The sequence below is a fragment of the Pseudopodoces humilis genome, chromosome 9 (genome assembly GCF_049639895.1).
Source record: "Pseudopodoces humilis isolate 2021_Gansu_Grassland_sample_001 chromosome 9, ASM4963989v1, whole genome shotgun sequence".
Lineage (NCBI taxonomy): Eukaryota > Metazoa > Chordata > Aves > Passeriformes > Paridae > Pseudopodoces > Pseudopodoces humilis.
Window position 1 is genome coordinate 11,305,289 of NC_142208.1, and position 144,179 is coordinate 11,449,467.

Consider the following 144,179-nt stretch of genomic DNA (forward strand, 5'->3'; position numbering starts at 1 on the left):
AGTTTTTAAACTGAAGAGTGATAAAGAATTCCCTTTTTTTGTAGACTGGTGCTTTGGTTAGGAATTGATACTATAATGGTTTTTGTAAAGTAAATAAGGAAAATTACAACTATTGATAATGGTGCAGAAGTGGTGGGCATTTTGTGGATCTGTCCCACAGGTATGTTTATTTGTTTTTTATATACTCACTTAAAGACACAAATACCCATTAAATGCCCTCTTCCTTCATTCCTGACATACCATCAGCATATTCCAGACATGAGTGATCTGACTAGAAGAAATTCTCTGCATCAGAACCGATCACTGAGTTCTGAGATGTGGCAGTTGCTGTATTTCTAAGGGTTATGGAATATAATATAGGAATATGATACAAATATAGAATTAAAATGGACCTGAATTAATAGAAGAAAGGATAGGGGAAAAGAAAGGCAAAAGCTGAAGGGTGAGCTCTGTGTAGCAGACTGTGAAGCAGCCGTGGTGCTAGATCTTATCAGATGTTTTGTCTCTCAAACCTGAGAAAATGAATGAAAATGAAAAAAAAACAATTCGCAAGGGAATTCTAGTTTTCTAGAAATGAAAAAGTAAAAGGAAAATATGGTTATATGATGCAGAGCAAATTTCTTCTAGTCTTTCCTTATGAAAGACGTGTGTTTACACATTTTGTATCTATCCCTGCAAAACCACAACACAGAGTTGGAAGTACACCATAGATCCCAGAATCAGGGGAGAGCCAAAGAGAAAAGCAGCTGATCTGAACTGTCACTAGCACTCCTGCGTTACTTCATGCTCGGCGGAGCTGCTAAGATAACCAGTCTTGCACAGGTTGGCTCCAGAGTGTTTCCAAGAACTGAGTTAATTAGTGAAGTATCCTAAAGTTAACTAACTCCCCTGCCCAGAAATGGGCTCTTCCATTTTCCTCACATGATTATCTGGGCACTTACACTTTTCCATATATAGGAGCAGCTCAGGGACTGACAGATCAGGCTAGGTAGGGATACAGACTTCAGGCACATGCATACTCCTTGCATGCAGGCACGGATGCAAGCACATGCTGCTCTCACACACTGAAATTCGAGTTAGCCCTAGAGGTAGTAAGTGAAGACAGCCATAGACCTGCTGATAAAGAGCCTTTTTAAACAGAAGGCACTAAAGGTAGAGTTCTTCAACCACCATTTATAATAATCCACCAGGAAAAGCATCACAGCCATGAATGGGCCAGTGGATGGTTTATGTGATTACACGCTTGATGATGAAGGGGCTTTCATGTTCACATCGGAGTCCGTGGGAGAAGGACATCCAGGTAAGAAGCCAGCTCTGGTAAAAGTCCAAAAAGTACAATATTTTCATTTGAGGTGTTTTAAAAGCCTAAAGAGGAATTCACCTGGTGTTAATCTCACTGGAGAAGTTAAGTGTAACAGGGTGTTTTCCTACTTTATTTCTACAGGACTTTGTCCATACAGACTGTAGAACTGCTATAACTAGAGTGCTTCCAACAGGAGCTTATGTGCTTTTGCAGGGTGTGTGTTCAGCTGAGGAAGGCAATGAGGTTTCTGGTTGCTGCTTCTTCCTTTTCATCTAAATTTCTTTCAGTATTCCTGTGGAGACACTAGTGTATCTCTGACAGGCTCAAGTTTCACATATGGATAAGAATGCATTGCTTGCTTCTCAGGTTCCATATCATTATGGGCTCTGTGAAACTGTCCAGCACACATGAGTGCTCTAAGACTGTCACCCATGACAGGAATATCCCCAAGTAGCCTATCATAGAGCCTTTTTTTAGTGGTCCCGGCAGCTGTACGTGGCAAAGTCACCAATTTTCCCCCCGCCTCCCACCCCTTTCCATCATCTGATGCAATATATGGAATTGCTTAAGCAAAGAGTGGACAGTTATTTGCTAAACTTTATGTATGGTCAGCAGAGATTAGTTCAATTTTATTGAAAACAAATATTCATCCACCATAAACATACACCTTATGTCAACAGCAACTGTTCCCTCAAGTGAGGCCGGGGGACAATGGGCTATTTGATGTCCTGAAAAGTGTATTTGTTTTAGGAGCCTATTTGGTGGCCTGTACTTTCTGCTGTAATAAGGCTTTTCAGGTCTGTATTCATGTTATGTGGGTAAATCATAAATGGGTGGCATGGTTTTACAGCGGAGGATAAAATGGTCAGCAATGAGAACTTTATAATTTATACTCTTCTATATGAACTTATTACTACAGATCAAGTCCATGGCTGATGCAATTGAGTACATCTCCATCAATGTGAAGGCAACTACATCAGGTTAAACCAGTTTGGGTTCTTTCTGATGTAACACAGTCAGAAAATGACAGCCACGTTTTGTCCTTGGAACGTATGTCCCATGTCAAATTTATATATAATTACATCCAGTGCCTGTAGTGCTATGTAGTTTCATGGGAAAAATAACATAATACAGTGTGGTAATTTTACATGGATGATGTTATTTCCCAAGACAACTGGTCACAATTTATGCTACTCTAATCATTATTTTTTCATCATCTTGGGGCAATAACAGGGAAGTCTCAGAGCAGAGAGTTCAACTGAGTCCCCAGATTTAGCTTTGTCCCTTGGTTTTCCTTCCTTTACCAGTCCTCTCTTTATCTTGTTTCTTGTTTTAGAATTTGGCCAATTTTTTAGTTCTTTTTCACATTCCCTCCTTTATTTCCAAACCCTCTATTGGCCCTCAGTAGCCTTCTTTTAAGCCCCATGGATGTTACTCTCCTCCGGTGCTGAAATACTAGGCAGGCCCTTGAGAAACACAGTTACCACGTGGATATCTTGCTGGGTCTCTGGCTACTATGAGATACAAAGTACCAACCTGGGAGGTTTATTTTAGAGTCAGAGGAAAGCTGAGATTTACCTGTGGTGTTTTAAAGGCTGTGATGATTATACTTTCTTAAACAGACTAGACCTTCACACAGGGTACTGAAAACCCTGATGCCTATGACAAAGGGAAGATAGAGATTTTCCAGATCAAAGGAGGACAGGCTGGCAGTAAGTAACTCTGGGTTGTCCTGTAAATTCTTTTTTCCTGAGCATCAGCAATGGATCTCAATCATCTCACTGATAGCTCTGGCTCCTGACAGTAAATTGATCACCCCTACATCCTGGCCAAGCCCCGCTTTTCCCCTCTGTGGTTTTGCACAAGAGGTGTAGACATGCCATTAGGATTTTATCACCCAGGAAAATCTTGGCTATTTCTTAAAATGAGGCCCAGTGCCTGAGGCTGTAGTTGGGCTTCTGATGTTATCTGTAGCAATAGAATTTTATTGTGAGTTTTGGTTTCCTCTGTTTATACAAAATGGCTAATTTGTGTGTTCTTGATTATTTCTCTTCCGTATGTGAATTTTGCTAGAGGGTATTATGTGAAGTAAAGGTCCTGAACCAGATCTTTGTCTGGTGGAAATTTGAATTGTTCTGATTATATTTAATGTCTGATTATATTTAATGGAGACCTTCTTAATGCACAAAGCAGGAGAAATTACGTGCTTATTTATTTGAGTGTACAGAGAACTGCCTTGTGTCTGTACAATGCCCAGAGCTGGCTGTCACTGAGAAGTCCAGATTCCATAGAAGCAAGAAGTAGCTGTCAATAATTAACCTACAGGTATCACCTGTGCTCCCCAAAGACATTATAGAAGACTGTTTATGCCATCTTCTCACTCCAGATTCTTCAAAATCCCCTGGGTATAACATTTGGGAATTCCTTTCAGATCTTAAATCATTTAGTCATTTAGTGGTATAAATTCCAGACTCTCTGAAGACTTACACATGACTTCTTCCTTTCCATATAATAATAAAAGCACACAGACAGAAGCATGAAAAATACATTTTTTTTTTTTTTGGTAGCTGTATTTTGTCACTGCTCCATTTCCCTTAGTCCAGTAGTGTCTGTCATGCTGCACAGCTTTCTTGGTGCTTTGAAAAACATTGTGTGTTTCTGTGAGACACAATGTTGTACAGATGTCAAACCACCAAAGAGTAATTTCTTCCCCTATCTGATGTGGCTTCAGGTGGAATTGGCTGCAAACTGACTGCCATTCAGTTTTCCAGAAAGTATCAAGAAATCTCTTTAAAAATATAAGACCAAACATCTTCTAAAAGCACCCTCATCTTTTCAACCATATTAAAAGCATATGTTTATCTTGCAGATATTCACAGAAAAAAAAAAAAATGAAGAAAAATCCCCCCAGAAAATGCAGATCTGTCCAGCATGTCTTATATCTAAGATTATATATACTTAATGATACACATGATGCTTCAGTAAACTGTGCAGTGAACAAGGAAAACAGATGTACAATGCATTTGAACACTGCTAATATTGCAGTACTACTGCAGTTATCAACAAGCACTCCTCAAGGGTTCCTTAAAATAGGAAAAATGTACAGCACAATACAGGTATTTGAAGTCTTTCTAGTGAAAATCTTTTGTTGGAAAGCTGATTTTTCCATGAAATGCTTATGATAAGTATCTGCATTTCTTCCCTGTTTAATTTTGTTTTTTACCAGAAAACTGAGAATTGCTCAGTTTGTCATATTTTGAATATAAAAATTTACATTCTAGTTTAATTTTTTTCTGTTGATAAAAATAACATATGATTAAAAACACTGAATTTAATGTTGATGATCCCAGGTTTTGAAGAAAACCAACCTTGCCATTTCACGTGTTCAATGTTTATTTTATTTACTATTAAACTATCAAAGGCAGAAGTGTAGCTGTAACTCTTTGTTGTGTTTTGTGGGGCTTTTTTGAATAATTTTTTTTCAGTTTTTAGTGCTGTTCAAAGTTTTTTTCTCTGTGTGGTGAGTCTGTGGAATTGAATTCCTGTGAAGGTTCTCAGGACTTTTGTTAGGCTTTTACATACTCTAGATTCATGTTAGAAACTTATGTCTAACTATCTGGAAAACTGTGAAGTTCCTTCTAATTATCACACATAACCTTTGTTGTTGAACACTTCCTTTACTTCCTAGAATTACAACTGGGATTTTGAGTAGGGTTTATCATCAGCCTCCCTAGACTCATTTTCTGGTTAACAAGAGCTGTTTCATGGCCAGTTGGCATCTCTGTCATAAAGCTGGGCCTGTGGGATGATTTGATTTCAGAAAAGAGTCATGGCTATCCAGTACTTTCCTGCTCAGTCATTTTAGATATCTCTTTTGCAGTATTCATTCTATTGGATAGTAATTAATGACATGAAGGTATGCATGAACTGAATTCTGACCTATTAAATGGTTTTTTAAGATTATAGTGTCCCACCAGAGGTGTTCATTATGCTTTCCCTGTTTCTAAAAAAGAAGAGAAAATAAAAAATAAAAATAAAATGGACAAACTTAACCTCTCACACTTAGCAGATAATAAGAGAAATGGGCCAGCTGAGATGAGAAATTTAAATAACATAATGAAGGGTGCACAAAGCCTGCAAAGCATTGCTAAAAATAGAATGCCCGGTTTTATTTAACACCAGAGACCTTTACTAATAGACATGCCTTTAATTTAATGCATTAATCAGCCAATCACCCAGCTGGATTTCTCTTTCCTGTCTTGATAGACATATCTGTATCTGGATTTGGATCTAGCTGCACTAGAACTGCTGGTTTTTGCATCAACAATCAGATATCACGTGTATTATCAAACTGATTTGCCTCAGACTATTTGAATGTAAAGGTATGCTCCAAGTATGGTAGATTTAATTATATTAATCTATTATTTTAATTTATTAGGGTCTCACATAGATGTTAAAGATCAGAAGGGATCTCCAAAATATAACGTGATCTGACCTTCATACATAGGTAATAATATTTCATGCAAGAGTTCTTCAAACAAGCGAGTAAATGGCAGTTGGATTTCATTCATACCTTTTAAAAAGATATCAAATTCTCATGTAAGCATTTGAAAGAATTCTGCATGCCTCTAGATGAAGGGTTTCCATGGCTCTCACTCTTTTCATATTTTCCTTTTTCAATCTTTATCTGTGTCTTTTTAACTTTCATTTATCAACTGTAGTTACATTATTTCCCACCAGAATAAAAACCAAAAAACAAACACCTTTTCTCTGAGCACAGTATTTTTAGGTTCTTAGGGACCAGGATGTCAATGCATGTAGGGGTTTCCTCTGGTAGTCTGCCTTTCTTTCAGCCTTTCAGAACTAGATTGAGTTTGATTGATTTCATCCTGTAAGATAGACTTTTCTGATTTAGGGCATTCCTCTCATTCTGTCCTAAACCTTCCCACAGCTTCTTAGCACCCTTCTTGAGTGTTTTGGCAAGAATGCGAATGATACCCCTAAGTGTGCCATATAGGGAACTTAGACATGTGGGACAGTGGCATCTGGTGCAGATGAGACATGCTTCATGTGGAGCAAGGACAGCAATGAAGGTTGTTGATCAAAACTCTGGGAGCTGAAAAAAGACTCCTAAGCAGTCCCAGTCACTAGAGTTTGCTGCTGGGTATTGGTCCTGTACTAAGGAAGCCATTCTAACCCCAGTTGCTCTGTTGTCTCACCCAGCTAACAAAAAATTGTATGTTGTTGTCAATATTTCTTGCTTTTATGCTTGAAAATGTGGATATATTTCCTTATAAAAATGAAAACTCTGAAGAGAGCAAGCAAAGATACTTTTTAATCACTCCTGCCACCTTTGTACTCAGGTTTGCTAAACAAGGTCCAGTTGGATGTCTAATTGAATTGCAAGAACAGTGTCTGATTCCTGTTTGGTAATAATTGTCCCAAATTTAGTAATCCATGTACAGTTCTTGCAAGGCTGAAAATTCCAACGCAGCCTGCATTTGCTAATTGTCTTTTGTGTTCATTCTTTTTGTGTTGAAGTGGTGAGAGGGGAGTGAATATGGGAGATAAGATCATCAGAATCACATTAGTTCTCCAGTCCTTGATTTGTCCCTCTTAGCTAAATGTACACCTTCTCCATGAAAATAAGTGAGAATTTATTTTGACTTGAGCTTAAGTGTTTTAAAAGCTTCTAATGACAGACTCTTACAAAACATTGCTTTCCAACAGATCGCGTTGCACACAGCAAGGCAGGAGATTAATTAATTTTGCCACATAGCTTGTTATGTCAAAATCTAAAAGCAATACTTGACCTTTTTTTTTAAGAACAATAAAATTAAATTATATAAGAAAATTAACCATTTTCATGCAGAAGACATTGCTATGGGTGCTGCCCTTTTGTGTACATTAGATTAGCTAGATTATTTGATTAAGATTCAATGTGTTTTTTAAAGATTAGAAAAGAAAGAAAAAGATAATATATTTTTATGACAAACTTGAGCTGAAGCCTTTGTATTTGGCATGTAACTAAAGGTTTACCTCAGGCAAACTTCAGCTGGTAACCCCTTCTTTGCTTCTGTGCGTGTATTCCCTGTGCTGCCTTAGGTGGGTTGCTGGGATTATTAGGAGGTGACATTGCCAGATGGTAGGAAGCAGTGACAAAAAGCAACCCCAAAACCACTCCTCCACTGAGCTGTGCATTGTCTCTATTAATCTAAACATTTTCTCAGGCTTTACCACGAGTGTTGGTCAGGTACTTTCTGTTGTAACTTTCTGTTGGGGCAATGGAAGTTGGTGGTGGAACATCGCCGTTCCATTAGAACACCACGGGTTTGCAGAGAAGGTGGTGCTACAGAAGGAGAAAGCTGCAAGAAAAACTTCTTAACCTCTCAGGTTATTCTGTCCATTGCACACTTGTTTCACATCTAAGGGGAGAAAACTACAGATGAAGTTCTGGTTAGTTAGTTTACACTGGTAGGTAAATTCCCCATTGTGCCTACTGAGTTTGCTGGAAGGATGATTAATATAATCTTTCTATTTAGCTACCTTAAATATGCCAGTAATACACAATAAAAGAATTCCTTTCTGAAATACCTGCTGAAAGTGATGCAAACAGTCCATGTTTTGTATTGAGTGGTGTGGTTTTGAATCACAGCTTTGATGTCTTGCAGATAAAATCTGTGATCAAATCAGTGATGCTGTACTAGACGCCCATCTCAAACAGGACCCGAATGCCAAGGTTGCTTGTGGTAAGTTGTTTGCTGTTTTGCTTTAAGTTGTCACACAGTCACATTCTTTTCTAGGATGTTTGCAAAGACCTAGCTCATTTCACTCTCCAAAAAGATGTAAGAATTTCAGTTTTCAAGAGGAGAGATGAGAAGAAGCAGAAGACTAAAACCCAAGCAGGCTGTAGAAGAGTAGAGCCATTGATTTTGTGTGTAGACTGAATTGAAGAAATAGGTCTTCATATCACTGAATCATGCTCAGTGTTTTGAGTTTCCTATTTGTAAGTTGGACATATTAGTTTTTTCCTTGCTTTCAGACAGATGGTGAATATGAAAATATTTTTTTATAGATGGAGTTATAATGCTAAAAATATGGATAGAAAGGATTTACATGGTATACATCCGATAGGTCTCTCAAAATCAGCATCATCACAAACACAGTTCTTTGTCTTAGTGGCTGGCTTATTCTGCTATTGTAATCCTGTTTTCATCTCTCTTTTCAGAGACAGTATGTAAGACAGGAATGGTGTTGCTCTGTGGAGAGATCACCTCTCGTGCTATTGTGGATTATCAGCGAGTTGTCCGAGATGCAATCAGACATATTGGCTATGACGATTCAGCTAAAGGTTGGTGGAAAAACTCATGAAATTGTGGAAAAGTAAGCAATAGGCAGCTGCAAAACAGGTCTGTCACCACATCTATACAGGGGCTTTAGCAAGCCTGATACAAACTGAATATGCTATGTGAAAGCTACACTTTCTGGCTTTATCCCAGTAAGTAAAAACCTTTTATTAGTTAAAACTGAATTGGGAGTAGGCAGACTATACTTTGAACTGTGGTATTTGGCCACACTAGTTAACTGCAACTTGAACTACCACTCCTCCAAACTTGCAAGAACTTGACTCCTGGTTTTCATCTGGCAAGCTGATTGTTGCATCTTGGTGCAAAAGAGAGAGAAGAAATCTGGTCCATTTCATTGTACCCTTGTATTTTTGTATTGCAGTAGCATTTAGAATTCCCAGGTGTAAAGCTGTCACTGCTTTGTTAGCTCTGAATATCTCCTTTTACACTGAGCAGTGTGTGGTCCAGACCCAAGTTGTGAGGTATGCAAATGATAAAAAAGACAAAATGCTCTCCGCACCAGACACATTTCACTTTCTGATTTGCATGTATCTGTTTATATTGTAGAAATATTCCAAGCATTCTGTTACAGTGAAGGGTATCTTTAAAGAGTTTTCAGTTAACAAGTTGTTTACTGCAGTCCTTTGATTGCAATTGAATTTGCAGGAGGTTGTGGTAGGAGAATATTACAGCAGCTCAGCTGCAGGTTGCCTCCACCATCACACAACAGCAGTGATTTCAGAAAACACAAGCAAATCTATGAGGTCATAAATCTCCTTATTATCTAAATTGCCGTCAATGATGAGGGGAGATTCAGTAACCCAGTAAAAAACAATTTCTAGAAGTAAAAATAAAGCCCTTTATGTACAGAAATACAATTTTCTTCTCTACATAGTCTACTGAAAAGAGGTTGAAGAGCATTCAAGTGGATCATGATCATATGGACGTGTATATATGTTGTACTGGCTGAACATGAGTTTGGTCAGCAGCTGTCAGTAGCTACAGTTCTAGGAAAGGTTGGATTTGGAGAGAAGCAAGTTACTATTTATATACCTAGGAACAGGTGGGAAATTTTGCCACAATCTTCTGTAAGTCTTTCAATTTCTTTTTTAAAACTTTTAGTCTTGGAAAGTCATGTACATTCCCATTTCCAGATTTGTTGTGAAACCTGAATCTGGTGGTTTTCTGTTTGTGGTTCATGCAAAGTCCCATGAGAGATTTAGGTATGGACACTGCTTCATAAATAATGTGGTGGAGAGCAGAGTCTTCAGTTGCTGAAAAACTCAGTTTCTGGGAATTCATGTAGAGGGTTTTATTTGTATTCATTTGGGAGAAGCTCATTATTTACCTTTTTGACTACTTCTACAGATTCATAATCTGAACTGGCTTGGCACAGGGAGAAAGAATAGCCAGTAACAAGCAAGAAAGGCAACCCTATATATCCCACCCTATCCTAAAACAGGTTTCAAGTGTGGTATTGACAAAAATTTTGCTAAAAAATAACAGTTTGGTTTTGAGTTCTGAATGTGGTATCCTTCAGAATAAAATTTTGTCCTCTAGTTCCATGTGAATTGTGACAGAAAAAGCTAATTCACTGCTATTCTTTTTTCTAAATAGGCTTTGACTACAAGACTTGCAACGTTTTAGTGGCACTGGAACAGCAGTCACCTGACATTGCCCAAGGTGTTCATCTACACAGGAATGAAGAGGATGTTGGTGCTGGAGATCAGGTAGACATAGCAGCACATCTAAAACACCAAAGCTGTTTTAATGGAAAAAGATTACTCCATCTTAATGACCTATTTTTTATGTCAAAACCCATGCCAAAGTATTTCCACACTTCTCTTTACCCCAGAATAAACCCCATAATTTTACTAAAGCCATTGTAGGTTCCTTGAGGGCAGATTTTTGTCTGGTGTTGTTTTAGAACTCCAGGCAAATCAGGAGAGCTCTGGCAGTTTGTAGTAGCTGAGGAGGTTCCCTTTAAAACTCAGCAAAGGTTTTTTGCTTATGTATTTCATGTTTTTGTTGTGTAGCTTTAGGTTCATCAGACCATTCATCTTGCAGCCAGACCTGCCATGTAACATGGAATAAACAAAGAATCTTTTCACATTCAAAGAGCTGTTGAGATTTTGTGCAGCAGAAAATTGGGTGATGTTTCATCTGCTGTCAGCATTAGTACAGTAAATACCAGAGTACTTTTATTTCTCACTTATTCCCAGAGGCAGCTCTTGTAGTAGGAGTTCCATGTAATTAAGGCTGTCCAAACTGTGTTTCTCTGAGCTAAAGAACACATGTAGACATTTGTGGTGTGTTCCCAAGAGAGAGATACTAACATAAAAACTGCATAATGTGATTGATGCCATATGAGTGAATTTAACATTCACTAGTTATCATTAAAAGTAATATCTAGTTCATACCAGTGCTGTTGGGAACGGTAAGTGCAGGTATCAGAGTCCAGGAGCCAAGCAAATATTGTTGAAAAAATCCCTTGAGGACTAAATTAAAATGCTTTTCTGCTGTCATGGGGGCATAATACTACATAAGATGAAAAGAGATTTGACTTCCTTTGACACTTTGATGGCCTCAATTTCCATTTGATTCAAGTACCTTCCTGCTTCATTTTCCTTTTTTTCCTTTTTTTTTTTTCTCCTCAACATATGATGGTTGAGGAGAAAGAAAATGCTGCTCTATTTAGCCAATGATAATCTGATACATGATTACAGGGAATATGAATGAATTATAAAAGTAATATCTAAGAGTATAAATATAAATATAATATATAACAGTAGAAGCTGTGCCTCTAAGCATGTGGCATTGAAAAATCTGAGGCAGGTGCCTTAAACTGTTGAAGGGTTTGTCCTTCATGGAGTACTCACACCCCATGCCACTGAAATTTCAGATGTGAGCTGCAATAAGTGTGTCTGTATTCATACATAAAAGCCTCTGGAACATTTCCAGGCTACTGAAAACATCTTTCCCATGACAGAATAGACCTGAAATGTTTTCTCCAGCAGACTTTTTGATTTTTTTTTTTTTCTGTGAAGGAACCTATTTGGTTTTTTCTCAGAAATGTCTTCATTTTTTTGTCCAGGTTTCTAGCTCAACATGTCAGCCTTCAGGCTAGTGAAAAAATTCTGGGAGCATAGTCTGCTTCTCATTACACTGTAACATGTTGGAGCCTGATGCGAGTTTTTGCTTCTTGCACTGTGATGTAAAACAGTAGAAAGCAAACCTGTGGATACTGCTGACTCTTTTCTTCAGATGAAATCTCATTGCCTTTGGTTGTGGTGCCTTTAACAGTGATTAAAGTATGTTCTCTCCTCCTGTAGGGTTTGATGTTTGGCTATGCAACAGATGAGACAGAAGAATGTATGCCTCTAACAATTATTCTTGCTCACAAACTGAACGCCAGGTTAGCCGAGCTGAGGCGCAGTGGAGAACTCCCTTGGCTGAGGCCTGACTCTAAGACACAGGTAAACACTGCAAGGCATTGTCCAGAAAGCTGGAAAGCAACACCTTTTCCTTCCAGAAATACTGACTGTTTTTGAAGACAGCAGTTCATGTGTTTCAGCCTATCAGGATAACCTGCAAGTAGCAGATAAAGCTTTTCCACTGCTTGTGACGTTGTCTCCTGGACTGCTGGAAAATGGTTAACTTGTCTCAGAGCACTCCACCACCTGCCAGTGGAGGGACATTTAACCCTTCCGAACTAAAGTGGTTTGTGCTTGATGGAAAAGTGACGTCCAAAGAGTTTATTTGTATTTAGGGGTTCAGGCTGACATTTTCAAGATGCACTAAGAACATAAATTTCTGAGGCTTGAGATTTTTGAAGGAAATCCTACATGAAAGACACATTTTGGATGATTTCATAGAGAATCAAGCTGTCTTCATTGAGTTAGGGTTTTCCTGGGTTTTTTTAGCTTTTTTTGTTGTTGTTGTTGTTGGGCTTTTTTGTTTGTTGTTTTTTTCTTTAGGATAGCAGAAATGCAGTGGGGAATTAAGTAAGCTTCATTTCTCATACCCTGGCATTGCTGTTGGCAGGGATCACTCTAATGTCAGCACTGCCATTTTGCTCCAGTGCTGCTTTCAGAATAGCCCACGTGACGTTTGACAAATTCCTCCATCACACTGACAGCAGCTTTGCTGTTTCTCCCCGCTGTCGCCGTGTCCCTCAGGTGACGGTTCAGTACATCCAGAAGAACGGAGCAGTGATCCCGGTGCGTGTTCACACCATTGTGATCTCTGTGCAGCACGATGAGACCATTTCTCTGGAGAGCATGCGCAGGACCCTGAAGGAACGCGTGATCCAAGTCGTTGTCCCCGCAAAATACCTGGATGACAAAACCGTTTATCACCTTCAGCCTAGCGGACGTTTTGTTATTGGAGGGCCTCAGGTTTGTATTATTTTGGTGGTCTTACGAGCTTGCCTTTCACTGTATGTGTGGCTTCAATGCTTGGATTTTTGCATCTCTGTCCCAGGGTAAGGAGCAAGCTGCCCAGTGGAAGATTTTTCCTGCAGCTGGATGTGGGAGAAGGGGCCAGGGTTTCACATTTCCCATGCCAGAGTAACCTTTGAGGGCCTGGTGATGCTGTACATGTGTTGTCACCAGGCAGGCAATCCAATCTTCCATTGCATGTAGAGTGTAGAGCCCAATTCTGGGTTTCCTCAAACCCTCTGGGGACCAGCACTGAGTGACACCAGCAGTCCTTTCTCACAGGAAGCACTTCTTGCAGAGAGATGGACAAGAGAGAAGATTTACTTCTTTAGAGTGACCCTGGTTTTCATATCTGAATACTCTCACTGTTTGGCCTGACACCAGTAAGAGCCAAAGGTGCTCATCCCTCCTGAAAATCATCCCCAACAGGCTTCTTATGGTGAGAAAATAAATGCTTCTTTTACTTTTAGGCAATGCAGGAGACAGGCTTTATCATTTGATCTTGCACTCACAGAGGTCAGGCAGAACTTCCACTCTGTAGGATCAGCAGTTCTGAGATTTAGTTTTTGAAAACAAATTTAGCGTTATGAATGTTTAAATCTTCAGATGGCTTCAGAACTACCACAACAAAATTTCAAAGCTCCTTCCTGAAATTAGGTTCATTTTTACAAGAAATCCAAGCAGAGGGTGTTTCCTCTTTGTTTTTCAATTCATTCACTTACTGGAATTTTCTAGAATTACTTCTAAGGCACTCTGTCTTTTTTTACATTAGTGCCATGTAACAGGTAGGAAGACATTGAGATTTATTATAATTATTGATTCTACAAGAGATGTATTTTTCTGCAGTTGAGTGGGTTTTATCACTGTAATTTTGTGTATCATTGACATCCTAGACCGTGCATAAAAGAGAGCCAAACTTGAGCTGTAACTTAGAGTGAATGCACCAAGGCAGCAAACAAAAAGAAGGCGAAAATTTTTATGTGTGCAGCAAACTGCACCCATTAAAAGTGTAAATCTTTCAGATGTGTACTGAACTGTACATCCATTTAAAAATGCACTATAGTTACAAGTGATAAGCCAGCCAAGAATACCCCTGCTACTCTTGTGCTGGAGCTCTGTTGCATATGTTTGCACATACAAACCGAGGCAAGTCACAGTGTTCGTTTACAGCTTTTTAAACCCAGGCTAAGTTTGCTCAGTATGGGTCAATCTGCCTATGTGTCCATGACCTTACAACTGCTATCATCACTTGTGCAATTTATAATGGCATTGTGGCAACCAGAAAATAGCTATTTCTCCTCTTGACTTTGACAGCTTTAGCTTTCTGCTTATTTTTCAGAAGAGTGTTACTCAGTTTTATTTTTAACAACGCTAGCTGCAGGAAGCTGTCTTACCTCCAGTACAATTCATCTAAGGAAGATACATGTATTTTACTTGGGGTTTTCATCTTATGTTTTTGGGTGTGGTGGGACCTTGAATTCTGGCTATGGCAAAATGAGTAGGTTTGCTGCTGTCATCATTTTCCTACCAGCAATACCTGCTGGTGTGATGAAGACAGACATTACAGCTCATCACAGTGATGCCTTCCACATGCTTTACAAGTGCATTTGTACTTGTTCAGCCCCTTTGAAACAAGATTTTTTTGCCTTTCACATGTCCATTTGTTGTTCCTCTCAGTTCTGCAGCCAAGTCAGAGTGGAACACAAGGTGTTCTCATTCCAACTGTCTGCACCACCAAAAATGAAGGTTTAAGACAAGCAGAAAAACTCAAGGATAAGATCCTTTAATACATGCTCAGCTATCTAAAAATCCAGATCTACATTTCAGTGCTTTCTTAGCAGAATGGAACAAACAGTGCCAAAGGTTTACTTCTGTGTATATGCACAGTCTTTCTAAGAAAAACTTTGACTCCCCAACTGTGTTTGCCATGCAAACATTGCAGCAGTTGGATTTTAGTGACATGATGTTCTGAGGCAAAGAATTTCAAATCTGCCTGCACAGGTGGCAGCGGAATTTAAAATTTGAACATGTTTTCTTTCACACCAGAAAGCTTAAGGATTTAGTAACTTGCAAGGGTCAGACAATTAGACCAGTGCTGATCAGCTAACCCAGAGCAAATGAAAATATGAGGTACTTGTGAGGAGCAATCAGGATAGCTGTAGGCAACTAGAATATTATCTGTACTTCCTTATTAAATATTTTAGAATATTTATCTATTAGTATCTGCTCTTAGAAAGAACTAACCCTTTCCCAATTACCTATGACTGCCTAGTACTCCATGCCTGTTGTGTACAGTTCAAATTAGACTATAAATATTTTGGGGTTAGAAATGCAGTTTTTGGTACAGTCTATATGACAGTCTCTGATACTGCACTGGAAGTGCTGGGCACCAATGTCCATGTAACCATCTATAAGGTATCACTGACATACCTTTGACTGTAAATAAAAAAAAGAATCTACTATTTAATATTCACACAATTTGTGATTTTGACTAAAAGGTACAAAAACCTGGATTGGGTTTTTTTTTTCATATTTTAAACAGTGTGAAATCTCTCAACAGTTCCTTTATGGCACACAGCATTTTAGCTATATCCTCTAATGGTTTGGATACTTAGTAGGTCATTTCTAAACCAAAGTTTCCATATTTACAATTAAAACAGGCAGTGCACGCTGTAGCTATCTGGTTTGCTTGATTAACCAAATAAATTTGTGAGTGACTTGTCTTGAGGATCTGGCTTTAAAGAACAATTACAGCCACTGCTGAGAGAAGTTCATTCCTTCAGCTACCCCCAGCAATGCCTGTGTGGTGAACTTACCCCTTGCTGCAGCGTTCTGAAGGAATGCCCAGCCCTGTTTGGGACTGAATGGATGTGTAATGGACAATTATGTCTCTGGTTCAGGGCGATGCCGGCGTCACTGGGAGGAAGATCATCGTGGACACCTACGGCGGCTGGGGAGCGCACGGCGGCGGCGCCTTCTCTGGCAAGGACTACACCAAGGTGGACAGGTCGGCCGCCTACGCGGCCCGCTGGGTGGCCAAGTCTCTGGTGAAAGCTGGGCTCTGTCGCCGTGTTCTGGTTCAGGTATGGTTTGCCAAGGATGATGCTTTTCCCAAAACAATTTTCCCTTTCTAGATTTTCTTTGAATGCCCATCGAAGGAGCCGCTGTAGTCGAAGTGGTCTTGGTGATGGATTTTTGAAGAAAGGAAGACTTGATGTGCTTGGTTCAAGCCCAGTGTAATGTCACTAATAGCCAGCTGGCTTCTTGAAAATGGAATTTTTCATTTAGCTTTTTGGCTATTTTATTGGCTATTTTTCCAGATATTTGTTGAGCCCCCAACCCTCTGACACTCATTGTCATTGAAATGAGCATGGGGTGACTGGATAATGGAGGAGAAAGTAATCCAGAGGCCTCAGCATTTTCAAAGTTTTCTCTTCTTTTTGTCTACACATACACATTGCACAAATACAAGAAGTGAAGGAGAGGCTTTAGTCTTCACAAGATGATTCCTAAATTAATGCTTTCTTCTGCTCCCCACTGTTGCCCTGAGGTGCTGTGTTTATTGGCTGGCTCAAGTGCCTTTTTTCCCACAGGTTTCTTATGCCATTGGGGTTGCTCATCCGCTGTCTATTTCACTGTTCACTTACGGAACTTCCCAAAAAACAGAGAAAGAGCTGCTGGACATTGTGCACAAAAACTTTGATCTTCGGCCTGGAGTCATTGTCAGGTAAAGAAACACACAGAAAGGAAAATATCCCACTAGTCACATCCAGGAAATGATTTCTTGCAAAATCTTCAGCTGTTACTGAAACTTTGGCCCTTTTTAGTATATGGGACTCAAATAAAACAGCTTCTACATTCCAAGAGCTTTAAGTTACTTTTCCCCAGTAAAAAGGTATATTTTGGTTTACCAAAGGAATTTAAAGTTATTTAATCTTTTCCATTTCAATTAATAATTCTTAATAATTAGGCCTTTTCCTATAGCCCTAAGTACATTAAAGGCATTTAAGTAGTGTTGTCATTATAATTGTCTCCATTGAACGTGTTCATTGGTATGCTTGCATCCCCAGAGCATGCTTGCTTGTCTAAGGGGGTGGGATGGATATCTACATCAGGATTTTAATAGTAGTTATCATAAAGTATCTTATTATGAAAATTTTTTCGTTCTTTTTATTATGCACACAGGGATCTGGATCTAAAAAAGCCCATTTACCAGAAGACTGCATGTTATGGTCACTTTGGAAGACAGGAATTCTCATGGGAAGTACCTAAAAAACTCGTGTTTTGACATTAGTGACATGTCACCTTTTAAAAACAGAAAGGAAGACTGCTAATGATGAGGATGCTTCTGAAAATCAAATTTGACAGCTTTATATTCAACATAAGGAATTTTAGATTTTAAATGGAAAGAAAGAAAAGGTTATTTTCCTGGAAATTGATTTTTTTTAACCCTCAGTGTCTTTCATTATCTAAGATATAATGGACAGAGTCTGTTTTTTAATCAGCATAAGACAACAAAATACAGTTTACTTTTAACTGCTGCTCTGTTGGTTCTTTGGATAAAGACAAAGTGTGACTCAGGTACTCAACCCAAAAGCTGAACCTCAAACCTTTGATGGGCAAAGGTGAAGATGACTTTCCCAACTCTGACTAAGGATCAGCAGATCTGTTGCTTCTAATTAGATAATGGGAAAATCTGGGGTCCAATTTCCTTACTGGAGTTAGCAATGCATTCGGCTGGGGGCTGCTTTGGCAGGAGAAGGCTGAATATCACCTAACAGTATCTTGGCCTCTTTTATAAAAGATGTTAACATACATGTAGCATTTAAATCATCTTCAGTGCATATGTGCCGTTACTGTCGTGTTTCAATTACCTGCGTGTTTGAAACGTAAGTGCTCTCCTATGAAGCAACAATCATAGAATAAAAAGCTTTTTCCTACCATGTATGTAAAGGTGTATCATTTTCTATGTTCATTTTTTTTAATCCTGCTGTAAAATGGTCCATCTCAACTCAGCTGCTTCTACTCTTGTAGGAATTTAGTTTACCAACATAATTGAATTTGATTAGATTTTGAAATTGTAATATGAATTTCCCTGCTAATATGCATATGATCACTCTTGAGTCCTTGTGATTAGTGGAAATTCAGTGAAAAAGTATTAGATTTTTATTTATAACTCTTAGGTTTGTGTTATAGGGTATTTTTTCCTAATGTTTGCTCCCAAGCATCAGGTTTATTGCATGCCTTTCTATGTTGGATGTAAGTTGGGAATAAAATAGCTGAGAAAAAATAACCTCAAAACTTCAGCAAACACACATAGCGTGAGGTTGCGTTTGGACCAGTGCCCCACTGGAGAGCTGGTCCCGGATCAGGGGAGGGGAGTGTGCGCCCAGCTGTAGGGCAGGGTGCTGGCACTCGGGTACCCGGGATGCTCCCGGTGTCTGCCCGGGGCTGCTCCGGTGTCTGCCAGGCCCCTGTGCTCTATTGTCCATGTTCTCTATTGTCCATGTGCTCTATTGTCCCCCACAGTGGCAAACTACTCTTTGCAAATGCCCGTGAGTTAGGCACAGGTTTGTTTAAACTGGGAGACCGCGTTTATCTTCTGTGGTCAGTTTTGTTTGCCAGTAGGAAACAAAAAATGTGAGGGTTGCCTGTGTATGGTCCCAAGAGGGACTTAATGCTTGTAGCCGGCATTCCGATAAATCTGTGCTGGAGAAGTGCTGCCACCCCGTGTTTATCTCCTAAATAAATGTCTTCATACACGGCCTCCTGAACAGATGTGGCGGTGGAAAGAAAGTGACTGTGATGAACATTAAAGAAAAAGCTGCCATTCATTCCTTTCAAGAATGTCACAAACACAATTTCTATCTAGTCAAGCCAGAGGTCTCTCCACTTTTATTTATTATGCTAATGCACTCTGTGTTCTGCGCAAGTTGAGATAAACAGGTTTATGTGTAGCTTCTGATCTCCCAAGGACTCACCATATTAATCACTGGGCCTTGTTGGGTACCCACCTGGGTACATTTTGGCAGGAAAATATCTTAAAGACCACCTGCATCTTAAAGAATGAGTTGGCAAAGATTTCCCAGGGGCTGTTTTCCTAGCTGCATATTGCAGATCTTCCAAGGAATACAGAATATGTGTGTCAGCCTCAGAAACGTGAGCTGTTTGGAGCCTATTGATCTGCCTAGAAACATAAGCCTGGACCTTTGTTATTAAAGACTTGTGCTGCTAATGGTCTTTTACCTGTCAGTAATGTATACAAAGGCATTTTGCTAATAATGAGATCACCATTCATGCTGACACAGAACTGTTTTGTGGAAGCATTACAGTCCTACACATACCTGTTTATCAAGATGTCCCGGAGACAGCACAAGAAGACATTTCTTTGTCAATGCCCCAGGTGCCTTCCTTTTAGCTTAAGTTCTTCAGGAGCTCCAGTTCATAATGTAGTGCACTACAACCAGCAGAAGCAAGTGAATGAAAAATTAATAAAAAGAAAATAATAAAAAATACATTTAATAATTAATTAATGCTAAATAAATAAATAAATGTGTTTCATAATGTAACATGGAAGCAGAAAGTCCATGTCTCAACAAAAAGAAACACCTGCAGACAAAAGGAACAGAAAAGTTCTGCTGGAGTGGTGACAATACAACCATTAAAGGTTTGCTGGGGAAGAGGGGGGTGTGTGTGCCCACCTGGCTGTCCGGCAGGTGAGGCTGGCCCGAGGTTTCGAAGTGTGTGGAGATGTGTGAGAAGTTATCAGGTGTGACTCTCAACCCTGCATTTCACACATGGGTCAGGCACACCCCTAGGACAATTGGATTAATCTGCTAGTAAATTTGTAGGCTAGAAAAGGTTAAACTTTTGTGGCAATTTTGCCACCTATTCAGCTCTTCCCGTAAATGGATTTAAGCTCATGAGGTTCATAGCCCTATCAAAAAAAAAAAAAAAAAGGAAAAAAAAAAGGAAGAAAAAGTAATTAGCTAAACTCTGGATGCTACAGGATACATATCGTACTCCCTCAGTTCAAATCAGTCATCATTTGATGTTCTGAGCTTTCTCTTGGAGCATGAGGTACAAGTTAAGGCATTATTATGTCTTCTTTATGAAAGTATATTTTTGTGTGTGTGTGTGTGAGAGAGAGAGAGAGAGACAGAGAGAAACAAACACAGAGAGATGGCAGGGTAGAGAGAGAGCCAGAGCATGCAAGAATGTGCATACACTAAACATGTTTACAGAAAACCAGCTAATTTGAATATTTCCTGATAGCTGGTAGCTGGTCCTGGCAGCAGCAGAGCCAGTCTGCCTCCGTGCCCTGACGATAACATGCCCTTGCCCTCCCCCAGACTGTTCTGGCAAGCTCTCCTTGGGCTTCCCAGCAAGTGGGGCAATGTGTGCCTCCCCTAATCCTGATCCCAGCGCTGCCCTGGAGTGAGGCACACATAAACAACCAGAGACACGCAGGCACACGGCTCTGTGCCTGACTCCAGGGCTTTTGCTCTCAGGAACCACAAGCAACAAGTAATTACCCGTGGTCTCCTGCAGAGAGAAATGTTCAGCTCCTGCCTCCCCTGGAAAACACTGCTTGTTATAAGTTTAGCAGTTCTTCTTGCAGGTAAGATATTCTTGTATATGACTAACAATTATTTAATTAGGACTGTCTTAAATAAATGAAGGGCATGTTTGGGAGCCCAACCCCAAACAGGTGCTCACATTGCTATTTCCAACAGATCAGTGTTTGTACAGATTATTCTCATTTGGGCCCGGATCCCCTCAGGTACACAAGTTAGTACTAGCACTGTGGGATAGGAGAGAGGCAGGATAGGACAGTTCCTCTGAACAAGCGGTATTTGGGGTTTGTTCATGTGTCAGGAGGGACTATGACCTAGCTAAGTACCTGCTTCTGCTTGTCTTTTAGGTTTTACTGAAATGGGAGCTTTTGCCAGTCTAAGTGAATGCAAAAGTGCAACCATAGATGATGTGAATGGGAGTCTGCAGGTAAGAGTTTGGCTGACCCAGGGTCTGCTCTGCACCCACCTCCTGTGCTGCTGGGCTCCTGCCGTGTGTGCCTGCGCTGGCTGGACGAGCACAGCTCGTGTGTTGCTTTGGCAATGTACAGAGTGCATGCTGGGGAGGGGAGCCCCACGCAAGAGCAGAAAAACATGAGTGTCATCTGGCTTACCACAGCTTCGGTCCTGCTACTGCTCATCCAAAAATGTCCTTGTAGATATATTTTCCAGTTTTGCCCTGCTCCAGATACATGAAGTGGCTTGAACATAAGCAGTATAGCAAGATAAGTAGCTACCTAGATAGCTACCTAGAAATACATGAGTCTCTTGTTTACCTGTGTTCACAGACAGGTTAATTCTAAGGCTCCAAAGTCTTTCCTTTTCAACTTAGACTTTTTCCTCCCCTAACTCCACAGAAATATTCAAAATGCTTGCCTGAAATGATTGCCAAGGGTGAAAAAGCTTCAATCAATTTCCTGGCGTGGACACTGCAAGAAACACTTGATCTGCTGCGCCCTGTTCAAGAGCAGTGTGAGGCCCCTCCTGAACCAACGCTCGCTCCTCTTTGCTGGGCTTTGAACAAAGAGGCGGTGCAGAAGCACGAAGGAAATTTTTTCTTCTACAGAATGAACCAAGTTTATTACTGCATTTATTTAGGGGAGGAAGGGCATAATCTAAGAGACCTCTCAGCAACAGGGAGTGCTGGGACGGGGGAGGCAGAGCAACACAAACAGGGGGGTGCTGCTGTCCCTGCAGCCCAGGCACTGGGGCTGAGCAGCTGCACAGTCACAGGGCCAGCAGGGCCTGTCTGCCCTCCAGCCAGAGCCTCTGTGCTGCCTTGGAGCTGGCATGCCACTCATATTTCTCCAAAAAATATTTGGATAGTTTTGGCCACAGCAGCACTGAATGTCAGTGCTGTGAAAGCAAATGCCATAGTGAGCAGCCTCTGAAGTCTAACTGGGGCTGACTGACCCTGTTGTCACAGTGACAAGTGAGGGGAAAATTCTGTGGGTGTGGCAAAAAAAGAAAAAAAAAAGAAAAAGGTGGGGGTAGAAAAACATTTAAACAAGCAAAAATACTTGCTTTGATGATGCCAGCTAGTGGAGACAGGCCAATGAATGTGCTTGAGAATGGGAGGCTTTTATACTCACTTTCACGCTGATATATTGTTTTTTTACTCTCTTTCTTTTATCTTTTTATCCACCCAAAAGTTTGCAAGCAGCTACCTCCGTGCCCACGCCCAGTGGCCCCAAAGAACGGGGGGCTGGTGTGTGTGACCATTGACAGCACTCAGTACTGCAAACCCATGTGCAACAAGGTAACATTCCTGCCTTACCCTGCATTGCTGCATCTATTCCTTCTTTTACAAGTGCTGATTTGGTAAAGCCTAATTTTGCTTGCTATACCTTTTTTATATCCCTCAGGGCTGGGAGAGGTTGCAGTGTTACATATATATATATAAAAAATGCATTTACCTGCCCTGACTGTTTCTTCCCCTTGCAGTTACCATGACCCAAGGCAGGGTTTGTTTATTTTCTCCCCACTGTTGTTTCCCAAGGGTTATGACTTTGAGTTCCTCAGAAGCAGCAGGCTGTATGAAGCATGTGGCAATGCCACCGGATTTGCCTGGACCACACAGCTTGTCGGGGGAAAGGCACTGGCTGTTTGCAACCGTGAGTGCTTCTCAGATATATCTGCTCATGTGGACACGAGGCTCCCTCTCCTTTGTTCAAAAAAATAAGAGGAAAGAAAAGTTTCTGGTTTTGTGACAACCTTGTCATGTATGGCATTGGGAGAGCCAGTGCTGAGCTGGCAAATTGATGGGTAAGAACACACATTAGCTTTAATACTCTCATGAAGGCACTGCTGTCTCATCTTGGGGTACCAAATATGACATTTATGCAGATGTTTGTGGGAAGATGGACCTGTTTTATAAAAAATATGGTAAATTGGTACCACCCTAACACAAACCCCATGTTGCATAAGGGTGTGTGACCCACTGGACAGACAGCAACAGGACATAAAACTGTTTATCTTTCAACAATACTTGAAGAATCTTAGCAAAACTGGCCAACACCTGTATGCACAAACAATAAAGCCCAGCAGCTGGGCCCCAGCCAGCAATACTGCCATCTTTGTGGCAGCCCAAGGACTGTAAGACTGCTCCCTTTGTATCCATTCCTCAATCTGTGACCCAAAGCAGGCTCCATGACTCTGTTGTTATTGCCTTAATTTAAAAATAAATGTGTGTGTAGATACACAAATGGGACATCCTACCTCTCCTGTGCTTAATGGAAAGTATTTTCCTGTTGACACTGCCTAGTTGCTAGTTGTTTTCCAAGGCTTACTAAAAGCAAGCAATCATCTAGGCACTGTTATTCCAAGTTGGAGACTTCAGTCTAGAAAATGGGAATGCTGGCACATGTTTAAAGACCAGGACAAAGCTAAGCTAATTCAGCTGCCTATTTGTTTGTTTATTGCCATCTTTGATCTTTTCCAGCCTCTGAAGTGGCCATCAGTGGAGCTAAATCTGCCTATTTCCCCAGCAACAGCACCTGTGTGCACACGCTTGCCTTCCCTGAGAGTCAGGGAGAGCAGCTGGACATCTTCCTCAAGGAGCTCGCCGAGCAGGGCATGGACGGCTCCAGCCGGGACCAGGGGGCTGATTGTATCATCTGTGGTTACTAGCACACCAAGCAGCCTGGGCACAGCCCAGCCTCTGGCTGCACTTGGACAGCAGAAGCAGAGCAGTGAAATCACAGCTAACACATGTAAACACACTGCTTTTGTTTAGTTAAAGGGCTGGAGATCATAGTCATGACCTCAGCTTTGGGGTATGGGTATACAGGTTAAATCTAATCCCACAGCTCATGGCAGAAGAGTTTCAAAGAAAGACCACTTTTATGGCTTAAATTTATCTAGCTGGAATTAAATAAGAACTACTGGGTTTTTTTTTTAATGGATGCCTTCTTATTGGCTTGAATTCTTCAGGATCTCTGGAGATAGTGATAACACTGATTGTTATCAAAAATTGTCCTGTGTCAGAGGTCATCTTTACTGAGAAAGGACCACACTTCTACTCACTTACAGTTGCCAGTTAATCACTATTATTGCTCTGATGACCATTAAAGCTGTGTAAGGGACAGCAGTTCCTGGCTGTAGGGGTATAATATTTTATCCACTTGCTTGCTTGGCTGGGGCTTAGAACAGCAGCAGAAAACCTGCCCGTTTGTCCTGGCACTAAGTGAAGGTGAAGATCAAAGGCAACTCAGCACTGGTGATCCAGCTTATCTGTGGAGCTGTAGCTACTAAACAACGTGCATGTGAATTATTATGAAATATAAACAAGAAACTTAGTTACTGCTTGATTGGTTTTCAGTGCAATCTATGCTTGGGGTAATAATTTAATTTTCTTCTGTTGAGCAAACAGTAAAGCTATAGATCTGAAGACAGACAGCTCATCTGTTTGTGTTTCTCTTTTTCACCTTTTCCCTATTTCTGTCACTACCACAGTTTTGTGGTACATGATGTAAGATTGACCCTTACCTCATTAATCAGATAAATGATTCAAATATATATATTTACATACTTATATGCCAGGCTCAGAATCGAGTCATTACAAGCAGAAAACCCCATAAATAACCCTAGTTGCTTTAGGGCCCAGAAGCAGACAGTCGTATGACAATGAGTGGAGCAGACAATTACACCAGGAAAGGGATAAGGTGGCTGCTTTGGCTGCTTATAAACCATGTGGCAATAATTTAAGTCATTGTGCTGGAGACAAAAGTGCTGTAGTCTTAATGAAAAACGATGAGTTCTGAATCATTGCGGTTTTTTGGGGTTTTAAAAAAAATTATTTATTTCTGGCAAACAAATGATCTCTATCAAATGAAATTATAATGTTTTGAAGTCTTTCCACACAAATCATTATAAACCGATGCTCAGATAAAATATCTGGAGTACTTTGCAGCGTAATTTTTCTACTGGTGCTAAACCCTATTTTTTCTCTCAATTTTGTTAATCTATTCTAGTGACTTTCCAAAGAAAACAACAAAAGAAAAGTCACTCATATTTTATTTAATGAGGAAATCAAGCCTGTAAACTAACAGAAACTGTTTAATTTGTGGGTCAGAAATTGTCATAGTTGAGTTTCACGCAGTGAAGTGGAAGAATTAGGTTGGAAAGATTTAATTATCATCTGTCATGAACCTGATAGTAAGCTGGAGATTGGGTTGCTGCTGGGATGTTTTTCAAAAACTTGCAGAGAAGTTTTGTTCTGTTCTCACCACCTGAGTTCTTATTTATATATGAGACAGGGAGTTGACTCAATAAGCTCATATGACACAGTTAAAACCTAAAGAAAATTTAATCATGTTATTTCCCAGAGTACATTTGCATAATTTAATTCATGTAAATGGCTGCTGTGTGTTTGCATTAACTTCTTGTTGATGTCTGGCCTGGACTGTCTGAGCATTGGACCATTCCTCGTGCTTCTGCTCTAAAGCCAGGATGGGGTAGGCTTTATTCCAGCACTAGGGGGTTGAGGAGAGAGGAAAATTCATATAGAAGGGAAGAACTTAAGAACATTTTAAACCATTAAGTTTTCAGATCAAACAACAGAAGCAGGGCAGACTTATTTATTGTACCTTTCTCTGAAATTTTATTTTTTTTTTAGGTTTTGCAATACAACCGGACTAAACTACTGCCTCCCCAGAGTATCCTGCATGCTTTTGATAAGTCCACCTGTCAGTCAGTTAATATTTACAGTATAACTATAGAGAGGGAGGCTTTCCTGATATTAATTAAGGGAATACAATGCTGCCTTATCCTTGCTTCTCTTTCAGTCCATTATAACACAGGAGAAGAACTCAGTCTAGGAACTGAGCCAACAACAGTAATTACAACCCAGCCAAAAAATGGAAGGCAAAGTGCCGAGAGCTGCAGTTCATGACGACAAAAACACACACGTTCTCTTTCCACAGGAACTTAGTAGCAACAGACTGGTAGACCCACTGTTTTTGGGTGGATCACAGGTAGTGAGAGTGATCCTGAGAGATGTTATCATTGTGAACCATCCTCAGGGCACAGGTGGTGCAGCAGGAGTGGCTCACACCGAGCCTTGCAGTGAAATCTGCGGCACACGCTTCATTCTCCAGATCACCACTGCAGCGGGGGGCAGCAGCATCAGGAAACTCATTACCAGCACTGCAGCAAAAATGACCAGCAGGATTTCCCATGGAGCCAGGATTGTTTCCACCATCATTTCCTCCATGTCAAGAGTCTGAAGCTGTTAAGCAAAAAATATGCTGTATTATTTATTTGCAAATAGGAATTATGTCTGAATGGATGTGTTTGTTTTAGCCAGCATAGGGGCGTCAGCCTCTTTGGCCTATTCCTTTCTCAGCCTGAAGAATAAACCCATTTCCTGGGCTGCAGACCCCAGAAGAGCTCTTCCTCTTTCTCTCTGTGCCCACAGGAGCCTCCATAGAGCATCAGGCTGCCTTTCCCCCTTGGCTCAGCTGCAGTTGCTGGTGCTGGTATGAGACTCCCTGTCCACCTTAAAGCACTGTTCCTAACCCCTGGGGAAGCCTTTCTCTTTAAAATTTTGATTTCTAAGACCCTCTTCTCCCACTTAGGGCATCATTGCACAAAATGATTACTATACTGACATGTATCAAAGCCAAGGATGAAAGTAAAAGAAGATGATGGAAAGGAGAACAGGAAATTGAACTGAAAATATACAAAATGCAATATGCAAAATATGAAATATGAAAATATACATCAGAATACATATTTTATCTTTTTCCATGTGTAATGCTTTAGAAAGAGCAGGGTGCTTAGGAAGGAGTTAAATCATGTTGATTTTGTCAAGTGCTAACAGGTGTGTCCTAGGGAAGGCAGTGTTCAATTCCTGCCACAGGACCCACAAGCCTGAAAGCCATCAGGACTGCAAGTCCTCTTCCAGGACCCACCCACCTGAAAGCTGCACAGTGGGTGAATAAAAGGAGGTGCCAGGGGATGAAGTTTTTTTTCTCCACAACCCCTTGTACCAGTAATGAGGAGGTTCTCTAAGGGGCTCCAGTGCTGCCTACACTGTGGGAACTGGGGCTACAACTCACCAGAGGATGCCTCAGATTTGTCCAAGCGTGTGCTTTACCAGGTTTCTGTTACTAAATCCTTACCTTTATGTAAAGATGATGATGGAAACAGGGTTGATAGAATATGTATGTCTAAGGAAAGTAGAAAATTTGAATAATTTCCAGCAATTGTGTACATGACTGTGTTAAAATTACAATTAGCTCAATATTATTTTATTTTTTTTTTCTGTGGTTTGTGAGGAGAGTCACTATATGTCTGATAACAAATCTTGGAGGATTTAGGCCATGATATCATTAATGAAGCCTAGCTACCCATTAGCAGTCTCCTGGTGGAGTTCACCTTGGCTGCTGTGTCACATTCTAGTTAGAGTAATCTCAAATCTTACAATGACAGAAAAAGTACAGGGGCTGCAGCTGGAGCCCCCCTAGCTCAGGGCCTGGAGCACTCAGCTGCTCTCTTCTTACCAGTGAAGCCACATACCTGAGGCAGGATGGTGACTCGAGCTGGAATGCTGCCCACCAGGTTCATTCCCTGAAGTGGGTTGTTCTCTGTGTCTGTTTTCACCCAAACTATAAAACAGCTGCTTGATGTTGTGTGTGTTTGTGGGCTCTGACCATAGTTCTGCTGATAGGGGCTGTGCTGCAAAGCCCATCAGGCTCTGTGATATTCTGGCCTTTCCTCTGGCAGCCTTTGGAATTATTCTCCTGTGTTGGAGAGGGATTATTTTTTTGCTCAGGGAGCTTCCTCGTGCTGCTTCACTGCTGCCTACAGCTGCTGCCCAGGGAATGCCACGGGTTGTTGGCTGTTAATAGGGGTGTCTTAAGGAGTGCAGTGTTCAATACAATTCCTTCCACAGGACCCACACACCTGAAAGTCATAAGGCCTGCCAGTCCTTTGTCAGATCCCACACACCTGAAAGCTACATTAGCCTCCTGTCTGCTAATTTGAATATCTTTGTCAATTAACTCCTTTAAATATCTCCATTTCTGACTTGCTTTGTGGTCCTTTTTTTCCTGCCTTTTTCTTTGTCAAGCATCTTCTCTAAAGCTCTTGCTGCTGTTACTTTTGCTTCGTTTTCTAGCTTTTGTTTCAAATCTTGCTGTTGTTTCATTCCCTTCATTTTCCCCCCCTCAGTTTGTTGTATTTCCCTATTTTGAAAATTCAGTCACGGTTTGCATGGGAAATCCCTGTCCCCATTCTCTGCTCTATTGATTCCTCACCAGTGTCAGGATCTGGGGGTGAAAAATACAAAATCCATTGAGAGCATCCACTGCTCTGCCAGCAGCCAGATCTGGTGGGGGTGAGAGCGGAGCACTGCCCCTTTCCTTAAACCCTGGCTGTGAGGGAAGGTCACACCAGGTATTTTTGCACAAAACAAACCCCCAGTGATTTTCATCTGGACTATATACCAATCTGTGTAAGAAATAGAGACCCCAAGAGAGAGTGGATGCTGAGGGTGAAGGAAGGCTCTGCTTTTTTCCTGTGCTGAGAAAGCAAATGTTGTGGTTTGAAGAGGAGGAGGTGGGTTTTGCTGAGCACATACCCCTCTCCTTCATCCCTTGGTGGAGATGACATAACACATTTCTGTTCTTGGATCAGGAGCTGCTGTCCTGCCAGCTGTACCTGAGCAGTGAAACTGGGGCAGTGAAACCAGGGCTGGACAAAGCAGCCCTGCCTGGGACTGTGGGGGGAGCACTGCAGGGTTTCCATCTGCCGTGGCCCTCGGTGAGGATGATATGGCAGATGCAATTGGGAAGTGATGGGAAGGTCTGTGATAGTGTTGAGGCAGCTCTGAGGATTTGAGGATGTGCAGTTCAAGGCTGTAAGAGCAGCAGTTCATTTGCCAAGGGCCTTGCTCACCTTTTGGCGCTGTTGGCTACATTTGTTTTATCTAGAAAAGCTGCTGCTGACGAGGAAGTCATGCTAAGTGTTACACAAAGTCTCCTAAGTGTCTATTTGTTCTGCATTAACCTATTCTAAACTTTTCTTGTACTTGTGTTCTCATGCCCTAAGGCTTTTCTTAGCTTGAGTGAGTGCTGCACAGCCTCAGGGCACAATATGCAGCGTGCTTTGGTCTTTGGGGGGCTGAATGCAACAACCCTGCTGCGGTGACAAAAGGTTGTGTCATAAGTCAGTATTACAATATACATCGTTTTCAGTAAGATAATAAAAAATAAGGCACATTAATGAAAGCAGAACTCATCTTGAAGGGAACATGGGTGCACTGCCAAGTGAAGCTGTTCAGCTGTGGTGCTATGCAACCAGCAGAGGCTGCAGGCCAGGACTCAGTGCCCTTCTGAATACTGCAGGCCTATCTCAGCCAGCCCATCCTCACCAGCACAGCTGTAAAAGGTCTGCCTGGGACTGCTCTATTAATGAGCTGTTTCTCACAGGGACACAGTATTTGATTATGGGAGGACATAAATGAGTCAAAATAGTGGTCAACCAAAACATAGCTCTGGAAATACAGTCTTTAGAATAAGTGCATACTGTCACTGGAGCTTTGGGAGTTCTTTTTCTCAACTAAAATCCTCATCAGTGAATGAATAAACATGTCAGATCTGGTCTCTAAACCAAAAAAATAATTTATATTGAAGTTTGTTATAGATCTATCACTAAATTTAAGAAGTGGATAGATGAGTAAGGGCGCTTGCTAAGATTTGAGCTGAATGCATTGAATGACATGCAATAAATGACTTATTTAGAGAATTATACAGTAAAATAAGGCAGTTGGGGAGGGGAGGAAAAGGAGGCCTATTAGAGGTGTGATTTGTGATTGTACCTTCCATTTCCAATGTTTCATTTAAGATTTGCCTGAAGGCTACACAAATTGAGGTGGGTTTTTTTCTGTACTACAGTTGAAAGACCATTCTGGATGCTAAAGGTGTCTTAATCCTAGCACAGTGGACAGAATATTTTCTTAGTGAAACTACAATTCTATCCTCTAACCCTCCAGAGAAAACAAGTATAAACTTATATAATTTTGGACATGAAGCTGATATTCTTCACTAATGTCATATATTTAACACAATCTAAAGTAGACCCTATAAAAATGTATCCTAGATTGTGGATTGCTTTGCTGCTCCCTTTATCTTAGCAAAGATTCAATTTTGAGTTGCAATACTTGAAGACCATGACACACAACTCTTGCAGAGGGCAGTACAAGCAGGAAACAAAATACTTTAAGTGTTTTTAGCTGATGTGCTATGTGCTGGCTTATGGCCTGCTGCAATATAGAAAAGCCAGAAAACACTGTTTGATTTGAAGCCTTACCTTTTGATTATTAGGAAAAAGAGCAAAACCACATAGAAGGGGGACAGTGATGTACTCTGTGTTGCTGCTGTCTTGCAGTGGAGTGGATGGGCAGGATGCTGCCTTGGGGCCTCTGCCCTGCAAGGAATCCACCCCAGTCCTTCCAGCCAGCTGGAACTAAGAATGCTTTTCCTGCTTGCTGTGTTGAACGTAGTCTTTGCTAGCTATGAACATAGGTTAAAAAGGCAGTTATTGTTCTCTGCTAACCTTGTTTCCCCCTGCCCACTCCAAATTACACATGGATATCTTGATTTTAGAATACTAACAGTAGGGAGAACCTTCCAAAAACCCAGGTATATTTATCCCTCTATCACACAGTGATACTTCCTCAATGTCCAATGAAGACAAGTGCTGAAGGTAGCAATACTGTTAGAAAAAAAAAGGCTTATTTGCAGTCTACAGAAATAAGTGTGAAGGTTCAAGACAACCCTCTGAATCTTACAGTAACATTAGTTATTGTAACTTGAGAAGTTTTCTTGAGCAAGATGCTTTTGGGAGTTGGTAGCCTCCCAGCCTGTAACTTGCTCTCGGTTGTGGTTTCTTTGAAAATTGAATTTTGCATAGGGCTAAAAGTTGAACTGAATTAGCACATAGTTAGATAATTTATTGGCCTCCAAACTACAGAATTATTGGCTATCATATAATAATTTTTACTCTTTGCCTGGAAAGTCACAAATCTAGTACTACTGCCTGAGCTCTGGAAATAGAAAAACAAGTTTTAAAACTTTGGGAGCTCAGTAAATTTGTAAGTGCAGCCATCAAATGGCAGAATGGATTGATGTCTGCAAGGTCTGTTTTATATCTGTGAATATTTATATTTTCTTTTGTTTCTAGCAGATATTCTGGTTAGTAGCTACAGCACTTAATGTCAGTGAAAGACTTTGTGAAATCAAGTGACGGTGCTCAGCTCTTACTTTGGTAGAGATGAATACAGTTAGAGTGGATTAAAAAACACAATCAACAGTACAAAACCATATAAAATTTGTATAAAGTACAAAACAATATATCTGAAATATTTAAGACTGATTTTAAGTGATATCTTCATACAAATTTTGATTTATTATTAGGTCAGCAATTCCACTAGATTCTGCTATTAAGTATATCAGATAAAACCACATGAACCATATTGAATTTCCAATATCTTCTACAAACAGGGCTTGTAGCTGCTTATGTGGGGAGGGGTTTTATTATCTGCACCTGAGAGCTGCTCCGTCAGATACAAAGACAGGCTCCCAGCTGCTTTAGCACAACTGGAGCTGTGAAAATTTTAGTGTTGCAGAGGTGTGACCACTCTTCTCCCAGGCACACACTTATTTTAGAGGAAGAACAAGCTGAAAGGGGTAAACCAACAACAACGAACTTGTTCTGCTTCATTTCCACTCAGTGATATAAATATTTGCCCTTCAAGTGGGGAAAACAAGTGCTACTGCGTACTTGTTCTCTAACTTTACTGCCAGCTTCCTGCTAACACTCCAAGATAATTCCCCTTGGCTGGTTTTGTGAAGAGGTCACGGCTGCTGCTGCAGCGTCCTCAGTGTGCCCCATAACCCTGTGCAACGCAGCAAAGGAATTCATTCCTCTGCCTCTTCCCTGACTCTGTGGTACAAACAGAGCAAGCAAACGGCAGGAGCAGGAAAAGTTCTCACACCTGGATGTCTGGCACAGTGATGGACTTGAAAAGAGGGTGGTGATCGAGAGATAACTACATTGCAAGTTATAATTGCCACTAAAAACTCCTGAAAGAACCAGAAATCAAATTAATGAGTTTAGTACCTTAGAGAAAAGGCTTCATTTCAACTGTGTAAAACCTTAAAAATAGGTCTAATAATGCTACTTTGGTCTTTAGAGGGTCGAACCTTTCAAACCAAAAGTGTATGAAAGCACTTAGAATCATTAAAATATTAACAGAAATTTCACTGAATATTTTTGTTATAAATATCTTCCTCTACAAGTAACTAAAGTATTAATTAAAATATTTCAGTATTCATTTTCTAAAGGATTTCAGCATAAGGCATGCAGCAGTTTAGTCTGATTATTTTTAAGTCAAATCTGTATTTATCTTTCAGCGAGTAAAGTCACTGTAGGATACAAATCCAGCTTAAGGTATTTTAATGTGAAATTTGGGTTCAGAAATTAAATGTATGAAACCTGGGGGAAGATTTTTAAAACCAAAATTGTGATGAAGACAGACTATTTAATAGACAGAACTAGCATAGCAAACTGTTGGGATTAAGCTGATCAAGCCCTTAGTTTCACCTTGCTTCCAAAAGTAATTGTAATCAGGTGACTACAATGAAAGTTAAAAATATGAGAAGAGTTTTTCAGCTGTTGTTTAAATCACACTTTTCTGGATCTATAAATTCAGATTTTTTTATTTTGTCTGAAAAGATGGTTTTGTGCTCTCATGGATAACAGTGTGGCACATGTCTGTTAGGTTTCTGATTCTTGAATGTGTAGCAGTAAGGAGATACCTACATCTGAGTCAAAGACATCTCCTCTTCTGAAATACTTAGATTTTAAATGTTTTTGAATAAACTTATACGAGCTGGAGGTGTGCTAACTGTAAAAGGAGAGTAAAGGACTGCCTTATGCAGTCCACTTACATAATTCTAACAATTTAGCAAACTATTTTGCACTTTAATTATGTGAATAGGAATTCTACATTCCTCAAATCTTCCCCTCTGACAACCTTTCACCCAAACCAGGAGTATTTTAGTTATCCCCCTTATTTTTCTAGACAGGCATCAGAGCAGTTGAGTTTGTGTGGAGGGTTTTTGTCTTTCCTGACTGGCTCCCTGGAAGCAGGTATCGGTATTTGTGCCCGCTCTTACCTCCTCAGCGGCCCGGGGTGTCTGGCAGGCGCTGGCCCGGGCCCGAGCGGATCTGCCGGCCGCATCCCGGGAGGGCCGGGCGGGCTCCCCTCGGCTGTGCCGGGCTCAGGTGAGAGCCGCAGGGTGCTCGGGAGCTTGTTTGTACAGCGGTGCCTCTACCGCCTCCCACTCGGTGCTCTTAAAGAGGCACAAGCCTTCCCGAGGAGGCGAGGGAGCCGCTCTGCCCTGGCCGCGGCCTGCTCAGGGCAGGGGGATAGCTGGCTCTTGACACGCACAGCCTGCTTCAGGAGACAGCCGCTTGAAGTGAAAAATAAAGGCTCGTTTTTCACCAGAAAACCACTTGGGTTTTCCTTGTAAATCATCTTATTTACTCACAAGTAATCTTATTAAGTAACTCATTCTGATGGGTTATTATGGACAGCATGTGCAGCCTTCACAAGTATGAAGGCTGATGCCCCTAAGTTTATTGCTGATCCAAGCTGCTCAAACACCCAACTCTCTTCCACCTATGTCTATTCAACAACCCACTCGCTACTTAACAGCTTAGATTTATTTAAACATTTGAAAAATCACAGCCACGCTCAGACTGCTGCAGTACCTGTTATATGAAGTGCATGTAAAAACCTCTTCAGAGGCTTTGCTAAGCCAGCTCTAGCTCCTCTCCATGCTGTGGAGGTGGCACTACCCAGGCCCTGAGAAGTGGCCCTCCTGCCTGAGCACACTGCTGCATCTGGCTCTCGACAAGAGAAGATGTGAAGGCCAAACTGCAGCCTGCCTTAAAAATCGAACAGTGAAGCCTGTGGGACTGTCTGTGCTGGGATGGACACATCCAAAGGGCTGTACAGAGCTTCAGAGTGCAGGGATGTCTCTTTAGACCTCAGACCCACACAAACATCAACATGGTTTTCAGTTTCTTCCAAAGCAGAAAAAAATATTAACTAGGGTATTTTCACAGAAAATAACAGCTGTTAAGAATAATTTTTCACATGATGGATGTTTTTATAGGACTCAAAACAATTTCCTGAACAATTCTTGGTGGGGAGTGGGTGGGTGGAGAAATTGTTTTCCACTGTACAAGGCAGAATCAGTAACACTTTTCCCCTCAGAACCTGACAAAGTGACTTCCACCTCTCTTGATATTTGACACTAATATTTCATCTTGCTAAAATCAAAATCCTTGTTAAGTTGCTTTCCAAGAAACCTGTTTATCCTGTTCTTTTACTAAGTCTTCAGAATAATACAATTTTAACTTTGCTTATTTCTAGTGGTGGTACTATTAGACCTACAACTGAAAGTAGGAAAGTGCCTACCATTGACTGAAAATTGAATATCACAGTTTGGCTTGTCAGCATGCTGGCTGGTCCAGAATATTCACAAGTACTAGTAAATATAGGCCAAATAGTGGCAGTTTTTAAAAGCACAACTAGTGTTTAAAGTTAGGATAGGGTGGATTAAGCTTCTAAAATATATTCACAAATGTTTCAGGAAACAGCTTTTGAAGTAAATGCTTGCTAGCCTCGGGAAATCCTCTCTTTTTACAAATCAGTGGAATGCTGTACAGCCCTCTCATTCACATTTAGGAAACAAATTCAGTGCCCAAATACTGCCTTTCAGGCCAAGACTGCTGTTTCTAGACCTGCCTGCTGTCAGCAGGGTTGTTGAAGGTGGCAGCTTCAGGCAGGGTGACAAACATTTGCTTTGAGGTTTTGTGTTCTCATCCGAGTCCCATGAGCAGCTACAGCATCTCAATAGGGCATCTGCAGCTTTGGAGGAACAAAGTCCTTTATCTCTTCACTAGGAGCCCACAGGGGAAAAGCCCACAAATGGGGCTGTGCTGGAATATTGCTGTGGCACATCTTCATTAGACTAACACTGAAGGTAGCTGCTTTCTTTCACACACCTGAAAATAGCTTTAATTTTGAGATAACTCTGTGATCCCCTGGAGATTAACAGGATAAAATAAAAAGAACTTACCACGGCTTTAAATGTTTGGTGGTGCTGGGCTGTGTGTCCAGCTTCATTCTCAGGCTGATGGTAATCACTGTAAATTTCTTAATCTTTATTGGAATATGATGAGTGGAAAATTACTACATGAGATGATGCCTGTGATCCTGTTTCCTTGTGCTCATGGCAGAGTTAATTTCACAAAGGAGTCACGCAAGGCTGAAGACTAGGCAGGTGAGCTGATGGGTGCAGACAGATACTGGTGAGCTGTAAAATGTTTGTAAGAATAACTTGAAAGTAAAACAGTGCCACATGGACTCCTGAATCCTCATTTTCCCTCTGTGTACCTTTTTCATCTGGGTTAACAGAGCAGTCTATCTAGATCTTACATGATATGGGATTCAGTAGTTTATACTTTGGCTGTGCTGTCCAGAATAAGGCATTTGTTAACAGCCTGTAGATCTCCTTTCATGCCAAACAGATGCATGGATAAAGAGGACTTTGCTCACAAAAGTTTTATCTTTGCATATGTTGAGGTAACTTTATAGCTCTTGGAAACGAGGTCCTATTTAGTGTGCTTTGTGATGAAGGATTTGAACACTGCTGGAGGGAGGAATTGAATCTACCTGTGGAGGTGGGAACCTGCAGGCACCAGGCTGTTCAAGCAGAAAGGTGTCTTGGTTTCACACCAACCTTGTCATATTAATTTTCCTAATACCTAAAAGACAAGCAGCTTAGTTTACAGAGAATAACAGCAAGAATGATTCACAGCCCCTGACATCAAGCAGAGGGCTGAAAGAAGGCCAGGAAGACCCATTCCTTGTCACAGAGCAGGTGGTGAGACCATGTGCCCAAAATAATCCTGTAATTGAATTTAAGCCAGTAATGTTGTGCATGGCAAATTGCTGCTCTGGGATTACAGTGATTTGCACGGCTGCAAGGTTCCAAGCAGCCTCTTTGCTGGCCCTCAGGTTCACAGGAGCTGTGAGCACACCTTCCCTTCCCTGCTACTTTCCATACCTGTTCTGTCTCCCTGTCATGCAGAGGGTGAGGGAAGCTGATCTGGCTCTAGAGCTGGACATGTCCTTGCTCAGGTTTCTGTGGCCGAGCTGGGACTAGCACAGTGTGAATGAGTGTGACTGATAGTCAGGCATTTGGCTTTATGGAGGCATCCAAAGGTGCTCAGCCAGCCTTTGCACCACATCACGGAGCTGATGCTGAGCCTTCATTGCCTAAACTGTGTTGAGGTCAGCTGCCCTGGAGGAAGGAAAAAAAACCAAATCAGACATCTCTGAGTGTGCAGCTATACTGCACAACTGTGAATATAAACCTGGGGAATTCTCACCTTCAGTAGGTGAACAGACTCAAGCAAGAAAGCCTAGAAGGATTTATCTTAATCCTTTGGCTTAAGCTGGACAATGAAGACTGAGCAGCTTCTGCAATGAATGCTGAGTACAAGTCACTTGACATCTGGCAACCTTGGCCCTGTGGGAGTCCCAGTGAGGGTCTGACAAGCACCTTGGTGGTGCCCAAAATTAGTTGTATCTGAATCTCATGATAATATAACCTAAAAAAATTGGCCTCATCATGGCTCTGTATTTGATTTGATTTTCCCTAACCCACATAGGCCCAGTAATTCTCCTGTTGGCTCCCATATATTTTCTTCCAGGGAACTTGGTCTTTTTGTGTTCCTACATCTTTTAGTCAGGAAAGGGATTAGGAATTGCTAAACAGGTGGCTTCTGGTTGCCACTTTTGAGGTGCATGAAGGCTAAAGACCTGCTGACGCTGAAATTTTCCAATGGGAAATATTAGGGGGATGGCTCTGTGCCACCGCAGCAGCACTGCTTGTGTCTTCTTTCAGGCCACCTGTTGGGGGTAAGGGTGAAAAACAACATGGGCTGGGCAACAGCAGAGTGTCTGCAATGGGGAATTTTGGTGGGGGAAAATTACAGGAAGGGATCAAAATACAGCATAGAGGTTCATGGGTACTGGAAGATGTTGTGGCTGCAAGTCACTTCAGATATGCGGCCAAGAACTCTAATTTTTGATCTTGTAGTAAATCAGCAGGCTACCAGCAGTAGGAACCCTTAGGCAGTAGTATTAAGACACTCGGTGGGCAATGATTAACAAAACAGACAAAATGGCCATTGCTTTCATTATACAGTTTCCTCTTTATGGCTGACCTTTGTTTAAAAGACAAATTAAACTGGGAAAGAGTAAATTTTATATTTTCATTCTGTGTTATCTAAATTCACTAGCTACAAATGAAGATACAAGTGGCAGGGAAGCATATTCCAGAGAGCAGCAAGGGAAGCACTAAAACTGGCAGACAATAAGGTGATTCTTGTTGCACTTTTTGTCATTCCAAGTGCCATCAGTGTACATCTCCACACATTCCTCCTCCCCTTTGCCAGAAGGTTCATTTGAATACCAGTTAGTATAGCTTGGCTGAGCACCATTCAGGAGCTGGAATTTGCCTGGAATAAGGGATTGCTTTATCCCAAGGTAGGCATAGGTGTTAAAATATTTCACAAAGTACAGAATGGCATCATTCTCGCCAGGGCTCCTTGGAGTGGCAATAGAGCCTCCAGCCTCTTTACATTTTTCCACTGTAGTATCAAAATCAGCTTTTTTCCCATTGGTGGCAAATATTTTTCCTCCAGACTCTGTTATCATCTTGTTCAAGCGAAGGACTGCAAGAGGAAGGAAAAGCTGTTAAACAGTTGTACGTTGTTTTGTGCTCACTTTGCTGTCAATTCTGACTCCTGTTATTTTGCTCCATAACTTTAGATTAAACATAGGTAAAGGTAAAGAAAAGGAGAACTTGAAATCAAAGATTTCAAGGAAATTTGAAAATTAGGAGTGGGGGGAAAGGGAAGAAACACATAAATACACAGATGATGAAACAGGAGACTCACATAAGCTGGAGAATGAGGAAAGGAAAGAATTTCTGTATTTTAAAAAGTATATGATTTTCTTTGGGACTCTCCATAAGACTGAGGTGGTTTGAAGTATACCAACATTCTTGAGTAAGTGGGATCTTAGATTTGATCTGGTCATGATTGTCTTGGTATGTTTTTAGTGTTTGTCTGTTGAGGGCACAAGGTGTGCGTGGAGCAGCTCTTCATAGGCAGGGGTTCTAACCTGGCATATTCCTGCCATACTTCAGAGCTGTTATCCAGGTGTCTCCCACTAGTTATGAAATTCAAATTCCCGCCTCCCCCATTTGAAAGTTTTCATTCAGTGATATACCAGTGAAGAAGATATAAAAGGAATGCAGTGAAACTGCAGAAAATTCTGCCTTTTTCCTAAGAAACAGTTTTTTCCCACCTGGTCTATCCGCACTAACCCAGTAGCAGCAGAAAGTAAAGACAGATAAAATACCTCCTTCCAGTCTGGAAATCCAATGTTCTAGTTGATGGATGGTGTCCCCATTTTCATTACCAGCCACTGGTACGGGATCTGTGAACAAAACCACCTATTATGCACTTTGCATTACAGTTTCAGTCTTGGCTTTCAAATAAAGTAGAGCTCATCTTAAGAAATGAATACAAACTTTTAAGATGTTTGTGTGATAAGTTTTAGTTTACTGCTGTGTTTTAAACATGTAATATCTTCACACATTAATCTTTGTAAGCATAAGGGACAAGTTTCTGGAAGTCACCTGCAGAGCAGGGATGTTTATGGAAAATGAACTGGCAAACGGAGTTAGTTTTCTCTCTAAGTGATTGAGCCAGTCCAGGCAAAACACTGACACTAGTGCAGTAGGTTTAGTTGATTTCTAATTGTGTCTAAGGACTGAATCCTCGACTGAATCCTTGACTGAATCCTTCAGGCTTTTCAAGCGCTAGCTCCAACCTAGGACTCAGCAACAAGTTTCTTGTGCTATGGAAAATTCTAAACTTTTCTCTGAATTGAACCACTGCATCATTAAACAGAGATTCAAGCATCTTACTTCATATAAGGAGTTAGTGAAGTCCTGATTATTTTATTTCACGTAGATCACACAAGATTATGGTAGATAGCACTGAGTTTACAAAGCACCAGTACCTGGTATTTGTTGTTTGTCAGTTCCACCTCCAAAAAAACGCTTGAAAGGAAGAAATCCTGCAAGTGTACCTTGAGCACAGAATGGAAGCAGGAAAAAAGCTACTGCTAAGATTTTGTGCAGCTGTGGAGACAGCATCATTTAAAGCTGAGGGTAAACCAGAGTGGTTTACTCTCCAGTATAGAGTCCTGCATTTAAAAAAAAGGAGAAGGTTTTAGAATTTTTCTGGAGGTGAAGTCTTACGTATATTATGCTCTTCCTGCAGTGAAATGAATGTCATTCATGTAGTTGCAAAATTATCTTATTTCAGGCAATTAAAATATTTTTCCAAAAGATAGTCTGCTAAGTCTACAAAAGTCTACAGAGCAAAAAAACCAAAGCATCCCTTCAAAGCTCTTTTCTGTACATCAGATACCATTATATGCCGTTTTTCCCCACGCAAAAAGTTAGTTTCATTTTACAGGAGAGCAATAGAGACATAGCTGCTGTAGCAAGAGAATGTTTAAGACAAAGTGGGACATGCTGTCCTTGTCAATTGGTTTAAGAGTAAAACAACTGCTAATAATTATTTTTCTATTGCAGCATCCATTTTTAACATCTCTTCACCTCAGGTGACACAGTCTATAAAAAGAGGTGAAATTGTTAATAAAAATGTAGATACACACACATTGAAATTGGAAAGCTTTGTGATAGAGTTTAATAGATTCAACATAGTTTAAGCAGCAACCTATCTAAGGATGTTCAACTTACCTAGCAGCTCCAGTGTGAATTAAGAAAGACTCATTCAGTGGTCCAATTTATAGGGCATGTAACATGAGGTTCATCATCTTAGCTGCAGAAAGAACAAAGAATATGTCATATGACAAGAATTTACATATAAATGGAAATCTAATGAACTTTAACTTGAATGAAAGGTGGATTGTTTTCTTCAAGAGGTAAGCATACTTAAAACATGAGGAAAGTGTTTGAAGGTACTTTTTTAACTTGTAGAAACACTTTCACAAGTTTTTAAATGCCAACCCCGGAACAGGATGAATTTCTCAATTCATATTTGAAATACCTAATGTTTCCGCAGAGTGGCTGTGCAAATGTCACAGAAGATAAGCCATAACAAGCTCACCTGAAATATAATGTGCACCAGGAACACCACCATCACTTTTGTTACAGACTGAGGACTTACCAGTGACAATGACTGAAGTCTTGTAACTAAAGAGAATCTCAGAACTGCAGCAGCAAAGCCAGCTGACAGTGGTGCATCTGCAGCACCACTGAAGAGACAGCTAGAGAGCCACATGCTGAACTAACTTACAGAATACTCCAGGGGAAGTTTATATGCCAAAAAGAGCAGTTTTCTCCAGCAGAGCAATGACCTCTCAGTGAAGGAAAAAGCTGCCTTTTGCCAGTCTTGTTAGTACAGAGGCCCAAGATGAGGAGCATCACTGGAAAGGAGATAGATGGCCTTGCTAAGCATTTTAGAGCTGTTCTCAGCTGAGAGCTGGCTCTGTGCAGTGAAGGCTTTGAGTCTATGTTCCAGTTTAACCAAGTCAGATGTGGCCACATCATGCTGGTGGTGTCAGGCCAGCATCCTGATGTTGTAGCAAGGCCAAGACAGCTGAGGAACGATGTGGGACTAGATGGGGAATGTCAGCAGCATCCATATTAGTCTACCATGCTACTGGGGCTAGGCAAGGCTAGATCACCTCTGCAGGCACTGTGCACCTGTGCCCTGCACTTCCATACTCACCTCAACCACTGATGTGTGCCTCAACACCTTTGTCCTTGGTGGTGTGCCCACAGATGCTGGATTAAATCCTGCTGCATTGTTTATTGAGTGCCCTTGAGTGCACCAGCCCTGTGAAAAATAAATAGGCAGTACCCAGTTGTATGTATCTTGACAGAAGAGGGCTGTTTTAAATTTGCATGGGTAACCTTTTTTCAAGTTTCTTGTCAAATTTCAAGCTCCTTAACTTTTGAGTGTTTGATGTAATGCTTTCAACATTGTTCTGGAAGAGGTTTTTTTCAATTGTTATTTTTGGGAAAAAAACCCCACCAAAATCAAACAGACGACATGAGACAAGCCAGTACCTGTGTTCTAGATAAGCCCTAGAAAAGCTCACTGGAAGACCCTGGCCCTTTAATCTTTAACTGCACCTGGAAGAAACCACAAGTTAGGCAAGTGTGAGAAGAGGAGGAGGTTTGGCCTGAAGTTGTGGGTTTCACCTGCTGACTCAGGGCCTGGGAGGCCAGGAGCGGGGACAAAAGGTGTCTTGTGATGGACTCCCGAGGAGAAACTAACATAGATTTTATAAAGTATAAACCTTTCTTGTCTTGATTTTCATCAGCATATTGATGAGATAGTGCAAGTTAAATAGACATTTAAATACAGCTTTGTTTCTAATATGCTTGTTTGTGATTACCTAACAGAATATTTTATATAACTATCATAACTTGTAACTATTTTCTGATCTTTCCTTGAACCACATATCACAGAGGTCTAGCAAGATTCAGGGAAAAAGATCTGATAGAGAACAAACTATTTTTGAGTATTGAGGTAACTTTCATTCAGTTTCCACACCAGTCAGTAAGAGGTTTCATAGTTTCAGTGGCAGTGAAGCAGATGACAGCTATTCTGAGTAGGTTGTGTTGTGCAGTGTACAAAGGCAAAGGCAAAACCTGCTACGGACAAAGATTGGTCAATGCTGCTTTCTTAGCTGCTCTGAGAAACAGAGTTGAACAGTTAAACGTCTGTGTGCTCTTTCCATAAGCCTGTTTGTTAGTCTTTCCTTGGTATATTTAGTCTCCTGAAAGTTAGGTTTTTTCTTCCATGGTGCTATTCACAGATAACCTTAAAAATTATTTTCTTGCTGTCTGTTTGTATTTAAACACCCCCAACCACACCAATATTTTCTGTTTAAGTTGATTTTGGTCTCTACCTTGTTTCCACTTTGTCCTGTGCTTTCTGCATTTCCTTTTCCAAATAATTATCAGACTGTCCCTTCTCTTATGCCTGGGAGTAGCAGGAAGAGCACAGAGCATGGGGAGACATGAGGTCCCATTTTTAAGAGGAGGGCTAAGGCTGGTTTTGCTGAGCACTGAAAGCAATTCAGCAAGATATGGACACTTGGGATAGCAGACTTGAACAGGCATTTTTTTAAAAATTAAATTATGAGCAGCATTTTAGAGCAGAAAGTTGTCATTTTACCTGTGATCAATGCACATGAATGCTACTGCTATCTTGCCCCACAGGCTTAAGTGAAGGATGCAAGAGGAGGTCTCTGGATGTCTCTGACATGTCACTTTGTGCAGCTCAGCTGAGGAAAAAACACAGAAGGTGCATAGCAAATAGAAAGCAAGAGAGTATCTCTAATAGCCAAATAGTTCCCATTGCCACAGCCTCCTCAAGGGTTAAGGTACCCTTGCTCTGCAGTGGTGTTCAGCTCCTGAGCCACAGGGGCAGAGATGGGTGAAAGCTTCATTCCAGGTTTCACTTGGCATCACACCTGGGTTATAACCCTTGATGTAAATTCTGCCAAACCCTGGTTTCCTAACAGAGACTTTAAAAAACAACAAAAAAAAATCCAAGTCCTCTTAACGTTTTTTTAAGGTGCTACTCTAATTTCCAAGAATCCTGTATCTACTGTGTTTTGAAATCAGCTATGTTTGTGTAACTGTTGGCTAATAGGATTTTATAACAGTATGCTTCAATTTCCGATAATGAAATATCTCTTGCAACCTGATACTCTGGGGTACAGTTCACAATTTATACAAGATAAAGTAGCCCTGCCAGCCTGTGTCACATCCTGCCAGTTAGGTTCGCAAAAGGTTGAATTTGAACACGATTTTCTCAAGAACTGTGGGGTTTTTTAAATTAAATTTCTACAAAAATCAGGGAGACACAGAAAAATTTGTGTTTGCTGGAATTGACGGTCAATTTCTTCACTTGAAGTAGGGATTGATGGGGGCTGCTGTGAGGTTTTTGAGCGCTCAAAATTGATAATACTACTTCTAAGCTGAAAAAGCTAATTAAATGACACCATTATAAAAGAAGATATCACCCTAGACCAGAGACAATTCTCTCTGAAATAAATATCCAAAATTTTTACTGTCAAAGTCTTACTGTTAAACATATTATAATAACTATATTCAATTTCTCTTATGTGAAACAGGATTCACTTGCCTCAACAGGGTTGGGATTTTTGCCATCTTTTTACTTGTACTAGGATCTTGGTTCTTAAAAACAGCTTCTATAGCATTTGGGGAGTAACTAATTTTCTGATTTAAAGATCTTAACTTTATGTTGCACTTCTGTAGCAAATTATTATAAAGGAAGAAAAAAAAAATTAACCTTGATTTTCCTGGTGTGATTGTTATACATCAGGAGTATTGCTCATTGCGCTTTTAAGGAAAGATTTTATCAAAATTATTTATGTTACCATAGCAGAACACAGAAACAGTTCATTTTGATTCTTCATGTGCCCAACCTCTCTGTCCATTAGAAAAAAATAATTCATCCATAAATGGAGAATTTACATATTTCACAAAAAATAGACTGAAATGCTGTTTTTTCAAACAGCATTTGAGGGTATAAATTGATAGGGTTATACACCAACACATCAGAAAAATGCCATATCAAAATAAAAAATGTAACAATTTCTGGACACTTCTTCTCTGTGGGACTGCAAAGAATAATCAAGTAATGTTACAGATGAAGTATGAACCATGAAGGGGAAAGTATTGTCTAGCAGTTCTCTGACCAGATCTGAGGAGTTCTTATTTTTCAATAAAATAATATTGCTCTGAGGAGCAGCATGTATGTGTTTGATTTGGTTTTCTCTCCTTTTATCAATGATAATGGCTAAAGCAGAAGAAATTGGGCTTTTAGAACCAGCCTAGATACTTTTCTTATTGGTGTAATAAATACTAGCCTGTGACTGGAAAATAAAAATCTTATTTTTCTTAACTGGATGAAAAACACCCTGGTGTCTTGAAGTCGAAATCTGTTTAGATATAGATGTTGTGTTAAAGTATTTGTAAGATTTTTCACATTAAGGGTCTTAACAAGAGACGTCTACAGTCATTTTGCAAACCCCAATGTGGTAGAAATAATTTTTTCATTAACTAAAGGAGTAGGATGCCCCAAAACTAGTTTGAGATACATGTAAATGAATATGCTTTTTCTGTTCAGAGAGTAAAAGATGATGTTGGTAGAGATTTTTTAGAGGGGAGGCTTTGGTGACTTTTTGTGACAGGTTTGCTTAAAAAAGAAAAACTGCATAGTTAGGCTCAAAAATTGCTAGTGAGGTTTGCTTACTAAAATACTAATATTTAAGAGGTAGTTTTCGTAAACCTTCAACCTTTCTAGCAGATTTAGTGTGGCTGGGTCAGGTCTACCCCCAAGAAGATTAAAAGGTATAAATTTAACCTTTTTTCTCAATGTAACCATAGAGTTAGAATTGTCATGGCTCTCTTGGCTGAAATGGTATCATGGTCATAGCTCTCAAAACAAGCTGCTTTGGAAAGCAGGTTCACACTTTGAAATCTATCCAGCATGGTCCTGGATAGGTTTCATTTCAGAATCCCAGTCTGCTCTCTTATCAGTTGGAGTGCTGCATGCTACTTGGAGATGGATCATCACTTGCCAAAAATTTGCCAGGGCTTGAAATGAACAGGACTAGATCCTATCTCTGCTCCTCAGGGGAGGTTTGGGAACATCACTGCCCAAAGTCCAGCTACCCAGGGGCTTCCTGCACAGAGCCAAATGTGGGGGAGGAGATTGTGTTTAACGCATGAATTTTAAAGCTAGTGCTTTCTTTTGTTTTCTCCCTCAGGAAGTGTGTAAATGGCAGTGAATGAGCCTAGGACTCCCTCACTGCAAGGTGAGAATGTGAGAATTTGTTGCTGGTGGTGCTCTGTTATGCTCAGCTGTCCCTGCTCACCAGCTGCCCAAAAGGAGTAGCAGTGAAAACATTTTGTGAAAAGGTGCTTCTTGCTCCTATTTGGAGACTTGAAGTCTTTGTGATGTTGCTTGCTATAACATCAAGAGAGATGTTTGTGTTTGAACTGATTGAACTTCCACTCTTCCCAAAGTATTTTGTGCTTTGCTCAGTGTTTTGGGAAAAGACAAATGGCCTTCTGACACTGCAATCTAATTTTCTAAGGGAATGAGCTGTTTTAGCAACAAAATGCAATCTTTAGCATCTTAAACACTCTGTCTGCTTGAATTGAGTGCAATATCTTTGTGTGCTTTATACAGACTAGATTCTGAAACTAGAAAAATTGATAGTAAACTGTAGTTACAACTGTAGTTGTAACTGTAATTGTAACTGTAGTTACAGGTAGTAGTAATATTTTTATAAAATGAAAGGTGGATGCTAATGAATCAGTGAGTGGTTCAATGTGATACAGCACAGGCTCTCTGACTGAAAGTGATGTCTAAAACCTAAAACTGTAATTGCTCCAGTGAAGTCAACCTCTCTCCACCTCTTTTGAGGCAGAAACTAGTAAGTACTTCAAAACACTTCCAACTATGACGCCACGGGCAATTTTAACTGCAGCATTCCCAATATCCCAAGTCAAACCTTGGAATTTTCTTCTAATCTTCTCAAAGGTATGGAGACAGGCTGCCACGAGAAATGAATTCTGAGGTATTCCCAACCCTCCAAAAGGGAGAAACACATCAGGCACATCAGTTCAGGCACATTTTAATCATGTTAATCACCTAGCATATTTGGCATTTTACTAAGGCTAAAAAATATCACAATATGATTAATTTTATATTTTAAGATACCAAGAAATTGCAGAAATTTAATCAACCTGAAACACAGATACTTCATTATCCTCTGAGGTGGCTGAAAGGCCATTCTTTAAAGCTGGCAGACTGTGAGATGATACATATTGCATTTTTTGTCATTCCAGGTGCCATCAGTGTACATCTCCACACATTTCTCTCTCCCTTTGCTGTTAGGCTCATGCTGGTGCCAGTTGCTATAATTCAGAGGCATGCCATTTATATACTTAAACTGACCTGAAGTCTCGCCCTTTCTAATGCCCAAGTAGGCATATTGGTTATGCTGTTTCACAATGTCCATAATAGCTTTATTCTCCTCTTCATTCCTGGGAGCTGCAAGAGTTCCTCCAACCTCTTCACAGGATTGTAGTGCAGATGCAAAGTCAGCTTTCTTCCCATTGCTGGCAAGTATTTTCTCTCCTACTTTTCTTATTTCCCCGTTCAATGCAAGCACTGAAACATGAAGAGTTAGCTTTGTAAATTTTCTGTGGCATACTGATGTAAAAGCAAAGGAAGAGGAATCAGGAGATAAAGAGAAAACTAAAACTGTTAAGAGGAACAGAGGGATAAATTGAGCAAAGGATGAAGAAGAGTGAAGATCTTTAATTTTACCCATTCACTAACTGTTCACTAAATGTATTTCACTGTTTGTGACCGTCTGTCCTTGTCTCCAAGACAAGGATGTCCCACCAACATCTGCTAAATATCAGCCCTGTTATATTTTGTGTACTTTGTAAAGATCAGTGTGCTTCAAATTTGAGCAAGGGAAACAGAAATATTATAATAGTTTTGTGAACCCCTTTTCAGTACAAAACAATTTACCACATTAACATTTACCACATTTAACAATCTGGTTGCTGATAGAGAAAAGAGGTACAAGCCTGAGTTTCCACGAATCCATGCAGAAAGTGCAACATCAGTTAGCTGGAATATTTTTTAAAATAAACACAATTTTAATAAATGTGGATTATGATTGCCATGAGGAATCTGCTTCCCTCCAGGACAACTTGAATCCTGACTTCCCCTGCTTGGAATGAGAAAATAGAGTTTTGGGATATGTAGTATCCTTTCCAAATGCAGTTTCTTTCCTGCAAGTCGTGATTCTGTAACTAACTTTGCCTACTGCACTTAAAACTGGCTGTGAGCTGAAAAGGTTACAAGGGGAAGAATTACCAGCTTCAAGTTGGAAAAGTCGGTGTTTCAAATTTGCTAAAGCATTGTGGCGTTTGGCGGCCAGAGAATCAGACAGACCTGTGCAGATAAAAACAAAAGTTATACAGTCAAGTAAATTTCCCAGGCTGTGCTGCTAGGAAAAATCCCCTGGACAAAATAAATTATTTTCCAGACCTGACTTGCAAATGTATTTTTTAACATCAAGTGTAAAATAGATATTTCCCAGCATTTTTCACACTGTTGTTAATCTGAAGTATTAAAGCAAACTAATCAAAACATCCAATCCTATGAAATGCTGATAATTCCACTCTTTAAAAAAGAAACTGAAGCTTTATAAGTTGAAGCCTTTTGTTAGTTACATCTGTGAAAATGTCTTTGCCTAAGAGAATTGGTTTAATCCCACTACTTGGTAGTGAACTGGCACAAGGGATACTTCGAGGAGGAAACAGTTTCTATGGCACCATGTGATTGTCTTTCTCAAGCGCTGGGTTTTTATGCTTTTTGTTTATCAATGGGAGCCATAAACAGTGGTAGTGGAAGGTTTCTGGATAGTGAGTGAAAAACATCCAGTGCTGCTTGCTAAAGATGGGAAGCCACTGTAAAGATAGATTCTTTTTTTTTTCATACCACTTTCCACAGGTAACAGAGGTCCTACATGTAGAATAAAGTCATTAATGTACTCCCATGATCATAATCCACAATTCAAAATTGAAACAAACAACAATGTAGAAGCACAAAAGCTTGCTGCATTCCCGAGCTGCAACGTTGCAACTCCTCCTGCACTTCACACTCCATTAAAAAAAAACCCATATGTGACCTAATACAGGGAGTCTGGGAATAATTCTGACAGTGCTTTAGCCTTGGCAGCAGACCCGGAGAAGCCATTTCTACATACATATACATAATATGTATATGCTGGAGTGTTGATAAGCTGTTCAATTCCCCTCTTCCCCCAGAACACTGAGGAGACCTGCTTTTTAGAAAAAAATTAAACTGCCTGTTTCCTCTATTCTGTTTTCCTTCCTGTGCTTAACACATCTACTTCCTTGAGAGCACGTGTCCTTCTGTGTTATCTGTTTCTAGTCATGCAGCCTTCATGACACAGGTCTCTTGCCAAAGAGGCGAGTTTGCTTACCTTTCAGACCATCTCTTCCAGGGATACCAGGTAGCCCAGAAATTCCTGGACATTTACTCAATGCATGGCAAGGCACTAACACAGCAGCCAGTGCTATGAGGATGGAGGATGAGTAAGACAACATGATTTCTCAGGCCAGCTGTAAAAAACCCACACATTTGTCAGGCAATGATTCTGTAAGAAATTGTAGACATTGGTTTACATAGCTGCACACTCCTGCCCCCCACCCCCTATCATCCCTTCTTGAAATTTACATTATTTCCTTGTTTAAATAAAATTTATAATTCAGTTGTAAGAGATTTCCCAGATTTATTTTGCAACCACTGTGTAACTTATACACAAAACTCTTTCTAGACTGATAAACTTGGAGTGGTGAAGATAAACTATCCCTTTCACTGTCACTGACTATTTGTTGGATTAATCCTTGAGAAATTATAGGCTCAGAGGTAACTGATCTCACTTAAGCCATCAGTCCTTGCCTGCAAGGACTATAATCACTGAATGATGCATAGGATGCTAACCTGAAAAGCAAATCTGTTACAGAGGTACTTGTAATGTTTGGGAGCTTGTTAAAGCCCAGCACTATCTAAGTACCTTTATTTGGCATAAACTGGTACTCTTTTACACATGGGCAAAACTTTATAGCTCAATTGACATTCTTATCCTGTTTTGAACAAAATTCCACGGGCTCCCAAATGCCAGTCAATCTTGTAGGAAATGCATTTTTGCTGGTTGGCAATAGGCTTATTCATCTTTTATCCCTACATATAAAACAAGAAGTAGGGTTTTATAATGTTAGTGCTGAGCTATTGTGACTAAAAAGCATTTTAATGTGGGTTTACAGCAGAGTGAGTGGGTGTGCTGTGCAGCTGTGAAACCTGAAGGACTATAAGATACTCTGGCATAGAAATATCCAGTTATTGACATCATTCAGTGAAACTAACAGGAGATATAAAGAAAGGTTCAATATGCCAGAATGAGTATCCATTTCCAAAGGGGTGATGCTCATTGGTTGACTCATACAAAACAAAACTTGCTATCCATTACTTCACTTTTCTGTTGGCACAAATCAGAGGATCCTGTACCTGCTCGCTCTTAAAACCTTCCATCTTTTTTTAAAAATCAGTGTTTACACATACTAGATTCTAAATCTAGCTCCACTTAAAATTTAAACTAAAAGCTTGGTTGTCTTGAATGCTGTGAGATTATTAACACCTAGGTTCATCAGCTATAACAAAGTATTTGTCATTATATTTCAAAGTATATATGCCAAGCAGAATCAAAATATCAGTGTAGTGTCATTTATTAAATGAAAAGAAAAAATTTAAGATTTTAAAAATTTAAAAGAAAAAATATTGGTTTTGTCTTCCATATTGACCCTGCTAGAAGACTCTTGAGATTATTTTTAATCTGCATCAACAGCAACTTGTTTTTCTAGGGGACTGTCTCATCAAAGTCAATTTGATGCGACATACCCTTGAATACATTAATATCCAATTATGTCATAAATTTGCAGCACATAGGGATCATAAATTTATAGGATCTGTTTAGCTAATAGCAGGATGGTCCAGAATTTGCACTTTAAAGAATGCAAAATCAAATCCACCTGAGAACACCTGCGCAGTATTAAAGGTGCTGTTGAGTTTTGTTTGTTGAATCTGAAGCATCTTGAGTTGTTTACTGAAGGCCAGCAGACACCTCTGGAAACACTGGCCAGTGACTCAGAGAGAGCAGGTTATTAAAGACCCCAAGAGAAACCTAGCTTAGGTGGCTAGGAATACTTACATCCTTGAGATAAGGAGATGCAATTACATTGTATACCCTTTGCCTGGTGATGATCATTTGGGGAATTACATTTGAATGGACTACTGCATCCAGCTCATAATTGGATTATGATGCAGAGTCAGACTCCTGATCAGTTATACAGCAAAATGGAAAAAACACAGCTCTTCAGTTTTAATGACCTTCATCAGTCATTACTATCTAGTGTCCTTCAGGCATCTCCTTATCTACTAAAATTGCTAGCATAAGCAAAGTAAAAAAATTACTAATAAAGGGAAATTTAATTTTTGAAGGTAAATATGACCACAGAAATCAAAAGGAATGGGTTTGCCTTCTAGCTGATATTCCTTGTGATTTATTAAAAGGAAATTCAACTTACCCTTCTGCTTCAAAGTGAAATGAAAAAGCAGTTCACACAAATCCCCTTTATATAGTGTCATGTTTGTTAAATGATATGGCTGAAGTGGAGACTGGATACTGAGGCCACAAATGAGCTTTTTCAGTTTTGCTGACATACTTGTTATGCAAATATTGAGTTCAGTTTTAAGGGCTGAGAAATTTCTCTTTTTTTAAAAAAAAAATAAAGCCAAAGTTGTAGAAAATGCAATCCAGAACTAACAGATAACCCCAGATTCATAGACACAAAATATACAAAAACATGAAGTAAGTTTCAGCAATTCTAGGTTGTATTTAAAAATTGTTTGTTGTTTTGTAAAAGCAAAAAATGGCAGATGACCACCAGTGGCTCCTGTAAAAGGAAAGATACTCTTGTGGTTAAGCTTAGGGAAGCCTGGTACCTTCCAGGTTGTCTGACCCAGTAATCAGAATTCTAAACCTTGCCTCCCCTCTCTGTATCTGATGTACTTATCTTACCGTAATATGGTTTTCTAGCTATGTACTAGAATGCTCAGTGTTTCCATGAGCTTCTGGTCTCTCTTGCATGTACAAGACAGCTGATCCTCTCTTGGTCAGAGATGGATCTTGGAAAAAATCTGTATACATGCACAAAATTCTCAAATGGACATAATTTTCAAGAAAAAAAGAAACCAGAGGTTTTTCTCCACTTGTTTCCCAGAAATAAATATTGGGAGTTTGTAACTTCCTTCTGGTTCTGACGCCTTCTGCTCTAGAATGTTTGATCCTAGATGGGGTTTGTTTTATAAACCTCAGCAAGCCAACACATCAGTGCTCTCTTAAAGACAAGATGTTTTCTATTTTTCATTTGCATTTTACTAAAATCATTAAAGTTTTGTCATCATCTCTAGTGTTATTATTTCTGAATAATTCCAGCAGGATTCACAAGCTAACATCTTTAGGCTCCCTGTTCAGCAATTAGAGATTTTTAATATCAACTGGCTGACCTAGCCAAGATAAAATACCAATGCAGAAGATACATTTAGGATTCCCCTTAGATCTAGCGCAGGCACTTAAATTCACTTCCATTCACAACTGTGAGCCTTGTCCTGCAGTTAAAATTTGTTCAGAATGGCCTGTTCTCCATCTCAGAAACCCATACAAACAGCAAACTGAGGGCAGATCAGGTGTCCTTCCCAGCAAATGATCAGTTAACACTGACAAATGTATGTTATAGACAATCTAGCTTCAAAGTCCTTCCTTTACCAGATGGGCAGCAGAGCACTGAATGCAATTAGTCCTTTTACAAGACCTCTCACCCCACCAATGGAAACTATTTCTCTCTGTAGTCCAGATGAGGAAGATGTAAAAAACTGGTGTTGAGTGCATAAGATGTGGATTAGACAGTACCCAATAGATTTTTTTTTTTTTTCTTCCAGTTTCTGTTGGAGTTTGGAAATAGCACAGATACCAGACAACTGAGCACAGGAACACAGGAATTCTGTTTCTGGATGGAAGCAGACCTCTGGGGTACATAGGAAATTTCTTCCATTTCAGAATACAGTGGAATTTAATGGATCCAGACTTTGGCAAGCAATATTTTAAATTACTAGGTGCCCACTTTTTTGGGACTATTACCAGATCGAAATCTCATACAGATCTAATTTCTAGGCAGCTCTGCAACAGTGGTAAGGGCAAGTTTTTCTGCTGCATCGTTGCATATACATGCAGCTCTAATACAAGAACATGACGAGTCTCTGGAGATTTCTACTGTTTCTTCAATCTAAAAGAGTTTATATTATAAAAAACTTAAAGACTTGAAAACATTAAGCAGGGAGATCAGTAAAGCCCCACTAGCTATTATCTCTATTTATGAAAGTGTGGCATGAGCAAAACGTGGCTTATGATCTAGGAAAACCTTATCAATTATTATCTTTTACCAAACCTTTTGAAGAAAGATACATTTGATAACAGTTGTTCTCCCATGAGTCAGATCATACTTACACAATGGAATCTGATAAGAAATCTAAAACATAATCCAATGTGCTAGATTACTTAGTCATTAAATTTACATTCCTTAGTTATGCAGCAGAGAATGAGGGAAAACAAACGTGCTCAAACAAGGAAGTAAGTAAGTAAATATATTTTCCTGCAACCTAGCATCCCTGTAGAATAGCTACAAGGATGGGAATTCTGAATTTTGCAGGTAAATCTGTGTAGTAATGGCTGAAGGCTTTTAGCTGGGAAATACCCATAAAACTCAGCCAGGAAACTTTAATGGTTTCAGTGGACCCCAGGTACTGCATACCTCTTTCTATCATTAGGAAGAACCATAAGAATATTAAATATGCTGTGCTGACAGTGAATTAAACCTTTCTCAATATCAGCGAAGGAGAACTTGGGGGGAAAAAAGGAATCTGATTTTCAAGGTGTCAAGCAGCCAAAAAGACTGCTGCTTTCTTTAACAGCTCTGCATGCTACCCTCAAAGAACTAACTGCCAAGGGGGTTTCACAACCAGAAGTAATTTTATACTGCCTTTAAGCCTCTTATTTTCAGAACACAAGGCAAACTCTTTCACATAAAACAGTGATGTGTACAGCCTTGCTTGTTTATTTTAGCAATTTGTGAGACAATAATTTAAAATGTGTCACTGTGCTGCAAGTTCTGGATATTGACTCTGAGTGAGTCCTTGGCACAGCAGCTGTGTGGTAAGCAGGTGTGGTCAATTCTCCATGTTTACCTCTTTTGAAACAACAGTAATTTCTTATATTTTTCTAGTATTTCCACTATAATTTATTTGCTGAGCTTTAAATCATACAGAGTTAAGCGTCTAAAATTACTTTTAAGAGTCCTCATTGGCATCAGCTTAAGACTTCATCAGAAATACAGGGCAGTAAATATATATCAACTCTTAGGTCACGAAACAATCCAGTAGGTGAAGTGTTACCTCCTCCCCACCTGCAATTTAATTTTATTGACACAAAACCAAACAAAAATATGGGAAGCTTAACAGTCCCCCACCTTTGGAAAATAAGAAACACTGATAAAATAGTCTGTATGCTAATTTACAGTGCGTTGATCCAGGAATGGGAGGAAAAGAATGTAGGCAGTGTGGCACTTTATCACACTGCTAATACTGAAAGAAAATTCTGCTGTGTGTGCCCTAGACCTTAACTTGAGGATAAACATCTTACAGGAAGAATGAAATTGCTGATGAGACATGTTTATATTGATGAAAAAGCCATGGCATCAGAGAAATACTGTCAGCTCAGTCATATAATGTTATTTTGGGGAGTGGATCCCAGGGAGATTTCTAGGTTTAAGTGTACACAGGTGGATGGAGAAAAAGAAAGAATACTGAATATAGATCATGAGTTTCCAAAAAGGAGACAGCACAGATGAGGAACAGAGCTTGGATCATTGGATCTAAAAGAGCTGGCTTCACCAGACTGAGCTGAACAGCCCATGCATAGTCTTGTTATTCCAAAGTATAAAAATCATACATTCAAGACAAAAATATACATAAATAGAAAGGAAAAAAGAAAAAAAAAAAGGCTTCAAGCAGACCCCAAATCCCTTTCAATCTATCAATTTTCCATTCTAGGAAAAGCAATTCAAACTTTGCTATCAAGAAAAGAAATGACCAGGTTTTCAGTTTTTCTAAAAAAATGTCATGGTTCTCTCCTGTCAAAAACTGTGCAAGTTAAGCATGTGTTAATAGAACTACTTGGCCTTTGCTTTCAGATTATATTATATTCCTTCTCTCTCATATACTTGAAATAATTGATTTAAATACAGATATCAAAGTGGTCTCTTGGGTTTTATGAAAATGATAGGTGTGGTGCTACAGTCAAATCATTTTGACTGAACTATTGTTTCTATGCTTTGAATTAAAAAAGGAGAAAATCAACTAGAGCACATTAAAACAAAGGCATCAAGTAGCTCTTGCTTTGACAATAATAGACAAATTTAGACACAGACTTCTTCTTTCCTTTGGGCAGGACAAGTGCATTACCCTTCTCCCCATATTCTTTATCCAGGTTTGGTAAAAATTTTGACCATACTGTAAAATTAGCTTCTGGCTTGTCCTTTCATAAACAGAAACCAGAAACATTTCACTCTAAATTTCCAGCCTTATAATGCTTTCAAATCTTCTTCTTACCTGTTTCAGAGCTAGAACAACTAAAGTTTAGAGACATCCTATTCCTAGGATCACTGAGAAATCTTGTTGGTTTGGTTTTTTCCCTCAGATCTTCAATTCACCTTTGTATCCTGTAGGATTACATTACCAGCTCTAATTCCTCCTTTCATCTTCTGCACCAAGTAGCCCTCTTACAGGAATACTACACAACAGTATGGGACATGATTCCTACTCCTTGTTCAACAACACAACAAAATTACATGCTGCAGTGTCAAATAGGTGTGTCATGGTGGAGTAAATATTGCCTTCTTTTACTGGAAATAGTGCAAAGAGTAATGCTGGAGGTGTCCTGCCACTTTATGTTCCCATAGAGAAGAACTGGACTGTTTACCTTCCATCAAAATTGGTAATAGGAAGCAATTTATGCCTGAACAGCCACTGGCCAACATTGCCTTGGAAACGTGTGCTTGCAATTCATATCTTGCCCTTATAAATAGCCACATGGCTCTTGTTATCAATTTAAAATAATCTAGCCTGATGATAGAAAAAAAAATCCTACCAAGCTCTTATTATGTTGTTATTGCTGGGAAATGGCTGTGTTATGTCTCACTGGAAAGTGTTAGAACATATGTATCCAAAAGCATTGACACTGTTTTATTTGCAATTGAAATTCAAAATCCTTGGGAGAAACTTGTTGTTGGAAACACATGGCAGAAAATACAGAGTAGCAAAGGAAAATAATAAACTCACCAAGCTGCTGTTAAGGTCTGATGATTGCAGTGAAATGAAGCTACTTTGTATTTTACTGAAGAGACACAACCATTAATGAAATTCCCAGCAAACACCACCTATTGTGTTTTTTATTGCTGTTATGAGCTGAAAATTAAGATAACGGGTATTACGGAATTCTATTTTTCACAGATTTTTTTCAGGAGAGTGAACACAAAATTCTCTGTGTTTTAGCTGGTTGTGTTGTTAGAAGCATGTAGAGCTTAACATACCAAATCTGCTTCTTTTGCACATTTAGATTACAATTTGTGCAAAAGCAGAGGAGCATTTTCTAGCAGACAGCTAATAAAGTACTTCATCATTTCAGTTCCCCTGAAAAGCAGAGATCCTGAGCACCTGATGGGTCAGTGAGGCCCAGCCCTGCATCCACCCAGCTCCTGCAATTCCTCGTGGTGGTTCTGTGCTTCACCCCCAGAGGAGCAGCTCGGGGCTGGGGGCTCAGGCAGCAGGAGCCAGCAGGGCTGCACCGAGCTGGAGTGTGCTGACATGCAAAGGAAAGCTGTAAGTGCCCAAGGAAGCAGATTAATCTCCTTACCTTGTATTGATACATCTCAGCTGGCTTGAAACTACTTGAGGTCCAGTTATTGCAGAGGCTTCAGTGCAGAAATATGGGAAATATCTTGGAAGGTTCCTGCAAGGGTAAATGAGAAAAGCTGTTTAAAGCCCCTTGAAGTTCATCTAATAGACAAAACCAAGGAACAGATGAAGACTCAAAGAAATAGAAACACAGCAAAGGGGAATGAATAGAGTTCTACACCCTCAGATTCTCTCTCAAGGGATGGGGAGATCTTGAATGTTGCTTGAGGCCAAAATTACTCAAACTGAAATTGTTTAGTAGGTTATTAAAACACAGCAGACTTAACTTGAATGACAAATCAAAGAGAATGTTTAATAACTATGAGAAATGTAATAACCATGAATGTCAACTACTTAACTAATAAAATATCATTTTGCTATTCCAGGGGGGTCACCCCTTACATCCTTTATATAGCTTTATATGCGGATTAGAAGATTTAACACTGTTTTTGTTAGTAAGACAAGAGAAACTCTACACAATTATTGATAATTATTTCAGCTACCTATTCTAGTATAAAAGATATATTTTATAGTATACTGAAAATATTCATTATATTTATTTATAATCAGATTTGGCACTCTACTTGGATTTGAGGACTCATTCTAGGCAGACAGGAACATGCTCACTTCCTAGAAGAGGGAATCTACGCAAGAACTCTTCAAACATGCTCATTTTTCAAGTAGTCTCACTGTTTGTCTGCCTTACCAGAGCGTCCCAGGGATCCAAGGTAGAGCACAGGTTTTCCCCAGCTGTGCCTGGGCTCAACCCTGCCCTGCGTACACTGGAGTGCCTCTTTCACAAGATCAGGCCACTGCCATTGTTCCTGTGGACAATCCTCTAAAGCTGAAGTGACTTTGATTATTAACTTATAAAATTCAGCTTTCAAAACCTGGAGAACAGCTGCACTCCTAAATGTTTTGGTACCAGTGTCACCATGCTGGTAGTGCATTGCATTTCTCTAACATCTATTTTTCCACACAAATGGGGCCCAACTGTTTAATAACTGCCATCATTTATGGGTTTTTTAACCTTTCTGAGGAACATTGTGACTGTTACAGAGATAAGTAATGTAAACTATTATATTTTCAACAACTCACACAGTTTGCCATAGTAAAGACAAAATTCTGAAGTATTTTGAGAATATTTGACAAAAATGAACTTTAGGACTGCAGCATTCAAAACCATTGGAGAGCTCCCAGTAACCTGAGACCAAAAGTAATATACAAATTTCAGTGAAGTGATATATAACATACTTAAGCACTGTAGACACATTTGAAATATTTCTTAAATAGCTTTTATAACTGCTATTGTGTCAGGAGCTGAAAATTTTGTCATCCAGTGTTGCCATATTGTTGCTAACACTTAATTCCCACTTATTAAAAATATAGGTTTTGCTTTAAGATAGAATTTAAAACATGATGTTATAAAGAAACAAACATTTTCACTTTGCTTGTAGAACTTTTCCATTGAAAGGCTTTTAACTTTTTTTCACCATTAGTCATGAAAGCTAGAAATGCACTTCACTTATGAAAATGAAAGATGACATTCTCCAGAGGGTGGCAATTGCAGCTTGAATATTCTACTATTACCATGCAGTAGAAAATAACAGCCCATAGAGGACCATCAGAAGCTTCAAGATAATATTTGCTCCACTAGTTTTTGATGCAAATAAAATATCTACTAAGCAGGCTTAGGAAGTACTATAAGTAACCCCCTTTTTTTTCATTTTATTTGCAGCTGTAGAACAGAAAGGTAAAGAGGTAAAAGGATTTAAAAAGTACATCACTTCCTCCTGTTTTCACCATGCTTTTGTGAATTTGTATGGTTGCTTAGGCAGGGTGGAGAGGGTATAAGGGGATGGAGGAGTTAAAAGCTTGTGATCTGTAGGCAGTGTAGTTCTGATCAAACCACTTCTGAGTGGGACACCTTTACAGAGGTGCCACTGGATATGTAAAGTGCAAGATAGGAGATAATCAAGAGAGCAACTAATGCAGACTTTATGATTTTGCTGAAGAGGTTTCAGGACCTCCAACTAAATTTGGTGAAACACTGTGTCCATCTCAGTTAAAGAAGTTTGTATGGTTCAGCTTCTCTTACATAGAAAGAAAACTTTACATTATAAATGTGCTTGGGTATAATTCTTGGGGCAGGATGGAAATTTGCATGGAACTTTTTTCCTACATAGCTGAAGCATAAGGCAAAGGTGGCCAAGTGTTGTAGCACAACCCTGCAGGTGGGAAGAAGGGGAAAATATTCTGTTCAGGATCCTCCAAATAAGCCCAGGCAGCCTGATGAGGAAAGGAAGAATGAAACACTGAAATTGAGGCTGCTGCACTGCTGAGCTGGTGCAGGTCTGTTTGCATGAATCCCAGTTTAGCAATCTCAGACTCAAATCAGACACTTAAATGTGGCTCGGCTGCTGCTCTCACATTCTGTGTATTTAGTCCAGCTGCTTGAAATTTTATCTGAATTTCAACACCCTGGAAGAGGATGCCAACCAGTTGCACGCTCTAGAGTCTTCCTCCCACTGCAAATATGCCAGAAGTTTCTTGCAGGATTAGCACACAGGCTCAGTGCTGAGGGACAAACTGTGCCACTAGCTGAAGTCATAAACAAACCAGAGCTCACAGAAAGCCAGGAAAAAGCTCTTACAACTGTCAACCCTGAAGCACTGATCTAAACAGCTCAAGCTGCTGGTGTCTGAATCTTCACTGGGGTGACAGGCCATAAAAAGAGATTTTAACTGCAGGTGCCCCAGGAAAAAAGTCATTTGTGCTAGAGAGAGCACAGAGTATCCAGTCATGCTGCTAGTGTTGAGAGGTTTAGCAGAGCTTAAAAGAGACACAACTGTGCCTAGGTTTTCAGGCAATCTTGCATTATTTATTCCCCTGAGCCTTTTTGGCCAAACTGCAACCCAGCAATCATTTTTCATTCCTTAGGTCTCCAGGTACCAAGCAACAGAGTAGGGCCATTTGGTAGTGCTAAAGTCACAGAGCCCAGCATAAAGCTTCTCCTCTGCATGCTTAAGCTGAAGAGTTTGATGCCTTCACAACAGGAAACAAGCCATAGCAAAGAACACACTTCTCTGCTCTAAGTATATGTTAACCACCTGCCCCCCCCATATTTATAAGTAAAAAATAAAGCAGTAAGTATGAGTTCTTACTGATTGAATGGCTTCCTGTTTGCACCTTGTAGTTTCCATTTAAAATTGCCACTTGAAATCTAAAGAGAATGAAAAGAGCTTTTCAATGATTGTGTTTTTTCACATGTGACAGGATGGCTCTTCCTGAGCCTGCACTTAACCTGAAATTGTGCTTTAGAAAGATAAACACAGGAGCTTATTAAGAAATGATGTTTTCATCCTGAATTACTTAGAAGCTCTGTGGAGGTCATATTAGCACCATATGAGTTGGTTCTATCAGGGCTGTAACAGCAAATACAGATTAGATTATAATTAATGCAAAATTAAATGGTCACCAGGGATGCTGATTTAAGCCTCCTGGCTTAAAGACCATAATTTCAAACTCTTTCTTTTTAGCACCTACTGAAGAAAAGTGTTCCTCAAGGAAGAAAAAGTGTCCCTAACATAAATGATGAAAAAGGTCAGAATATAGGGCAGATCTGATAACACCTTGCTGAATTTAAAAGTTTCAAGTAATATGACTCAGTAAGAGCTCAATTTCTATTTCTAGGTGTGGTTCTTGCCCTGTGGACTTTTGTCCAGCCTGAGATCAGCCTGTTCCTACACCATGGCCTTCCAAGCTGTCAGATTGCAGCATCACCATTCTGCTCCTCTGAGCTCTGGCTCAGGACAGGAGAGTTTACCAGGTAAGCCCAGACTAACAGAGCTACACTTGCACTTGCACAGCCACTCTTCCAGGGCAGCTCCAGTAGAGATGGATTTTCACCAGTTCCGTAAAGAACAGTTTGGTTTTCTCAAATGAAAGGGAAGCTGGCAGCTTCCCTTTTGCACAGGAGGTGTTACAGCTGGGGGAGCATTTCCCTCGAGGTGGTTTACACCAGGGTAAACCTACAGGGCAGGAAATGCTGGAAAGGAGAAGTGACACCAGAATGGAGCCTAAAAGCATAAGGACTGGCAGTTTATTTCAAGAAGTGCAGCTCAGATTTTCTATAATAGACCCAATCCTTGCTGCCAAATATGCCTTTCCTGTATGCAGCCTGGTTAAAAAGTTAATTATCCGGTAACTTTGGGCCTAGGAAACTGAGCATACTATAGGAACGTTTTCCCATTCTGCTTTTGTGAGCTTCCAATGTGTTTAGCATAAGAATACTTTTGCACTTACCTGCAAACCATTTTATTGTTTGTATAGATCCCACTTGAATGAAGCACACTGCTCTCTGAAAATAAATGTTAGCTTAAGGTTACAGAAGCTTCTTAAATTTCTCAACTCTGTTGGATATTAGCTGGGAAAAATAATGTAAAAATCAGTCTAAATTACACTTCAGAGCTGAAATCTTGAGAAAGTGGCTGATACAGTAACCAGGAATAGTATTTCTAAAATAATAAAACAGTTGAAAGAAAACAACCATTCATAACTTCAAAATACGACTCCAGTTTGTTTTTTTCAAATCAGTAGTTTAGTCATTGCAACCTACTGGCTGATGCACTGGGGGCAAAACACATCACTGCTCTTAGTACAGCTGCAGATGAAAATGGTCTCAAAACCTTTCACAGTGGTTTTTGGAGACAGTCTCAAAATAGACTTACATAATCATTCCAAATAAATGCATTGGAGACGGAATTATCTCTGATCCCTAAACCCAAATACATCTTTTAAATATTGCACCATTTCCTGTGGTTTTAGGTAATAAATATTGATTAAAAACTTCCAGGCAAAATTTTAAACATTCTGTTTTTCATAGCTGCAGGACACCAATTAATGCAGAAAAGGAATGCAGTTCACTTGAGAACTGCAAAGACACTTTGCCAGTAATGACAAGGAGGGAATGAAGCAGATCAGCAGATAAATCATACTCTGGAAAATTCATATCCTTTACCAATTTCAGTAATTGCTTTTTTGCTGTACCTGTATAACCTAGTGCAGAGAAAATAAACGTCATTACTTATAAAGGTAGACAGGGAATATGGCAATGAAAATAACAGCTATAAAACAGATGAGCTGGGCATCAAATGCTCCTCTGTACAGACACATTCCTATGCTCCCATGGGTCCATAACTTGCCAGTGTAGCCACAATCTTTCTCTCCATAGAGGCACTTAGCTTAGTCTTAAACTAAGTGGAAGACAAATTGAAAATCTGTTCTTCCATGGCTAAACACTTAGAGCCTTCAATGGAAACATTTTTCTTAATTGTCAGACTTGTAGTACTGGGTTCTGTTGTCATGATATTCACTCATTCCTAGTTAATACAGTCCATAATTGCATTTTTGTAGTTCACTTGAGGTGAAAGAAGCTCCCATCAATAAAAACATAAAAGCCTATAAGATCACTTCTCGCACATTAAGGACATATCACATAAACAGGGCATTTTGCTTTTTTTTCTGCATGAGCTAAATTCCACTTGGAGAACATTTCAGTAGCAGGCTTTTGTATTTAATTTAAAACAAAAGATTTCTCCTTTCCACTGCATCTAAATCTTGATTTATATCTCCTGTACCTCAACTGATGCCTATAGAGTGCCAGAAAACATCATGTTGTTCTCTTCTCATGATTTTCTACTGCACACAAAGCAACTTGGCTGACTGGTTTACTGTTTTATTCCTCTTTGTAGTTACAGCACAATTCATTTTCCAATCACACGGGGAGAGCAGCATGAAAATAGCTGAAACTTCAAAAAAGAAATTATTTCCATGTCAGTAGCTACTGCAGTGGACTTCTGTACTCAGAGGATAAATACCACTCTAGTCTCTAAGTGATCATTATCAGTCAATTTTAGAACTAGAATAAAAGTGCCCCAGGAGCAAAGGCATCACTAAATGCTGAAGAAACATAGGACCATATGGCTGTCCATTATTTACATCATAAAAGAATGTATCAGAAGCAGCATTTAGACAGTAATCTCTCCAAGTTTACTCCTCAGCTCAAAGATGAAATAGAGACAAATTTTTCATTAGTTTCAAGATTATTAAAAAATACTTCCCTCATGCTGTATTTATGGGGAAGTCAGGCAGAAAGAACCACCAGCCTGCTGAGCATGCCATAATTTACTACCGTTATGCCACTAGGATAAACATATTTTAATACTTAATGATTGAAAATATGAAATCTGTATTTTAGCAGGAGATTCAAAACTGAATGTCAAAGAGAGAACAACTATAAATACACCCTGTTTCTGGGTATTCCAGGCCCCTTTTAGGGGCACAGCACAAGTACATCCACCATTTTACCAGGCTGAAACGTAAACTTACCTTTCCCTTACCTTTTTTATGTCTATTTAATTCAATCTCCAAAACCTATGCTTTTGTTTCCAAAGCAGTTACTTGTCTCTGCCAGTATAAGTGGAACGTAAGGCTGTTATTTAATACTTTATATTAAAATGACTGCACAACAGCAGTATCAAAGATGCTCTGCTCTCCTGTAATCTGATGCCACGTGAAAGAGATATTTGGTTTCCAGAGCAGAAATCACAGGCCACACTGCAGATTTGTTCAGGGAATTTGTCCAACTGGGAGTGCCTTACCCCTGACCAAAGTGAACACTTGGATAGGCTTTGAATTCTCAGGGCTGCCAAAGACATCCTCTCTGTTCAGAGGGAAAAGCCCAGTTCTCAGAGGCAAAACACACATGTGAACATTTTGAAATTAATTAAAGTTGGAGTGAAAACCACATGAACAGGCAAAAATAAGAGAAGACAAAATGCTGTTTATAATATGAGATAAAGGGCTTGGTATTTCACTCACAGAAAACAACTGGCTAGTGACTCATTCCAGACACTCTCTTTCTCCAGTCCTGTTGGGCAATCTCGTCTCCTGTGTAGCAGATGGTTTAGTTTTCTGCTCCTCACATGTGATTCTGGAAATCACACCTTTCCTCAAGTGATGCTATAGGAATACCAGACACTAACACAAGTATTTTTGGGGAACAATACTACAAGGCTGAAAACCAGACTCATAGAAATATGAGCAATTTATTTATAACTTCCATATTCTACTTCTATTCTTCTCTCTCCTTGTGGTTCTAAAGTTCCTTTTATTCCTGAAGATCTCACTTTTCCAGGGAAACTCAATAGGCCTCTTGAATCTTCTAGAATTTCATTTAAAAAAAAATCATTCAAAGGTTTCTAAATTTTTCTCCCACTGTGTTTTCTATAGTTTTGAGAGAACACCAAACAGTGGCTCCTTCCCACCTGTCCACCCCCAGGAAAATAAAAACATCTCAGGAAAATTGAATTATTCCCATGGAAAGCTTCATTTGCTAGGAAATGCATTACTTTGATGAAAAAAACCTTTACTACCTTATAGCACTGTAAATCCAGTGAAGTAAATGCCCTTGTGCTGTTGCAGAGGTACACATTCTCTTAAACCAGAAAGCCAATCTGTAATCAGCTGTAATCCAATCACACAACACAGTATATGATCTAGAAAATGAGCTAAATTGCAGCATTATTAAGGATTTCTCTCTGGAGTATTTGTTGAAAGATACTGCTGGCTTTACTTATTTCAACCATGGAATTGCAGAGGGCACACTGAGGAGTGTGTGGGCCAGAAGATGCCCATACAGAATATCCGTGTGTACCACTGAAATTTTATGTCATTGTTCATCTAAAGTGATAATGTTGAGACTTTCTTTGTGGCTGAAAAGCAAGCACCTAATTCCAAGGTGGGTGTTATGCACATGATGGCACAGATGGGATATGGCAAGAAAATGTACAATTCCATATGTACTTATTAAGAGTTTGGGCAGAAACTGATTTGGCAGTTCAGGAGAGAGCTTGACTTGGTTCTGCCACATGGCAGAAAGAATTTGTGGATCCATTTGCTGTTTGCAGCAGCACTTGAAAAAAGTTACCTGACAATTCATACCTTGGGGGAATTCTGCTGTTGGGGCATAGAGAGTAGGAAGCAATCAAGTTATGACCATCAGATTAGGAGGCAGCTCTAGCAAGCATGATTTCTGGTTTTGAGAGCTGGCCCCTGGAAAGAAAGAGCAGTAATAATTTAGTAGGATATAATAGGAAGTGATTCAGAGTACAAATGGTACGATCAGATTAAAATCTCATTACATCTCTATTTTATAGGCTGCTGTGAAAATGTATAATATTATTTTTTATTTATTAAAACCAAGTATCTAGAGTGGCATTATAAATGCAGAAAGCATGTTCAGCTTCCTGAAATTGTGCAGAGCCTACAAAAGGCTAATGGGGCAGAAGAAAAGGAGAGAAGTAAAAAAAAACAAAATTAAAGATTGAAGGAGGCTTGAAACAAGAGTAAAGGAATGATTAAGGAGTCAAAATTACAGCATTTGTAAATGGTCATAGCTGTTCATCATTTGCACTTTTGGGACCTTCTGTAGCTGGTAAGACACTGGCTGCAAGAGCACTGAATTTTTGGGCAGGAATAGATGTGCAGATTATTCTGTGCTAACTGAACTTCTTACTGTTAGCAGTGAAAGAAAGCCAGGGTATTGAAAGGATGACAAAGAATCACTGCTAAGTCCATAGATCAGGGACAAATCAAACAGAGTCATTTAATAAATTTCTCCATTTGCATAATTTTGAGGGGTTACCTGGAAAATACACTCCTCTCTTCAGGCAAAAGAGATAGTGTCTGAACCATTTCATGTAGTCCCTGATTGTATGTGTATATTTTGAAACCTGAAAAGAAACAATCAAGCTTATAACAGTCTGAAAGCCTTGAGGTCTAATGAAAATATCTAATATCACAACAGTCATTAATCTCATTGTGCTACAAATTAATTTCAGTGTTTTGTTCATTATATGCCTACATTTACAGCATTTATCTTCATGCCAAATGAATCATACAATATTCCAGTTGAGGATGAATCCTCAATAGCTCATTGTGTGTCTGCTGGGACTCTTCACACCTGTCAGGTAATGCCTAAGCTCAAAGTGATTAAGTGCTTCTCTTATTAGGATTTCCACTACTTGCAAATAACCCACAATTTAAAGGAAAAAAAGCTCAACTATGTTTAAGCAGCACTGATCTGAATGCCTCCTCTATTTCTCCTTTCAGACCTTTTATATTAAAAAGATGCATTTCTCCTCAGTATTACATCTCAGAGCTGAGCTCCTTATGGATTCCAAAAGATCTGCAATCCTTTGCTGCCCTCTCGGAGCAGAACAGCAGTAAGAGACAGCAACATCACAAGGTAAAGCTCTGACAAGCTGCACCAATACGATTGCCCTTGTTTTCAATTTGAGTGTCAAATGAGAGGCAATCATACTCCACATATTCTCTTTAACTGAAAAAAACTCAAAATTAAACTACCACAAACGTGAGTTGACAAACTTTTATAGTAAATAAAACTATTTCACCAGCAGCCACACATTAAGTCAAGCGGCTTTAGTTTCTCTTAATTTCTCCCAGTTCTACCAGCCAAAAAAAGAAGCCTTGGGAAACACCATTTGGTTGACAGATTTGGGTAACAAGAGAAAAATCAAATCCAGCATGGATTCTGCTATTCACCTCAATTCTTTATCTTTATTTTAAGCCTCAGAAAAGATTTCCCACAGAGAGCAGCTTCCCCTGTAAGGTTTCATCTGATAAAATACCAGATAGAGTATAATCATTAGAATATTACTGTAAGAACATTATAATTAGGATAAAAAGCAGAGGTTAAGGAGCACCATTTTTCTATATTATTCTTTGTGCTTCTTCCATTAGGCTCCCATCAAAGTCTAGAGCAGTGGCACACACTAAAATATGATAAGGAAGGTATTTAGCTAGCTAGTATAACAAACTTGAATCCTGGTTTATATTTCTTATCCAATTTCATGAACTCCAGACAGATCTTAACACCCTCTAAGGATTTCCTTCTGCTGATTCTTTATACTACATTAATTATCCAATACTAAGGAAGTTGACATTGCTGATATCTCCCTTGAAGGTAACAAGACAAAGATCAAAATAAAATAAAACTTGAAAACAAATTGTAAGGCTTCAGATAAGTCCTCTCCCTGCAGAGGTTCAACCTCACACAAATCTCTGTTGGTTTCGCCAGCCAGGAGCTAAAATCTATTCATCTCCATAGTTTTCCAGGGTGCTCCAATCCTTTATCCTAGAAGAGCCCAAGTGCCTGTTTACACTTTGGCAAAATGGTGGCAGGTTTTCCTAGCAATTAAATCACTTTCCAAAGTAACTGATGACAATTAGCACCAACAATGCTTAGATTAAAAAAAAGCAAAATGCACCAAATTTCTCACAAAAATTGAATAAATCTAGGGAGCTGAAAAAGAAAAAATAGGTTTTGCAATCCATACTTATATTCATAGAAGGATAGAGAATTCCACGTGGAGAATCACATTGTGTGGATTTAATGACAGTGTTCAGGTCCCTATTAGATATATATATTAGATAAAGCTTACACAGTTTGAGATTTCTCAGCAGAGATTAGAATTAGGCTTTGAAAGATACCCTGAAACTTATATTTAGGAGGTAGCTAGTTTGGAAGGTCCTTTTCAAAGACGGAAGTCTCAGGTAATTAATTTTTCCTCCTTAAAATATGCTTTAAGCCATGATTGACACAATGTAGGTGATGGCAGAGAGGTGAACCTGGTGAGGCAGCAGGAAGTTCTTTTTCCAGACCTAGTCTTGGAGGTGACAGCTCCTGGTCATCAACTCAGAAGCCCAAAACCACCAGACAGCAGAGGACAGCCCTGTTGAATTAAAGTCCTAGGAAACCTGTATTTACACACAGACTACTCAGGGGCAGGGTGCTCTCAGACCGTGAGATTGTACCCTCCTGACAGTCCTCCTTGTCAGTTTGCTGGGGGGAAACCTACAAAATCCTCTCATCACTTCTGCATCAGCATGCAACGGCTGCCTGGCCCCAGCACAGTCAAATACTTATCCCAGCATAGGAAATCTTCTCTTCCCAGCACCTTTCCCAGACCTGCTCACAGTGAAGCTTTGCTGCACCACCAGCTTGCCTGGCAGTCAGAACAACAGAATTCTGGAGAGAAAAAGTGAAACAGAAACCGGCTGAATTTTTAGCATGAGGACGAGCCTGCCAAAAGAAAAAGGTATATCCTCTACATTTCTACTAAAAGCTGTTATTTTGTGCTTTGCTTTGGGAAGAGGTTGCTCACTGGCTTATCACTGTCTTGCACAATCCTGATGATTGCCCACCTCAGTCTTCCCACCCCTATTTACAGGGGCTGCATTTGACATTCCGGGGATGAGCCCTTTGCTCTTTGCCTGGCCTTGGGCAGACATTGGCTGTGCTACAGTGCAAATGAACAACCCAAGAATCAACTGCAGGCACTGAGTTTTGACTGTAAGGTTTTTCCCCTTTTTTCAGCCAGTGGATATATTTTTCAGTAACCTAGGAGAGGGAAGGTTATTTGAGGCCTGTTTTACTGCAGTGACTGCCTTTCCTGCAAATGGCACTGCCCAGCTGGCCAAGGTTCCATTGTGTGGACATGAAAAGTACAGTAGCAAGAACAGTGTGTGCTAGGTAGCTCAGCAAAATTAATAACATAAAATTTAAGGCTGAGGAAGAGACTTTTCAGCAATTTTGCTTGCAGAGAAATTCCTTACTAAGAGTAAGGTCTATTAGATGTTTCCAGCTGTAAAAATTAAAACTCTCAATCCCTGCAGCAGTGTCAGGATGGGTTTTGTTCCCAGAATCCCATTTCTGGGGCTATTGTACTCTTTTTTTAGTGGCATAAGAGAGAGAAGTTACAGGCTGTCAGGTTGCCTTGTATCTTTCCTATGCAAAAGCTAGGATAAATTTAGTGTCTGTAAAAATATAATGAACAACTCAGTTCAGAGCAGTGCTACTTGAAGGACATGATTTGATAAAAACATCGTAGAGCCAACATCATTTAAAAGAGATTTGGAATTAGAGGTCTGTTGTTTTTTGGTTTTGATTTTTTTTTTTTTAAATAAGAAGCTGAATTTTCCATGCTGACCTTTGCTGTTTTGGCCAAGAAGCAGACGTGGGATCTATCTGCTGTCAACACAGGGTATTCAGGGCTCAGCTTGTAACCTTGTAACCCACAAAAATGTCTGGTTTGTTGTACAACTGTTGAACTTCCCTGGAGACTGCTTGCCTGCAAAAGCAGAAGTATGAAGGAGACAGGATTGTCAGCAATTTCCCCACCCCTAGGTTCTCACTAGGTCAAGACACCATCTTGCTGAAACATGATTCTTCCACACAGCAGAAGTTTCATTAAACTCTGTACAAAATTTACAGGACTGTTGTAAGTATCTGCATTAACTGACAAAAAAATCATAAGGGCAGGTGGCTTAGTATTCACAAGCTACTAAATGTTTTTCTTAGTTGCAATTCCTTTTTCTATCTGCTTATCTCTACACTTCTATCTGCTCATTTGTATATTTTCTCTTAATCTAGAATTACTTGGTTCTGATTCCAATTTTGCATACAGACTTCCTCTCTATTTAGATCCTTGAATCAACCTTCTTTCTGCCTACCATTCTTTTGGGGGAGTGGTCTTATGTCTGCATATTCTTGAATATACAGTGAAACTCTGTGGATTTCCTTGGAGAAGGAAGCAGCTCAGTACAGGAGAACACTTGGCTTTTGAAGTTTCAAACTTGCCTTTGCAGCCATCAGTTTTGAGTATTCTTCACCAGCAGCAATATCATATGGGAATAACAGAAGTGGGAGCTATACCCAATTATTTTCATCACAACATAGCAGGGTGACAGCTCCTAGACACTTGCAAAAGAATATATGGCTAAAGCACTGGATAGAAATGCACAGCTATCTCACTGATTCACTTTGATGTCAGACCATCAGAGTGCTTTTATTCTGAAACCAGGAGTTCACAAAGTGTTTCAAACTTTTCATTGAGACAATTAGAGACAGGATTAAAGACTTTTGAAGAACAAAACTCTAGGAATAACCTTGCTTCAGAAAAAACTCAGAGCAGGAATTTATGGAGCACAATTCTCAACAGAATAGAACTGCTCATACAGTGAGTGTAATTAGAGCCCTCAGAAATATAAAAAATGGAAGCTGTCCTGGGCAGGATTATTTTCTTGTGAATTACTAGTGATTTATCTGCACAATCAGAAGGATTGAGCAGACCTGAAGTTCTTTATCTATTTCCTTTGACTTGTCAGTCTACCAAAGGGACTGTGCACAGGAACAGCTGCTTTCTGTTTTGTTTTCTATCCTGAAATAGTCAATTAATGATAAAATCTTTGAGTATTCTCTGACCCCTTGGTATATTACGAGCAAGGTAAAAGTATCAACTTGTGAGGGAGTAGGGAATTTCTAGAGTAGGACACACTAGGAACAATGCCACAAGAATAACACATAATCTTGAGCATAATCTTGACAGAAGCTATTGAGAGTGTGAGACAGTTCTGAAGCAGACCAGACCAAAAAACTCAACCTACTTAATTCAGAGGAAGTTCTGTTTGAGATTCAAAACTGACAATTCTTGCAGGATCCCTCACTCAGGATATGACTATTAAGAACACCTGTATTGAGCTTCTCCTCCTCTTCTGAAAATCTGCTGAGTTTCCTGTCATCTGAGCTAAAACACATGTAAGCTTTAATTTGAGATTCTGAATGAAGATAAATAACATCAAGATGCTGTTCTTACCATTCCTAGTCAGCCCTTCTACATACATTGTAAAAGTTTGACTATGAAGTCAAAACATTTCTCTCTTCAGCTTCATGGAGCTTTAAGGGATCTTACCTTACACATTTGGAATGCATCTGCATATGGGACACCCATCACTCCATGAAAGTTTTTATCCAGAACCAGACCACTTTGCACCCAGCTTTCTGTTTGACTCCTGCAAAGAATGCATTGCTTAGTGCTACTGAAAAACTAAGCACAGAGTATTTTTTGCATATTTATACCTTTATACTTGAGAATAGCTATGATTTTAGCCCAGTATTAAAAGAATTAGGGGGTTAGAGGGACAGAAAATTGCAGATTTTTGTCTGCTCCAGTACATTCGCATACAAAGATGAATTATAGTGCTTTGTGATTAAACTGGAGTTTACAGTTTAATCTCAAAGTTTACTTGATATTTACTCAAGTGAATCAAACAAAATTATTTTGATGCTGACACACCTGTATGATGCTGAACTGTTCAGCACGATATTGCTCTGAACAAGAAGTGGTTAAATCTTGCCATCAGACAGTAACAACAAAAATAAATGTCATTCATACCAAGCTCAGAACATGTTATCTAATTATAGGGCTAAAGGGCTCTGTACACTATTGGGAAATTTCTGTCCTTCATTCAACTTGGAGGAATAGGAATATTCTTATCCTGTTCCTTTGCTTTTCCTTTAGCTATTGTAAACAAAATGTAAGGGGAAGGATGTTCTTTTTCCTGTTGAGACTTCTTCAAACACAGAGGTGATCTTGATGCTTAAGGGCTCATAAAACACCATGGTAGATTTCCAGCTCTTCACTCCAGCTGCAACAGATGATGCAGAATGGCAGCTTATGCCAAAGCTGGATGAGTTGCTCACATTTGACAACTGTCAAATAAAGATTTCTTAAGGGCTTTCATCATTTTGCAGCAAAAATTTAGAAAGCAGAAGCCTACACTAGCATGCAACATTCACATACAGTTGTATCAGAAATTGTAAGCACATTTTGCTTCTCAACTGAAGTGCACATTGAGAAAGGTTTTGTGAGGACTAAGCAGATAAGAATCCAGATAAGAATCCCATATAGATTTAGTAATACAGGGCAGAGTTGGCTCACACTCAAGATCCTTTAATATGCACAGCAAAACTTGTGAAGCATGGTGTAGATACTGAGATTACCTACCGAGGTTATGGGATCAATAAAGTCCTTCATGATTTTTATTATGTTTCAGCAGGATTTTTTCTTCCTGCTTCTTAAAGTTAATGATTCTAGAAAAGATTCAAAGGCAGTGGTAGGGTCTTCAGGACTTGCATTTCAACAGCTGATCCAAAAGTACTCCTAAGGGGAAACAACACATGCTAACTAGACAAGTGAAAGCACAGCCACCAATGAATAAAGTGGCCAGTAAGTGACCTCTGCTGGACAAGAACGGTGTTAAATTTCTTGGTATTCTCAACAGAGGAGTTTATCCATTTAACTAGCTTACAGCCATTCAGTTGAATGCTATCTCATATTATAGAAAAATCAAAATAATTTTCCACTTGATCAAAAATAATTTGATACAAAAAGAAATGGAAACTAATACAGTTGAATCATAAACTCTTTAAACATCTTTATCAGTGGGGATTCTCTATTGCTGTGTATATATCATTAGTGTTATACCACTAACAAAGTGAAGCTAAGGTAATCTTTCAGGTGATATAAAACTCACAAGCAGTTTCCAAGAGAAAAGTGTGATCCTTTGAGGACATATCAGTCATCCAAAAAAAACATTTTCCAGGTTGGGTGTGGTGGTGGAACCTGTTCCTTCCAGCACATGCAGTGGTTGCTCACAGCCACTGTACTCAATCATAAGAGCTTATATAGCTATTATTACAGTGCAGAATATCCCCAAGGACCTTATCCTATTCTCAACTAAATATTTTTTAAAAGTATTACAAGCTTGGGAATTCATTTTGGTCTCATGGCTTGAAGAGGCTCCCAGCTCTGGGCTTTGGGAACTCTCTTTTCAGAAAGCATGTACAGTCTGACAAACCATAAAGTTTGTGGTCCTAAAGGGATCTGCACAAATTTTCCTTTGATTACTGGACTTGTCTTCCCCTGTTACCCTTTTCCAGTCTCCACATGGAGCTAAAACTCCGATAGCTTCTCATGTGGGTATAACAATAGACATGGGAGATGGTTTGCTGTACAGAAATAACACACTGAAGTTGTTCCCTAGGAAAACCAGCATGTCTTGGCAACAGTTGTCCTGGCAACTAAGTCTCCTGGCAGAGGGCGGTGGCCACCGATCTGTGGAAACAGATCCGTGAGTCATTTTTTCCCAGAGCCCTGAGTGGACAGGGAATAGAATGGGAAAGCTCTCACCATTTGGTTTTCCCCCACCCCTTGCATTGACAGGAAACTCTCACCAGTCAAACAGGTTATTTGAATGGCTATGGAATTCTGCCTCTTGAACACAGATACAGGACGTACTAATTACGAGGCATATTAATGGACAGCATCATTTCAAACATCATTTCTCTTTATTTTTTTTCCCTTTTTAATCTATCATGTTAGGAACTGTCTTAACTCTCTACCAGGAAGGAAAATTGCACTGGAAAAATCACAGCAGAATATGTCAGCACAGCCATAACAGTACTAGACAGAAATGACACAGGACATTTTTTCTAAGTAGCTTTTCAGAAGACTGTGAAAGCTTTGGAGGTCTGTATAGCTCTTGATTTAAAATTTGGAGTGTGGCACAGGTGCCCATCAAGGCTAGCAGAAAGACTGTGCTGCACTTGTAACTGCACAGGCCAGACCTGAGTCTAAATGAAGGCTCAGGAGCTCACATGGTGATCCTTGGCCTCAGACAGCGCGGACGTGTTCAGCAATCCCTGATTGCCTATCATGACTTGATTGCTCTTTCTTCTGAAGTGGCCTCACTGCAAGTTGTTCTGACTTTGGGACAAAGCACATGCTCTGTCCATTGCTACACCTTCTCTAAGGCATTTATTTGCCTGGCACTCAAGGGCTCAAATGGACAATGCAGGAACGTGTATATAATGCATCCCATCACCATTCGCACACACACTGGGTGTAAGGGCACAGCACACAAAGTGTCCCTCCTGGGCAGAGCACGCTGTTCCCTCTTCCCAGGCACTCCCAACTCTGAGAGGCCTGAGCACAGTTTGCTTCAACACCTCCTGGAAGTGTCTGAAGCGTCCAAGAGGATGAGCCTCACTTGGGCACAGCCAGGGGCTCTCCTGCTGGGACAGGGCTGCAGGGACAGCAAATCTCCCTCACAGGGAGAACAAGCAGTCCTTTGGCCACAGAGTTTTCTGGTATCCAGGAAATCCTGTTACCCAGGAAAAGCAGTGACACAGAAAAAAGCCATTTTATTTTCATGGGCTTGGCATCCCTTAGCTGTCCCTTTCGAAGCACAAGTGTGACTGAAACCTCAGGGTGACTGAATGACCAGTAAGGGGCTGAGTGGGGAGCAGAAACTTTTGGAATGGATCAGTTGGAAGAAATGAGAAGTACCTGAGTCCATGCCATCTCTGAAGGGTCAGTGTGAGGCTGACTAGGGCTACAACAGGACGTCGTAGTCCAGAAACAGCAACACTTCCAGCAGATGCTCAGAAACTGATCTGAAAGAAACATTTATGTTTCAGAAAACATGACTTGGCAACAAAATTATTTCCTCTTGAAATATTTCTCAAGGTTTATTCTACTGCTTTATTCTGAATTATCCTAATCCATGCATATGATAACTCTATTTAGCCATGAATATTTGGGCACATACATTTTTATAGAGGAGGAATGCAAAAGAGTTTATTAGATGATAGCACAACCATTGGGTGAATTCAATATTTGCACAAGCGGCAGAGAAATGTTTTTCATCAGTTTACGCTTCTCCTTCCATTACCTGCACAGTAAACTCAAATACAATAAATGTTTCAGGATGCTATTAGGCAGGTGGACTCCCAGAGATTTTCAAGGAGATGGAAAAAAGCACCTCAAGCAGTAAATCAAACATCTTGAAAATTGCATAGTAAACACTTGGAGACATATAAAATCCCACTTCTAACCTAAAAGAGTAAACAACTTGAAAAAATGGTCTCAGACATAAAAATTGTGAGCTGACTACAAATGATCTGCAAATACATTGAAGGCCTATATTTGTTCAAATACATTATTCATAAGAAATAATTTGAGTTGTAGTTATACGCAATTTATGTTGCATAAACTTTAGCAAATACTTGTAACCAAAAGCTGATTTAAAGAATTAATGAGCAATCTCTAAATAAAATTCTATTACTAAATAAAATCTTCCTTGATTTGCAAAGCCATATGCTTCCTTTAGCATATGCATTAATAAGCATATCTATTAAGAGCTCAGGCCTGGAATGCTGTGACAGAGATTGAGAGCTTGGATCTGATCGAGCTCTTACTAAGCAGGACTGGTGTGAGGTAAACAAGAGGAGAAAACACTGCTTTTGAAATGTTCTTAAAGTATTTAGGGTTCAACAGCAACAAAGCCAACTGAATTTTTGTGCTGAACAGCTACATTTCTGTCTAGGATCAACATGTCTGAATTTTTAGTGATAAAATAAAGAAAAAGGGGAATGTAACTTTTCTTCTTTACTAGAACAGTTCCACTGTCCATTGCTGCACTCCTTTGGACACAGAATTTGCCAGTTCACATTTCAGGCTGAGAGGCACTGCAGTACAGTGTGGTAGAGTTTGAATTGCTGTACCAGTGCTTGCTATAGAACACACGAGGGGTGGCTTGGCTTACATTTTCTGCAGTAACTCCATGCTCTTCTGTACTAACTCTGAACTAAAAATGTGCATTATGCACATTATGCTGAAGAAATAATGCACAAAAAAAAAATTATTATTCTGTAAATTCTCATATTTTATAGAAGCCCTAATAAATCAAATGCTTTTACACAGTTAGAGATAACAAAGAGTGTCTACAAACTAACACCTCCTCCAGTTATTACCCTCAAAAATTATTACTCAAGTAGATGAAAGAACTAGTCCGGCTTCCACAAATTGTTGTCTCTTGAATCTGAATTTAATGAAAGTACTCAGGCTGCTTGACCAACAGTTGAGATGCTGCAAAGCTTACCTCTGACAGGGATAATGCTGAACTAGAAAAAAAAATTGAACCACCAATATTTACAAACAAATTAAATACAGTTACAATTACTCAAGCAGGGTAGCTCCTACCACCTACTTTCCACTCTTGTATTCACTTCAGCCAAAAACATGAGTTGTACAAATAACTTCCTATTCCATCTTCACTCATCCTCTTTATCTCAAAACCACTTTTAAAGTTCTGAATAGTTTTGGAGTAGTTTCCCAGCTGAGTCATGGGGCAGAGGCTGTTGTGCAGACTGACCTCCCTTACAGAAATGCTCCAAGCCTTTGTTGCTTCCCTGCAATGCATCCATAGGATGTCACACAGTGGATGGACAGGAATGCCCAACAAACTGTTTCTCTCCAGTGCCTCCTCTGGATCTGACTCTTTTGAACTCAAGCACAACAGAGACAAAATTTTTGAAATTTTTATAATTGTCATGCTGTTTCCTCACATTATAGACAACCAAAACGGACTCTTAAAAATGTGTTTGATTTTAACTCCCTCCCCCCCTGGTTTGGCTAGTTTATGGAACCAACCAAACAGCTAGCTGTTGCCATTAACCTTGACAGCATTGCTTCTCATAAGAAATCAAAGCTGTTCCATTTCTACAGTAGCTTTCCACAAAATGTGTCTTGGTATCTGAGAGATATTAGGGAATGAATCCTAACTGCTCTTAAAAGGTAGCTGCCAAAAATATGAAAGTCATGGAGATTTTTCAGACCCAGGACTTTGAAACGCTAGATCTTTCCAAAGAGAGTGAGCAAAGATATCTTGATGTGATGGCAGAAATGCAAAAATGGGTTTGTTAACGTGTTCTGACAGCACTCCTGGAGTCTCCAGTGCCTCTCAGGCACATCCCATCTGACAGGAGCTGTGCAGCTCCAGTGCACTAAGAATGACTGTGACTGCAAGTCACTTCTCTTGGATAGTCTGAATAATCTTTAAAAGGCCACTGGTTTAAATACAATCTACAACACCAGCTGAAGTGTATAACAGAACAGGATCTTCTGGCACAGACTGCTTCTCTTAGCAATTGCTTCAGAAGCTGGGCAATAACTGAGTTCTGGAGAGCCTTTCTGTTACAGCTGAAACATAGTTCTTATCTTTTTGTAAAGTTTGGTGCCCCAAAGTTTTCAATGGCCTCAGTGAGGCTGTGAATTTTCAGAATTTTTGAAACCTACCACTTTTTTTTTTTTCAATGAAACATAATTTTAATATGTTACTTTAAATAGACAGAATTCTGAAAAATATTAAATAGATCCCCAACAGCTTTCATGCATACAAGAGAAGACCTAAAACCAATCATCATTTTTACACAACCTTTTCTAAGCATATTTTAGATAACCATAAGCTACATCACAGATCTTCAGACATATGGGAATTGCCAAGCAAATGGCAGCTAACTAAGGTCATGGGAAGATTTACTGTCATTAATATCAACTTACACTAAGAAGGAATGTTCTCTTCCTGTTAGTGAGTCACCAGACACAGTTTCTGTTTGTCTAAAAGTGATAAGAGCAACATGCAAGAAAGTTAGTTTTCACTGATAACAAAGTGAATGAAGGGAGACTCATGTAGCTGACTTCAATGTGAAATCCAAACAGGAATGCTAAAGTAGTGAATTTATTACTGTGATGCAGTACAGCCATAATGGGGACATCATTCATGCAATATAATAAAAAATGTTACATGTGATATATTGACAATATACGAAGCAATATGCACATTTATACCAAGTGACAACCCAGGGACAGGTAGATTAGAGTCAGAAATTACCAGCAGGATCCATCTTTTCACTTACACCTTTGTCCACTGTTCTCTCTTTACCACTCCATTTCTATTGATCTCAGTTTGAATATTAGGATTTTATGACCTAACTACAAGCTTAAGGATTTCTCCTGCCTGTATATCATCCATTTCAGGTGATGGTTATGCTGAACTGCTGTTTATTCTATAGCACTACTCTCTGCTGACTACCTTGGAGAAGCAAGCAGCCCAGCAGCTTGGCAATGAAGTGCTTTTGATGTCTCAAGTCACCTTCAAAAATAACAGGTTTTAATAATTTTCCACTAGCACTCCTGCCTTTTGGGAACAGGAGGATGAAGAGGACCCAGAAACACAATACATCTAAATAACTTTCAGTGCAGTAGAGCAGAGTGGTGTCTTCTGGGAGCCTGCTGAGCAAGGCCACCTTATTTCCCTAAGTGACGCACGTGTGAGAACACTGCATACAAAGACGTGGCTAAATCGCCAGTTTGCTTTGATGTCAGTGCAGCTGAGCACTGCCATTCCAAATGAGGAGTCTAAAAATTGGTTTCCAGCTCTGTAGCTCTCTGAAAGATCTAGGAGGTTCAGGATCAAATGGGTCCTGGACCCAAATACCCTGTGAGATGGCTTTTGCATCAATGCTTGTGTTACTAAAATCCTGAAGAATTACTTCTGTCAGATCTCTGAGAAAGCTACAGTAACTCTTGGAAATGTTATTTATTTTTTAGGAGGAATATAGCATTTCTTGTACACAATAATTTTCTGTTGTTTATGCCATCAGTAATCACCACTGGGCATGCAACAGCTTGGCTGCATCCCTCAGCTGAGGGCAAAACAAAACCTGTCCAAATTCCCTGCAAACCAAGGCTCAATCTGACTCAGCTTTCAAAAGGCAGCTGCATGAGGGAGGCATCTAACAGAAGCTGCTCTACCTGTGCTTCATCAATTCCTCCTGTCTAAACAAGGACCTTATCTCAGCCTGGAAAGAGGAAGTGGGCCTTTCTTCCCTTTTTATCATATTTATTTACTTTACCTTGTCTGCCTACACTTTTTATGGGCCTTTTGCTTCCTTTAAGAAAAGGTTGACCCCTGCCACCCAGCTCCTCTAATGTCTGTGGCTGCTGCCCTTCTTGGTCCACACAGTCTGTTTTCTAAAAGCCTCAACTCTTCATGACCCAGTGAGTTGAATCAGAGAAGCTGAAGAGAAACAATGCAAATTAAGCAAATAATAAATCTCACAACTTTGCAAACATTTGCAGCTTCCTCTTAAAACTACTAGATGCAGATTTTAACCAATAAAAGGAAACTCTGGTCTTTTACTACAAATGCAAAGTATAATACTTGATACCTGTGGATTTTAACTGGAATTCCAGAACTGAATATATGCAAGAAGTTCAGGCATTTGCATTTAGATCTTGCTTGAGTAAGTTCCTATGATTGCAGAGTGGCCCTGTAAGTCTTCCTTTTGGCCTCAGTAAAATTATTTAAGTGCAAATGAGGCAGTGCTTTCTGTACAATTTTCCCAGGCAGATTTTGGAAAGTTACCTGATGGAAAGAGGTAAAATAGTGCTATGCAGTTGATTTCTTCTTTCATCACAGGATAAAGTACACAGAAGTCAATTTTCCACATGCACCAAACAACTGCACTGACCTAGATATACCAGAAATAAATAAATTACCACTTCAGAAGAAAATTCAGTATGTCTTCTGAAATAAAATCCACCCCTAATACTGCATTTATTAAGGGGGTTTCTGCAGTAAATAGCAGCTGCTATATGTCACTATTTCGAATCACAGATTTTATTACCTTATTTCAGAATGTATTGAGTTTATTGGAAAATGTGAAGTGATGATATTCTATTTATAGCTGTGCCATGATGATGAAGTAGCACTACCATAAGGTATAATTATATGGTGAGTTAATACTGGCCTTATTAGAAGCACATCTTGACTTTACTCTCTATTACTAGCTAAGCTTGGAGGCTTCTCTGACTGGAAAATAGCTGCTGTTTTACCTTGCTCTGTCTGTCTGTTTTATCCTCCTTATCATTTCTGCTGTTCTCAAGGATTCTGCAAAGTGCAAACATTTATTTCATTTTTCCTTATTTTTGCATAGAATGGCATTAGATGGTTTTGCTAGTGACATTTCCAAAGAGGAAAATAGGAAAGCAAGACCAAAAAAAATATTACTGAAATACCTGTCTTGAGAGGATAATGGCAGGATGAAGAATTGGGTGCAAGTGTGGAATATTCAAGAGGCATTTATTCCATCCTCCCCAGGCTGCTTACAGGGAAACCACAAGCACTAAGGCAAAGCCATACTGAGGTATGTAAAGCCATAACTGAGGCAGAACACATAATTATGGAAGACTTTTGGGAAGGGCTTAATGCAGTGACTGATTTGTGGTGCGGAAGGGCAAATCTGCCTCTTCTTCTGCCACTGAAGCCACAGTGGTGCTGCATGAGACTACTTGTCTGTGACCAAATGTGGCTCCCTCATCTTTCCCATGGCCCTCTTCAGCTGCCTGAACAGATGTGCTACCACCAATGTCCAAAAGCTGAGGCAGGGGTGGCAAGTCTTGCTTGCTTGAATCAGAAAATTTTAAATTTTTTTGCTTAACTAGCTTCAGTGGAGCTGTAAAGTGCAGTGCCTCAAGATTTGCTTTAAAGGCACTATTCTTCTAGCTTTCCTTCAGGCAGGGAGATGGATTATGTGACTTTTCACAACCCTTAGTAACCCTCTCTTCTACACTTTTTTTCCCACTGGTTTAATGCTTTAATAGTATTTTCTTGCAAGCAGCTTCATTTTGTGGGTACTCAATCTCTAATGACACATACATTTGCATTAGAGTTCTAGTTTTTCCTCAACTTGGTAGTGGGAAACTTTCAGACCTTCTCTGAAGTTAAATTTCTTTCTTCTAGCCCTCTGAAAACATCAGATATCTGCATAATTTAACAGAAATGAGAATAATGTTGTTTATTGGTCCAGAAAGATGTAAATTGGCTGATTAATTTCTTTTAGTTTTAACACAAGCATTTTTAATTGCCCTAATCATGAGCAGAAATCCTTTAACCGTAGGTCATTATGAGCATACTTGGTAAGGATATTGCCTGAGCATTCCCAGATAGCTAATGAATTGTTAGTTACAATTTAGACTGAAAAAGACATTCTTATGTCTACAGAATTTCCCTTATTTTGGCCTTTCATTTCCTCCTGGCTTGTATTCTGAAAAAAAAAAAAAAAAAAAAAAAAGAATTGAAATGCTTTTGATCCTTCCTATTTTGGTGTAAAATATTGAGCTGGGCTATACATCTTACATTGTGTTTGCCTTAGAGAAAGCTATGAAGAATTCCTGAAAAACCTTCTGAAACTGCAACACTAGTAACAGATTTAATTCACTACGAGACCAGAGTGCATTTGAACATGGTGATCTAGAACTGAAAGAAACATGGAAGAATAATTACCTGTGGAATATTCCACCCCCATTTAACATGCTTCTCATGTTCATCCAGTCTTTTACCACAGAATCACATGAAATCAGAAGATTTTATAAACCTTCAGATCAACTATGCTCACAAGCATTCATTCCATGCTTGGCTGGTTGAAGAATATTTGAAGAATATATTAAATATTTGAATGAAGAATAGTTGAACCTAGTTACCAGCAAGACAAACCATAGGAAAGCCACTTTACTGTACCTGGATCCATTTTGACCCCCATTTCCTTTCTATTTCTACTGTCTTTGCCTGGCTTTGCATTCTGAGCAGGACCACAGCATGGAACATGTTTGCAGTGCTGGAGCTGTCACTTGCTCCTGGGACTGAAGTGCTCAATTCTGGGTGCAGCAGCACTGCTCAGTCTGGCCTGCAAGGGTTAATGACCGAATTACTGTAAGAGCTGCTGGCTCTCTTTAGCTGCCCATGCTCCATAACATAACTATATTACATCAAAGTGGGTTGATCACCTCTTTTTTTTTTTTTAATTTCTGCTTTTTAATACATAAAATGAGTGCTCCTGGGCAGCTCTTAAATAATACCTTTAAAAAGAGCCCTTAAAAACAGACATTAATTGTAAAAATTGCCTAAAATTCAGGAACCCAAATTAGCAAGCTAAAGCTCCATCATCTCAGTGTCCACATGACACTGAAAGCCCTGGTATGAAAGTAACTCCCAGATTCTTTGCCCCTTGCTTAGAGTTAAGGGTTTGTCATGAAAACAGGACAACTTCAGAGATGGGGTTGATGTCCAACATATTTGGAAGCCTTTATTCAATGAGTGATGAGCTTTTGATGAGGGCTCTAACTGATAATTTTGGGGATATTTCTGCTAAGCCATTAAAGTCCCTCTGAAAGCAAAATTCAGCCCTTACAATCCTGTCTCAACAGCCCTTTTTGCTGTTTTACTCATTAGCTATAGGTGATGCCCAATTGCATCTGAGCTCACAGTACCTCTGGATTCACTGAGTTTGTTCAAACAGAACTGCACTAAAATCCAATTTCTAAGCTTATGACTTTGTAATTAGCAGCCAAAACCCATACAGACTGGATCTCTCAAATATAGATTCATTTTCATGACTGTGAAAAGAGGTAGATATGCATAGGTAAGCTGCTTTGTGTGAATGACTCCAATGTATGGCAATAACAGAATTTTAACATTTCAATAAGATGGTGAACATTAACATATCCTCTGTAAATCAGGAGACCAGAAATATTAATGGCTTCAGATATGCTTAATGGGTGCCACTTATTCTGTTAAATTTAACATTATTACACTAGGTATGCCATCAGAATTTCATCTGTATAAATGCAGATTCTGAATTTTAAAAAAAACAAACCTTTTTTGAATGCAGCTCCATCAAAAGAAGACAAAATGAAAATCAGAGGCAGAGAGTGCACTCAGTTATTTGCTCCATGATTTTTGGTGCTTTGAGAAATTTCAAGCAGAAAGCATTTTGGAGTTCAACCTCCCATTAACACTTACTTAGCACTTAGTAGAATGATCTCAAATTCCTCCCACATGTCACTTTATTCTAAGTACATTTAACTGATTAATCTAAACAATCTAATGTTTTTTCATGGTAAATAAACACATCGTACAAACAAAGGAACAGCAGCTGATAACTAATTAACTGATATGTCTAATTCATGGCATAATAGAAACCAAATGTATATCATAATCAGTCTTCCAGAGTATTTTTTAATACCAGCAGCAATGCTTGTGAAAATTCTGCCCACACACATTCTACATTTAGGAGGGATCCAAAGTATAATGAAAGCAAGGAAAATATTTCTGTGGAATGTAAGAACTCTGGCTCATGCCTCTGTCAGAGTCAATTTGCATGATGCTGAACTTAGCAGTAAATGCAAAATCTGAAATATATTCTCCTCAAGCTCATGGTCTTCAGATCCCATCTGGATTTCCCAGCATTTTTTCATATATTTTTTCCCAGCTGTCATTTTAGCATCTGTCGTATAAAGCAGATATTTAATTATGGGCTGCTGTGGAAGACATTTAACAGAGATATCCCTGCATACAGCAGAGTAGTGAAAGAATTAATGATGCTTCTTTTCAGTTTCATACACCATTTTTCCCTGATCAAAATATCAGGTTTTATGATTTCACTAATTGATAGCCCAGTACTCAAAAATTTCAGAGCCATCAGAGCTAAATAATCAAAATATTATTAGGGCTTTATAAGGCTGTCTACCACAACTAGTCATTAGAGGACTTCAGCTGTGTCTTCTAACTATTTCCACATACATCTAAATTGCAATGATTTAGTCCTTGAGCCCTGATTAACAAAAGCAGGGTGTGCCAAGTTACTAACTCTCTTTCAGTAATTATGAGGCCTAAGAGAAAGGCTTTGAAAAATGATGCAGAAGCTGATTTTTCTTAACACAGTTTAAAAGCAATAAAAATCTTGGCAGTATATGAAGCCACAAGTAGTTAAGCACTGAAAAATCAGATCTTATGCTGTTTATCAGAGGAGAATATTGACCCCAAGTAATTCCTGTGACCTCAAGGGAGGCTGTGCTTTACAGGTTGCCCTCATACATCTGGTTACAGAGAATATAAACACAGGAGTTTCTACCTTCTAAAGCCCAAATTTATTTTTAACATGTATGTTAGTATTAGGTGTAGATTAGATCTTAACCTCCTTCTATTTCTTCCTTATATTAGTGTCATATCTGATTTGGGTTTAAAATCATCTTCACATCAGGGATCGTATTTTCAGGGAAACCTGAAGAGTTTCTAATTCTGCTTTAACATGTTCAAGAGTAGGTTAGCATTCTAATAAAAATGGCTCTGGGTTTACATCCTCTGTTATGCCACTTGTAATTTAAAGAAACACTACAGAGGCTCAAGTTTAAAGAAATGTACTTTGTCCTCTAAGTAGATACAACACCACCACAATGACCAGGTTGAATTTTAGTACTTGAGATTTTTAGCAGGCTAGAAAACAGTAAAGGTTGGGCAGGCAGCTTTACATTAGTCAGAAATGGTTCTCAAATAAAAATCTGCAAAGAAGGCTGTTTATGATCATGAGATCAGAAATATGCCAGCAATATGTTTTTCTATTTATGTATTCTTGAGCAAAAGGTTTAAACAGATTTATGGCACTACATAATTTAAATAGCAATCATTTGGATCCACTTAAGAAGTTAGAGCCATGAATAAACATAAAATAAATAATTGCATATCCAAATATATCTTTTCTCCTTTAAAGCAGCCCATCCCAGATCTTCATTGGTACACAAACATTGAGCTGCTTGGAAGTCTGAGCAGGATTAGGGCTGGCAGTTTTCCTTTAGGGACTGCACCAGGACAGGAGGAAGTGCAGCTGGTGGTAGCAGTATCATTCAGCTGCTGCTTGCAATTGGGTATCTGTAAGGCACATACATGTTTCAAAATGCCTAAGGGCAAGCTAAACATCTACACCAGGAATTATTTGCACACATACATACAAACAAGATTTTCACCACTCATACAGCTTTTAGTCTTTGGTCTTTCAGACAGTCCCTGTTAAATTCTAAATGTTTGAACACTTCCTCAGATTTGAACGTTGCCACTTCATGTCTGTACAAAGAGCCACTTTGTTGAATTTGCCCTCTAAATCATTTATAATTTGTACTAAAATGGAGGCATATTTTCAACACTGGAACATCCTTCTCCTGTCCTGCCATTTCCATGTTACAAAGCTATTTGTACAACCACAATCTTTAGGTAGACAGTTATTTTTAAGAAAATGAATTGCTGTATTTGTACCCTCTTGCTACACACTTTAAAACCAAGATTTTTGCAATATTTATGCTTGGTAGTCACAATCGCATACTTGTCTGATGAATAATTTTGTATCAGCTCTAACAATCATTTATGTCTCAAGTTTTCTGTTTAAATAGCACAAAAACTGGGAAGGAGAAGAATTAAAACCCAGTGCTAGAGTTCAAAACAAGGTATGAGCACATACTGCAATGTCTGCATAAAAGGAGTTCCATGATTAATATCTAAAATACAAAAATGTTTTAAGAAACAAAACTTTGGCAAATTATGTACTGCTTTATCTTTACAAAACTTAATTAGAGATAAAATACAAGAAATTTTTAAATTTTGTGTTAAAAGATCCTCAAATTTACCCCTTCCCTTAGAATCAGGCTCTTCATTCACACACATGTATGTGCACATGTGCACTATGGATGCATTAACAGGAGCTTTGGTGTCTCAGCTATGCCAGTTTACAGGAAGCAAGAATGGCATGTGCCATGCTTGAAGTTATGACAAGAGAGACCAAAAATAACATAAAGCCTGGAAGGAAAAAGCACCCTGCACTGATTGCTGCTTCATGTGCTGCAGGTTGTTCTGTATGTCACCTGGCTTTTCAATAATGAGGGGCCACTATTTACAAAGGCCACAGAATCTCCTAAAAATTCCCCTCAATGTACTTCTATTGGTGTGGGCTTGTTACTCTCATTTAAAATAGTCCTCTTGTTACTACCCTCCTTCTGTATATAATATGGACTAGACTGGGGTTGAATAGGGCAATCCCTTGCCTGTCCCCCCGCCTTCCCTTCACACTGTTCTAAAGATGCACAAAGATTAAATAAAAATAAATTATGGACATATATGTATATATATTAATATATAGAAATGCATATAGCCATTAAGTTGCTAGAAGGCTTAGGCTTTGGCAGAATCTCATTACCCTGGGATATCACAAGGGTTGACCCTTAGAACTGACTTTAACATGCCTCTTGTCAAATGTTTCCCACTGGAACTGTTTCTATATTTTTCAGTCTCTGACAGCCTTTAAGAAATCCTAATTCTATAGCTTTCCAGATAAAAAAAAAAACAGACTACAACCTGACCTTACTAAGAGATGTAATTAGGAAGTGAGAAAGCCGAGTTTATGGCAACAAGAACTGTTTTAGGAGAAACCCAGGGGGACAAACACAAGTACCAAGAGTTAATCTTGTCGGTCCAGCACCTTTCCCTAAACGCTAAAAGAAAGACCACCCAATTTCTATTTACAGTCACCAACAGATTTCAAATAGAGATTACAGGATTGTTGTTGCTACCTGTTCCATAGAAAGGACTCTGTTTTCAATTCTTTATTTTCCTCTACAGCAGCGACTGGCAAAAGCAAAAAGATCACACAGGGAAACTAAAATAGTGCTTTTTCTTCCAGGCAGAAAATGAGAAAGAAAGAGAGAGATATCTGTACAGGACAGTTTATATGACTGAAATACCTCAGCAATGCTGGCTCTCTGAGCTATATTGAGGCCAAGACCTTTTGGGCAGGGCCCATAATCCTTGGGTCACTGACCAGCTTTACCTCCCACAGCTTATAAACTCTTGATCTCTCCTTCTCCAATCAAGGCCTCAGACTCAATAAAACCCTTCCCATCAAACAAACCTTTTCCACTGTTTCTTTTCCCTCCCCTGCACTTGCCCAAAATTCTCCCTTACACTATACAGACTGTACAGAGTTGGTACATTACAGTATTTTGTTCAACCTTTTTTAAACAATGCATATGATATTGCTGACTTTAATCAAAATGACATGTACTACTCAGTTACTCTGCAAGGTCATACTTCCTACAGGTATTTGGGTGGTCAGCGAAACATTTGTTACGATTCAGTCCATTCCACCCTCAAGGTTTAAAAGAAGAAGAAAACAAATAATAAATTTGAGCTTAACACGTCATTTCTTTTCCCATGGCTGCAAGTTAAGAAAAGTCCTAGTGAACTTTGATGGACCATTAACCATAAAAAGTCATCAACAGGCTTCCATTTCAAGCCAAAACTGAAAGATCAAGTGGATAAAATCATCCCCCAGGTGAAGCATTTCAATACAAATGAGGAGAAGCAGGGTATTCTGCTGCTCAAACATCTGATGACTGTAACTTCCATCTGTGCCTTGCTGATTTCTGGCACTGGGCTGGATTGCTTAGTCTATTATTGCTCAGCCAGCAGGATGACTTTGTTATGGCAGGGGATGTGGGACAACTTCCTCAAATAAAGGCAGGTATTAGAGCAAATTGGTAACTGAACAAATGGGACTTGAAAGAGCCTATGACGTGCTTGTCTATAGGCAGACAGTGCATCAAATAGAGATTGGAGTAATTTGTGCTGTAGGATATTTAGATTTTGATTCAGCACATATCACTGCCTCATGAATCAATTGTGGTTTCTCACCTTGATGTACTGGGAAAATGAAGCCTTTTCTGTTTAATAAGAAAGAAAGGTATTTCTATTGTCATATGGAAAGAGAAGAGATGAATTAAACATTACATCTTAAATGAAGTGTATTCCAGACAAAACATACTATAAGATAACATGCTTAGGTGGTGTGTCATGAATCAGCAGCTTTAAATCCTTCTTTTGAAAATATTTGCTGGTACTTTGTTTCTTTGAGTGAAATATGCTTTTAGATGCAATTTAATGGTTGATGATCATACATGTCTCTTCAGTATAAGCAAGCCAGAATTTTATTATTTAACTATGTCCTTTAATTATAGGATTAATCTTCAAAGCATTGTGAAGTACATTTGGAAAGTCACAGAGAGAATAAAAGGCTTATAGAGGATAAAAACCTCACAGAGCATAAGAGGTAGCAGTGGTATAAGTGAATGGTGATAATGAGAAGATACACACGTGCTACAGCTATATATATATATATATATAGATATAGATATATAGATAGATATAAACACTAAGATTACAAGGCACATGGATGAAGGAACTGTGATGCTTTTGTCCCTTTAGAGTAGTAAAGCCTACCATGGCAGCTGTCTGTACCAGGCTACTTGAACGTGTTACAATCAGCTTTTTCCCAAAACTGCATGCTATGCATCAGCTGTGTGGGGTCATGCTCAGAAGGGGAGCTGTGGTGTGTTATAAACTTTCTCGAGTACAATTCCTTTCCAACAGAATCAGAAGGCAGGAGCTGATTTACCACAGTGGACCTCACAATTATTTCAGGCTATTAAGTTAAAATCTCATCATTTTCTTTCACTTTTCAATGAGACATCCCAGATGACAATTGGTCATCCTGAACCCTCTAATTCCTCCAGTGGAAAAAAGAACATATTATAAGTTAATGTCAAAAATAGGCTCAAAGACTTTGGGATACAAAACTATATGATGCTGGAATATTTGTTGCAATGTCTGTTGCCATTTTGCATAAAAAAATATATATTTAAAATCAAATCAAATTTGTATTTGACTAAGAAAAGAAACAAGTCACTACTGGACTCCATAAGTTTCATGTCATGAATAAATTATCTACCTTGAAAGCAAACAAGACAATTATTTCTTTCTAATAAAGATATCAGATCTCTTCCTTTCTCTGTCATATTGTAGGTGTTTGACCTCAGCACCTGTGATTGCATTATGTAGGATTCTTTTTTATGGTATTTTTTTCTTCATAAAAAAGCATAACAATCAATCTCCTGACAAGAAATCTAACCTAGTGGTAGCAGGAACACTGAGCATAAGTTATCTGAGGATATTGGTTAATTAGTCTCTGATGAAATTAATAACAGTGCAAATAATGAGCATAAAATGCAGTACTCATCTAAAATATGTGGCTCATTGGCCACATGTCTAGCTATGTACCTTTGCTTCTAGACACTAATATTTCCTTTAGGTACCCAAATCAGGTCATCATTTTCTCTCTTAGGCATTAAAAAATTGTGACTAATAACCAGAAGCTCACAGTATTATTTTAAAAATTTAAACAATTTTCTAAACACAAAACAAAAAAACCCACATTGGTTCATTCTCTGTAAACTCCCACAGTGCTCTGAAGTTAAATGGCCATAGTTATGTGCTTCATAAAAAAACAGAAATCTTGGGGAAAAAAAAATCAGTGTAGAAGGGTGAATGGATCCAAATAATTTGGTCAAACATCAGGGAGAATTCAGAGAGGCAGCTGAGGCAGGCAGGAGAGGATCTCTTGCCTTTAATGCAATGCTGCCTGCTCGCTTCATCTTAACACTGATGGAGCATGTGGTGCCAACATCCTCACTTCTCCCTGGGCACAGAAGAAGGCTCCTGCCTGGAGCCTCCAGATGTCCTGAGGAAGGGCAGTGACTGCCAGCAGTAACAACTGCATGAGCTGCTTGGTGCTAAGGGAGAAATCAAAATGTGCCTGAGGTATCCCAGCATCAGCGTTCCAGCAGCTCAAATGTAAGGAGCTGCAAGTGGATCAGAATGACATTTGTTAAAACCCAACACAAACCAACCAACCTGCTACGTAGGGAAACTAATTATGGAAAAATATGGATTTTATTCACTCATTGGAACCCGAGCCAAACAGATCTGCTCTGACATTATTGGTATGGAGAATTTTCTGGCTGAAAAAATAATTGTGCTCACTAAAAGGCAGTGGGTGTCTGCACTGAGTTACAGATGAGTTACATGTTGGAGACCTCTCATGTACTTTTCATGTTCTATGTCAAGTCCTACCAGGGGGCATGCAAGTTAGCAGAAGCCAAAAAGGCCAGGTTACTTACCCTTCTCGTAGGAATTACCTTAATAAGTTCTTAATACTCTGTGTTTATTTAAACATGGACAAAACATGCTCAGTTTTTAAGTGGTTCTTTGTTTTCTACATTCTCCTCCCAGTCTCCATTTGGAATGAGATAGATGTTTGGTAATTGCAGTCTCCAAAATCAAAGCATATAATTTTCCCTGGTTCCTGAGCATTTCTAAAGCTACAAATTTGTTAGATTATCATGAGTTTATAGACCTGTCTTTTACTCAAAATTATAGAGCAGAAAATTAAGTTGATGAAAATATTAGCTCTCTCATCATATATGCAGGATCTACCTTAATATTTGCTCTCATTTTTTTTGTTATCAGAGAAAATAAAAACTTAAACACAAGTTTCTGTGACTATGAAGATTCAAAAAAAAATAGTTAATTATATATTAAGCGTTAAGTTACAAAATTCTAAGCACAGTTCAAATGATATCAATCTAACAGAGTATTACATGGTCATATAAATAATATGAAAAAAACTATTACAGTTTAGTGTTCATTATTTCCAATATCAAAACCCAAAATTTCTAACTCAAACTGTCTTTATTAGATGCATCTGAATTACATAACATTAAAGCAATTGTAGTTTAAATTACTATAATGCAATTATTATAGATTCTTTCATATCACAAGGATAGAATTTTAATTGAATTTGAGATAGGTAGGGAGAGAAATGATACTGCTGCTAAATTTTAGGCATTTTTCTAGCCATCTAGATAACAAAGACATCTTCTATTATTTAGTGCATTGTATTTAATAAAAGCCATTAGTTAAACTGAAAAACTCACAAACTGAAAATCCATAAAACTGAAGGGAAGGATATCTGAATGCCATGGCATCCAAAATTGGATATGCATATGTACTAACAATCTCTATCAAAGGACTGTGGATGACTTCACTCTGGAAAAAAGATGCTTGCTTTGATCTGTTCTCTTAATCATCCTTGATTTTTCACCAAGAACACTCTGTACAGTTTCAAAAGACAACTAAGGAATAAAAATACTCTGTTTAAAAACAACAGAGTAATAGTACAGTATGACATTCATCCAAAATAACCTAATTTTCTTGCTTTCTTGCTATAGACAATTACCTAAAATTCTCTGGAAACTATTTCTCCCTTCATTTGTGTTCAGTACTACATGTAGTACTGTATGTACAGACATACATTCACGTGGTGTAGATAGAAAATCAGAGCAGTGGTAAAAGTGAGAGGATCTGCTGTAGCTCAGAAGGAATCTCTCAACTGCTCACCTCGAATCACCTCCATCATCAGAACTCCTGAACAGCTCTAGAGGGAGATATTTACATCCTGGCAGGGGTTTTGTGGCTTCCTCCACACCTAATATACTATTTTTCTGTAAAACTTGTCTTTATGGTGCTTCTGTGGTTTCTAACTGGCATGCAGAGATGACCATGGGCAGAAGAAATATCAAGATAGCATTTTGTATCTTGGAGACAGGGACATTTAAAGTATAGCTCCAGGTCACTGTGGAAAGAGAAGGAGAAAATTAAATCCATAAAACAAATATAAGTTATTATATTTTTACAAAACTCATTCACAAGTACGGTTCATGTCAAAACTGGATAAATGAACAGAAAGATATGTAAAACTTAAAATTTGTACTTATAGAGTATCCAAAACACCAGTTGGTGACAGCAATTTAGATCACCTAAACCTTTTTTTTGTGTGTTTTTCTTTGACTTGCCTTTATTTTCCACTGTTTCATCATATATACTCTCTTGGGGTATTGCCCATATTTTTCTGTAATTTTCCCCCCTCTACCTTCCCATAGGCTTTTGCAGGATGCCATGCTCTCCTGGGACACCTTTAATATGAAACACAAAAATTATGTATCTGTCACTTTTCCCCCTTTAAATCAAATTATCTCATAGTTTTCCCTTGAGGACTTAAAGTACAGACAGGAATGCACACTAAATTAACATGAATTTCTGATCTGCTTATGAGGTGCTTTTGTTTCGTTTTTCTCAGGAATATCTAATTGCCCCTTGAATTTAAATACTTATTTAAATAGGGTACGAAGCAACAACAGCTTGATCAGATTAAGATTTTGACAATAAACTTTTTTACCACACTTATCGCACAGCACTCTTGGATTCGCTGCACTTTTTTATATGCTTCCAAAATCCAACATGTATTTAATAAAAGCCATTGGTTAAACTGAAAAACTCACAAGCTGAAAATCCATAAAACTGAAGGGCAGGATATCTGAATGCCATGGCATCCAAAATTGGATATGCACATGTACTAACAATCTTTATCAAAGGACTGTGCATGACTGATTCTGAAATCCCTTCTGTGTGCCTGTTAAGGTGCTGGAAGAACAATTAACATAGGTGGGATCAAAACAGATCAATGCCGTCAAAACACTTCGCAGACATCCTAAAGCACGAGTCAGCAGTGGTGGAAGATGAGGAGGGAAGCACAGCTGAGCTGCTGGGCTGAAGCTGAAGCATCCCCTGAACGTGACCGGGCGATAATTAAGCTTTTCAGTGTTAACTCAGCACGAATGAGGGCGAATTCCTGCATTCGGGCCTCGCAAAGCTCGATTTTCTCCCTGCCTCCTGCTGCTGCTGCCATCGGGCAGGACGGGGGGCAGCGGGCTGTGAGGGAGCAGGAGCCGCTGTGAGGGAGCAGGGGCAGCGGGCTGTGAGGGAGCAGGAGCCGCTCTGAGGGAGCAGGAGCCGCTCTGAGGGAGCAGGGGCAGCGGGCTGGGAGGGAGCAAGAGCCGCCCTGAGGGAGCAGGAGCCGCTCTGAGGGAGCAGGAGCCGCTCTGAGGGAGCAGGGGCAGCGGGCTGGGAGGGAGCAGGAGCCGCTCTGAGGGAGCAGGGGCCGCCCGCAGGCCCCGGAGCCGCCGGGCTGCGGCCGCGAGGGGGAGCGGCAGGCCCGCGCTTCTCCTGACACCCATCTGTCCGTCCGTCCGTCCGTCACCTCGGCCACCGCAATCCCCTCCCGGAGCAGCAGCCTGCGCCCTGCTGGCCCCCGCATGTTGTTGTTCTGGGAGGCCGGGCGATGCCGCTGCCCTGCCGGGCGATGCCGGGGCCGCTCCCGGCTGGAAGAGCCGCTGTGAGGTGCTGCGGGAGAAGCCAGCGGGACACTCCTGTCTGGGCCAGGAGCAACGGGGCTGACAAGGGATGAATTGTCTGGTGCCCCCTGTTTCCCACTCACGAGTGGTTATACGTATGTTATAGATATAATATCATTCCTGTTGGCAATTTAAACGCTGCCAGGTTTACTAACAGAGTCAAAAAATACTGGGATTTCTCCCTCAGCTCCCTAATACTTTGATTTCTCATCTCCAAATCACGCCGTGCTTTCTAACCTCAACAATACAGACTAAAGTCATGAAACACCCACATTGCAGTCCTGCCCTCACCGATGTTCCCTCAAACACAGTTTTGCCGCTGATGCAAAGAAATTTTTTCCAGATCCACTTGGTTCCAGTTGAGTGTCAGAGTTCAAGCACATTGCTGGGGACAGTGCAGAGCTTGTCCTCATTAGTGCATCTCTGCTCTGTGGCCAGAGCACATGGCAGCCTCCAGCAGCACTGTTTTGATTAAATGTACTGCTGGTACATTTCAAATAGATTTTCACAGAGAACATTGTGGTCTCTCTGAAGCACTATTTTACATCCGAGTCGCTCATCTGAGTGTGGTACGCATCCTGTCATCCCCATTTCATTTTGGGAACCAAGTTTCACTAAGTTCCATATAAGCCTTGTGCACTGCGAATTCTCAGCTGGAGCAGTGCAGAGTCATGAAACTGTAACTGAAGATGATGTTCTTTATGTCAAAAAAGTGCCAGGGTATCAGATGACTCAGAGCCTTTCCTTCTCTTATGCTGTCTTTATGTCACATTTAGTTGTTAATTAATTAGAAGATATGAATTAAAATGTCTTCCCTCTCTTAGCAATACTTCTATGAATTTTAATCATTACAGAGCACAGAGCTCCAAACTATGCCTGACATATAGCTGAACAAGGGTTATGTTGTTACATTTAATTCCTAATCCCTTTTCTGCTTAAGTACAGGCAGATGTGTTTAATCTATTTAAATTTCCCTTAATTGTTTGAGTCCATAGAAAGCTGACTGTACTTTCTATTTTAATTTGGGCAATTCCAAGAAATTAATATGCACTAAGCTGTTTCCCTAGATACTGCAGACTTTCTGTTAGCAGTCACAGTGACTAAGCAGATACAAAATACATTCGCTAGAGATGTAAAGACACCCCATTGTGCTTGCCATTGCCTGTTTTTTTTTTTAACCTTGATATCCAGAGACAGATGAAGATCCCTCATGGTTTTAGGATGCAAGCAGACAACCTAATTCCTCTACTCCTCTATGCCACTTGTCCCCACTGATATCAATCCCTTCTCAAGTGTGGGATCGATGTCGAGTCACCTGTACCTGATTTTCAGTCTGGATACCACATGAGGAAAACTGGTTGCCCTTCCTTACACAGCTGCAGTGAACAAAGTAATGACATTTGTCATGTGGCACTTGCACATTTCCCCCTTCCCACGCAACACTGTGCTCAGCAGAAGAACTTTATTCTGCATTAAAAAGATTATAGGTAATGAAAATAAATGAAAAAAATTACAAAATTGCCTACAAGGTAGCCAGATGGGCAGCCTACTTAACATTCTCATTTGATCCTGCACATGAAAGAATTTTTATTTATGTCCTCTTGTATATCCTTTAAATCAAAACTTTAACAATTGTTTTTGGTCCTATTGTGTATGACAAATAATTCCCAAGAGAATTCTTTTTCCATCAAAGCATTAGTTTTTCACTGTGACTATACCCAGCTTAAAATTTAAACACCAAAGTCAGACATTGTTTCTGTTACCTAATTAAGTGTGAAATATTTTAAATTGAACACTAATGGAATAACATCCTTAAGTGTTTTCTGTAAATCTTCTGGAATTCATAGTCTTCATCACAAATACGTAAAGGCTATTAAAGAACTCTCATATGTTAAGTGTTCAAGACAAGACACTGTGAACTAAGATATCACTTCTGCCATATTTGCAAAAAATATTTATGTGTTTTATTCAAGTAATATTGTTTCTGGAACCGTAGCCAGATTTGGAAGTTGACACAAATTAGAAAGCTAAAAGCTACTGAACGCATAAAGAGTTCTGAGTGCACAGCTCTACTCCCCTCACCTCATGAAATCAACTTTTTTTGTTCTCCAGTGCCAGAGAACTGTCATGTTGAAATAAACAGATGAGAACCTACTGTTTTTTACTCTTACTGACTACTGTATACAGTACTTTGTATACAGTACCCTGAAATTCAGTACAATTCTTTAGCCTGGAACACAGTGAAGACTTCCCAGGCTGATTATCATGAGGTAAAAACTTACCTGCCAGTGCAGGACAATGTCAGACTCCTGGGAAATGGAACAGAATGCACGACTTCCCCCATCATCCATGGTCACTAGGAAAAAAAAAACAGATTTGGGTCTTTCTAAACAACTGATCCTATTTCCTGAACATTTATTTACATTATTTTTATTGCCACAAGCATTTTCTCTTCCCTTTTGGCTGTCTCCCTGGATCATGGAGTTTTGTTTTCAGAAGGAAAACACAGAATTGAGGGAAGAGTGAAAATCTAAGCTCTATATAAAGTCTAGGTTTGGTCCTATTTTCCTGATCTGTCAAACCGTCTCTTCTGCTTTGTCAGGCATTCATGTGCATGATCCTGGTCTCAGTGCCATGAAAAACATCTTTTACAAGGTAACTTAATGGAAATATTCAAGTATGTACAAAGGCAAATAAAGTCAGAATCTGACTTAGAGCTCATATTTTTTGTATTTATCTCATTTCAGTTCCAGACTTGTTTTTTGGTTTTTCTTCCCTACGACACTCCAAATAGAATTTTTTGGATTAGAAACTTTCCCAATTTGAATGAATGTTTAAGTGAAATAAACTTTTTGGCTGTATTCCAGCTGTATAAATAAGATCTTTACTGACTTGAAATTGTTTTTATGTATGTATTGCCTTTAACAGGTGTCACAGAGATTGCTTTTATTCATGAAATTTATCATGCAAAGAATATGTGCTTCAACTCAAACATTGTTACACAATTAAAAAAATTTGTATGTGAAAAATAGCTTTGCTTACAATGCATTTAGATAAGAATATATTCCAAACTGAGGAAAAATAACCATCTCAACAAGTAAAAAAAGAAAAAAACTTATTTTCATTTTATGATCTCTCTACCTCACCCTATTTTTGGGGATACACATGGAAATGGGCAAAAATTGTTGGTTTTTTTCTCAGCTGTCTTTTAAATGAGTGTTTCTAGTATTGGGTGGCTTTTTATCTATTTTTTTTGGAATAGGATGAGGTCCAAATTGTATTTTCCTTCCTTGATGACTGATGTGTATAAATATTCATGAGTCAACACCTGGGGTTGGCTATTTTCTAAAATCTGTATAACTGTTATTGCAGTTTTATCTGTGGACTGTGATGTCTCATTTGAATTCATGAGACCTGCTATAAATTATAAATATATATCTGAAGTGATATTAAAGTCTCATGAAGAACCAGAATCCCACCTGCTACCTGCAATTTAGTACTACCTCCATAAGAGGGAAATAGGAATCTAAGTAGTGAAGATGGAAACTTGATTGTTTATTAAAACTTCAGATTTGTTTTGATCATTCCTTCTAATCCCTGTTGATAAAAATCATGTTCCAAAATGGCTCCTTTCCAGATTTCTGTAGAGATCTTGGAGTTTTAAGCCACTAAAACTTTGGCAGAGCATCTAACTGCCATATTTTTTTGTTAAAGAAAAAAACTGCTTAAATTCCCTGAGAGGAGTCTATTTTATAGACAACTTTGTTCACATACCAGACTCTCTTGTATGCTCTCTTATTTCTGTGATCTGCAAGACAAATTTTATTTACAGTTTTCAACTTACTTTTGTGTCATGAGAATTGCAAACCAATTTACTTGTGCATTCATACCACCTCAAAGATGCTAGATATTTGTCATGGTACCAAGCAGTATATTTATTCTTGCCTTTAAATTATTTTCGGAACAATTTTTCTACCAAATTTCCATCAAGAGTTATTTCTGAGCTCAGACAGAGAGGAACATTCAGCTCTCCAAAGTGACCACAGAGAGGTTTGTGAGTATCAGGGCTTTAGAACATGATGGTATCCTTGGTAGGATCCTGGTATCCCCTGCCTAGGGAAAACAGGACATCATAAGATGCTTTTATAATGCATTTTTAATTGCTCTTTAAGATTAGATTTGCCATGAAGGGAGGCAAATTCACCACTGAGGGCAGCGAGGCTGATGCTTCACAGTGTGGCATCCAGCCTAAAGAGAATAGAACAAACAGAAGCATTTTCTTTGTGTGTGTCTAACCCCAAATCTGTCTGAAATCTGCTATCAGGTCTCTGTGTGAGAACAAGCTCGTTAATGGGCTGTGACTGGATCAGTTCATAATCATCACCATCTTCCCTGGAAAAGCATGGAAACACAGGGCTGAAGTCTGGTCTTTGGCTATTATCACAGTTCTTACACAAGCATTTTCTGTGTTTTTCAAACCAAAGGAAAAGGGAAAAAGTACTTGAAAGATTTCTTTCTTTCCTTCTTTCTTTCTCTGACGAGGGGAAGAAAGAAACAAGCAGAAATATGTAATAAGGTTATAGAGTAGTGCAGAAAATCTGGGGTAACAGGGAGTCAGACACAGACAATACAAAGGTAAATATTTTTTTTTTATTATTTCAGATTGAAAGCAGAATATCACAATGAGCCAAAAGGGTTCCATTTTCCCTAGGTACATCAATCTCCTTTACTAAAGACAGTAAACTGACAATATTGGCCCCTTGTTCCAGCCTCCATCATGGACCATAATTAAAGAATTTCTGTCTCCATGTCACCAAAAAATATGAAATCAGCTGTAGTATTTCCATTGGCAGACAGTTAAGTGCTCCAGTGGTGCCATGCACTGACTGCCACAAGTGACTTTCTCCCTACAGCAAGAGGAAGGATACACCTCTGCAGAGGTGGGAAGAAGCAGCAGCAAAGCTGACTTGTTCCAGCTCCTGCCACTTGAAGAGAAGAAAAATGTCTGCTGTGCTAATAGAAATCTGAGTGTTTTACAAATGGCACAACAGATGCTGTGCACTGATGGAAACAATAGAGACAGTGATGCTGCAAAAACTCTTCAGGCAGAAACATGGTTCTCATGTACTGAACATCTCACATATGAATTTCCACAGCAATGATTTTGGGAACGTTTGGCCATGCCCTAAGCTAAGCTCCTGCACTGTCTGAAATATTCCTTGGGGTTTCCATTTCCAGATGGAGGAACAATAGCTCTGAGTTAATCATGTCATGCTCAGGATGACATCTTCCTCAGCGAAACACCCCCTGTCACCAAAAGGCAGTGCCAAGCGTTGGGTGTGAGCCTAGTACATGAGGTGGAAATGGAAACCACAGCCTTCTGCTGCTGAGACAGCAGCCAAGAGTTGAGTCATCCCAAGACCTTCCCATAAATCCTTGCACACTGCTTTTAACATTAGAAAACTGATAAAAATATGTGCTGCCAGGATGAGGTTACTCAGGATGGGAGTAAGGAAAAAAAACACAGAAATAAGCATCCAGGTAATTTTCTGGATTATGAGCACTGTATATGCTCTTTGAGCATTCCTGGAAGCTTACAAGACCATGACGAATATTAATTAAAACTGAATACAAAATAATACTATTCAGAACTAGAAATAAAGATCAATACTACCTGCAAGATAAATCAAGACCTTTCTTTGGCAAATAGGTTGCCAGAGGAATGACTGGCCAAGAATTCATTCAGAGCTAATCTGTGCTAGACATACTGTTTAGCTGCATTATCTGATGCTACTACCTCTTCTTCTGATTCAAGGTCTGCTTCATTTGTCAGGTCCTGTCCTTTAATCTCCAAACACAATGGCAAAGTGATTGCCAGTGATTTTATTCTTTTCTGTGCCCAGGACAATGGGAGTGTTCAGCTGTCTGAAAGAGCTAATACATACTTTATGATGAGAAAGGAACAGCCAGAGCCACCAAGGAAAGGTGGGATTCTTTTCATCATTCTATAGCATCTTCAGCAGCAAATAGCATTTTTAATACTATAACTTTAAAGTGCCTGAGGTTTTCTTAAAGTAGAAAAGCGTGGCACATTGAGACAGAAAAATTCTCAGACATTTAATCCAGTTAAAATATTCAAGATTCATTCTGAGTTGTATTAGACCACTGTGATTCAAAATGTTAAATGCTTCATCAAACACTATCAGACAGAATGATTTCAGTAGCCATCTGTGACAATGAAAGCGAAGTAATTGCACAGTGGGCTTCTACAGCAGCATATAATCTCCTGAAGTCTTAAAGAGGGACCTGTTTGACACTTGCCTAGCTTTTTGCAGGCAGCCTATCTCTGATACGTTGATGCCTTTCACATTCATTAGGAACTACATCATAGCTCACTATAATTGAAGTGAAGCCTTCTTACTTCAACAAGCTTCAAAAAGAAAAGAGTTCATTTGCAGAAAAAGATGTGAACTTGGAGAAAATTAAACCACCGTTTGCAGAGAGCACTAAAGACTGAGGCACAAACCTACAGTGCACCTGCATCCACCGTCCTTCCAAGAGATACCTGCTGGTCAGTGATGTCTGAGGGACAGCTTTAGTAAACAAAATAGGAAAAACTTCTTATTCTTTGTCTTCTCTTTTGATTTCAAAAGCTGTAGAAATTAAGCGGTGAAGTGCACTACCATTAAAGCCAAAATAATACCTCCTGTTTATTTCTAAGTAAGCTTAATTTCACCTAGGGATTTCATGTGAGACACTCATGATATAGGGAATTGTCTTACTGTTAATTGCTCTTAGTCATAATCCATTACCATTACTTTCCACAACTCTCCCAGTATGGATTCTAGCCCATAGAAGTTTTGGCATCTTCACTATATTCACTGTGACAGTGAGCTTGATTTGTTTATATCAATGATGATCCAATCTAATCTTAATTATATGTGGTTAAAGATTAGTAAGAGATATGTGTCCTTAGTGTATTCTGGCAGGTGAAGAGAAATGAACAGTGCCATCAGAACTGAAATAAAACCCTGTCTGTTTGCTCAGGTTTTATTGCTGTGCACCTGCATTGTTGGTACTTTTTCATAGTTCTCCTGTTCTGCCACTACTAACCTTGCATTTTCATGGCTGGAAAGCAAATCACTTCTGCTCTGGGAGGAGCTCACACGGTTTGCTGAGGACACTGAAGATCATGCTCAGCTGCACACAGGGGCTTCAAGACTTCAGTGAGGTGAGCATGGCCACGTAGTGGCATGGCCTGCACAGTCCTCAAACTGAAAATCCTGCAAAAGGCAGAAAATGAAGCAACTGAGTGAACCCTGCAAGGCTCACAGGCCAAGATCAGCATCCACAGACCACTGTTCCACCTCCTGTGAGCACAGCCCACTTGCACAGCTCTGCTTTGGCCCCTGAGCTGTGGCACCTCACTGCTTACACAAGAAAGAAGAGAGCCTTCTACCAAATCATCACCAACCTGCAGTGCCAGTAGGAGAAACTCTAAAAGAAGACTTAAACTACTATAGCAAAAACTTAGAAAAATGTGATCACGGCACACAGGCATGTAGCTATAGGCTCTATTTATAATTTATGATTTACAGACTTATAGTGTGAAATTGCAGTATTATGCAGTATGATTTACAGTGTGAAACTGCTTTTCATACTGTCAAGTATGAAAAAGCGAGTTTCCAAATCTTTTTTTTTTTTTCCTTATTAGACAATGAAGTTACATAAGTGTGAACAGCATCTTCTAAAGTGAAACTAACATTTTCACTTTGAATATGGGAATATTTAATAAGAGATGAATATACTCACTGTAGCTAATGAGCAGTTCAGCCATATTCTGCTCCTAAAATATCAGCTTGAACCTCATCTCTACTGGGATCAAATCCCAAATTTCCCACTTAGGAAAAAACAAAATAGGGAGAAAAGTGAAGCAGAGAGCATCCAGATTAAAAAAACAACAACAAAAACAAAACCTTTAAAAAAATAAATTTAAAGACCGAAGAGTGAGGAAAAAAAAAGAGGATGGAGACACAGCATTTCACTGGAAAATACAATGTTTTCTCAAGCTGAAATCTGTTAGAGCTGATGTAAAGTCTCCTTTGTTGTACACAGGCTTTGCAGTGATCCCTGTAAAAATGTAGAGTGAATTTAAACTAGTCAGTATTTTAGGATTCATCCTCCTCAGTACCTGGCTGAAAAATGTGACTTTAAAATGAACTTCACTTTGGCAGGGGAACCATAAAAGATAAAAAGAGAAAGAAGAGAAAGGAGGAAGAATAACCCCTCCAGAAAATAAGAAAAGAGGTTCAAGAGCTTCAGAGAGGTTTGCAAGTAATTCACAAAAACTCAGTTACCACAGAAGAAATTACATCTGAGCACAAACATCTCTAGAATGATTTTAAGAATTGCTAGCATCACAGTAAGATAGGTGTTCTTCCTTCTGCAGAACAGGGAAATCTGAAACTAAAATGTTCAGTTCTAATCACATTTATCTCAGTGCTTGTGCCAAGACAAAATGAAGTCAACTGAGCCTCCAATATGTTTGGCTTCAAAATTCTGGTAAATTGCTTGAAAGTGTACTGGCTTTCACGAGTGTCTGGACACTGTCAGCCACAATTCACAAAAGAGGAAGTGACATCAAAAAAACTCTTACAATTAAAGAAATGTTTCCTGTGATCACTTTTGCACATGAACATAGACACTGCTGCTGTTCTAATAGCACAGCTGAGAGCCCACAGATAGATCTTTCACATCAATGACTATTATTTTCACCTGCAAGAAGCATTGAAAGCACATGGATTTTAAACCATAAATCACTATAAATCAAATACCTCATGCTCAAAGTGGACATCGTTCACTTCTCTTCCAATGAAATATCTGTTTTCTTGAGTATCTGTTTTTCCTGCTGTTCCTTCTACTGCTCTGTGATTGTAGGTATAGGTTTATTCACACTTGTGGTGCCAAATTTTAGGCATACAGATCCAATAATGCTTGCTAAGAGTCTGGCCATGTAACTGCACAGTAGGGGTGATCTCACATGGCTCAGATGATGGTGACATTTAGAATAGTGTCTAGAGGCTGTAAACAGAGTGATAGATATTTTTCCTCATAAATCACAAAAGAAACAAAACTATGTGGAATTCCAGAGTATCTGGAAGAAAGAGAGTAAATGGTTCATGGGGAAACATCACGTTTGCAAGACCATGCTGTGAAATTAACTCACTTCCAGCGACATTCACGGAAATGTTGTTCTTGGCTTAACCTTAATCTGCACAGCGTGTTCATCTTTCTGCTCAGCCTAACACCAGACACACAGCCAAGACGCACCAATTATCTCACACAGCAGATGCTGAGATCAAATTGTCTACACTATTCTGAGGCTCAGATCACGAATACTGTCACCTTAGCTCGGTCCTGGATTTACAGCCCCTAAGCATTTGCACAAACACATTCCAGATTTGGATAACTTGAAGTTCATGAAGAAACAGTCCTTAACGAGGAGGTAGCAAAAAGCAATTACAGCTGAGGAAGAGGGGAGGAAGCCAGTCCTTCCTGCCCACCACACCATGGCCACGGATCCCTTGCCAGCCTTAGTGGGTGCTAATTCCTCGATCATGGCGTCAGGTATCTCATGTTAGAGCTCCTCCATGGCCAGGTGAGGAATGCAGTGCAGCCACACAGTAATTTGGACATCCCCACTTTCACTTTCTCAGCAGCTGCCTGTTTTCTGCTTAGTCATTCCACACTGCCAACTTTTGGTCTGCTTGCACGGCCTGTTCCCAAGGCAGAAATAAAATGAAGAGTGAGGCTCACAGCTGTTGGCATCCTGTATCTCAAGATATCTGATATCTTCCTCCCACAGCAGACTTTCCATGGTCCAACTACGTATGCCAAGTTTGTTTAAGCTCTGGAGGCAGGCTAAAAAGAGTCGGGAAAATTCTCTTAATCCCAAGTATAATGTGTTTTGCAGGACATAAACAGTCTCTGCCTTCCTAAGCAACTCACACTGTTTAGTCATCCCCTGATGGGAAGGCGCTCTGCACAAGCCCATGCAGAATAACTCTCCTGGGTCCAAGCCCCAGGCTGCAAGGTGGAGGAGGAGCTGCTGCTGCTGCTGCTGCAGGTGAGGCTCAGCATCTGGCAGGCTCTGAAAACAGCCAGGCCCTACAATCTTCAGACCCAGAAACAGCAATGATCCTCTGCTTACTTCAGTCTCCCAGTCACTAATGGCAGCACAGAACAGAATTTTTGTTTTTATCCTCTGAAAAGTAAAACCACTGCACCTACCAATTCCTGTGTACTGCTTATGAGACAATGATAAAATGCAACTCTGATCTGTGTTCTACAAATAAAGCTCCATGAGAATTATTTACTTCCCCCCCTTCCAAAATCTACTTTGAGCAATCGGCATTTCACATGCATTCTACATTTCACATACGTTTCCAACTATTGTGTTGATCAGCCAACACACAGATCCAAAGGAGGAGATGAATTGCAACAATATAATAAACAGTTCACAGGAATGGATACAAACATCAGTTTTGTAGCTCTCCTGTGATTTGGACCGATTCCTGGAAGTTTTTATTTAACAAACAAGTAGCATGAGTGGAGTGAGAAACTATACAAGCCTTAAATTATTTAACATCTTTCTGAAATACTAAGGCTACTCCAAATGCTTCCTTTTCCCCACTGTTTTTCCTTAGTGAGCAGATTTCCATCAGGTGGATTACCTGGGTTAGCTGCGATTGTATTTCAACTGCTGTCAGCGAGAAGAGCAGAAAACGCCCAGGATGAAATTAGAGCACGAAAGAAGTGCTGAGACTACAATGCCCTCTCGTTGTAATGGCCCATTAGTGCCGAAACATTACCCGCTTCTGATGGCAATCAGCCTGTACCTGCTAATTACTGGCACATATGGGTGTCGTCTTGGCTTCCCTATGGAGGGATCTTTAGAGGAAAACAGCAAAAGAGTAAATAAGGGAGTTTGCAAATATTATTTTTTTTCTGTTACAGCTCATTGGCGCCACACAATTCTTGTATGTGAGATACATATCAGAGGTGTCAAAATAGGAGAGGGACAAAAATATAAGCGAAGAACGGCTTAACACATTAAAAAGGAGGAAAAAAATCACAGGAGTGAAAAATAGCTTTAGTTTCACTGTATTATGTCAGTTGTGCCAGCTTTCTTCCCTTCACAGGGTATCATTCATAGCTGTAAAAGTCTTTGGTGAATAGCCCTATATTTATATCACAGAGAACCTGTAAGACACAGCAACCCTGCCTCAATTTCACACGTTTCCTGAACCATCAGTTGAAAAGAACAAAGCATTAAAAAAATGTGTGAATCCTACCACAATAAGAAAATATCACAGGACCTCTAACACCAAAATTATTACAGCTGCAACTCTTGCTGCTCTCTGTTTACATTTGCAACAGAAAAGGACAGTAAAAAGGAAGTTTTATGTGGTTTAGGTGCTGTTTAGATTTAGATGAAGGCTTTTCAGCTGTCATCTCTTTAGAAACAGCATGTCCTGAAGACTTACACATTTCATTGGAATACAGGGCAGGCCAAGACTATTTATGCCCCTAAAGTGCCACAATGCCATGCTGAAAGTGAAGCCATGTAGAAACCATAATGTTAAATACAACAAATGTAGGAAATTTTTTTTGCATTTTATTATCTATACCTCTGAGGATTTCTACCAGAAACCTACCGCTAGGAAAAGAGAAAAAACTTGCTGATATATCACAGCATTAGAATTGTGTTAGTTTGTGAAACGTGTTTGGTAACCATGGGTACTAAACAATTTCATAAGGATTTCACATAATCTAGGAACTATAAATAGACTTGGAAACAAAGAAGGAGCTTAATGCCATATCCACAGGTTGGGAAGCATAATATTCTTTGTAACATAATTTATTTCTATGTGTTCCAACTAGCATTTTTAAGGCATTTCTGGCAATATCATAACTTCTTTTTTTTGTGCATATCTTCTTTTCTAGCTTATCCTGCCCATCACTTGTGACTGGATCAAATTGAGCCTGGGTGATAATGAACCAAGGAGTAATAATAAAGCCTTACTTGATTTATTTAAATTTTGGAGGAAAGTGTGCAGAATAATGTGTTTTAGCTGTGCTAATGAAATTTAGCCAGGTGAGAAAAACATGTAAGAGAGTATTTGATTTGTTCCATGTTATAAGTTTTTTTTTAACTCTTTGCACACTTACCTAAAAAACAGAATTGAATTTGTCATGAAGACATACTGACAAATATAGTAGGTAGCTCAATACCCAAATTTTGGATGACTGAACATGAGGACAACTCAGTTAATCAAATAATTAAACTCATGATCTAAAGCATTTTACAACAAGGATAACAATAAATTAGTCTCAGCATTGCAGCTCTTGAAGAGAGCTTAGAATTTCATGCTAATACAGAGAACTGCTTTAACAGAATAGTGGCTGCTATAATTATAACTTCTATTCATATTTTAGCATTCTCCTTTATCACCTTCACCTCTCCTTTCAGTGGGTGTGCTTTGAGAAGAAAAAGCACTTGAAGATTTTTGGGGAGATTTTTCTAGTGTCAACAGATAAAAAGTAAAGCACCATCTTGTTTCAGGGTTACTCTGGCACCCCATAATGAAAAAGTTTCAGCCTCACAAGCAGAATCTGTCATCAGCTTTGTGAACATTTTTGGTGAGCTGCTTACTCACATCTTTATTCAGCCTTCTTTCACTGCAGTATAGCAAAAGCTGTAGACATCTATATTTTCTAAAGATGAGCTCCCATCCAATCACTGATACCCCAGACTTCATTTTAATGTATGCTTCAAGTCTGACCAAGCCAACCCAATGGGGTCTGTGGCATAATATTCAAACTCAGCTGAGAACCAGAGTACTAATGCAGTGGGACTTCAACCACAAGCCACAGTTCAGGTTCCCATAATTCATCATCTGTTAATCAAATCACTCAGGGCTCCAAGCCTGCGGCTAGGCTGGGTGAAATAGCTGACAGCAACACTTGCAGTGAAGACAAAGGCTGGGAACACGCAGAGCCAAATCCACGGAAATGCTCTAGCAATTCTTCCCTGTCAAACTAATTTGTGTGTTCTCAGTTTTTAATGAGAAATTCTTGATGAATTTAACATGAATGGCTATTTTCTAAAGGCTAGCTAGCATATGGATTTATACTTGTAAAGCTGGAACTAATTGTAGATGTTTTTTGGCTAAACTTGTCATTAAATTGGAAAAATATGCATAATACAACATTAAGGCAAAGAAATGTTTTTCTCATCCTAGCAAGAAGTTTTAGTTATTAGATTTATTGTTTTAAAATAAAAGTCACTAACAATCTTTTCTAGCACTGGCTGGCCACCATCATTGGTGTAATGTTTTAATTGTCCAAAGAGGATTTTCACTATTTTCCTGTTAGTATTTTAAAAGTTTGTATTTTTGAGGGTTTACTCAGACTGTGCACAGAGAGTGGTAGCCCAGTTTACTCAGACTGTGCAGCCCAGTGGATGCCCCGGGGGGTTCCAGTGTTCCAAGATACACACTGGGGCTCTCCAACCTCAGTGTCTCAGCAGCCAGCCCAGCTGGCAGGGCTGCAGAGACCCTGCCAAACTGTCCCAAGAAATTCACTCCTGCTGGGCAAGCCTCTTCTGAGGGAGAGTGGGACTCTGCAAGGATTTCACAGTGTGAAATCTGAGATACAAGAGAAGGCCAGGAGCACCACTGCCATCCCACTCCGGAGGTGACCAGGTCATTTCCCAGCAGCCTTAGTGCATCCCCAGATGTGCCTGGGAATGCATTTTGGATAACTAGCCAGAAATTGCTTTTTCGTGCAACCATATCTTTGTGATCATAAAAAGAAAACTTCTGAGAACAAAGGTGTTTAAACAAAACTTAATATTTCCTTATTTTATTCCAAACTTGTGCTTGGCTTTGTATTCATTAGTAAGCATCCTCATCAAGGGTCAAGCCCGTTTTTCAAGGTATTATTGTAGTCTAGTTCCAGGACAGAAGTCCAGTGCATAGAGGGCTAAAAAGAATTTTTCATAATTTTTCTCTCCCTCCACCACCCTGATACTGGCAAAAGGAATTCTGTGCAAGGGACATGAGAAAGAGAAGAGTATTCTCTCATTGTGGATTTTGCCACTGACAGTCTCTTGGGTTTCACAGGCTAAGCCACTACTCCATGCCTCAGAAGTCCATTCCTGATAAAACAACAGAAGTGCAGATTTTAAGGCTGACTTCAAAATATGAATTACTATGAAACCCAAACACTGTTTAAAAGGAAGTACATAAATAGCAAAGCTTCCAGTATAGTATCATGAAAATCTGCATTTCACAGAGCCAAACTAACAAACTGCAAAATTCAAAGAGTTTACTAGCTCAGTTCTTCCTTGGGAAGCCGTTTGACCAGGTACATACAAGACAGTAACTGTGTGGAAACTTAGGGTTCTCTACTAAAATTTTGTTTTCTATTAAAATTCAGACCCAGTGTTTTCTCTTCCTCATAATCATCCTTGGGGTCTGTTTTGACTTTTCCAAAGGACAAGCAAAGATTCCACCACTGCTCTATTGAATTCCTGTTGCAAGGATGAATAACTCAAAAGGCTGAAGCTGCCTGCTGTTACTGTGGTTACCAAAGTTTCCTACCCACTGAATCTGTATATCAGTTCTGTTCCAGTCTGCATATTTCAAGCTTCTGTTACTGATGAATTTTTTTTTTAATTTTCTATCTTCTGTAATGTAAACAACAAAGTATTGTTTACCTTTAAAGCAGTCTTTTACTTCCATCCTCTGTGTAGCATCCCAGGTTTCACCCACTTCTCAGCTGTTATCCATTTCAGGTGTTTCCATTGATTCCATCTGTCTCCATGATTCCAAACCCTACAGAAAAAAACCCCACATCTCTTGCAGTGGAAGGAAATTAATTATACCAAGCAGAGGACATGAAACATCTTACAACCACACATCTCCAAGGATGTAAACTCTGCACTCTTGCAGGAATGACATAGCTGAGAAGTCTGATATACTGAGCCTGTACATATTAATTGTGCAAAACTTGTAGGGCTCATGCTTTAAAGAAGCACCAGATATTCTAAACATAGATAATTAACTGAAATGGGCACAATTTTTCTTCCTCCTTCTAAAAATCCTTTTGGTGAACACCAGCAGCAGGATAGCACTGCTCCTCTGCACTGTTTCAATAACAAAAATGGACATTGTTTTATAGAATTCAAATTGGCAGCTTTAATCCAGGGCGAAAGTGTGGTTGGACCAAGGTAGAAAGAAGTTATTGATGCAAAACCATATCATAAGGTCATTTCTAGGTTCCATTTCTCCACAGATGATAGCAAAACCTGTAGAGCAAGATTTTGATGATATCAAATAGCACCTTTGATACTTTTATATTATATACAAATATACCTTTGATATATGCTTTGCAATTGCTCACTTTTGAAAAATACACTGCCAGTCCCACTAGGAGACACGCACAAATATTCATCTAATGTAAAAGATGACAACAACATGAAGACATACAATGTTTGAACAGCAGTTCCTTGGCTGCATTCCCCCTGTATTTTTTCTCTGCAGTGCATATACACTCTCTGAAGCACTTTCTTTGGTTCCTTTAAGATTACCAACAACTGTCTGGAGCTTTTAAAGCAAGGCAAATGCTCAAATCTTTAATCAGAAGTCATCTTACTTAATTTTAAAATACTGAGTTTTAATTTTCCATTTAAAGTAGTACTTAAATTTAAAGGTTTTCAACCCACAGGATTTTGTTTAAATATTTTGCACAAATTAATTCAAAGGGAAATTGCTTGACCTTAAATTTTAATCTGGCAGAGAAAATATTAACTGTCTTAATGTAAAACCTATGTAGATTAACTTTAGTACAATATACAGAGCTCAGCAAAATGCACTTCTGACTTGGAACACGGATAAGACCTCCCCCCTGCTCCCCAAAAATCACAAACCAAAACAAAACAACCCCAAAAGAAGCCCCCCAAAAAGGGAACGCATTTTCACCACGGAAGTAGGGGTCATTGAATATAAGCAAGTCAAAGAATTGCTGAAGACCTCTGTTTCCAGCACAGCTGCCACAATAGAGAATGAACCTAGCTGATAAACCCCCAGGAAACTTTGACTGGATGAATGAGAGCCTTCAGGGTTCACACTATACATAAATTAACAGGGTCTATATATTGTGATGAAAGCTTGGCCTCTGTTTCCCTTCTGTCAACTGACAGTGCTGACTGTTTTCAGAAGCCATCGAGAAAACGAGCACATTAATGTTTTTAGGAACATATCATAGGACACCCAGGAGCTTCAGGGTCCCTGCCAGGACATCAAATCAGGCCTTTCTCAGGCAGAGAGGAGTGAGAGGCCCCTTCAGTGACAATGCTGCTGCCCATGTGCCCACTGACAATCAGATTTATTTATTGCACTGCAGTGCAGGTCCTCCAGACCACTGGGGCTTTTGAAAAGCTTGGCCTGGTGAATTCCTGGGAGACCTGTCCTTTCACACCATACACTGCCAGCTTTTTGATACCAAGTTGGAACAACATTGTCGTTTCCCTGGAATACCTGATATTCTATATTGTAAAACCAAGATGATGGGCAAAAGACACGAGGTCCCAGGCAGTGAAAGCAGCTGAGTGGGACAATTACAGGGAACTACTGAACAGCAGTGGTGCAAACACAAAAGGGTATTTGAGGATTTCTAAACTGCAAAGGCAATGAAACATGGAGATCTGATTTGGAAAATTATGCTGCTGTCATTTTGCTAGAAGATAAGATCACGGGATGCTCCTCCCACCTATCTCCCAGCCCCCTGGAACACATAAACCTCTATAAATTTCAAAATATATGTAGAATTAGCAAGAGCCAATACTTATACAAAGAACAGGACAGAACAAGCCCAGCTTTCCCAAATTTTCCTAATAAAGTCTTGATTAGATGTTCAGGTATTCAAAGAACAAGTGTCTACTGAAAACTAACAATTTTTTATGTCATATCTGCCACTGTATGTTATTTCACTGTTGATAAACCAGTGCATTTAGGGTGACATTAGCAGAAGACTGGTTTTTAATTATTGTTTCAAAGAAAAATATGCAATTTTAATTCCATTTATTTTTGCAGTGCCTTTTTAGCTCAGCTCTGACAGAAAGGAAATCAGACATTTGGATAAATGAGCTAGGTTGATTGAATATTGATAAGCCAATTTTTAATTTATCAAGGTTATCTAGAGGAGCTAACCCAATGCTGCATACTAACAAGAAATATCAGCATTCTAAGTGGTGTGTACAGTGAAATATTTCTTTGGGGAAAGAGCTCTGGAAGGACTGGGATTATTAAAATTAGAACCATACAATGGGGATAGGAAGGGACTTCCTAGGGGGAAATTAAAAGCAGGTGACAAGTGTGACAAAGGGACTAAGATGAATAGATGGCAATTTTTGCATTTTGCACTGACTGCAACACAAAAACCACAACAAATGAGTCTGGATAAGAGAGACATCCTCTGAGAGGAGTACCTCTACTTTGTGTAAAGTAAAAGTAAAATGGTACAAGTAATGATAATGTTTTACTCCTCCAAAATTTCACAGCAACCCAGGTTATTTTTGTTAATAAGGTTTACAGACTTTACAATACACACTCTACATTGTCAAAAACCTGCAAGGCCTGCCAGCCCCCTAAAAAAGACAGAGCCCAAACATCTGAGAAGTGAGCATTATTTTTCAGTCTGGGGACTCAAAAATGAGCAAAGTGTGCTTCAGCAAGAATAATGCCAGAGGAATATATAAGATTTTGGAAAAAAGTGCACCGATTCCTCTCTGGACTCATAGAAGAAATTCAATAAAATTACATTTTATAGCAGCACTGGACCAATAGCAGATGTTAGCACTTGCTCATTGGAGTAAAATAATTAGAATCCTTCATTTCATAGATTTATCAATAATTTGAAAGCTATGTGAGATTCAAGTGAACATCAGTGTGGGCAGGAAATATAATAAATAAAGCTTTTAACAGGATTTCTTGCTCTTGTGAAACCAAGAGTACTGAAGCCTTACTTAAGAGAATTTTTAGCTTCTGGGGGCTCCCTGTGTCAGGAGCAAGCAGCAGAACTGTGGCACCTCACCCTGACCCTGTCTGACCCCAGCCAGGACAGGCCCAGCTGAGGTGTCTCCACCCTGACTGCTGGGAGCACCAAGTGGTAATTCTCTACCTCAGCTGCATTAAGATCTGATTTCACAGATGACTTCCCTTACTGCTGTCCTGCATAAGAGTGTCTGATGCAAATCTCCTTTGTTAATATTCATTTCTACATCTTTTCCAGCCTTGCAAGGCCTTACTTTCCACAGTCTTTCATCTGTACCCATGAAAGCACGTAGCAGTTGGGTATAGATCACATCCTCCAGACGTGGACCTTACAATTTATTCCTTTCAAAAATTCCTCTAATGCATTTCACTAGCATTCTCTCTGTTTCATAGTGTTCAGCTGCTTCATGCTTCAGAGATAGGTGAAAAAACTTTTCTTAATTTTTTTCCCCACATGGCAACATCATTGGGCAGACTCAAGAGAATCTCTGGATCTCCCAATTCCAGCAGTGTGCTGTCCATGTTCTCACTGTCCCACATGCTCCTGTCAGAGCTGCTCCCCAGTCAGATGTACATGCTTCATCCATGGTTGGTTTGATTCTTCACTGATCTAAAATAATGTCTCCATCCTTTGTTAACTTTGTTTATCTCTCATTAGGGATATCCCTAATTCTTTTACACCTTGCACGTTTGTCCTTGGCAAGTTTGGAATTGAGTTCTTTCATCCACAGCTTCACAAGCAGTTACAATTCAGCACAAGTGACATCTATCTAGTCATACACTATCCTCCTTACAGGAGGATTTACCACCACCATCATCTGTAATATCTGCTCTTTTATGCCCCTCTCCCTTGCATTTAGGGGACCCATCCAGTAGGACACAGTCTGATATATCAGAACAGGCCACTGCAAAGCTACTTTTTGATTCTATCTTAGCACCCAGCCACTATTTCCAAAACAAGTGACAATGGAGTTATAAATTTGCTACTATTTTTAAAAGCTTACATTTAGATTTGCATATAGAAAAATTGCATTTCTTATTTTTTCTGAAAATACCGATATTTCAGAGGGTTACAAAGAAATAATATGGTGTGTTTCCTACCACAAAAACCCTGAGTCCACCCCAAAGCTCCAAACCAAATATTCACAATCAAATTCTCACATTTCAGCAAATAATTATCAAACAGATTATTAATGTAGAAGGTGCTAAAACTACAAATTTGAGACAGATTATAATTTGTTGCACTCAATGCATTGCAAATAGACCCATCATCAAAAAAATGACTTTATCAAAGTCATGATAAAGGAAAAAGACACTATTGTACTTTATAAAGGAAAAAAGTAAAAAAAAAATTGTTTAAAAATTCTTCTAGATTCTGTAAACTATTTTATATTGGCATAATTTTTTTTTGTGCTTGTGTAGGATATATATTTTTAACTTTTAAGCTGTGAGACTTCACTGATATAAATTTGCATTGTCTCATCCCTCTCAGGCAGAATGCAATGAGCATAATGAAGCTGGAACTGACAGAGGCATAATCTGCATTTGATCTCTTCTGAATGACCCATAGTTCTGCTGTGGTTCAATTCCTCTTATCTCTTAGACCATATTAATTGGAAATAGAAATCTGAAATATTAAATTGATAACGCATGGCTTTTAATTTCCTTCAGCCATTATCATCCTGCATCAATGTGCACAGCTCTGAGGATCTGAGAATCTCTGTGTGAATTAATGATGCATCTCCATATCTGCATGAAAAAGATGGACGGCTGTGACAACGTTTACATCTGATACTATTAGAGCCTCTCCAATGATAATCATTAACAAGTCCATTAATGAGAGCATATTTCCCTGAGGCCCTATGGCCATTCAACATTGTAATCTAAATCTATACTCTCCAGAAACTCTATTAGAAAGCAATGAAGTAAGTCCCTGAACTATACAAAGGTTATCAGCCACATTATCTCACTGAGCAAAAAAAGATGAGGGAGGCTTCCATAAGTACTGGCAGTTGAGAAGATGAAAACGTACAACAGCATTACAAATACATTGGCTGAAAGCTGCCTTCCAGTGGCTTCAAGCAACTCATACTCAAACCCTTAACTTGCAGAAGAGTGTATTCAACTGGAATAACAAAGTCCAGAAACTTATCATACTAATAATCACCTTATAATAATTTTAAAATCTCAATCTAGTTGACTTGAAGTCTGTATCATAACATACATAGATTTGATTGAAATAAGAGCTACTGCAATATACAATTCCTTAATTGCCAGTAGATAAAATTATAGTTCAAGAATAAGAATAATTACTTTCATTTCAAAATTATTCTATTATAAAAATATACTCATCAATCTGTTTTCTGTGAAACTGGTGTCACCTCAGGCCTAACAGGGATAATCATTACCATACTACAGACATCTGAAATGGCAGCTTCAGAGCAGCAAATATTGCAAACTGTTGTTCCCAAGTCCTAATTCCTATGACAAGAATGAAATGAGAGGGCATCACTGCTCCAATCTCTCCCTGATCTAATCTGGGACTAAGCACAATTTCAGACTCCTGGACCGTGTACTTGGTATCCTTCATCTGTGTTAAATCAAAAGTTTGCTGGAATCGACAAAATATGAAGTCCTAATGTAAACATGCTTTTGAGGAGGAATATTTTATTTTTTTAACTGCCAAAAGCCCATTCTTAACTATTCATTATTATCATTTAAAGGTTCTCCATGAAGACAAAATTTCCCAGAATGTCAGCATTATGCAAAGCAAAATAAACTATGCCCAAATTAAAAAGGAGAAGTATGGTTGGGTGTATTGAAGCCATGAGTAGACACTGCTGAGAAATAACCCTATACCCTTCAAGTTCATTACTAAACTGGCCTCATTTTACCACAAATCTGCCCTGGCCATGATGGATTTTGGTTTTGCAGAAAAGCCTGCATTTGTCTTAAGGCATTACAGAAGCTGAAAGACAACTTTTATAAATTAAAAGTTTATAAATTACTTGCTCACGTTGCAATGCATTTTGCAATGCAAATATAAGCACCTCAAGAATTATCACTGCTCATTCAGTGTTTTTAGGATTATGTCTTTTTTAGTCCCAGCAATAAAAATCTATTGATGTTTAGAAGCTGTTTGTGTTGTTCACTTTATGTACCGTGAGAAGTTCTGACAGGAGACTGTTAGCACAGGTATCGAATTCTATCACCTCTTCATATTTGCATCATAGCCATAACAAGCTCTGTGCTTCCTTAGCAAATTGAGAGAAGACATAAAATATAAGAATCTTTGATTTTTTTTTAATGTAGCCTCTGTTAGAAACAGAAGAGTGAACTAGGTGAACCTTCAGTTCGACCCCATACAGGAATTTCTGTCTCTATAAATACTATCAAATTTAGAAAATTTTGAAACCACTTCTGTTTCCTCTTAAGCCTCTCTCAGATGACCTGGGAGATTACACACAATACCTGTGTCTCTACTTAGTTTCCTTAGCCACGTTAAAATTTCAAGACTTCTTAGAGGGGAAAACATACTTTAAAAATCCACTCATTAAATACTGATCTAAGCTGGAGAAAAATCCCATTTTGTAAACAGTCATGTTAAGAGTATCTTAACTTCTGAGCTATTATTACTTTTTTTTAGAATTTAACATTTAGGAACAGAACTTGAAATTTCACATAATATGTTATAATTTACTCAGCGATCATCAAGGTCACTCCTAAGCAACTGCTTGAGAAATTTTATATACAAAAATGTAAAGCAAGTTTTGTGTTATAAAATACAATGAAGCATTTTAAAACACAAATCCCTTCCCTCCCTCCAAGGGAACAAATTATTTTTTCCTGGAAACCAGCATGCTGCTAGATTCAGCCTCTGTTTGCCAAATCTGAGTGAAAGCTTCACAGTGAAGAGATAATACCTTGGAAAGAGAAAACACACGTAACAAACCTGACAAGAACAGCAGTGCACACAGGGCTTAGCCATGGGAACAAGCACTGTGCCAGAATTAATCACATCCAGAAAAGTACAGCTCCTTCATGCTCATCTTTGCTTGCCAATGGTGCTGACAACTCCTAAGATGAAACAGTATATTAAGAGCTTTTCTGAAAACCTGCAGAAAGATTAAAGGATGGTGATAAGTCTCCTCAGACTCAGCTCAAGCAATAACTGGCAACGAATTTTCTGAAACACACTGAAAACCCTGTATCAGCACACAAAGGTACTTGATCCATATTTGTGATAATTCACATGAAAGCCTGAATTCTAAGTTCTCAGTGAAATATATATTTCCTGCTATTTTCAATCACCTGCAGAGTTCTAACAGTGCCAGCTCATCCTTTATTGCACTGGCTGAGCAAAACGTCAGGCAGAGCTCTGCACCAACACTTCTGCAAACCCAGTTGAATTTCAAGTCTTAACAAAAGCATTTAAAAAAAAAACAGCAGAAACAACCCAGAAAAAAACTCCAAGTTACTCCATTTTTACTATGCATAGCATATAATTTTTTTCTCATAGACGGAGTGGTATTTGCTTCTTTTGGAAAATCAACTTTTGTTTTAGTGGCTTAGAGGAGCCTCTGCAAACTGCCTGAAGCAAGTTTTTCCTATGTATAAACATCAGTTTAGGATCTTCAAATCTAAAAATATTTATTGAATCATCATTGCAAGATCATTTCTCTAGTATTTTTACATGCACGAAGGATCACTGCCTTCCAGTTCTATTTCAAGAAAGGCATTGTCTGTTTTCAGGATCCATTACATTCTGCTCAGCAGTCTACTAATGCATGACTTGTACTACTGAACCATCTCCTTGGGACTTGGCACCTTCTTAACAAGACAGTCCTTGGCAGGAACTTGGCTTTCATGGTAATAAAATAACAGAGAGGTTTCTAATTACCTCTGGACAGTTAACCTTCATTGATTGTTCCATGACTCTATCATGTCAGTGTTTCTGGAAATCACTCATCACAGACAACCTCTCCAAACAGCCTGACTCTGCAAGACAGGAAAGAAGTGTCTTAGTGACATAGCAATAATAATGAGAATTACACAAAGTGCTGAAATGAAAAAGAAGAAAGAAATCAATATATAATTATATAAAGGTTTGGAAGAAGGGAAATAAGAGAGAACAGAGAAAGTTAAAGCAGAAAGGCAAAACCAGGTAGAAAGCAGCAGAATGGGAAGGAAGCTCAGGGGCAATTGTAGGAATAACAGTTTCTCTTGCTTCTCCATAAGCAGAACAGTTGCATGCCAAGTGTCTCAAACCAGATATACACACAAATAGTGTACAGTATCCTGTTCTCTAGTCTTCAGGGTCACTTCAGCAGCCAGGATCAGGCTTTTCCAGACTGTAAACTGCAGAGGAAAGTAGCTTCCATAGAGAATTGTTCCCTTAAATGTGTAGATTTTACCATAAAAGAAAAAAAACAAACCCAAACCCAAAATACTTAAATGCAATTCTCTAGATTGGTCTTTCTGGAGCTTCACACACATTTTGTGCAAATCACTTGGCAGTCTATTTTGGCTAGAGGAGTTAGCTGGTTTTGGCAGCTCACAGTCTCAAAAAAGCTTTCAGTAACTTTTGTTAACTCGCATGTGGTTATAAATGAACCTTTTCTCCTCTTCTAAAGTCCCAGCAATATGGGGGGCACACAGAGCTTCAGACAGGGTTATATCTATCAAGGCTGTTGCTACAAATACTACTTTTACAGTCTCAAATGTCATCTTAAAATCGAAACACCTGCAAGTGTCTGATATGGTTACATCAATTGCATTTCGTTCAGACAATGATAAACTCTCAAATCTGTTGGGCTTGTGCTGTTTCCCCCTTATCTTTTGCTTTTTAGAATCTGTGACAGCTTTATGGGAATGCATTATTCCTTGGGAAATGTAAGATCTGCACAGCCTTTTCAGTGAAAGACAGTATTCACCAGTTCTATAAGCAGTGAAAAAAGAGCTGTAAATGGACTGAGCAATTTTCTTCCTGGTTTCAATGTAAATAACAGGTAACAGGAGACATGCAGGACTCGCTGCACATCCCCACATTTTGCTTCTGGCACACACTTGCTGCTTTGTACTGGGGAAATGAAAGTTGCATCATCTTGAGTGCCTGATGAAATCACAAGGCAAGAGTGAATTTTCTCTTTCCTGCTGGGCTTATTGTGATATCTTCCAGCCTAGTGGTGGTCTGAAGCAGTTTCTAATAACCTCCTGGTCACTACAGAGTACAGACAAACTTTTAAATCTCAGAAGCTGCTGCTATGTTTAAGCAAGTATTCCAGTTAAAATATTTGCCTTCACAATTATTTTCAGTAATTTTCCAGGGAATTTCAGATACTAATGAGTGCGCACCTTTCCAGGTCTGACAAAAGAGAGATGTCAGACAACAGAAACCCCTCTTCCAGATGGTGAGCTAAGAAAACTTGTAACAATCATGGCTTCTGAACCAAGAACCAAGCTGAGGTTTACTTTTGTCCAAAATTCAACCTCCATCAAACTCTAGAACTAAGTGAAGTAAAAAGCCTATGTGAAAGTCTCCTGAGATCGTCCTGCAGTTCAGAAATCTATCACTCAAGAGGGCTTCAGAGAAGGATTAGAGTACTAATCTGGATCTCAGAAGCACACTCCAAATACAAAGCAAAATATTTCCCTGCAGGCAGATGGCAAATTTTTCCATTCTCTTCTAATTTTTAATTATAGAGTTGATGCAAGTACTGACTCTCAAACAGGACATAAACGTAGTCCTACACAAAAATATATTTTCTAAAACCACTTCTACCCTTTTTTGATGGAATTGGATTTTAGAGGATTTCTAAGGTGAGAACTGCTTTTTAAAAATGAGTTTAAGTTTTTTATTATAATTTTAAGGGGTTTTTTTATTCAATATATATCTAGAATTACTTGAAAATTAATCTTTACCCTAGCAACCAATTACATCCCAAAAATAACTTACTAGATAGGTAGCTTCTAATATTTCAAAAGAACAACTTCAATGTTGGATAATTGCAAGGGATAGTTTGATAGTATACAGAATATAATTACATGGTATTTCATATCCAAGTCATCCCAGGAACAGAAATGGAAGGAAGCAATAAAAATTACTCAATCATGAGCTTAAAATATTCTAGCTAATAAATTTAAACAGCCAACAACACACTTAACATATATGTGCCACAGGCAGCTCTTGGTAAATTATGAAGCACCTGGCAAATACTGTTAATTCCCTTACACCTAAGTTAATTGCAGATTTCAGCAAGCAATCAGATATGATTAAATTACATTTTTTGGAAACTACCACATGATTCAGGCTGAAGGAAGACAGCTTAAAATAGACCTTTGAAAGGTAGCACTAATTAGGCAAAGTCTTAATTCTACACCTCTCAGCTTCAAAATTGCAGGGACAAATTCTCCTTTCAGAACACTATGTGAAAAGCAGCTGTAATCACCAGGACTGTACAGGTATATTGAATGCAGGATTTTAACCTCCCATGGAAAATTTCTTTTGGCCTCATTTATGCTCCAGAATGAAATATTCCATAAACAAGAAATCAAAATTTATAATTTTTTTTTTCTTTAAACTTGGTTTTCCCAGTCCCTTAGAACACCAATCCTAATTCCTTCAAAAGGCAGTAACAGAGTTAGGGAATGCTGGAATATTCTGAAAGAAAGAGGTCTAAGAAAGCAGCTAAGCAAGCAGCATTACTTGAGAAGGGATAACAAGAAGGGAGAGTAAGAAGATGGGAGGTCAGGAATCATTTGGGAAGTTGTTTTCAGTAACTCAAAATGCACGATGCTCTGTATCACCCATATCATCAATTACCTCATCTCTCTCTCTCTGACATCTCCTCTAACCAGGCCCATTTTCCATTTCCGTTGAAGTAACCTGTTCCTCACAAACTTTCTTAACACTCATCTCACTCTTAGTCATGGAGCTGGCATACTTTGAATTTTTCGTTGTACCAAAGCATGCCTCCCTTGGTCACCTCAGACCTCCCTTCTGTCTCCCATCTCCATTTCTAATCCCATTAGAGGCTCCAGTAAACGACTAAGCTCAAAAAAGGTGAGTTTTCACTGCAGGAACCTCATGCTCAGCAAAGCCGATCCTGAACTTGAAGGATCTCTTCCTTCTCCTGCAGAAAAAAAACTCAAACTTCTGTACACACAGCACCAGGAAACTGACTGGAAAAAGATCATAGAACAGAAAAAGTGATTTTTATGTCACTGAAAAATCACAGAAGACAGCTTTGTAGACCCAATCTAGACAGTATAACCATGTTGTAATTATTAATGGCAACAACCACATTTTAACCTGATTGGTGCTCTAGGTCACTGCATCCTACCTAAAGACAAGTGGCATGCACCTGAGGCAGAGAGAAATCTCAGTTCACACTCAGACTCTATTTAATGCCATGGGGTCTTCCAGGCTTTTGTAATTGCCAGGAAACTAAAAGTATATTTTAAACCTTCAAAAAATGTACAAATATATGCTTTGATTAGCAGTACTGTGCACATGGTGAACACTGAAGAGTTATAGGAAAAGCCAGGTGTGATTATATTTTTAATAATGTACTGGTAATACCCTTCCCATTTTCCTCCTTCAATGGAATAAAAGTTTTGTCACACCAATACTTTGAGTAAGAGTTCATATAGTTTAGCATAAAGAGCTGGGAAAAGTTAAGAAGAAACTGAAAATCTCTGGTTTTATGAGTTGTTCTAGGAGCTCAGACACTTGGAGAGCAGCAGCAACCAACTCATTAACTTCATATTATATTTTCCCTCTTGTAGTATATAATTTCTTCATCAAATTTGTATTACTGAGCCCCAGAGTGGAATATTTCAGATTAAGACAGAAAGGACAAAGTGTGGGTGGATAGACACCAAGTGCTTGTACATGCCAGACTGCCTGAACAGTAAAAAGGAATTACTCATAAATGGGACTTCTGAGACAAATATTAGGCACAACTGTGCTTCCAAGCCCTGTAAAAAGAGACAGCCTCCACTCCATTCCAGGTAGAACTAACCTAAGTAGCACATTAATTTTTTTCTGATTTCCATGACTCATCTAGCACTAGTAGAGGGCCTGATCTTGCAAGATATATCTTTAGCAGCTGTGAACTTCATCCTGACAGGTCACATGAAAAAGCACTGATACTCCTACATTAAGCAAGATCAGTTACTTAATGTAATTGATATGCTAGAGGGGGATCTAGAGGAACTCCCACAGGTCCCTCATGAAAAGTTATCCCTCAGACCAAGGGAAGAATGGATGGTGTCCTTGACTTTGGGAGAATCAATTTCCTTTGGACACTCCTGAATCTTTTCAGTATGAAGAATTTGTAAATCCCATGGGTAAAAAAGTATGTGTGAATGCCTTACTGTTTGGGGTTTTTTAATGGACTGATATCAAATGCCACTATTTAGAAACCAAGTGCCAGGAGAGAAAGACCTAAATCCCACAGGAAAATATTTCACCCTATACCTGCCTTATCTGTCAGAGGTTTAAGTTCTGATTAGACCAAATTTTGATACTAATGAGTTTCCCTACTCAAGCATGAATGTATATATTACTACAAGTATATATTGATAGGGTCAATATACATTGATATATGTTAGTTGCCCTTCTTTAAAGGAAATATATAAACAGACACACAAGAAATGGTTACACACATGCAAAGATACAAATAAATAGAAGCAAATAGAGGGTCTTCTACAGTGACATCACCTCTTTTTTAGTCTCTGAATCATTCTCACTTAACTCCTTGGCTAAACACTGAGGAAGTATTTTGAGCTTTGAAAGATGTCCTGAAAAGAACAGCAACAGATGTGCAGTGACATGAACACCACCACCAAAGAAATTAATCAGAGTCTGAAGAATAAAACTGATGAAGATATTTATTCAAATTACCTCTTCTCTTTTAAGAGAAGTACCTTCTTTCTACCTCCATAAGAAGTACAGCATTTATCTATCTGCACATGCAAAAGGGTGGAAGGATAAAGCATTCACATTTCTTTCTTGTTTAAATAAAAATTCCCATTTTTATTTTAAAGATTTCCAAGTATTACATAACTTGACTGTGATATCTTCCAGAAGCAGCACTTCCTGTCAGTTTACACGCACAAAACACTAAGGAAACTCAAAGAAATAGAGAATGTTGCAGCTGCCCATGAACAGGCATGGGTGATGTGTGTGGCCCTTTTCTCAACGAACTAAGCCACAGGAACATTACAGGAAGCGTTTACTGTTCTTAAGCAAGAGTTTCTTCAAGGGACTAAAGAGACTGAAAATTTTACAGCTGAACCGTCAGTACAAATGTAGATGACATTGACCGACGGAATTTGGTTACCAGGACATTAAGGAAGATGTGAGTCAGTCCCACACACCTGCAGACTGGAAGTATTTGTGCCTGAAACCCGTGTGTTTGCATTGCCAGAGAGGCCAATAATTGGACAGGAATGAGGAACAGCTATTCTCATACTTGAGTCTTTCCTTTAACTTTATTTACAAAGAACACAGACACAACAAAGAGGAAAAACTTGAAAGGTTGGCTCCTATTTTAAATCAGGTTGTGCAACAAAGCCTGCAAAATTGCTATTCCAGTGACTTTCCTGAACACTGAATCCTTGCTTTGAAATTTAAGATCAGTATCTGTAGCTTGTAGCTTTTTTTGCAATTTGTATTCAATAGAGCTACCAAAAACCACTCCCTTGAACAATACCTGGTCTTAAAAAAGAGGATAATTCATTTGACACTGGGCTATTCAAAAATTCTTCAGTCCATCACAGGGTTAGGCTACCTTATTTATACAACATTATACATGAATGATAAATTAGGTTATACTAATTAAAAAATAAATTAGCAGAAATTCCATTTAAAACTAATGTTAAAAAAGAAAATGTAACAGAAAGTCGGACTTTAATCATTGTTTAGTCAAATACAACCTCCTCTCAGCAATTATTTTATTTATGTTGGCTTAATATCATTTATTATGGACAGAGTCAAATATCACAAAACTGAAACCAATCATTTGATTAAAATCATGGCAAAGAGAATTCTAAACTCTCCTTGTGTGCTTTCATTTAGAAGCACTTTATCCCTATAAAACAGGGGAATATTATCAGTAGAGCTCTTTGCTTAGGTAAAGACCATTATTTTCCTTGAAGGTTGTTCAGGAACACCCCTGAATACAGGTACATCGAGTTAGAGAAAGGCTTTTAAGTAAACAAGAGTGTAGGAAAGGACTGGCTGGTGTTCCATGGCAGGAAGGTGTTTTAACCCATGGAACTGAATTACAGAGCACGTCTTTTCCTTGATGTGTCACTGAAAAATGACTTGTCTTAACAAAACCAAGTTTTTTTACCTCTTAAAGGAAAAAAAAGCAACAAAATTACTTCATCTCTATTCCATCAATGTAAAAAAGTAGGGAGTTCTAATTTTTTTTTTTAAATTCACTTTAAAAACCCCAATCCAAGGCACTCCCTTAGAAAGCTGCCACCAGCAACTTTGTCAGAGCATGACAAGAAACAAATAAAAATATTAATCAGTATCAGACACTGACTTATTTATGCAGCATCATACCAAAAAGGAATGTATCCCCTAATATACACATGGTGCTTTCTGAATTCCTCCTTATTTGTACTGCCAAAGAACAGATAAAACCAGCTGTTTGAATCTATGCCATGGCATAGGGAACTAGGCTTAGGTCTGTGTTTTCTTTCTAAAATATGTGCATTTTTGTCCCAGTGTCCTATATGCTATCCAATTAACCGACAACAATTTATCCAGCCACCAGAAACTGATGCTGGGAAAAAGAACTTCATATTTAGAATAAGCCCTTGAGACATTTGCTAGCTAGATAGTAAAGTGACATGACAACCCACAACCAAAATTGTGAGCATTTTTGAGCTCAAAAACTGAATTAATTTCAGAGCAATGAAAACTTCTATGGTGAAGGACATTACAAAAGGCAGAAAATCCTGAAGAGTTGGTTTAAACCCCAAAATATTTATCTTGCCTAGAATCAAAGCTAAACAAAAGATTTATTGCCATATCCCACCATCCAGAATTTGCTTTCTCCACATGACAGCTCCAAACTCAGGACAAAAAGCTCGATGTAAACGTGGTTAGCAAATCAGCTGGCAGACAGAGCCTATGAAGCACACAGCCTGCTAGGCTGGATGTCAGGAAGGTGTAAATCCATTCAGCACCCCAGGCAGCCACAGGACCCTGGCACCAGGCAGAAAGGTCTGGTGGTGCAGAGCGCGGCTGAGCCAGCGGCGCACGCAGGGCTGACACCAGCCCCAGGAAGGGCAAGCACCCTGGCACCTGATGGTGGCCTGGGCTTTTAACCTGTCCATCTGGCACGTTTCCCAGGTGAAAACCGTCTGCTGCCTCCACCAGCTCAGCTGCTATCCATGAATATTTAAACTCTCATAAAAAATACATTGCCTCTACCCTGCACTCCTGACTTTGCAGGGCTGCCTGAGGAATGTTTACAAGCAAGCTAATTTCTGTAAAGAACTGCAAGAAACACTGATTTTGGACCAACCTGTTTGGGTCTTTTAGTAGGTATTTTCTGGGTGCACTTGGTCATCCACAGAACAATAACAATAAACTATGTCTTCCTGCAAATTTTTTGTGATGACATCACTTCCTGGTGCCTTGCCATCTTTTCCTTCTGGAGAACAAGTATTAAGACTGATTCTTCTCCAATTCCTATCCCAGACTCAACTATCTCAGACTTCAACAATACTTTGAAAAAAGGAAACCAGTTTAATCTCTGACCTAGGACAAAAGTTCTTTAAAGCATTCTCCACATCATCGTTGCCACCACTTTCATTCACTCCAGCACATCTCCTGCACTATTACTCGTTCCCAAGGCTGGCTCCTGGATTTATCAAACCTTTAGTTGCTTTCTTCAGCCACCTTTTACACCTTCTTGAGATAGTGTCTTTATTCCCTGCCCCTTGGTTCAAAGGTTCTTGGGCTCTTTGCCTAGCAAACTCCTGTATATATATAACTGTCATTTTTATGCAAACCATACATCCTGAATTATCAGAAAGAAAAAGTTTGATGTACACTATAGACTATTAATGGCAGCTGCATTGTTTATTAAGTCACTTATAATGGTGTTCTTCAGAGATGAAAGTTAAGTGCATAACTTCATATCAGAAAAAATTTAGTAGTGAACACTATAAGAAAGATATCTTGTGCTGTATTAAGAAGATGACACACGTCCTCTAAGTTTAATATACTAATTTTAAAATGCTGGGGATTGTGTAAGACTTATTGAACAGCTCAACAGTTGGAACACACTATTAATATGGGAAAATTCCATTAAGAAAGTAAATCAATCTTCATTAATAAATATGTATACCACTTTTTTCCATTCCTTCACTTTTATATTAGCATCTACCCAATTGCTTCACCTCCCAAGACAGACAGAGGGTCAGATATTGTACAAGTGCAAGCAATCTAATTCCAAAAGTGTCTGCCATTCCCTTATGATTTGTGATTTCTCTTTTAGTCTTCTGGGCAGATAATTAAAACAGCTTCATGCAAAAAACTGGCAGTCACCATGCACAACCAAAGATAAATCACCTTTTTTTATATCCTAACATATTATAAGGCCACAGCTAGTATGAAAATAGACCAAAACCATAGCATAGAAACAACTGTCTGACTGAACTCTACCCTGTTCTTCAGCTGATTTTTTTTATCCAGGAATACATTTTACATTATTAACCCATCCTGGTCCTTTCTTTAGAGGTTTAGTGCTTGTTGTTAAGCAACCTCACATGGAATGAATTCTATAAAATATCACTGGTCTTGACTTTTCATTAACTTTGGTTCACAACCCCTGCTTTCTAGGACTGATAAACTCAACTTGTACTGCAGTCCAACCTGTGTAATAGCTCCACTTTTGTTTTCCACGACTAGTTTGACTTTTGTTCTGCTTCTGGAGGAGCATATGTTTTTTCTAAAAATAACTCATAAAAAATCATCAAACAAGAAATAATTTTAATTTGACAAACAATGAAAAGAACAAGCTGTTATAACTGGTTGTATCTAAATTGTTTAAAAATAAAGAAGTGGGGAAACCATAATAAAAACTGCAATATATCAAGTGGAAAAGGAACATGCTGAAGAAACACTTGCATGAGTTGACTCACTCATAACAGAAAAAGATTTTTGTCTTTCCCCTCACCACACCCCTTAAAACACATTTTTAGGACATTTCCTGTCCTTTCCAGCTTTGTTCTCTCCTTAAATGATTTCCTCCTTCACTGTGGCAGCTATGGACTGCTGTGGGGAGTGAGGTGTGTTTTATTTCTTCACTAAGATCAGCAGGCTACAGAGGAAAATGAAGAGGAAAGTGGATTCCTCTCTTAAAAACGGTGAGGAATAGTTTCTCTCTGGCTGCAAGTCAAGGAAATAAAGCAGGTAGATTTAGGTTGTTCTTACAGCAAGGTCCCAGCTGCTGACATCAAACTATAAAGGTAGGACCACTGAGGGAGCTGTGATCACTCCAAATTGTGGGAGTGGAGAAGACAGGGGCAAGAATGCCATGGGCAACACAGGAATTGGTTTCCTAGGAAGAAGAAACATTCATAACTTACTGACCTCTCCTCCTTCAGCCCATGGAAAGTGTTTACCCAGTTAAACGCCAACAGCCCCGGACTCGCTTTGTGATTCAGTGGAGCACTCATGTCAATACCTGGATTCCAAGTGTGGGAGAAATGTGTGCTCCTTAATAAGCCTGACTTTTCACAGCTGACCTACTGCAAGGTCCCAGAGTGCTGTGCCCATTAGTCTGCAAACAACATGTTCACAACACTTCTGCTGCCAGCAGAGCGCTTACAAATTTCCATATAGTAATTTCAAAAGCAAAACATTTATTCCTTGAAGCCAGCTGACAACATCTCATGCTTTGACCTCCAGAAAGCATGCAGCAAAAATTACTCCATAAACATGGTATAACTAGAAGGATGTTGCTAGAAAACTGATGTCTCAACTGCAGGGACAGAATGACTCTCATCCCCTCTTTCCTCATGGAACTGCCTGTGCTGTCCCTCTGCCCTCAGATGGCAAAGCGACAACTACGTGTCTGCTTGTTCAAAATTGCAGTCCCTGTGGCAACCATTGCTTCCTATTGTATCACAGAAAAATCATTAAAAAATATGATAACTAGGAAAGGCAAGCAGGTTAAAGAGGTTACAGTATTTTCAACAAAACAGCTTCACACTGTAGCATCAATACATATACTAGAGTGTAAATAGTACAATGGATAATGGAAGATCTACTGCAGGGCAGCAGCAGCAAGGAAAAGGCTGTTAGACACTTAGGCATGACCAACACACCTCATGGTTTATTCATGCCTTTTGCCCCAGTGTCAAATGGGCAGGTATCCACATCCCCAAATTTCTAACAACTGTTACTCAAATGCCTCCTTCCTCCTGAGCAGAATTAGGAATACAGCCAAAAACTAGATGAGCAGGAGGGAAAACAAAGCTACATTTCTGCTGCCAGAGGGGATCCACAGAAGCACAAGGGTGATTTGGGAACTCGGGCGAGTGGAAGCGGAGGAGCAGAGCAGGTGCTGCCCTGCACACCAGCTGACAGTCACCCCCCAGGGCCTGGCACCTCCAACAAGCACCAAAGGCTGCTGCTCAGAAATAATGACCACTGGACCATGAGGCTTCTCCAGCATGCTGAAAGCCCTTTTTTATGGTACTCATTCCCAATGAGGGCAGCTAGGATTGCCTCAGGCTCCCAGCCTTGGTGAGCTGGCAGCCCTGGACCCCGCGCCTGCTTCCTTCACATCAAGGTTTTTAAGAAATACTGACAAGAGAAGTTTGATGGACATCTACCACATTAGCCTTGGGTTGTGAACGTTGGGTGTTGGAAAAAGGAGGAAGGAAGAATTACAAAGTTCCAAAGACTTCTTCTATGCAGATCTCTTTTTCTTTTTATAACTTTTAATGAGTTTTAAATAAACCTGTTATCAACAGGCATATTGTACATGAATGAATGCAGAGCATTAGAATTAAATGCAAAATATGTTTGAAAAGATAAAACAGGGCAGCACTATTGGCTGTCACTTGTTTCACTGAAATACAACACTCCTTCCACAGTACCATCAAAGCTCATCTTCTCATTACCTTTTATTTGCTTTACTTCCCTATAATACATTTACATAAAGAATAAAATGTCAGAACTTCACACATTGTAAATGGGATCTGGATAACAAGGATGGGAGAGTACCTTTGCACTTCATAAAGGAGAGCTCAAAAAAGATTTCTCTGAAGAGGGAAGTTCATTGTTGCGTAAATTCATCAAATACAGTGAAAACAGTATCACATCTCATAGGAAGTGGGCAGTTCTGGAACATTTGTTGGGCTCTGGGCCAGATTTTATCTTGTTCACTCTGATGAAATCAACAGCAAATCTATTTAACTCATTTTGTGTCACCTTACCCACAATGAAAATTTTGTTCAGAGGTGCAAGTTCCCCATGAAAATATATTAATTTCTTTCCCCTGAGATGTGACCTACCAAAGATGACACTAGATACAGCTGTCAAGTCCAGTACAATGCTGAAGTATATCACCAAACAGGCATCCAATTCAAATTCCTTCTCAAAGGAAGATCCTCTCATTCTCTTCTTAAGACTCTACTGATAGACCAGAATGAGGTACAATACATCAAGTACACAGAATTTTAACGCTTACTTATCAACAGTTTTAAATAACACTGTAGAGCATCAGTCATATCTTCATTTATAATTTTACATGACAGTGAAAATAACAGTGCCACCACTGTCAATTCAAGACCACTGGTCAATCCTCAGGTACCAATCAGTGTCTTGGTTTGATGCTGCACATGAAATACAATGGTACAAGTGGTCACAACCCAGTTTATGGATCAGTAATTCAGTTATTCATTGAACAAAAAAAAAGTATATCCACCTGAATTATTCAGCTTCCTTCCTGTAGGACAAGGATGTCCATTCTGGAAAGACAGGAAGCCAAATGCTTCTTTACAGTCTTAGCCACAAGGAAATAAACAAAAACTGATATGTTTTATTGAACAACAGCATAAATCCTTAAAAACTCCACTGCCTCCAGCTGTAGAAAAGTGACTTGATAACAGAATCTTTCTAGCTTTTTACAGAGCCTGAGTGTCAGAGGTCTTCAAAGATTAAAAGGGTTGAATTTTGTTACTACTTAGCTTGCATAGTCCCTGTGCACAGCACTGCCCTCTGCATCAGAAGGGACCTTGAGAAAAGCCTCCTCACTTTGAAGAGTTGTGTGTAGTAGATAAATTACACACTAATTAACATGGTGACAGATGATACACACGTGAGCTTCACTTGGCTTTTCCCACTTGTTCCTAAAAGCCACAATTAGCCACATGTCAAAACAGAGCAGTATTAGATGGTACAATGTACTAGAGTGCAATCGATGTACAGATATCAGCTCTCACCTGTGTTTCTAGATTTGATATTTTAGGCATAGCTGTTTGGAGCCCTTCTTTTTCCCCATGGAGAGATCAGAACAGTAAATAATTTCCAGTTTGGATTAGTAGCTAGACTTACAAAATGATATCCATACTTGCCATGTATGCTAGAAGATCATTTGCATTCATAGGCTTTGAGGACGAAATACTCTTTTTCTATCTGTGAAACCATGCATGTCCTGAACTGAGCTGCACACAGGAAAAATTTCCCAGAACCTGCAACTTTTTCCTTTTTTTGTTTCTTCTTCCCTTGGCTAGCCAAGCTGTCAGTGTTGACTGTCTTGTCAGACAATGAGCAATGGATGTCTTTCTGAAGAGAACAATTATTTTGACCCAAGTTCACAGAAGTCAGAGGCCTAGGCTTACAATGCAGAAAAATGAAGTGAATTCTCTCATAAATGTTGTGGGCTTCAAAACCTTCCCTATTCATGAGATACAGTGTGGGCTGGCAAATACACATACACCTACTTCATATGGCAACTTATATGTGTTCATTAATTTGTGGCCACAGCTCTGTAGACCCATTTGGTAAAAGAAATTAAAACCAAATTCCCGTTTAGACAAAATTCTGTTATGCAAATGCTAAGTACAATTTTTTTATTTTTCTGTTATACCATAGAGGTAATAAATGTCAGAAGACTAAAAGTTCTACAGAACAGAACTGTCTTCAGGCCAATATATGTATCTATGCCAGCAAATGCAAGAGGAGGAGATGAGATTAAAACAGTTCCAGCCTTGATTATCCAAACTGCAGGAAAATGAGTTGATATGACTGGTATATTAAGCACTTTGTTAAAAATATCTTCCTGAACAAACACATTTGTAATTTTCAAGGCCACATTCTCAGAAGCTTTGCTCATTTTCTCCTACTCTTGTTCCTTTAATTTCCAGCTAGCATAGACATTTTGTACCTACCACAACGCAAATGTTCAATTCACTAATGAGAATTCAGCTTTAATGCATTACCCTTTGTGCACCATTGCTGGGATTTAAATCCCAGCTGGATGTTCATATTAATGATGAGATTGCAATTCCTGGATCTCTGCTGCCCTAACACCAGAACTTCACTTTTAACAATAAGCAAAGAGGTTGCAAATTCTCTCTATGAGCATTTGAGATAGTAAAGCTCCAAAAGAATTGTAATTGCTTGTCATGCATAGGATCAAGAACTCTGCACTCACTTCTGAAAGATGTATATCAAGGATGTACACAGGATTTCCTGGGGCTTTTATAATTAATATTCAGGTGAAGAACTTTCCTATATGCAACTCATTGTATGTAATATTTTGTAGGAGTATTGCTTTCTAATGAAATTTCTACATCATGAGCTTGCCTGGGTGGCAATGAGACAAAGATTCTCTGAAAGTCTTGGTAAATCCTACAGGTTTAAATCTTATAGATTTACCATTACATTATCCATAAGGAGAGTTACTGCAGTTAATCTGGCTGATGGCTTTTAAGCTACTAATGTATCAAAGCTGTGTTTTAATTTTCAGACCTCTCAAACTTAAATGTAACTATAAATTATAATTGGTAAATATTGAAATTTGGATGATTTATTAGACTAAGATTCTCAGGCTGAAGAACTGAGCTTAGACCTCTGTGTCTAAATTATGTTAATGCTATGGCCTTTCTTCTTAAAAGAGCTAAAGAAGCCTAAAATTAATTATTATGTGAACAAACTTCTCAAATACCACATATTTGTAATCATCCTGCATAAACTGAAGTCTGTAAAGAATCTGCTTTAATTATGCATCCAGCAGTCACTGGTAACTAGCTTTTAATCTGAGATCTGAGTGCCATTTTTTTTTGTACCTGATCCTTAATGAGCTACCTTATTATATGTCATTCCCCTACCCAGTTAATACTTCAAATTTACATTTTCATTTTGAGGCTATAACACTCTTTATACCAAGTTTCTTTATGCCTCATTTTACAGGGAGAATCACAGACTGGATTTGTTACATGTGATGAAAAATTTTGACATTTGTGCATCATTATAATATCCTTGCCAGAAAAGCAGATCTGGGAGCAGAAGTAGCCCAGCTATAAAAACACAGAGTAAATTCAGGGAGGGCAGCAGCAATTACTATGCATAACACAAGAGCCAGTATCTTGCCAGAGCCACGGATGTAGGTGATAAATTACATTAGCAAAGGGTTGAAAAATTGCCTTTTTAAAATACAGTAGTAGCTAAAAAGGGAACTGATTCTAACTAGATTAGATCCAAACACAACACTCTTCCTCAAATTAATGATTATGGTACAACACAATTTTACACCGACCATGTGGACCTTACTAGAAATTAAAACTTTCTGTCTTCCTGCTCTTTAAAATCAACAGCTACAATATGTATTTGATTTTCTCTGCCTAATATTTGCCTGGGTGACAGCCTCTTCAATGTACTAGGGAGCTGAAAGCTTGCATCTGAGCTTGTTTTATCTTCCTCTTCCAAAGCCTCAGTTACAGAACACCCCGCTTTTCTCCTTCTTGTCTCATCAAGATGCCACTGGACCCTGCTGGGTTTGATAGGTTGATTTTCCTTCTTGTTAGACAACCACCTGCCCTTCTGTCCTGATTTTTTTAATACAGAACTGGGATTTGCATTTGGGCTGGTTACCAGGGTGATTCAGCAGTACATTTCTGCAGAATGTCCTCAGGTCTATTATATGAACTGATGTAATTTCCCATATATCCTTCTCAGCAGAATCACCTGACAGCTCCAAGATGGGAAAATGCTGCTCAGACATCACTGTGGAGAGATATCACCTTACAGAGACAGACAGGACCAAGCCAGAGTCCCAAAGTGCCTGGTGGAAAACACTGTAGAACTGCAGTGTGTGACCATTCCTAGCTCAAACGTGACTTCAGCAAGGGCATTATTTTCTGACCAAAGAAATCTGCAATTGGTTGCCAAAAAGCTGTTTGCAATCTTTCAGGACTTGAAGTTCAGTACCCCTATCACTCTATGAATAATAGGAAATGGATAACATTGATTTTTTTAAAAATTATTTTTACCACTGCAAGCTTAGTGCAAAGCACTGAATTTTCTTGGCAAATGCAGAGAATTAGCATTACAGAGAGACATTACTGTTAAATTGTCAAGGAGAAAAAAATGTCTCCCAAATTCTGCTAACCCTTCAAATTCCACCCAGTAGATACCTAAACAAACAAAGGGCTAAAAAATAGGATGTTCATATATGTCCACACAGCTACACAGCCTCCTTTCCTCCTCTACCATCCTCAGCTAACACAAATCTGCCTGTTGATGTGAAATTACATTATCATTTGCTGAAAGCAAATCAAAATAACAGTCAAACTACTTCCATTGTGGTGTGTGCATGGGTAGGGAGGCTCCTTTTGATGCCGAGCTACACAGTAGGTCAGACTTCTAAAATACTGTATTTTTTCCTGGTCTTCTGGAGTTCTGCTTCTGTGTTCTGCACACTAATTCAACCTTCCACCAATACTTTGCAAAGTATTGCAAAGCAAGTGAATAATATAGCATATTGAAGGGACATTCCCCAGCTTAAAATACACACTACAAAATGCCCTGAAAATAGAAATGGCCATAACTTCTATTTTTCTTAATTTTCATTAGGAAAGTCAACTATTCCTGAACAAAACTCTCCCAAGTACTGAAATGGAGGGTGTAGAGCATTGTGACCCTAATACAGTGAACAAAGTTCACAGAGACAGTTGTGATAAATTATATGGATTATAGCAGACATAGGAAGCAATGAATCATTCAGTATCATGAATCTTATTTTCCCTGTAGTCCTCTTTACTATACACTTGTGAGATCCCAGTCCAGAAAATTATGTAGACAGTCCTAACTCTCCAATAAAACCTTTTTTTCAGCATTCATTACTTCCAATTCCTGCTGCTTAATTAATTGTCCTGAAAAACTGTATCAAATCAGAGAGCTTTGACAATCTTGATAACATGTGCAGTTTAGCCACAGCATAGTTAGACCGGCAAAACCCAAACTATTTTAGAGCCACACTAAAACATGCAAACTAGTTTTAAAGAGAACAGTCTCAACTACCTATTAAACCAAACAAACAAATCAGTGCTTAAATGGCACAGGGAATAAACAAATCAGACTCCTATGTAAGATGAAGCATATTCCAACAAAAAAAAATGCAGTGCAGAAAATAAATGAGGTCACTCAAATCACTCTTACACTCCCTCCCTACCACACAAGGTGAAGGAGACCCAAATAAGAGCTGCATTGGTTCTTTAAATTCTCGCCATCCTCAAAAATACTAGGGAGCTGAGACAAAGTTTGGCAAAAAAGGGCATATTTGGGACTTGTAGGCCCCCATTTGTGCAGAGCAAAATGAGTGGTTTTGGGAAATGAAACAGCTGCTGCCAAGTTTCATGGTCCATGAGCTGATGGCCCACTTGTGTTGGGTTACACCTTTTAGTTCAGCTTCATCCCCGAGAAATACCAATTTGGGGTTTGTGACTGCTCTGTGGTATGAATTAAAGCAAGGGGAGGGGACACTCACCTTAAAATCCTCAATATTCATCTCAACTACTAATGCTACCATACCTGCAGTGGTATAAAGAGGAAAATCTTTTGCAGTTAGGGTGGAATCAAACAACAGCAAATTCTCCTGCTACAGAGCTTCCTTCTCCCATTATAGTCTGGCAATAAATCTGCCCAGATAAATTCCACCCAAAGATGCAGTTTTCTCAAGGACAGGAGACACCCACCTGATTTCCTTTCACAGTGGACAGCTATTTAGAATTGGTAACAAGGAACTGCAAAGCATTAAAATATAACAATTATATATATATATATATATATATGTATAAAACAAAGAAAACCAATCACTCCTAATGAAAATTGGAAAAATAACAAGCCTCTGCATAAATATTATCAATATTTTGGCTGTGAACAAATACATGCAAAGAGAGGAAAAAGGCAAATCTTCCAATGCAGATAACCTCAAATAACTTTGCATTTCCTTAATATTTTTGATTTTGTGAGGGGGGGCAAGCTCTGAATGCCTCCAATTTTGTCATGAATATTTCACACATTTCTAAGACTAACAACACTTACATACATCAGAGGGGTGCTATGAAACTTAGTGTTTGCAAATCACTGTGAGACACGGATAAAAGGTGCTACAAAACAGCAATATCTGGTTGGTAAAACTTTCAAGCACAAATCTTCAGCTGGTGTTAATTGTCTGTTCCACTCTAAAGTCACTGAAGCGATATTATTTATAAGCACCTGCTCCTCAAATCAAATGAGCTTTGTATGAGGACAAATACCATTCTGATTAGAAAGATATCTGCAGAATAGAAGACCAGTTTATCAATATTGATGTAGTACTGACTCTGAATTTTAAGGTATGCTTCACTTCTGAGAGGTGACTTTCTTAAACTGCAATCAAGGTCTTCATGTTTGTTTTTTAACAAGTGCCTGACAGCCTTAAAGATGTAATACTGCAGTTACTGACAGGTTCTGTCTTGTTTTCCTGTATATCAAGCCTGGACAGGGTGATCACCACCCAGGACAGCGCAAGGGCAGTGAAGGAGACGGACCCTTGGTCGGTGCACCGGCACCCTGAGCTGGGACACAGCGGGAGCAGCTGCCCGTGGTCGTGCCCACCCAGCAGCTGAAATGGCAAAACAAAGCTTTTCTTTATTCTCTGTGGCTTTGTTGATGAAGAATTTCTGATGCTCAGAAGGCTACAAAAAAAAAAGAAAAATCTCCCTCCAACTCCTCATCTCTTATGAGTCATTCTTGCAGGTGCAAGCGGTTACCAGGGTGACACATTCACAGGCTCCAGGCTCAGAATCCTGTGCGATTTCTTACCACATCTTGTGACAAGCTGCTGCACCAGAAGCCAGGATTCCTTCTGTGAGAGCTCAAGCAATTAACCCAGGAGACATGCACTGAGAGAGCTTATAATGGGAGTAAAGTATCAGAACCATGTTGGTTCCCTGCCTGTGTGTTTAATACCATCTGTCAGTATTGGCTATTATGGTTGTTTTCTGAGGCCAGAGTGCTTTTAAAAAGTTGCAATTTTCTGAACAACAGGGAGCACTTCTTGCTAAGCTAATATGAGGATTTTTGTAAGGGCCAGCTTTGTAGCATCTCACAAGTATTTCTTGAAAACAGTTTTTAATGTTCAGCCTCCCTCTCTCACCTGCCCCTCCACAAGCCAACAAAAACACAAGCTTTCTTTCAAGTAGTTACTTTTCAAGCTTAAAAATCAAATATAATCCAAAGTGCATTTAAGACTAAAATACCAATCCTTGCACATTAAAAGATCAAAGAACAAATGTAAGAAACCAAGTGAACAAAGCAGACCAGCTTGCCAAATTCATTCCTAAAGCTCTTTGAAGACCCTGTGCATCTCTCCTTGGGGACTATATTTGAAATTCTGTCACAGATTTTCTGTGATAGCTATCACTACACCTGCAACCCTAAATTTTTCCCAATTCCCTTAGAACTGCAGGTTCAAAACATCATTTATACTGCTATTTAGAAAAATGTATCTGTAATTTTACGACACCTAAATGCTTCTAAAATGACTGAATTTAGCAACACTCATGCACTTCAAAAGATTAAAGTGATGAAAGAATAAATAATCACATTTATACACACCCTTCCTTAGGGGATCCCCAAGCACTTAGGGAAAATATGGTTTAACCTCATTGTGCCTCTCTGCAGTGACATTATTCCTATTTTATCACAGGGGAAAATGTGTAAGAAGAGTAAGGGCATTCCCTAAGGTCACTCAACCAGTCAGCTGCAGCACAGGGAGTTTAATTTATATCTGAATTCTAGTCAACAGTTCTGCTCCCTGAAATAACTAAACTCTCCAAGTTACATAGCACTATATGTTCCTACACCGCCTTGTACTTTTCACTTTTGTGCCATTTGGGAAAATACCATATATACATTTTTGACTCATTGCAGCACTGTTCTCAACTTCAAAGAATTTTGAGCATAATTAAGAAGTTTTCTTATAATGAAGGTGACTGCAATAAAATGCAGTGCAGCTGAGAGCCATGGAACAAAGGTCTGATGCCATTCTGTGGAGATTCTGCAGATTAAGAGACACACACAAAATCACGATCCTAAATGCAACTAATTAAAAAGAAAAGTACATTTGCATTTGTTTCAAAAGACCATTATGCTAGAGGGACTGTCCTTTTGTGGAAGTCGTCTTATCACCTGATTCTTTTTCCCTTAAGACGCAAATGATAAAAAACACACTCATTTCATAGATTAGAAGATGCACAAGATGTAAAATACCTAATCAACAAGCTCAATTATCACCAAAATAAATGCCTCCTCGCCCTCTAATTTACTAGCAGGAAACATGCTGTTAAAGCCTAGGACAAAAAAAAAAAAATCAGGATAAGATAGCTGCATTTTAATTTAGACTTTGACAAGTCTTAGCACAGATTGCTTGAATGATTCCTTCTGCTGAACAGGGACATATGCTGGCCAAGAGTCAGAGTGCCAAAATACAGCCCTGAGAGGAGCAGACTTAAACATTCTTGCTCTGCCTCATTCAAACCTGCAGTCTGTTTCTTTTCCTTGTAGTCTTAAGCTCCTGTTTGCAATCCTGGCTTCTTACAAGAAGTAAAAAGATTAGTGCTGTTGTTGTGACACACTGGGCTGAGGGGAATGGGAAGGCTTCAGAGAACCCATTCTACTCTGCCATATGAACAGCTAGAAAGGTTTAGACATACCCAATACCACAAATATAATATCCCATTTGGAGAGGGGAAACCAATAAGCCTTACCTAATGAATTCAGCAAGGCTGCTTGAATTCACCTTTCATCACAAAAAGATGGAAGTCAAGACAGTCAAGATGGACAGGGGAGCATCTTTCAGGAAATCTGGGCAGATTTCCTAAAAGGTTGTTTTTGGTTTTTTGGGGTTTTTTTAAGCTTGGAACATATCTTAGCCAAGTTTTGAGCATCCTGGGGCCAGGCTGTAGCCTAGGACTGGAAACACACAGTACTGGAGAATTGGGTAAACTTCTGCTAGGAAAGGTTTCTGTGAAGAAGTAAAAGCATCATCAGGATGCAATTTTTTTTCTGTACAGCTCCCATAGAGTTGAAAGAGATGAAGGGATCTATTTTATAAGAAGCCACAAAAACAAGGTCAGACTTTTAGGCAAACAGATGCCAGCTTCTTTTGACTTAAAAATTTCTTAGCATGTTCCAGATATGCTGGACTCCTGCATGATAGTCTTTGAGCCTACAGACAATAAGCTTCACATTTTCCTTTAGGCTTCTTTACCCTCTTAAAAATAGTCTGTGGATCTGGAAGCAGACTGCATGTTAAGATCAAAAATGCCACCAAAGAAATTTAACAAACTCTTGTCTCCTGAGAAGGTAACAAAGCAAAACATGAAGAAGGGAATTTGGCCTTAGAATTGAAAAGAGGACTCAGTTGGGGTACTTTACATTGTGACTCAACAGGGCAGTGATTTCACCTCTTGCATATAAGACTTTGCAGAACACTAACCAGTAAAGAATGTCATAAATTATGCCAATCTCCTAAACAGGATGGCATTGATGAATCCTGTACACAACACAAATGGAGTATAGGACATAAACCATCCCACCCAACAGAACAGAAGTTAAATCCCTAATCACAAATCAGGTAACATCTCTAATATGGCCTTGGTTTTGCAAATCACCTGGTGCACATAACGTAACTTTGAATTCTGAAATTGAAAAATTAAATTAACATATTAAAACTGTTGAGATCTTAACTTGCTGAAGCCCTTTGGTAGACATAGGGCTTTATTGTGATTTATGAGAGCCTTTTCATTTTTTTTTTTTTTATAAATACATTTAATATCAATGTTAGGAAGAAAAAACCCCAAAACTCAAATTTACAAACCAGAAGAAGTTTGCAGGAGAAACCTAGTGAGATCTACCACATAGTTTGTAGATTGTCCTACCAATACATTTTGTATTCCTCATCAAAATATGAAGTCAAGCTTTTGCACAGTAAATACTTTATCTGTAAACAAATGGTTTGACATGTTTTGGAAAGAAACACAATTTTTTCAAATTCTGGTTTTGTTAAAAAACAGATCACTGTTGAAATTATGCAAGATTTGCCTCCAACATCTGCTGTTACTGATAACTTGAAGGGCTTGTTTAACATCCTTGTTGCCAGTGTAGCATGACCTCCTTGTTTGTTTTACATTCAGATTGCTTTTTACTGTAGCTAAAAGTTAGAACTGACTATTCTAAAAGCTTCAAGGAAAGTTGGGGTTCCTCCACAGATTCTGGAGCTTTATTGCTTTTCAAATGAAAAGGGAATAAAGACTGTCCTTTTTAAACAGCATGACCTCATACTACTGGTTGACTTTCCACATCTTGTTTTCTAGCTCTGTATGATGGCAGTATTGTGCCAGGCACTCTTTACACAAACGAGAGAAAAAGGACTTTTGTTACTCTGATGACATCTTTCAGGTTTGATTCTCCTTGTTGCTGTAGCAGTCATTTGAGTTATTTTTGCAAGTGCAGAGGCCAAAGCAGGGATGCTTTAAGCTCTGTGGGGACAGCCCTCCTACACCAAGTTCTGCTGTTTACACACTACAACACTGCAGTTCATGGCACCATCGACTCACACAGTCAAGTTCAATTTGATGCTCACTCCTAACTGCACCTTCCCTCCCATCAATTCTTCACTTCCATCTCCTAATCAACTCTGAGTTTGTATTTATACATTTGATTAACTGCTCCCAAAGGGATCACTGTGGCATTTACTCTTTCTCAGCCTCACTCGTCTGATTTGCCTACTGCTCTCTATGTTTTCTAGGCCTCTTTGTCTGCCTCAAAATTAAATATTCCTCCCATTATTTTTGTCACCAATATATTTCAGCAGATTTCCCTGGAAAACTGCACAACACTGGAGTAAGGACCATCGAGCTGAAGTTAGAATTTTGCTCCTCTCTAACAGATTTGAAAGTTTTTATTCAAGGTTTTCCTTTTTTGCCCTCAGCCAAAGAGAATTCCTCTGTCAGAGGAAGCCAAACATCAAAATTTGGCTAACTTCTTTTATGTGAAAAAAAGATTTGCAGTCTCTTCTTTCTTCCCTGAGAAGAGGAAGGCTCTTTTTCCATTATGAAACCACAACTCACGAGAAATGGTTTCCCATGAATAATACAGGACTATTAACAACATTGAATGGCCACTTAGGAGGGCAGTATTTTTCCCAGAAGGATCACTTTTCATAAGGGAAAATTGTTTACTTTCTTGCTACTGAAAGTAATAGTTTCTGTATACATTTTTCTAAATTTTCACCAATTCAGGATATACTGCAAGTGTAAATGGGTTTATACTGGGATCTTTGGTTTATCAGTGATATTTACCACAATTAGACATTATTTTTTGTCTTTCAGTAGCAAAACTACCAGAATTTTCAATTAAAATTGATCCATCTCTCTCTGCCTATTGCTGCTGTTGTTTTTTTCCTCCTGCTTACAGACAGGAAATGGGTACAGTTACAGTTAATTGTAATATTTTGCCCCATTAGATTACAAAGCGTGCCAATTTAGTCAGTTTTACTACTCCCCAGTGGGTTACCCATTTCTATCATCCACAGCTATCTGTACCTGAATTTTTCATGGCAGGAGTTTGAAATTCAGCAGCAATCTGTATAGAACAGATCTGTGTCTGACAGCAAGCACTCCTCCCAAAATCAAGAATGAAGATGTTTTGATGCTTAAAATGTGCCTTGGAATGTTCTCAGCATAAAGACACCAGCTAAGAGAATAAACAAACCATGTAGAACACTACTGCCTGTCTCTGCCTGAGAAGGAAATCAGAATTTTGAGATTATATGTCCATTTGATGTATAATCTCTGATAGGAGGAGCATTAGTAATCACAGAGGTGAAGTATATCCTACCACCTTCCACCCAGTGCTCCCCCTTCCAACCTAAGGAGGACCTGAACTTCCTCATCAAACCTTAATGGTGCAGGAATTTCCCTGCTACAGCAGTCCAGAGCACACTTTAATTTATTGCGTTTAGGACTATAAACCCATGTTTTACTACTGGAATTAATTGTGCTTGACACTTCCATCACATTAACACACATTAGGCACGGTGACCTTTGGATGATCAAGGAAGACCTAATTTAATAATTTAGAAACAGCGTGATGTCTGAGTAGGCCCCAAAGGGGAAAGAAAAGTGCTATGAAAAATGATCCTATTACACTAGTGAGGATGTTTGCTTACCAAACCCCCCAGATGAACTTTGGCTGCTACTTTACCATTTTCTCTGTGGGTCACATATAGCCCTCTACGTTCCCACAGTGCTGTATGCTCCTTCTGATGCTGGTCACATAATCCTCCATCAAATACCCTCTAAATTCTTAGATGAACAATACAGTTTTTCCTGCAAGACTGCAAACTCACAACAGAAGTTTTTTAAACAGCAGCTGGAATAGCAAACAGCCTAACAACTGCAATTAAATGAAGGCAGCTGTTATAAATGCAAAGGCAGATTTGGGTTAAATAAAAACAATTTATTATAAAACAATTTCTATAAAAAATAAACAATGAGGGAAAACCACAATAAAACAAACAGCGCAGCGCTGGGTGGACAGGGGTCTATACTCAAAGGTATAGGTGTTCCCAAATCCACGCAGGAGGGTAGACTGTCCGGGGTTTTTATAGGGATTTTTAGCCTTGAGGCCAAATTCCAGGCAGGCACCATTCATCAACAGTCCTTGATTGTCGTATGAATTGATTTCCTGGCATTGGAGAATAGAGTCGAATGGACGTCCGGACCGAGTCTCCTCATATGTAAAGAAATTCTGAGTGGCTCTTGTGGTTCAGGCCATCCGGATGGGATGGCTGGATCCGGGTTGGAGCCGATGGATATTTCGGCTGGATTTTTCCTTTTGTTTACTTGATGGCTTCCCTCAACGGTAGCCTGCAAGGCGAGGAGTTCGGGTCCGGTGATGAATATCTCCTTGGTGCCTCTCCGTTTTGGCTTGATGTTTCGTGTCCTGCCTATTCTTCCCCGTTGATGGTCACCGAGCCTGTCCTTGTCAGTTTGAGGAGTTTTTTTTTTTTTTCCTGTCAGCTTGATGGGCTGTGTCCTGTCTATTCTTTTGTTGATGGGCGCCGGCTAGGATCGTTATCCTTTGAGTGGGAATTCGTGGCTAGATCTGGGAAGGGCTTGTGTGTCATACTGTACTTTATATTTTATTTCGTTATTGTTATATACATTTATTTAGATTTTTACGAATTTTTACAAGTTCATTTCTCACAGTCTCTTGCCTAATAATTCATTACATTAAAAATTCGTGTTATTTCATTTAATTCTGCAGGGGAGGACTATAATTTTTTACTCACATTCATCTTTTTCTCAGTCTGTTAACGAATTCTCACTATATGCTTGTGCCAGGTTATATTTATTTTCAAACTTCTTTAAGGCTTTAATCACATTTTTGTTTTCTTTTTCTTCCTCTAATTTCATTAGTTTAGAGAGAGGAGTAGGTCTCCCTTGCGCTTTCTCAGGATCAATTGGAAGTGTGGCAATCTGCATTCCTTGCACAACAGAGTGAATTAGTCTGATGAAGCAAGGAATTAAGCAGGGAAGGAAATGATTCTGGCAACTGAACAAGTGATGAAAAATACTAGCTTCTTCCACCAAGCCCCTTGCCCGAATATCTGGTCCCACCAGGAGGCTTGTAGGATTGAATTCCATTTTTGGACTGGCACATGAGCTACTTTTTTAATTTCAGCAGCCAATCTTTTTATTGTTTCTCCGTAATCGTCTATTTCTATACAACACTCGGATTCGTTGTATCTGCCACACACTCCTCCCTCCTCGGTTAGTAAATAATCGAGAGCTAGTCTGTTTTAGTACACAAAAGCTCTCATTTGTGAATGTTGTTTGGCTAGGAGTTTTAGGGCTTCTGAAGTGTGGTTGGAAACTATTTTTACCACCGCTTGCAACTTGATAAGTCTGTTGAGGAGATAAATGGGGGTTCTGTAACCCCAGCTGCCATCATTTGCTTAAGTAGCGGCCCGTAATATTGAATGATCCTTTTGGCAGGTCATTCTTCCTCGTTCTACTTCTGGTTGCCTCCCGCTATTGGTAGTTTCCGTTTTAATTCCTTCCTTTGTCTGTTTAATGTCTCAAAGAGAGGGGCTCAATGATTTACTCTTTGTTTTAGGTAGAGTAAAGAAAAAGGACCGAATTATTCCAAGTGTGCAGGATCCTTTCTATTTTCTGGGTAGCTCGCTGTATGCCTTTTCCACATATCTAATATATACTATTAGGAGCTTTTTAACCCTTGTTCAACTTTGCCGGATCATCTTAATATTCCTTCAATCCCATTTGCTCATGGAAGGGATTGGCCCCAGAGTTTTTGTACCAGTTAAAGTTCAATTATTTCCATCTATTCACAGTTATTCCCCCCGGGAGCGACTCCAATAGCCCGCGGGTGGTTCAGGTTGCCAGGTTTTTTGTTTTTGCTTTCCGAATTCACCGTGAGTGTGCTTACACACGGGGTATAGCCTACTAAATCAGTGAATTCTTTTCTTTCTGGTCTTTGTTTTGTTTTTGATATTTTAGAGCTTTCTCATTTTTAGAAGTTACTCTGGGGTTAGTCCCTCTCCCTTCCAAGGCCATCTTTCAGTGATTTTTAAACCGCCACAGATCTAACAGTTAGATAGACCTAATTCTGTGGCTATTTCTTGCATTAGATCTATGAAAAGATTCTGGTTGGGGTTTGGCAACCCCCAATTGCTGTATTGTTTCTCTAATTGCTCATAATGTTCACTAAGAGAGTTAAGCCTCTCCTGTTCTAGTTTCTTTTTCTGAGCTTCTGCTTCTTGCCTCTTTAACTCTAGGGTTAATTGTTTTATTTTGTTTTCAGGGTCTACCCCTTCCTCATCCCTGGAGAAGCAGAATACTTGGTTGAATTGCAAACATACCCGGTCATCACTACTTTTTAATAAATCAAGGATTATCGGTTCATTATTAAAAAAAGCCTTTTTTTCATGTTTTAAATTTTTACTTTCCCAATATACTTTCCCTCCCATGGTACACATTTTTAAATTCGCTTTATTGTAACATAAAGGGTTAACTGCATAATATGCCAAAAAGGTGGATTGTCTTTTCCCCCCCTATCTAGATCGTTTTGTTACATTGACTGCAGATTGGAATTGGGGGAATCATTTCCACTTCTCTCTTATACCTGAAATGGGAATTTTCAGTCTTTCTTTTCATAGGAGTTTTAGACTGCCCGTTCTTAAGCCTTGCCCCTGAGTGGTAACACTGGACCTTCCCCTTTAATTCACAAAGATTATACTGAGTGCTGTTAGACAAACAACGTTCCGGAGGACAGTAGTTAACTATTCGTCTGGTATCTGTGGCAGTCTGACACTGCTCACACTTCCCCCGGGGACGCTCCCCCCGGGGGACCTCGGGAATCATTCTCTCGGCTAAGCACACGGCTAGACTCAGGAACATCAGGATTCCCCACCGGTGTATCCCTCTGCCTTGCCCTTCGCCCGTATAAAAATATACGGCGGGGATTACCATCTTCCCGGCAGCAGGGATATTCTTCAGGGGCCCCTGTAGTTCTTATGGTGTATCTCCTTTTAAAGGTAGCCCACCGAGACGACTTAATCGTGTCTGTCCTGCACGGTACTTTTACTGTCTTTCGGCACTCAATTTCCAAAGCCTCTGCCTTGGAGTCTAGTTTCCCTCTTATCCCCTTTTTGAAAAAGTAGGAACCACTCAGGAGAGTCGAGTTCTAACAATCTCGCCCTGGTGGCAAGTATTAAGAAACGGCTAGTCAGCTCCTGTTCTTTAGTCAGACAATTGGTACACAGTCTCTTAGGTTTGTACTCTCCCCAACAGTGGGTTACTCAAATTTGTTTACAACAAGCACATTTAAAATGTATAAATGGAAAACAATCACAGTTTGCGTTGATGTAACTTATTGGTCTGCAGCTCTACGATTTTAGAACAATCATGTACTAATTTTTCTGAATAGAAACTGAGCAGGATTTTTTGTGCAGTGGTTTTCAATTCTAAACCGTGGGTGAGCTGATAAAGATGGCTTCATATTTTAGAAGCCTGGAATCAGCCAGCCACTTCTCTGCTTTTTGCTGCAATATGTTTTTCACATCGTGGGGAGTGTAAACTACCAGGGGAGGAAAAAGTTATTTTCCTTGCTTCTCTTATTAACAGAGCCACTGTTACAATTGCTGGTAAACACGTAGGCCAACCCCGACTGATTGGATCTAAGATCTTTGAAGCCTATAGGCTTTCTTTTGTCTGCCCATTCCTGAGTCAGGACTCCCTGTGTTGTTTGTTTACTCACATTCACAAACAACTGGAATTCTTTATTCGTATCTGGTAGAGTTAGTACCGGGGCAGTCATAAGAACAGTTTTTAATTTCTGGAAATTAGACTCATCCTGTTCAGTTCACTTCAGCCTGTCAGTGTTTAATCTTTCATACAAAAACTTCACTTTTTCACTGAAACCTCAATCCACTGCCTGCAATATCCCAAGAGCCTTAGAATTTGTCTAATTTGCCTTTTTGTTTTTGGTGCAGGCAATGCAAGGATGTCTGCTACCCTCTCCGGGTCTAATTTTTCCTTGAGATATCCAATGTCTGAGGTATTTTTATTTTTTATTTCAGGCTCTGTGAATTGCAGCTTGGATTTTGATACTTTCAAACTTTTCTTTCTTAGAAAGTTTAACAAGGCAATCGTGCTTTTCTTCACACTCTCTTCAGTCGGTCCAGCTATTAGCAAGTTCATCTCCATACTGTGAAAGCTTTGTCCTGTCTTCAAGAGCAAATTGGGTTAACATTTGTTCTAAAGCTTGTCCGAAAAAGGTTCGGAGACTCCACAAACCCCTGGGGGAGGACCGTTCCACTTTAGCTGTTGCTTACGGTTTGTATCTGTGTCTCCCACTGAAAATGCAAAATCATCTCTACTCCTTTCATCCAGAGGGCAAGTCTAAAAAGCATCTTTCAAATTAATCACACTATACCACATATCTTCTGGTGTGAGTCTATTTAGTAAAGTATAGGGGTTGGCTACCACCGGGAATTTAGTCCGGGTCTTAGCGTTTACCGCTCGTAGGTCCTGGATTAATCGGACGCTACTATCCGTCTTTTTACGAGGTTAGGATGGGGGTGTTGTGTGTTGAGACATGCAAGGCTCTAAAGTACCCTCGTTTAGGAGGTCATCAATTATTTGTTTTCAACTCCCTTCTCTCTTTGAATGCTATACTTCAGGGTTTATTTTCTTTTCATTTTTAGGAGTCAACTTAAATATTTTCACCACTAATTCAGAATTTTTAATCAAGATATTAATTCTTAAAGCAACAATCATGTCCCTTCTCAGTAAATTGTAATCTGCTTCTTCTACTAATAGCAAATTCCTTAAGCAAATTTTATTTTCAGGATCTTTTTTCACATCTTTTATTTCAGGCACTTCAAAGGGGTCTCCTTTGCACTGATTACAAAAACTTTTTCTCTGCTAGCCACACATCCGTATGGCAATTTCTGCAGGGTACTTTTCTCTGCCCCAGTATCTACAAGAAAACTTACTTCTTGTCGTTAGGGGCCCACTTTTAATTTTATCAAGGGCTTCTTGGATGTTTCTGGTCTCTAAATTAAAGAGCCC

General features: G+C 39.2%; 4 protein-coding genes and 1 long non-coding RNA gene across 7 annotated transcripts; 2 read left to right on the forward strand and 3 right to left on the reverse strand.

Annotated features, from left to right (window-relative positions):
• Positions 1-954: 954 nt before the first annotated feature.
• On the forward strand, positions 955-18,035 carry MAT1A (methionine adenosyltransferase 1A). The gene is made up of 9 exons (XM_005520474.3): positions 955-1,300; positions 7,975-8,052; positions 8,532-8,654; positions 10,267-10,379; positions 11,982-12,125; positions 12,828-13,046; positions 15,989-16,171; positions 16,682-16,815; positions 17,274-18,035. Exons 1-9 carry the CDS (start codon positions 1,207-1,209, stop codon positions 17,374-17,376), a joined length of 1,191 nt encoding a protein of 396 aa, XP_005520531.1. The 5' UTR covers positions 955-1,206; the 3' UTR covers positions 17,377-18,035.
• A 2,367-nt stretch (positions 18,036-20,402) lies between these two features.
• LOC106628082 (uncharacterized) lies at positions 20,403-24,557 on the forward strand. Its single transcript, XM_014250511.2, has 6 exons — positions 20,403-20,709; positions 21,013-21,092; positions 21,520-21,634; positions 22,315-22,421; positions 22,662-22,776; positions 23,604-24,557. Exons 1-6 carry the CDS (start codon positions 20,646-20,648, stop codon positions 23,789-23,791), a joined length of 669 nt encoding a protein of 222 aa, XP_014105986.1. The 5' UTR covers positions 20,403-20,645; the 3' UTR covers positions 23,792-24,557.
• A 137-nt stretch (positions 24,558-24,694) lies between these two features.
• Positions 24,695-33,484, reverse strand: LOC148183771 (uncharacterized). Its single transcript, XR_015773257.1, has 3 exons — positions 33,346-33,484; positions 30,476-30,678; positions 24,695-26,390 (listed from the first exon to the last, which is right to left on the reverse strand). It is a non-coding gene; the product is annotated as an uncharacterized LOC148183771 (long non-coding RNA).
• Positions 33,485-37,438: 3,954 nt separating this feature from the next.
• Positions 37,439-40,171, reverse strand: LOC102107349 (pulmonary surfactant-associated protein A-like). The gene is made up of 4 exons (XM_014250163.2): positions 40,090-40,171; positions 39,342-39,527; positions 38,676-38,753; positions 37,439-37,984 (listed from the first exon to the last, which is right to left on the reverse strand). The coding sequence occupies exons 2-4, from the start codon at positions 39,478-39,480 to the stop codon at positions 37,608-37,610; spliced, it is 594 nt and encodes a 197-aa protein (XP_014105638.2). The 5' UTR covers positions 39,481-39,527; positions 40,090-40,171; the 3' UTR covers positions 37,439-37,607.
• A 5,867-nt stretch (positions 40,172-46,038) lies between these two features.
• On the reverse strand, positions 46,039-62,604 carry LOC102107533 (pulmonary surfactant-associated protein A-like). Of its 3 annotated transcripts, XM_014250164.2 has the most exons (7): positions 62,479-62,604; positions 60,383-60,437; positions 59,242-59,300; positions 56,037-56,132; positions 48,435-48,573; positions 47,300-47,377; positions 46,039-46,579 (listed from the first exon to the last, which is right to left on the reverse strand). In XM_014250164.2, exons 5-7 carry the CDS (start codon positions 48,556-48,558, stop codon positions 46,203-46,205), a joined length of 579 nt encoding a protein of 192 aa, XP_014105639.1. In that variant the 5' UTR covers positions 48,559-48,573; positions 56,037-56,132; positions 59,242-59,300; positions 60,383-60,437; positions 62,479-62,604; the 3' UTR covers positions 46,039-46,202. The 3 variants fall into 3 exon arrangements, with proteins under 3 accessions (XP_014105639.1, XP_014105640.1, XP_005520873.1); XM_014250165.2 differs by lacking the exons at positions 59,242-59,300; positions 60,383-60,437 and having other exon boundaries at positions 62,468-62,604; XM_005520816.3 differs by lacking the exons at positions 56,037-56,132; positions 59,242-59,300; positions 60,383-60,437; positions 62,479-62,604 and adding an exon at positions 54,734-54,756.
• Between the last annotated feature and the right edge of the window lie 81,575 nt (positions 62,605-144,179).

Coding starts and splice junctions, on each gene's coding strand:
- LOC102107349 (XM_014250163.2), bottom strand. CDS start 39,480: ATGATGCTGTCTCCACAGCTGCACAAAATCTTAGCAGTAGCTTTTTTC. Junction 38,754..39,341: donor TGACAAACAACAAATACCAG/GTACTGGTGCTT, acceptor TTTTGTTCACAG/ATCCCGTACCAGTGGCTGGT. Junction 37,985..38,675: donor GATTTCCAGACTGGAAGGAG/GTATTTTATCTG, acceptor TTCCTCTTGCAG/TCCTTCGCTTGAACAAGATG.
- LOC106628082 (XM_014250511.2), top strand. CDS start 20,646: ATGTTCAGCTCCTGCCTCCCCTGGAAAACACTGCTTGTTATAAGTTTA. Junction 21,093..21,519: donor ATGTGAATGGGAGTCTGCAG/GTAAGAGTTTGG, acceptor CTAACTCCACAG/AAATATTCAAAATGCTTGCC. Junction 22,422..22,661: donor GCAAACCCATGTGCAACAAG/GTAACATTCCTG, acceptor TTGTTTCCCAAG/GGTTATGACTTTGAGTTCCT.
- LOC102107533 (XM_014250164.2), bottom strand. CDS start 48,558: ATGTTGTCTTACTCATCCTCCATCCTCATAGCACTGGCTGCTGTGTTA. Junction 47,378..48,434: donor TGGAAGAGATGGTCTGAAAG/GTAAGCAAACTC, acceptor TTATCTGCACAG/GTCTGTCTGATTCTCTGGCC. Junction 46,580..47,299: donor ACTTTTCCAACTTGAAGCTG/GTAATTCTTCCC, acceptor TTCATGTTTCAG/TGCTTGCATTGAACGGGGAA.
- MAT1A (XM_005520474.3), top strand. CDS start 1,207: ATGAATGGGCCAGTGGATGGTTTATGTGATTACACGCTTGATGATGAA. Junction 12,126..12,827: donor GGCCTGACTCTAAGACACAG/GTAAACACTGCA, acceptor CGTGTCCCTCAG/GTGACGGTTCAGTACATCCA. Junction 16,816..17,273: donor CGGCCTGGAGTCATTGTCAG/GTAAAGAAACAC, acceptor TTATGCACACAG/GGATCTGGATCTAAAAAAGC.